The sequence below is a fragment of the Varanus komodoensis genome, unplaced genomic scaffold (genome assembly GCF_004798865.1).
Source record: "Varanus komodoensis strain SLA01 unplaced genomic scaffold, ASM479886v1 scaffold26, whole genome shotgun sequence".
NCBI lineage: Eukaryota > Metazoa > Chordata > Lepidosauria > Squamata > Varanidae > Varanus > Varanus komodoensis.
This window is the reverse complement of record NW_025335684.1, coordinates 10701931-10845202: the sequence shown is the minus strand read 5'-3', so window position 1 is coordinate 10845202 and position 143272 is coordinate 10701931. Positions and strand designations below refer to the sequence as shown.

Below are 143272 nucleotides of genomic sequence, written 5' to 3'. Positions count from 1 at the left end.
ATTCAGTTTAACCAACGCCAACACACCATGATTGTCTCTGATCTGAGACATCTGCAGTCACAGCCAACAACAGCCGTCTCCAAGGAAATGATTCTCAGGTGTGGGACCCATTCACATGACCCAAAGCCCTGTTCATCACACCTAGTCACAACCGTCAAAGCCAAAGTGTTCATCCTAAATGCCACACTTCTCAAGGCTTCATGCCATGGCAGCATCACCAAAACAAGCACACACACACCCCCTTTGAGAGGTCCAAGGAACGCTCATTCTGCCACAGAAACACTAAAGAGCCATTTCCAGTTTAAACAAACAACCCTCCCCCCCCCCCCCCACACTCCCAAAAAAAAAAAAAAAACCAAAGTCAATGTGAGACATCACCCCCCCCCCCCCCCCCCCAAGATGCACAGATGAAAGAAATATGCAGCACGGGCTAGTTGATGAGATGACTCACATTTACTTTGCTGTGCAAGGACATGGGTGCAGAACCTCTGGCCTGGGGGTGGGCAAATATGGCTTACTGGGACCCCACGCTCCCTTCTCCTGGTCCCACCCTCTTTCCCCCAGCCCCTGATCACTGGTGGGTGCCTGGTTTCTGTGCAGATTCTCCCGGTTCCGAGAGCTGTCATGCCTCTTCTAAAAATGTGAAGAAACAACATGCTGTTTATTGGCTGTGTTTTTGACTGCACCATTCCACACCCCCTTTGGCTCTGTCGACCACTGGGAAGCCACCCCTGCGAGATGTTCCGAAATGAGATTCAGCCCTTAAGCTGAATGAGGTTCTGCACCCTTGCTCAAGACAGCCTTGGCATGCGTCCATTTTAAAGAGGGGCTGAACGGTTGTCATCTGCCACTTTCCTCTTTATCACCCCATCATCATCTCCACACAATCACTACGTGTGGTTATTTTCTACCAGTCACAGTTCTCTGAGTTACAAAGGCTAGTGGAAAAATGTTGCAGAGGGCTCTCCCTGTTTTTGTTGCAGAAATGGTGCTGTGAGAAACTTGCTCCTACTTTAGGCACACAATTTGAGCATCAATAGCTAAACTGTCAAAAAAGAATTCAGTCTTCTGAGGCATTTAACTCAGAGCATTAGCTTTATGTAATCATGTAAATACTTCAGAAGATTTCTCCCTGAACTTAGCAACAGTAAAGTACACAATCATATATATAACTGAAGGCCCAATCTTGCATGTCCAAGCACCGTTTCCCTCACCTTCCCCAGCTGAAACTTTTTAAGCCCTGGGGAAAGAACTTAAATATCAACAGTTTGGCAGAGAAAGCAGCTGCGAGATCTGACCACATGAAGTTCCAACTGTATGATATCCTCTTTTTAAAGTATAATTTATCCATTGCAGATGTACAATACATCATAAACCTTTGCACTGCCTGAGGGCTATGTCTATATTATTTCAGCTTGGCTTGCTAGCAAATATACTGCTCAAACAGAGATCCATGGCTCTTCCGTTTACAAGTTTGCAGGCAGCTGGGGCAGTGACCAAATGCACACTTCTTTCAAATAAGTTCCACTGAACTCAACAGAACTTGCTTCCATGCCAATGGGCATGGGACTGTGCTTACAGCTATTTTGTCCTTCTTCCTGTCCTTTGAGGTAAGCCACGAAATGATCCAAGTTGTCTTTTCGACAAAGGCGTGAAAACACCACAGAACCAGCCAAACAAGAGAAACAGAATTCCAAAACCTCCTAGCTTTTCCCTACTGCCAATGCAGACGCGTTACCACTGGTAAATTCTCTCCAAGAATAGAAATTCTCTCTCCTCAACAAGGACGTGTTTCCTGACTTCTGCAGTTCTAACCCTCAGCAACCACATCCAGGCAAAACACAAAATCAGTGCACTGCCACTCACGCAAGTTATTTGCAGGTGTTCTTGTCTCCATGTTGTCATAATGTTGCACATGGACCACAATGTTGAGATCTCTTTCCATATGATCCGTTGTGCAGGGAGCTTCTGGTCGCATCACATCAGCGAGCGCTCTGAAGAAATGGGAGGAAGAGAAAGGGATTCAGTCCAAGCAGGAATAAGACCCACTGCATGCGCACTACGGCACGGGTAATATAGAGCATCGTTTCTTCTAACCCAGAGGTGTGTGGGACTTTTGGGGGTAGGGGCAAAATAGCCTGCCCCACCAGGCCCTCCGTGTCAGCAGGGAATCTATTGGGATCAATAACGGGAAGACCTGGGGATGAAGAATCAGTGCGAACTCTTCAAAGAGTCCCGTGCAGACTTGGAGAGAAGCTTGTGGGCACGAGATAACTGCTCGGCTTCCATGACTGCAAGAAACTGGTAGGACAGCCAAGGACCTCAGACATGTGAGCTCACTAGATCCCAACTCTATGGATGTCTTATTTCACTCCTATGTCTACTTCACTGACATTCTATGAATGGGTAGCCGCTGGCGTTTCCTAAAAAGCAGGGGTGGTTTTAAAGCCATCCTGAGCATAGGAACCTGAAAAGGACCCTTCAGGATCAGACCAAAAGCCTACCTAGCTCAACCTGCTTTTGCCACACTGGCCAACCAGACTCCCACACAAAACTCACAAGCCGTGCATGAGTCCTTCCATTTCTCTGCCCCATCAACGAAAGGCATGCAAGTTGGCCAAACTCAGGTTCGGCAAAGCTTCCTGAGTTCCTTCTTGGAACTCAGTCCAACTTAAGTCTGCAACAGTTTGAAAGTGTTGCTTTGTCTTCTCTGTTGATGGAACTCTGCATATTTTTGGACATATTTTCCAGCTGTGTGCACCCACCACATGCTTCCCTGCAAGACATTCCACCTTCTCCCATTGATTAAGAGGTATTTGTGTACATTTTTGCTCATGAATTTTTGCAAGGTTCCATGTGGGGTTGGACAGTGTGTCCATGCTTGGCCCTGAAGGTGCAAACTGGAAAAACCCTGATCAGAACAGAATAATACATATGCCTTGTACAACCCTACCATCTTGCAATTTTAGACCCAGTACCCTGGTCCCAGAGGCAATCTGCATCTAAGCATTATGTCCAGCAGACACTGATAACTTGATCCATATTAATTTCTTTCCTTTTAAAGCCATCAGAGTTGGTGGTTCTCCCCACTGTGCAAGTGAATTCCATCTTTCAACTATGTGCTCTGTGAGGTGATGTCACCCTGGGACATGGTGGGAAATAAAAATGGTATTCCGGGTTCCATTTCTCCAAGGCACCATGACTTAAGCTTGCTTGTCAGTCCCACTCATGACCCCCCCCCAACATAATTTGGGAATGTTTCTGTTTATCTACAATAGGTACTCCTGTCTCTCCATCCTTGTTTCCAAGACTGCTCATGACAACAGCAATATCATGATTTACAAACACAAACACCAGTATAATGAAACATTAACACTGAGATGAAAAACCAGAGTTCCGTTCAAAGCAGAAGCAACATCAAGGCCAAATCCCATTCCTTCAGTACTGATGTGACCAGCAATTCCTTCAACTGATGTCTGAATACCATTACAGAGGATGACGGGCAAAAGAACACCGGAGCTTCATCTTTCCTGTGATGCACCAGCACCAGGAAGGGTCTCTTTCCTGGCACCATGTTCCTCGCCACTTACAGTGGAGAACTCTTGAGCTGGGTCTCTGAGCTCTCAGCAAACACTTAGCCATGTTCTCCACTAATGACAGAAAAACAATCTCCGTATGTTCGTAATTAAGGACAATTCACATCGGTATCATGCTTTCAAGTACACCAAAATATTTCACATCCGATTTCCTCAGTCTTCACAACAACTCTGAAGAAACTTCAGAAGAGTTGTACTGGACCACACTAAAAAGCTGTGTAGACCAGCATTCCATTCCCACAGAGGGCAAGCAAAAGCTGTTGGAAGCCCACAAGCAAGGTACAAGTACAACCCCCCCCCCCATGATCCCCAGCAATGGGTACGGAGAGGCTTCCACCACTAGAGTGGTGGACACTCACCATGACAAGCCATCATGCATAGCCTTAATCTGCATACATGTGCATTAGTATCATTAGCTGTAGTATTGCAATCCCTTTTTAAATCTGTCCCTATGTTTAGGACCACTGCCTTTATTTATTTATTACTAACATCTCTGGATGGCTAACAGCATAAATAAATTGATGACCCATTCTGACTGCAAATTAATAAAATTCAATATTAAAATATTGATTAAATAAAAAGGTCTTAACCTGGTGCCAAAAAACATAATGACGGCGCTAGGCGGACCTCCCTGGGGAGCGCATTCCATAGATGGGGTGCCACCACAGAGAAGGCCCTCCTCCGTGTGCTTTGCCTCCTAATGTCTCTCATGGAGGGCTCCCGGAGGAGGGCCTCTGCTGCCGATCTCAGGGGGTGGGAGGGCAAATAGGGGAAAAGGCGTTCCTTTAGATATCCTGGTCCCAAGACTTTTACATCTTGTGACAATGAATTCCATGGTTTAACTACAGGATGGCTGTGTGAAGAAGGCCTTCCTTGGATCTCTCTTGAATCTCCTACCCATTGGCTTCACGGGATGACTCCAGCGGGTTTGAGTCTTATGAGACGGGAAGAACCTGTCATCCTCTCCACTCTCTCCATGTGTACCATGCAAAACTGTCGGAAGACGAACCAAGCTAGATTGGAGCAGGCTCCAATTTGCCCATGGGAAGCTCACAAGCAGGACAGGAGTGGACCTGCACGTTCCCACACTTGTTCCTCAACAACTGGTGTTGTCATTGGAGAGCGGAGCGTAGGAGAGTGGCTAGAACGTTGGACTGGGGATCAGCTTCATGAGATGACCCCGTTGGGCTTTCAAGAGGGAGAAACCTTACAAGGATTAAACAAGGGCATGCAAAGGGCCTCTGGAAAGGCTCCACCCTATTGGACAGCACAGAAACTGAGGGGGTTATTCATCAGATTTCTCCTGGGAAAGAAGAAATGCTCTAGCAATTTCTCACAGGTACAGTGAACCATCATAGCTCAGCTCTCTCCTCCCTCCCTCCCTCCCTCTCTTCTTTCCTTTCTAAGAATCTTTTTGAGTTTCGCAAGTGGTGACAGAGTCGACTGCATCAGCAACCTGGGCCCATTTTGCATCTGCCACAATACCCCACTATTTTGGGAAGGGGGGGTGCAGCAACCACTAAAAACAAGGTTTTCAAAGTAATGTTTTTTATTCCTGAGAAAAAGCTCTAGACTTTTCTGAGAAAAATACCTTGCATGCAAGGTTGGCCCAGCCAAGCTGGCCTCCTCCAGGGCTCAGTGCTTCGTCACGTCTTCCCATTGCTCCAGGTCTGTGACCGGGGACACATCTTGCCCTGAGTGATGCCACTCCTGCCCTGCAAGCCCCATCGCTGATGCGTTGAAGGCCGGATTGCATCGAGCTCTGGGGAGAGGAGCTGGGGCTGTGCCAAAATCCAGCCTCTGGTTTGCTGGCAGTTTTCTTCCTACATGAAAGAGGCTTCCATTTTTCTGCCTCATTCCCAAGACATTTTATAATTCATTTTGCATCTCTTTTGGTGGTATGTTGTACCTTACCTAACCCATGAGTGGTGTGATGTCTTCCCATTGCACCTCCCTCCATTGCTCTGGAGCTTCCCAGAAAATTCTGATGGAAGGAATGAACTCCTGTTGTCTCCTGCTGGGCAGGAATTACGGAAAGCCATGAAGGCTGCAAGAGAGCCTTCAGACCAGGAATTCCTTGATGTACAATGGCTGATTCATTTGATACACAAATTCTCTGACTCAGAGCTTATTATTATTAGCATCACATTTATATCCTGCCTTTTTTCTTCTTTCAAGGAACCCAAGGCAGCTCACATAATCCTCCTCCACCTCATTTTTATCCTCACAACAACCCTGGGATAAGTGGAAGTGATGTCCCAAAGTTACCCAGTAAGCCGGGATGCAAAACCAAAGTCCAGTTCAAAGTTCATGGCCAAGTGAGGACTAGAATCCAGAACCCTCAGTCCTCCGTCCAACACCTTAACCACCACACTGGCTCTTGGCTTAGCTAAGGGCATGAGGAAGTTGTTGTGTTATAACTTTCATCACTTTTTGGCACTGAATCTGTTGGCTGGGACTAATGGGGGTTAGAATACAACAGTATCTAGAGAACCACATGCTCCTCCATACCTGGCTTAGTCTCTTGAATGGCCTTTTCCAGGTGAGGCCAAACCTGAGTACATTTCAGGAGCAGAGGCAGGGAATCGATCCTGACTGAACACATGAGCTCATATCCCCCAACAGGACCGCCAAGGAAATCCCCGGACGAACCCCAAGGAATGCTGTCAGTTCAGTAGCAGTGAAATTGATGTGTGGGCTTTCATCATCAACCCCTCAAAGTGACACACCACTGTTGACCCATATCCGCAACTATTTCTAGCTGTTGTCGTCAGCATCAGGAGCAGACCCTTTGTAAAGCAAATGGAGCACTTTTTCCAAAGCAAAAGACTCCCTCAAAATTCTTCGCAAAATCTTTCACCTTCAGCCACTGGGAGGATTGCTGCTAAGCTCGGAGGGCACAGAGAAATCCAAAGAGGGTAGCCTGTAATAGCAGCAGCCCTCTGATGTAGGAAAGTGAAGACACTGCATGCCTGGGAACTCTGGTTCTGCTACGACACCGGATCCCGTGAAACAAAAGCATGACAGCTGGGAGAGGGTGAACAAGGACTAGACAGGGCATGCACAGGGAGGGCATTCCAGCAGCACTGCTCACCTGTGAGGGAGAGCAGCTCCCGGAGCAAGAGCCAAAGCTCAACAACAAGACAATGTGCCTTCCTCACGAGGAGGTCCTTACTCCTCAAGAGTCTTCTGTGAGGGGGCACTTCTTATAAGCCATCCCTGGTTGATGCCCAGGGCCTTCTCGGGGAAAGTGGCTGAGCTTTCTGCAATGACCTCCTCTCTGGGGACAGTAGGCTGCAAGAGCGCTTGATCCTTCTGAGAGAAGAAACCCTCTGAAAAGAATCAGGGCTTGTCACCACTCTCTGCTCAAAGCCGTGCACTCCTGCTGTGCCGTTTCTCCTCTTCTGTGGCTCAGGCCAGCTCCCAGGACCAAGCCCCGGAGCGGCAGTAGAAACCAGGTCATGACATGAGCCCGTTTCTCAAACTCTGGGTCCTTCAGCCAGTCCAAGGACTCCAGATTGGCCAGCCTGCTCTGTGAAAAGCAGCTTGCATCAAATCGAACCAAATTCTGCCCAATGCTACAGATGGGCATCAATGGTGGGTGTGGAGCAGGGAAATAAGTGATCCTCAAATTTTCCTCTCAAGCAACATGAAGTTTTCTTCAAGGTGCACTGCTGGCTGGGAGACCCTGGGAGCTGAAGGACCATTTTTCATCAAAACATGCAAGGGTTGCAAAACACAAGGATGACAAGCTTAGCATACGCACCTCCATGTCTGGTTAATTACACCCAATTCTCAGCCTAATACCCGGCAGTATTATGTCATTAAAATGTCAGAGCAATTTCTCTTCACGGGTTCTTTGTTTTTGTTTTTCGTAAAGGATGAGCTTTTGGGAAGGGAAGGGAAGGGAAGGGAAGGGAAGGGAAGGGAAGGGAAGGGAAGGGAAGGGAAGGGAAGGGAATACTTAAGGTGCAGTAGCCAAAAAGAATTTGGCTATGAGAAGTGACACTTAAGTCACTTGGGGTGGGTGGGGGGGATATTTTGAGATCCACCACTGCAGAATCATCCTACATAGCCAAGAAAAAAAAATGCAGCACACAGAGAGCCCAAATAGCAGGGTACTTTAACAAGCTCCTAGGAGGAAAATATTATTATAATGCAACCAGATGTTATGGTCTCATCTTGAAAAATCCACAGAAGCCCTCATCATACAGAGATCCAGTCAGCTTAGACAGCCCTTTCTTTTTGAGTCAGGAAAAGAATTGCCAAGGCAAGCTAACTGCAAATGTTACAACCTGAAGGCTGGAGATAGTAATGTGGTCCAGAAGTGGATGGTGTGGGAAGTGAAAAAATAATAATAATAATAAACAGAGGACACCATTTAGCAGGGTTAGCAAATTAGATAAAACCAAAACCACAAACCATTGCTCAGTGGTTAAGCATGTCCATTGCATGTAGAAGGTCCTGTCGAACCTAACCTGGGACCTTCTGTTCAGATGGGTTCAACAGCTCTTTCACCCTGAGTGATGAATCCAACTTCAGAGAAGCTCTTGGTGAGGGAGGGCACATCCCAGTGGTGGGCAGGGCTGGAGGCAAGAGGGAATGTGCCAAAGGCAAGGGTGCAAGGACAAAACACAACCACCACTAGATATTTCAGCTTGAAGCCCTTCCTGCCGGTAGCTAAGTCTTAGGAGAGGCTATACAACCTTTTAGAAGGACAGGGATGCTAATGCCACAAAACCACCAAAGAGTGTGGCGATAGGATCAGAGTTCTGGACTAGGGCTTGGGGGTCTGGGTTTGAATCCCTGCTCATCCATGAAGTTCACTGAGTGACTTCGTTAAAATATAAATATAATAAGGAAACCATAGAAAACTGGACTGGGACCCCATGAGGACTGGATTTAGATCCCAGACCTGAGGCTCAATGAGATGCCTTCAGTGAAACTCCTCCCCCCACCCCTGGGGTTGCCTCCCTTGCTCACACATGCACGCGCGCACGCATGCACGCGCGCAGACACACACACACACACACACACACACACACACACACACCATTCACTTGGGTGCCTTCTTCCTTCCATCGGCACCACCTTCCAGAGCAAGTAGGTAGAGTTTCCATTGCTCTCTCTCCCTCTTTGTTCTTGTAAGCACCTGCTGGCCTGGTTTTGGCTGGAGGACAGGGAGAAACAGCAAAGAGCAGGAGAAAGAGAGAAGCATCTGAAGGATGCAGGGATTGCCAGTGGATCTCCCACTGGGCCCTGGGCCTTGTCCCAGGCTCAACGAGATCCAACTACCGCGTCTCTACACTCAAAGCACAACGCATCAGGCATAAATACACCACACACGTCTATCTGCTTTGCACCGGTCAGCCTTTGCCCAAAAACAGTCCCACAGATTGTAATCCAGCGAGCGTGCCAGAATGAGGTGAGGGATCCTTCAGCTCACCTTCACAGAGCTATAATTCTCCAAGTTCTCAGGAGAGAAATGAGGCTTGGCCACATTTCTGTCTTCAGGACTGAGATAATCCATTGTGAGGGTGTGTGCAAACCTTCGCCTCCCTCCATGTGGTGCAGCTGCTGCATCGATCATGCAAAGGCCTTGCTTTCCGAGCTCCAGCTCAACTTTTTGATAGACCTCCTACTCATAGCTCACCGCTTGCCATGAAGGCTGCAATCCTGTGACTCTTAAAGTTAACGGAAAGGGTTGTTTCTGGTCCAACATGCACAGGATCAGGCTGAGAGCAGAGTGCAGTTTCCTTTGTGTGTTAAACGGCCTTGCTAATTCACGCCTATCAAATGCTGTCTCACATGTTGCTCCCTAAGATTACACATAATCACAACACAGAATAAAAGCAACACGCCCAAATCACCCACCTCTGTGCCCAGGGGGTTGGCTGATTTTAGCCTTATACCAGTATACCTGGCACAATATTCACTCTGCTCTGCCCTGATAGGTTAAGCTCCAGCCCAGACGTAATTTGGCCACTTCACCTACAATTAGGCTTGTGATTCAAGCAACAGTAGCCCAATATTTGGGCCATAAAAATTCTCCCTGCCCAACGGACTATAAAAAGAGAAAAACCTAGAATCTAGTGCAAATTTAGCAAGAGGGTCAGCACAGGCAAGGGAACCAGTTCTTTTGCTCTTCTGCTGGATTCAAGCATCTCCGTTTTTCCCTGGTTTTCCGAATAACACAAAATAGCCATTAGGTATCCAATTATCTTGCAGTTCAATGGGAAATTGTTCCCTGCATGTATTGTTCTTCAAAATCTGTAAAGTATTCCTATCTGTAGGCGTTTTCTGCAAAGAGAGCCAGTGTAGCATAGAGGTAAGAGTTCCAGGTTCTAATCCTCACTTGGCTACAAAGTTTTCTCGGGGACTCAGATTCACCTACCACACAGGGCTGTTGTTTTGAGGGTGAAATGGGGAGGGGAAGAATCTTGCAAGCCACCTTGGGTTCCTTGCAAGAGGAAAAGTCTTGGGATGTCAATGTAACCACAATGATAAGTGAGCATCTGGTTCTTCTACCCCACCACACACAATCAGTTCCCCAGCATTTTTATTAACTGCTTACAATCCTCCTTCGGAGACTTGTACTGATAACTAAAAATGAGCTAACTGCAGCATTGATAGCCTTTTTGAGGACTGGGAGACTAATCTTGAAAGCAGTTGGCCCAAAGAGGTTTCCGGGATCTCATCTCTTCTAAATCACAAGGCTTAGCTAAAGTAGCAAGAATGTTCAAGGAACTACTATCAGATAAGCAGCATAAAAGAATCAAAGAAGAGAAATGTGCATTAGAATGAATGCTTGTGCAACAGCATTTGAGACAGTCAAGAAGCTTGCATTTGAGTCAATGGGAAAAGGTAATTAATTACAAATGCCTTCACCAAATAAAGAGGGGCTGCGGACCCCTTTTGCATTGCAGGGATGACTCCTGGAGGAAATTCTGGTTGTTGCAAGCATGTGGAAAATGCCATGCAATCGCGGCTTGCTGATAGAGGGCCCCATGAACTATCTTTGTTTCTGCAAAATGGGATCCTTGAGCTCCTGGAGCAAGGGGCAAGAAGTGTGGGAATCTTAGACCAGCACTTCCCCGTGAGATAATTTCTATTTTCTGCTCGGGCAGCCAGCAGCTCTCAAGTGCACCAACAAAGCCCTTTCCTTACACCTTTGCCTTCAAGACAGAACACATACAGAACACCACACCTTCCGCATGTGCCACACATGCTCTCCCACTGGCAGACCATTGCCCTACAACTTATGGGTCCATCCAGGAAGGGCACCCTTTCTGCAGGTAGGCATCCTTAAGAATCCTCTCAAGAGCCATCCCAGAGCTGAACTATCTTCCATCAGCAGTAGTTTTAGGTCACAAGTTTTAGGAGTTTTAGGTCACAAGTGGACTGAAGGTAGAAAGGAAAGTACAAGAAGTAGGTTTGCAGTAGACCTGCAAGGGTCCCAGCAACAGCCAAATGATTTTTCCGGCTCAGTTGGGCTGCTGAAATCAAGAGGCTTGGGGCTGGACTTCTGCATGAAAGTACAGAGAGTGCCATCCAGTTCTGACACAGAAACACATTCCTAGGCTCAGAACGTGCTCAGAAACATGATACAGTTTACTGCTAAGAATACATCTTTTGCACCTGGCTGTGGTAGAACTCGGGGTTCCAGGAAAACACAAAGCACACTCCCAATGTCTGTCCACCCTCCCCTGTTTTACAGGACATGCTGTTTGGGTGACAAATGCCGTGATTTATTAAGTAAGTAATGCACTCAAACACACACAGAGAGAACAACGGCATCTGCTGCACTGGCTGCTGGCGTGTTTTTGAACCCAATTTCAGGCACCAGTTTTGGCCATTCATGTTTTAAACAGCTTGGGACCAAATTCCCTTTGCCTGCCAGCTCTTTATGGTCAGTCAGAAACGCCCTTCTCATTGGCTCATCTTTCCAGACATGTCAGCATGTCTAGACAAGAGAGGGCCTTTTCCACAGTGGCCCCATACCTCTGGAATAAGTTGCCCTCTGGGCTCTACCATCTCTGCAAGCATTTAAGGAGGCCCTGATGAAACTTCCTGCCTTACTCCAGCCCTCCCCTGATTGTGTGCCATTGACTGAACTGGATTTAGCTGCAGTGCATTTCTGTGTGCTTTATTTTCTGATTGCTGCTTGATTTTTTTTCCTTTTAGAATAGTTGTGTGTGCTGTTTTACTGTGTTTTTACTGTTTTTTTATTGCTGCATTGTTTTTTATGACTGTACACTGCCTCAGGAGGGGTCCTGCCCTGAAAGGGAGCCAGGATATGCATTTAATATATCAAGAGACAGCCCCCAACGAACTAACACCCAAAGTATGTCTGTGGAGAAAGGAAAGAAGGGGAGGAGAAGAGAAGCCCAAACAAAATAGAGGTGTACCCAGTTCTGGTGCAGGATGAACAGCGGTGTGGTGTTAATCTTTGCAGGAAAGGTGCATTTTAGGAGCCGTGTGACGGGGAGAGGTAATTCCCTCTAGGCATTCTAGAGGGAATGGGGCCTAAGTGGTAAGTTTAGCTTTCCACAGCTGGGATAGTTTAGCTTAGAAAAAAGCACTGGAGGCAAAAGGTGTACAACCGAGAAGCACAGAATTATGCTTGGTGTGGAGCAAGTGCACAGGGAGGTGTTCCCTTCCCTCTTTCCTTCTGCACTCCGGTGGGATCATCCCATGACGTTCATTGGAAGGAGACTTAGGACAGACTAAAGGAAGGACTTTTCCACCCAACACAGAGTTAAGCTTTGGAATTCACCACCACGAAGTGTTGTGATGGCCTCTTCTTTCGATAGCTTTCAAAGGGGACTGGAAACGTTCCTGGAGGAGAAGGCTGTCATAGCCACTAGTCCCAGTTGGCTACCCCCAGGGGCAGTCCAACTATAGAAGCTGGTGGCTGAGAAGGTGGGCAGGAAGTCCTGCCTGTGAGTTTCCCCTGGGCACCTGCTTGGCCACTGCGTGGACATAATGCTGGACTAAATGGACTGCTGGTCTCATCCAGCTGGGCTCTTCTTACAGTGTGATGCTCTCACGAGGGAGAATTGGGCCTCTGCTCTCCAGCATGCACCTGTCCACTGACTTTTAGAACTGAAAAGTCTGCAGGATGCGTGCAAATGCATTTTCCCCGACTGAACCAGGATTGGACATCCTCCTTCCAATCTATTTCTACACTCTTTGCTACCATGAACTGGTTTACCTTTCATCATACCTGCCTGTGCAGAGATGCCACATAAGCTGCTGCTGCTGCCGGCCAGGGCACTGGGGAAGAGTAGCAAGGGACACGGCCTCTCCTGGAATTGAAAGGTGGAGGATGGGATGGAATTCCAAGACCTGCAAATATGCTTGGTCTTCCTGGAGTGGAATGGCTCCCTAAAGCTGGCAAGCTTTTCCCCCCTTCAGCCCCACACTAGCAAAGCCGGCCTCTCACAGATCATCACTCACAGAGCATATTGGGTTGCCTACAGATTCCTCTGCTCCGCTTTTCCTCCTTGGTAGTAAAAATGATCACCCATCAGCCAGTTTATAAATAGCAAATAATTGCTAGCGAAAGAATGGGTGATGCATTCCGAAGCCTATTTTGGGTGCCTCGGTGCAGGAGGAGGCTGTTAATCACAAAGCAGATAGCATGATCTTGGGCAGGGAAGGTGTTCCAGGTGCTGAGTCCATCTCAGGAGTGGAGGGAGGGGCAGGGGAGGGAAAAGGGGGAGGGAGGCAAGGAAAGGACGAGGAAGCAGGAAGCAACCTGCCTTTGAGCTGAGCTTTCTGAGGGTGCATCAGCCATGCCATGACAAAGAGCATGGCTGACAAAGACCTTTTAACTCTGGCGTTTGTCTCAAAAGTTATCCTGGATCAATGCCTCCTCCTGCACCCACACAGGCAGCACCTTCCAGATGTGTTGGGCTCAGGTGCCTATCATCCCCAGCCAGCATAGTGAGAACTGCAGTCCCTCCAATCTGGAAGGCACTCAGCTGGGGTAAGGTTACCCTAGTTACTGGAACCAATCTGATCAAGCCATTTGCTTTGCTTCGCTTCTCTTTTTCCTTTTTTTAAGTGTTTTTATTTTATCTGCAAATGCCTTTCCCCATCTGTTTTGCTTTCATGTGTTGGGGATTAGCATAATGAATCAGACAGACCAAATAACTTGACAAATGGGTTTTGTCTTTGATTCCCTCCTGTTGCCACAATGCAGGGGGCGGGGATCTGGGATTGCAAGGGGAAGCAGCCTGCCCCAGCGGAGTGGATGACTCCAGCCCAGCGGCAGCCCTGAGCCTGCTCGAGGGGGGCACCAGCAGCGCCAGGCGAACTGGGCAGGAGTACGTGGGGGATCGAAAACACTCGCTCACTCGGTGGCCGGCATGCCCCGAACACATGCCACAACCGTACACACCCAGTCCTTGGCCTCCAGGTTGGAACCGAATGCTATATGAAACGAGGAAGCGCTCTCCAAATGGATTAGCTTTCCCCGAACCCAGTACAGTGGGCACCAACACCCACCTTCCCCAGCCAGGGTGGGAATGATGGAAATTGCAGTCCAAGTGCTTTGGAGCAGATCAGGTCAGGGGAGGCTGAGAGGGATCTCCCAGCAGGACTGTCCACTGGAAGCCCCTCTCTGCAGCTGCCCTCCGTTGCAACTACAATTACTAATTATGATTAGCAGTTATGAGGATCAGGATGCAGACCTTTGGCTGGGGCCGCAATACTTGTGGGATGCGGGGAAGGGAAGGGAAGGGAAGGGAAGGGAACGCTCTGGTGTTGTGCTGGGAGACCGGAGTGGCATGCTGGCGGAGGGCGTGTGTTGGCAAGCAAGGGAACTTTGGCCCCTCTGTGCAGGGTCACGGGAGTTGCAGGGGGGAAGATGCCGAGGGCCCCTGCAGCAGCACATTTCCTCCAATCGTTCCCGCTGCCCGACTTTGGGGTGTGTGCATGTGTGCGTGCCTTTCCCATCTCTTCACTGTCGGGAGCTGCTTGGCCATCGCTGCGCCAGAAATGTGGGTTAATCCCCCAGCACAACCATCTGCTAATGCGCCAGAGCATGGCACCTCTTTCTTACGGCCCCCAGAGCTTCGTGCCAAGACCAGCAGGGAGAGCAGGGCAGGCTTGGAAGAAGCGAAGGGAAAGGAGTTTTCAGTCTGGGCTGGAGTTGGCCCCAAATCATTCACCAGTAGGCTCAGAAGCACAGGCAGGTAGACCCAGGTGGGGGCAACCTCTGTGCTCCGGCTGCCTGCAGGCAGGTGGGGCTTGGGGGCTCCCACCCACCCCTCTCAGCCAGCAGGAAACCCGAAAGCCCCTGGCTCACCTGGACATGTGCTCCCGCTGCGGTCGGTGCGCTTTCTCCAGCCCCAGCTTGGTGAAGATGCCCACCAGCACCATGACGGCCACGACACCGCAAATGATGTAGACGATGAGGTTCGTTTTGTCCCTGGTGGGGTCGTGGGAAAGGTCCAAAGGCCGGTTGGGAGTCTTTCGCCCGTTCAGCCAGGGGGGCTTGATGTAGTTGGTGCAGATATCCTGGTCCAGGCGGCCCTTCTGGTACTTGCAGCAGAAGCGGAAGCCACAAGTACCGCAACAGAACGGGTACTCCCGGACGCTGCAGTTGAAGGACGGGTCCCACTGGCCCATCACGTCGAAGTAGCCCCGGCATTCCTCCGGGGTCGGCGGCGGCTCGGAGGCGTCGATGCCCGGCTCCCCGCCGCGGCTCTGGTTGCCGCCAGCCAGCATCACGATGCTGCCCAGGTGCTGCCCGGCTTTCTCCTGCGCTCGGCACCACAGGCTGAGCAGGTCCGCCGCCAGGTAGCCCAGCGCCAGCCCGAGGAAGCCCTTCATCCTCCTCGGCGCCAGCCCGCCGGAGCCGGGGCTGCCTCCGCGAGTCAAGGCGCGCGACGCTGCTGCGGCGCGCCAGGAACTGCACATAAAGAGGGCTCCCGGGCCAGCGCGGGCGCCCCGCTCGCCTCGGCTGCCTCGCCCCGGTCCTGCCCGCGCCTCGGCGCGCCGCGCCGCGATTCAGCACCGCGGACAGCTCCGAGCGGCCGCGCCAGCCTCGCAGGGCCGCCTCCGCCGAGCATGCGGAGCCGCGGGCGGGGGCGGGAGCCCCCTCCCCAGTCCCACCCTCTCCCCTCCGCCGCCCCCCCGCAGCAGCTCCGGCGGGGTGCGTGGAGGAAGGGGTGGGGTGAGGTGTGCGCGGCACTTGTGGAGTGCGCAGAGGCAGGAAGGGGGAGCGCGAGTGAGTGAGTGAGCGAGCGAGTGGCAAAGGGGGCGGGGGCGGCGCGGGGGTGTCAGGAGGAGAGCCGAGGGGCAGGCAGGGGGAGCAGGGGGCTTCTGGGGGCGGGGGCGGCGCCGCAGCGGCGGGGGGCTGAGGGAGGGGGCGGGGGCGTGGAGGCAGTGTCAGTCGCTCTCCATCCGCCGCCTAGCCTCCTGCCCTCCCCCCCCCCCCCGCCACTGCCGCGCGCCACTAGAGAGATCGCCAAGTTCTCCAGCAGGGAAACTCTCTTGCTAGGAGACGCCCCCCCCCACCGCAAGGAGGAAGAAGGAGGGGCGGGGATGGAGACTGCAGCCTTGCCGAGAGAACCGCATGCGAGTCGGGCGCTGTGTGTGCGCGCGTGTGTGTGCGCGTGTGCGCGCGCGCGCCCGCCTGTTTGTGTATTTGGGGGCGGGGGGAGGCGTAGAGCAACCGTCAAGCACAAAAGACTCCCTGGGGTGGAGAGAGGTAACTTCCCCCACCCCAAGCATCCACAACAGGTCCTTGGCAGGATGCTTTGCGTGTTGGCTGCCTGGGAAAGGGGGGGGGGGCTTCCCGCCTCCCTGCTCCTCCCCGTCAGACAGCTTCTTTTTCCACGCCCGAAACACCCTACGAGTAAGGAAGTTCTTCCTCTCCTTGAACCCCCAGGAGACGTGCCTCGGTGGAAAGGGGTGGACCGCTCAGCGCCGTGCGGTGCTGCCGTTCACTCGCCTTTAAAAGGAGGTGAGACGTTGGCGGAAAGGCAGTTGGCAGAGCGTGTCAGGATCGGGACTGAGCCAGGCAGTGCGCAGGGAGAGACCAGGTCCCAAACCCCTTTGGGCCGACCAGTTGCAATCTCTCCAGTCAAACCTACCCTGCAGGGTTCTAAGGAGGGTGGCTACCTGAGTAACCGTAGGAAAGGAATCCAATAAATACTGTTCAGACCTGTGCATGTCCCATTAACTTCATCTTGGAACATCAGCTGATCTGTAGCATTATACCCATACTGCAGATGGAAAGGGTGAGCAGAGTGGCTTGGGCAGGTGAGCTTATGCTCATGAGAAGTGAAGCAAGAAGCCAGTGCTTGGCTCACACAGCTCTTAGCCACACCAGGTCTTACAGGAGTACAGACTGCAGCCTTCCAGACCGCTGGGCAGAAAACAGATTCAGACCTGCTGGCAGATTCCCAAGTGCTTTTCAGTCCAAAGGCAAGGATTTCTGATTTCGAAAGGTTTGGTGATAACCCGAACAAAGCAATGCACCTATTAAATTAGGCTGTTGAAATGGCAGGAGCGGGGAGACCACCAAGAGTCACTAGGAGTGGAATTTTGATGGAAGGACCATGAGCCCTGTTCAGCTCTGCTACTCAAAACAAATTCCCAAGCTTAGAAATCTTCAGTGCACGGCTGTTTGGTACCAGGCTGCCGTGGTGGGACTTCAGGTTCTCAGTGAAAGAACAGCTCGAGCCCAGCTCCTTGACTGGAGAAAACAATGTAGATTGTGTGAGAAATTTGTCCCTTCTTGCTATGAGAGAAGATTCCTGCCTTCTCGTTTCTAAGGCAGCCTTTTCCCCAACCTGGCACTCTCCAAATGGGCTCCATGACAGCTTCCATCATCCCCATCTACTGAGTAATGGGAGTTGTCATCTCACACATCTGGGAGCACAAGGTGAGCGAAGACTCCTTGAAGGCTTCTCCCTCCCCCAACTCTCTACATATATAATCTTTCTCTCTGTGTGTGTATTCACTCTCTATATATAACTTTCCAGAACGGCTGACTGTGGAAGATCCAGCAGAAATACATTCACACATATCAAGTCTGGGTGGTGAAGGGAATGCCACTCATCTGAAGAGCCATTCTTCCCAAAGTGTCATTGAACTGACTGAAAACTTATGTCTGAGCAAACAGGAGAGCCATGCAAACTAGCCAAAGGACTGGATCAGAACAAGGACCTGCTTCTTCCCGGCAGCAGCCAATCAGAAGACTGGAACGGATGCAAGGGCGACCCAGATGGGCAGGCGAACTGGAACAAGAGCCCTCAGTGAATAGGTTACAATTGGGGTATTCAGTTTAGAAAAATGGGGAGTAATAGAGGAAGTGAGAGATGTGAGAGATAAAATGATGCACGATGGAGAGACACACATTATTCCCCCACAACTGTTAGGCCATCCAATTAAGCTGAATGACGGGAAATTCAGAAAAGACAAAAGGATGGCCTTCTTCATCCAGCAGAGAGCTGAACTCGAGAATTCATTGGCACAGCGCTGGGTGATGGCTACCTGATTAGATAGATTTGCAGAGATTCTCAAAGGCTATTCACTTTGATGCTCATAGATCATCTCCAGTGGCAGTGATATACTCCACATATCTGCTACTGTGGGACACAAAAGGGAACTCTTGTTCTTGGACTCCTATACTGGGTTATCTGGTTGCCATCGCACAAGCAGAAGGTTCAATGAGATTGGCCTTTTGTGAGATCTGGCAGGTCTCCTCCTTTGCTCCTAACCCAGTTTTTCAGAGGGTCCAGCCACCTGTCCCCAGGAGACCTGCAAGCTTGCTTCCTGTCCTGGTTACTTGGTATACCAAGATACACTAAAGAGGGAGGCTCCGTTCCTCCATCCTGGATACTCCTTGAGCTTGTTCGTTTCCCACACACCAGCTTATACGATGTCATAGCCTAAGATCTCTAAGTGGTTCACAACTCATACATATAAAATATGGAACAAAACCAATAAAGAATAGATGTCTATAAACATTGCGAGACTGGTTATATAACTGAGCAATGCCATAATCATTTACAGGTCAGGGATGTCCTGGATAAACAGACCTCACTTCAGGAGGTGTTTAAACCTGGATACACTATCTGTCTCTTGTGCAACGCACGGAACGGTGTTGCAGAGGGTGCGTGCCACAACCAAGGTGTGCCGATGTGCTCTTACTTTGCAACATTCTGTCTGTTGTGGAATGACCTACGATGCAGGATGCAGAGGTTGACTGGATGCATACAGGGGGAGGCAGTAAGCCAGGTGTCCTGGTCCAGAGATGTTTAGGGGCTTCATATACCAACAAGCAGACCCCGAGCATAGTTCAATCAGTTGCTAATAGTTCATTGGAGGGCCTCAAATTCTCAAATTATGGAAGGGGTGAGGAGGAGCCCTTTTGACACCATGTGCGATCTTATCAAGTCACTTTCATTTGGTGCATTTTGCTTTCCTGAGCTTTTACGTTTTCATCTATGTTTTACTATTAGCCTTTTTGGGTGCCAGTTTTGGCATAAAGGCAGGAATGTAGACTAGCTCATAAAATATATTTTGTAATGTGCACGATGCTGTATCAAATGCCGTATCAACATTTCCATATCTATTATGGAAGTAAACATGGTGTATTATGGAAGTAATAGGGCAGACATCGCTGTCCTGCAACAGCAGAGGGTTGGACCCGATGGCCTTCATGGCTTCTTCCAACTGTATTATTCCATGAGTCTGCTAATCCGTTTACTTTGATATTCATGTTTGACTGTTGCAATATTCTGCAGCAAAAGGAGATACTTCTCCTGAAGACATGGAATGGACAGCTCCTGATGTCTCGTTCATGTGTCTCTATCATTCTCCCACATCAGAGTTGTTCAAAGGCTTTTCCTTTGTACCACTGAGCCCATGGCCCGGACATGGTCCAAAGTGCCCGGTGCAGCAACCAGGCCAAAACCAAGAAGATCTGAGTCTGTGGAGTGCCTGCATGGGTGACCACCATCCCAGGGCATGAAGAAGAACAGGGCATGTCAGACGGTGCTCCCTTCTGTCATGGTACAACATAGCTTAGGGCCTTGTGCTGGTCTAAGGGCTCTTGCTTGCGATCTGACCCAACTTTGCCTTTCAGACATGACCGTCAGCTCAGGGCTCCTCCCACAGGAAGCCCAAGGAGGCCGTTTGCCTCTGCTTCCTTGGCATTCGGTGGTCTGCGTCCTCTCTTGTTTTCTCTTGTGCAGGCACGATCGGAACTGCTGAGGCACAGGGACTACTTCAGCCAACTTTCTCCAAAAGTAGTCAAGTTGTGGTAAAAAAACAATAAGGTGAGTCAGAGGACAGACTAGGCATCTGAAACTGGAGAGGACTGTGGTTAGCTAATTGCCATTCTTGGCCTCCTCTTAAAAATAGACTGGAGAGCACACTGATGCTTCCACTAAACATTTTGACAGTCAGGCTGACATTCTTGGCCAGTGGGTGAGAAGCAAAGCTGTGGAACTCCAAGGCAGGAGAAAAACAATCCATTCCATGTCAGCCCAGCCGTTCTTGGCATGAATATTTAATTCTTAAAAATGTTGCCTCTTTTCCAGCCCTCCCTGGAACACCTGTCTTCAATCCCTTGCCAATACCTTTGTCCCACTGACATGATCTATTATTTAAGTGCGTAAAACACTTTGGGATCCCATTAGTACTAAAGATGCTGAAAAGTACAGAAGAAGAGCATGAAGCTGGAAGCCCTGGTCTCGCAAAACACTTAGCTCAGAGATAGAAAACTTTCCATGTAGCATCATTCCACATCACTGGAGTGGTCCAGAAATCTGACTCAGCCCCAAAAGATGAGGTTCTTGAGTTGCTGGATGAAGGAGGAGTATCATCTACAGAAGGTCTGATGAGGCTCCCACCTGGCTAGGACCTAGTTTTCTTGGACAGTCCCATCCTCAGTTTCTGGGGCCTCTAGCTTTGAAGATACACACACATACTATTTGTTTGTTTGTTTGTTTGTTTGGCATACTATGGCCACTTTGTTTTGTCTCACCGTCAGAAGGCTACTGAAGTAGACCAGGTTCATCTGAGGAGATAAAGGAGATCATTCCGCTCAATAGAAAGGCAGGACTAACCAGTCTAAGATGAGTCATAACCTTACTTAAGGCTCAGTCTCAATCTGCTGCATGTTGGAGCAGCATACAGGCACAGTGGTCTGGTTTCCAGGCTCAGCATCCTTTGGAGCTCTCCGTGGTGCTGCTGTATTCTCTCTGCCACATCAGCATCTACTGAACCTGACTTGCCACAAGTCCTCAGTGTAAATTGGACCTTATAACACCCAACAGAATGAGGCCCAACAAAGCCTCACTGGCTGAACCAGAACATTGGCATGGAGATTGCTAGTGATAACAGCCCTGTGTGTCCTATTTATTTATTTATTTATTTGGACAACTTGCATGCTGCCCCATTCTCTTAAGCCTCGGAGTGGCTTCCAATACATAAGCTCCTTCCACTCCTTGAAAAGTTCTGTAATCTGTTCTATGCCCTGATGGGTTCATTGCATTTTGAATAATAGCAGGAGAAACCACACTCGGGGTATACATATTCTCTAAGCTGGGGGTTGGATCCAGATTTAACCATATACAGCTGGGCCAGCTGATTCCCTCACCTCTCCTTCCCATGGCAATCCATCCAGTCTTTCCAAACTGCTACACAGCTAATTGGTGGGGGTGGGGGGGCTAATGAAGCAGACTGCATAGGAAAGGGAAGGGGGAAATGAAACGGAGCTGCCTTCTGTGAATAGAACCCTTCTGTCTATGGAAGGCTAATCCTGAATCCATCCCATAGTAATCAAGAGCAGCATAGCACATTGTGAATGATGTTTATACAGGGTACACACCACCTTCACAGTGATCAATATTTGAGGAGGGCCCCCTCAAGGAATAGTAAAGGGGGGACAAAAATCACGGCTCTCGGCTGATTTTTTCAGCCCAGATTGAGATGTGAAATAGAGCTTTGCCTAATATCAAATTCTGCTGTGAACGTGCATAAAGGAAGAGGCACACATGGTTAACTGCTTGGCAATATCGGTGTCTCACAGCTGACTTCAAGTGCAGGGATGAATTCCTATTGCTTTTCAGTATGGGCAACTGAGACTGTTGTAGTAAGGAGAGAAAAAGTGGGAATCAATTAAGAAATAATAATTATCAACTGAACGGAATGCTGAGTGGAATGTAATGCGCTATGCAAAGACTATTCATTCCCCAGAGATGCCTTGGATGCCCAATGCAATCACCGTTTCAACTATCTATGTTTAAATTTGCCTCATTTCATCATCGCTCTCCTGACTTCAGGGCATTCCCCCGGAGATTAATGGCCATGTCAGGGCGAGATCCAGAAACCATCATTCCCTCCCACGCAAAGAGGCTGTCCCCAAGGGGGCTGGTGATGGGCTCCTGATCCAGTGCAGCAGTCATACTGAGCTTTCTAGGAGCTGCCCGTGGTCCTGACATCCATTCCTCCGCCACCCGCAACAGCTTCGCTACCATGGGTAGCGCCAGTGAGCTCAGCATCAATTGCATCCTATTGGTCTGAAACACACTTTGGCAATCCGGGAGCTGCGAGCAACCCTTGGCCATATCTGTGCGGCCTGCCAAAACCAGCATCATGCCCCAGGTTCTGGTAGGACAGCTGATCAGCCCACAGCTGGACTGCAGGGAAAAGGTTCTTCCAGCAGAGAGTGGCCTGATCAGGATTTCTGGGGCTGAAAAGTTAAGGCCTGCCTGCTACTTCCCAGCAACGCCAGTCAAGGAAGGAGGGGGCTTCAGTCCCAGAGGTCGACTGGCTGCATCTAGAGGGAGGCTGGCCACTGGTGCCCTGGTCCAGAGATGTTCGGGGGCTTTGTACACTGAACCAAACCTTGGACAGGGTTCGGTGGATGATGGCTCAAAGGATGGCCTCAAATGCTCATACTGTGAAAGGGGGTGAGGAAGGACTGCATCCTAGCTGCTTTGGACATCATGCATGACCGCAAAAAGCTCGGGCATGCCACTTTCTTTTGGTGCATTCTGCTTTTCTGAACTTTCATCTGAAGTTTTAATTGACATTGTATAATTCGCCAACTGTAGTACCATTGTGGGCAGATTTTGCTGGGGTGGGGGGTGAGTAGGCAGCTGTGAGGGTGGGTTCAAGCCTTGCTCACGCTCCTGGTCCTAATCAGGGCAGGGCAGTGGCTTCAGCTTCACCCCCTCCAGAAAAGATCACCCTTTCCCTGCTGTTCACCATGTCACTGCTAGCTGTCTTGCTCGGGAGCACTGAGGGGGTGAGTGGGGACGCTGAAGCCCCTTCCCCAGGAACTGCAGATTTTTACTTTTTTTTTATTTTATTTATTTATTAAAACATTTTATGCCACCCCATTTGCCGAAGCCTCGGGGCGGCTTACAACAATAAATTAAAACATTATTATTATTATTATTATTATTATTATTATTATTATTATTATTATTATAACATTTCCATGCTGCCCCTTGCTGAAGCCTCGGGGCGGCTTACAACACAATAAAATACATTGAAATACAATAGAACATAACATCATAACATCATAAATAACATTTAAAATATATACATTATCAGGATCATGGCTTCAGGGGGAGGCAGGGAAAGACTCCCGCACCCATGCAATCCTAAACTGGCTCATAGGGAGGAAAGAGGCTTTGACCACCACGGCACGGTTCCAGCTCTTGAAGGTTTGGGGTGGGGGCTGACATAAGGAGTCTTTGTGAGTGGGTGTCTGAGACTGTCTTGGTGACTCCTGCCTGGGCTGCCAATGTTCCACACACTTCATAGGCATGCTGCCTTGCAAAGTTTCTCCGAGTCCCATGCGCCACCACGCACAAGAAACTATCCTCTTATCCCTGGTTTAAACGGATTAAGCACAGGACACGGCACGGTGTGCAGAGCGGCAGAAACTTGGACTGTCATGCTTCACGAATCATTACTGCATTGCGTTTATATCCTGCCTTTCTCCCCCTTGCAAGGAACTCAAGAGCAAGGTTCTCCTCCTCTCTGTTGCATCCTCACAACATCCATTCTGTGAGGTAGGATAGGCTGTGAGCCAGGGATGGGCCCATTCACCCAGCAAGGTCCAGGGCTGACCAGGTCCTCAAACTCGGATCTTTCAAGGTCCAGTCCCACATTTTATCCACCGAACCACACGGTAAGATTTTCACACAACGATGGTCCACATTTTCCCTTGAAAAAGGGTTAGAATGTGATTCCACTGACTGGCTGGCTAGCTGAAAATTATCCAGCCTTTTGACCACAGGGGTCTACAAAGTGACTTGCTTTGCCTGGCTATGCATGTTCATTCAGAACCGAGACCCATTGAATTCAACAGGACTTACCACCATGTAGGATTGGAGACTTAAGGAGTCAAGTTAAGCTAACAATGGAAGTATAATTCATTGAATTAGCAGCAAACAAAGACAGCTGAAAGAGCAATATTCTCTAAACAAAGATTCAGAAAAGTGCTTATCCGTAAAGCAACATTTAAACAGATACCTTTTTAAAAGACACCTAATGTTTATCTGTCATCCCAGGGCCTTTGTTCATAGTGGCCAGAAAACTGGGATCGCAATCCTTAGGAAGTCTTCGGGTGGAATCCTGCCAGCCTCCTTTTCCTTGTAGCTTCATATGTAAAATAGGTGCTGAACCCTCAGAGGGAGGAAGGCTAGAAGACCGCTGTGGGGCTCAAGTTTCCACAGCTCCATCCCTCCTATGGCTGCAGCCCTGAATGAAAATGCAGGCAACTCCCCACTGCCCCCACCCCTTTCTACCGCTCAGCATTCAGTCAGTCCTCAGAATATCATTCCAATTAACTCTCAAAAGGATTTGTTTAGCTGGTCTCCAGGGTGATAACTGGCCTTGGAAAGGAAAATCACTAGTTGCAAGCTGTATTCTTGGGGGAAGGCTGCAGAGAGACTGAAGTCTGGAGAGCAAAGGAAGCGCTGCAGCTCCCTTTCCTGTAGGGTATCTTGAGCTCTAATCCTCTAGGAAGCTTTCAGTCAGGCACCAGAACTGGGCGCCCTCAGAGACTGAAGTCCCCACGGATGGTGGCTTCAAGTAGCTGCCAAAACCAGCCCATGGTCCTTCTGGACCAAGGCCCAGAGCCTCAGATCTCATATTCTCCCTGCTTCACTCTCATGGGAGACCATCAGGAGCAGTCCCCAGTTGCTTCTTTGTTCCTCCAGCTTTCGATCTCCTGGTGGAATGAGCACTTGTAGGGTAAGACCACTGGCCCTTTAACAACCAAATAAAGCATCTGAGAGGGTGAAGCTTCCAGAAATGTACCAATCATTGCCTGATATGCTCAGTGTCCAGTGCTGGGTGCTCTGTCCACATCGAATTGCAGTGTTGCTCTCCGTGGTCCTGAAAATTCTCTAGGTCCCAGATTGGAGTTGGTTGTTAAACTAGAACTACTCCTGACCCAGTGGCCTGTCCCATGCCATGCCTTCTTACCTGACGTCCGGAGGAAGTTATGGAACCTCAAAAGAGGATTGGCTCTACCAGCATCAAAACTCTCAGAACAAATTGATGCTGTGCAGAGCTCAGTAATACAATGTAGTTTACACCCATTTCAAAGGGCCTCAAGGAGAACAGCAGAGTATTGGCTCTCTCAACGGAAACATGTAGCATTTTCCCTCAAGTTTTCCACCAGTTATGAGAGCAGGATAGACGAAATGAACAGTTTCTCTTCCATGTTTGAGTTTAATATCCCAAGTTATTTTCATCTGTTTTATGCAGAAAGGTAGATTATTTTGAAAAAGTAGTTAAAAATCAGAACAATTCTTAGCCCACTTGTGTCGACCAAGTTCAACAGGAAGAACTCTTCCCAGCAAGGAAAGCACTGTGGTATACCTGCTTGACAGACAGCTCTTAAAAGAGAAGATGGCATGTCAGGAGCAGAGTGTAGGGGCAGTGAAGCATTAACTTTGATTCAGCACCCCTGTATGGGGGGACCACAAAGCGATTCAAGGCCAGACTGTCACGTCTCAAGCCAGGTTACCCCAGCTGGGGACTCTTCATACGGTTTGGACCATTTCTGACCACTGGCTATGCTAGCTGGAGTCAAGGTCCCCCCTCGTGTGAGGAGCCAGGGCAGTCTACGAGGCCCTTCTCTTCTCTGTTTTATCAGCACAGAAGCCTGTGAGGTAGGTTAGACTGAAAACCAGGGCCTGGCCCAAAGGCCTCCATTGAATTCCAGGGCCAAGCAGGGATTTGAGCCTGAATGTCTTGAGTCCCAGCCTAGCACTCTAACCACTGCACTGCACTGCACTGTCAGGGATGATAACTGCCACGGAAGTGCACATCTGCAACTCTTTTGAGTCCCAAGGGAGGTCCTTCAGATGGGGGCAGGGGAATTAGCCGGAGGAGTGGCCACAGGTGCTTTGAAGGCTGGAAGTCATTCCTCAGGAGTATTCATTCCTGAGGAACCCTCCTCAGCCAAAGTGTTCACAACAGTTGAACCAGTTTCAGGTTGACCATTCCTTCCTTTATCAGTCCTCTGACTTGTCCTGCAATCATGCATTTGCATGCGACCCCGCTGGCTTTTCTGCAGCGCCTGGTCAATATCCACAATATGGCGGAGGGGCAGGGGATAAAAAACCGTGGCAAACCAAACACAAAGAGCTCCCTGGACACAATTTGGAAACTGGTTGCTATCCGGAGGATTTCTCTTTTATTGGTCCTGCTTCAGAAGTGGAGCTGGTAACTTCAGGAATCCGAGTTTCCAGTCTGTATTTTGGAAGTGTTCCCCCGGTGGTACACTCAGATGATTTTGGAACGCAACCCTACTGGCCAAATGAAGGACAACCAAAGGGTTTCAGATGGGGAAGAGGAGTCTCTCCACCATCACAAAGCAGCGCTGTGAATGGGTGACAAGGCCCCAGGAAACCTGTGCAAAACTGCTTCAGCTGGTGTCTGGGCATATTAGGGATAACCACAGCCGTCCCTCTCCAATGTACGGCTAGGTGTGACCCCCAAACCAGCAAAACCGAAGCAGTAATTCCATCATTCAGGTGGATAAAGCTGCCACAGCCCAGGAGAAGATCAGTGCTGTCCCAAGATGAGTAAATTGTGTGTGTCGAGGACCCTTTTCCCTCCACAAGCTCCAAAAATTATGTACCTAATTCTCCTATTTCAGTACACAGTGAGGGCTGGGTATGAATAATACATCTTCAGCTCAAAGTATAATGTATGGAGGGAATATTTTAAATGTTTTAATTATTCAAACGAAGGAATTAACTTACTGTGCTTGCCCTTCAGTTCTGCCAGTGGTGCTAAACTTATACAGGGGAAAGGTGTGGAACAATATAAAAGGGAGGAGGAGAGAAAAGAGGAGAAAATTAGGAGCAAATCACAAAATCCTCTTATTTAGAAATGGGTAGCTTTGATTCAGTTCTCTTCCACCTCATGCCAAAGGAGGTCTTGCATCATTCTCCCCACAACACACCCAACACTGCACGGATCTGTGAGATCCATGGCCCCTGGCCCTTGGACCTTCCCACATGCAACCAAAGACGCACAGGTTGTGTCCTCTTTTGAACACCTTGCACTGGGCCTTCCTGGCAAAAGCCCTGGCTCAGAGTGGGGTTCCTGGATGAACATCTATCTTCTGAGTCTCAGAGAGGTCCCAGGCCACAAGGCCTAGCAAGCGTCCTTCAACAACTGATTGCCTCCTCCATGGACCGAGCTTCAGGCCTCATCAGCCTGCAGAAGGCTCCTCATTGCTTTAGTTCCCAGTTGGAGCAACATGTTGTTATGGTTCCGGTAGGTAAAAGAACTCAGCAGAAGCCCTCAGATCAGTGATGGCAAACCTTTCAGAGACCGAGTGCCCCAGCTGCAACCCAAACCCCACTTATTTATTGCAAAGTGCCAACACTGCAATAAAACCTGAAAACTGAGGTTTTAGTTTAGAAAAAAACAACTCACAGCCAGTCCAAGCAAATATGTATATGTATGCATGTATATCCATCCATCCATCCCTGGCAGTGCACTGACCGGCCATGCAAAAGCTCGGATGAGCTGTGGCTAGTGAGTCGCGGCTCGTGAAGTCATCGCCTGGTGCCACTACTCCCTTCCGTGCTTGCGCATGGCCCCTGTGTGCGCTGTTCTCCGATGCTCGGCCGCTGGGGCGCTGCTGGGGCGACTTGGCTCGCGTGCCGACAGAGAGGGCTCTGCCTGCCCGCTGCGGCATGCGTGCCACGGGTTCGCCCCCACTGCCTTAGATCTATCCAAGGTCCTACTTCATTAGCCCTTTCCGTAGCTGTGACCCTGATCTTGTCTGTTCTGCTTCGATCCATCTACCCTGAAAGGGCAACACCTGCTTAACCAGACCTTGCATACTATGTCTTCACTCTGCTAACTAGACTGGATTTGTCCTGCCCTGGTCGGTTTTCATCAGAGTCTACGGAATTCTTGCATAAGACTCAATTATCACAAATAGGCAGTGGCTAAAGACAAGGCTAAAAGAGAGGGCCAAAATTATTTTTCTAGAAGGGGAGCCTTGTAAGGTTGAAGAAAGGGCCCAAGGGCCCAAAAAAGTCCAAGGAGGACAGCACAAGCCAGACAAGGTCTCCATTAGGGTGACGACAAGCTTCTTGGGATCTCCCTCCCTTCTGTCTTCTTAGGCTCAGCCCTAGTTGTGGAAGTTAGCCATGCCCAGAGGACGTTCATGAATATTTGTGAATATTCAGCCACACAACTGGCAACTTCCTTCTACTGCACATGCAGCACAAGCAAAACCCACAAGCTGCATGTATGGGCGGGGGGTGGGTGCCACTTGCACAACATTTGCCCAGGCTCAAAAGGCCCCTACTGATCATGGGAACTGTAGTCCAACACACCTGGAAGGCACAAACTGGAGGACCCTGCCTTAAGGCATCTCATGAGTTCAATTCTTAGGGCCATTTTTGTCTCTTCTGTGCCTTCCCTTTTATAACCTCAACACAGCAAGGATGCACCAGTTCACTGCACAGACACTGCATCACTGAACCCATTGGTGGCCTATTGCTCAATTCTCGGGGAGCTGAGCCTGTTCTTTGGGGTGCCTTTTAGAGCCAACAGCAATGAGGCATGCAGTCTTGCACCCAGCAATTTCCAGGTGAGCCTCACCTGGCGTCTCTCCCCTGGAAATTAAGGAAAGAGAAAGCCATCTTTGAGTGTGCTTCTTTGGGGGCAGGGAAATTATACACACACACATATGGGGGGCAGGGAAATTAGAAGCTCACACACCTAAAGGGAAACCAAATTACATTGAAAATTGGATTGTGAGTGCCTTGTTTAATTTAGAAATGAATTTGGAATGGAAAGTTGGCACAGAAAGGAGGTAGGAAGCTGTCCAGTGGGGTAAGTCACACAAGGAGAGACAAGAATGTCGGATTATTCTTCCAAAACTTGGTTTAGATTGCTACAGCAACAAACTCCTGCACAGGCCTTGTTTGGCAATATTATGGAAGAGGTGAAATAAAAATAATCTTCTTATTCCATTTCTAGAATGTCCAATAGCTGGAGTTCTCTGTGCAGTTAATTATAAAGTACAGTAAAATCCAAAAATACCTCTAGGCTTCTTCAGAAGACCATCCTCTTTCTTCATATCTCCAGGTGGTTCCTACTTTTTTCTTCAGCCAATGGTCCTTTGGCAGTTTCCCAGTATTTGAATGCCCCTCCCCACTCCCAGCTCTACCTCTCTTGTGTTTTAATTCTTGGCAGCAAGACGTCAAGCTGCTTTTGGAATTGGGGGCCTGGCCCCTTTTGCCTCGATCTCCACCTACCACTGGAAAGTGCTCCTCAGACCTTCTCAAACTGAATGCGGGCCTTGGGCTGGAAAAGGTGCAATGGCCCGGCAAAATGGCCATCTTATGGTTTGGACTGTCCCATCTTTCTGACCAGCTGTTGTGCTGCTTTCACTGGCAAGAAGATTGAGAGGCCTGTGTGACTCCTGAGATGAAGCAGGGGGCTGTTTCAGGGGGGAGGCTGCCTCATCTCAGGGGGAAGAGATTTCAGCTCAGGCAATCTTGTGTCTCAGGGTCTCCTGAAGCTGGTGCTGCAGCTGGTCAGGAAGCACAGATTTTGTTTGATCCGTTCCAAATGCATTTCGTGGATTGTCAGAACCTTTTCTTCCGGCTTCCGCTTATTGATGAAAGTCTGGCGGATGGGTGTTTTCACTAGCCTTTCATTCCACTTGTTCTCATTCACCGGACAGTTAATCCACAAGTGTGCGTTCGTGCCCGTGAGCACTTGAGCAAACGTGCAACTGTGCATTGGTCAATGTGAAGTCATGAAAATGCCACTCAACACCCATCAGTGATTGCAAAGATTTGGTCTGACAGAAAAAAGCCGGTTTGCTGCAAGATCCAAATGCATCTGACACTGTTGCAGAGTTCTCCAACATCCCTATGGCCCGACACTGGACCAGCACTTCTGTGGCTTGTCCAGATGGCCCTCCAGACCCTCTTGCCTCCTGCTCTGTGTGCAGAATCCTGGCCACTGACCAGAGTCATGACAATCTGAGGTGGAGCGGCTTGATGGGAGGTTTAGGGCAGATAAAAGGAAGTCTTTCTTCACAAAGCATACGGTTAAACTATGGAATTCACTGTTAGGGGAATGGGTGATGGCCGCCAGTCTTGATGGCTTTAAAAAGGGATTGGACAGAAGCAAGAGGGAGGTGGCGATCCATGACTGCTAGCCTTGCTGGCCAGGCGCTGTCTCCTTCAGCAGAGGTGGCATGCCTGCACAGACCAGTTTCTAAGGAAACTGGACAGATGTACGTCTTGCACCCCTCCTGCCTGAGGGATGCTGTGGCCAGCTGGTTTGCAGCTGGTTTGCCACCCTGTGAACAGACTGCTGGACTGGATGGACCTTTGGTTCAATCCAGCATGGCTTTTCTTCTGCTCTTATGAAGAGGCTGTGGTGAACCAGGAGGAGATCAGTAGCCTCCCAGCTCTTATCACAGCCTTGCTGGCATCAGTGACAGTGAGTTCCATCGTAAGAAAGACGGTTGCAGCCCAGCACTTGTGCACATAAACACAGGTGTGACTTCTCTGGTGCCAGGAATGACTCCGCTTGGATTGCAAGGCCGTGCTTCGACGGCAGTTCAGCATTCAAAGGTGTGGCTTCCACCTTTGAGACTGTCACAACAGCCAGGTTCTTGTCTCCAAGGTCATGTGTCGTGGGCACACCATTCTGTGGGGCTAGGCTACTCTGAACTGCTCACAACTGGGGCACCTTTTTCCTTGCACACGCAGTCCAATGTCGCCAGAAGAATGACATTCACCGCATTGCCAGAATCACCACTGCGATTCTGTCAAGACCCACTGAGGAATCCTGCCGCAGAAACGCGTAAGAGGGAGATACAGTCCAGGATCCCGGAGCACAGCGAGGCTGCCCAGCAACAGTAGTTGAATCAGTGATTCTCCTGGCTTTTTGCTGCGCAGATCACGCTGCTTCTGTCTGCACACCGTTCAGTTCCATATGCCTGCCACCATTCGACAACAATGAAAATGTCCTTGAACGCTAGGAGGGCATCTGGAGAAGTGGCACTTGGGTTAATTTGTCAGTTTTAATTGCCTTAGAGTGAGAGTAGCTTTTAAAAAAGCATCCCCTCGCCCCCACCCTGGCAGTGGTTAAAAACATAACCATAAAATCTGAGTAATATTTCCCAGGACAAAACCATACATTCCTCCTGTGCATGGAGGAGAAGGAGAAAGAGGGGAAGGAGGAAGGAGAACATCTGATATGTCTTCACGTAGATTCCACTCCTCTGCAACTGTGACCTCCTAGACGGCACAGGGCATGTCACTCAGCCAGCACTCCCCCTTTTTAAAAACTGCCATGAATCCACCAAGTGTTCTCCTGGATACAAAGAGAAGCTGGAAAAACAGGCCACCCCCTGGAATTCAGGTGCTCACGTGCACATCTCAGTCCTTGGACAGAAGTGTTGGTGTGAGTGAGGAATTGATGGCTTTGCAAGGAATGCAGAGGGGAAGAGATAGCCCATTTTGACCTCCTCAGAGGGCCAGAAGATGAGGTTAGCAGTGTGCCCTCTTTGACAGAAGACGATTCTCAGTGTGAAGGTGTCCTCTATTCCAGGGGCTCTCTAGTCCAAGACCTGCTGCAAGATGAAGAACTGCAAGACTGCACCCTGTCAACAATTAACATTTGAACGGTGGCTGAACAGGCAGGTACACGGCTCAGCTGGCATGGCCCTCTGCATCATGGCAACAGTCTGTCTTTCTATTGCGGTGATAGTAATTATGCCTGCATTTGCTTTTGTTCCTTTTAACCGATTATTTTTTTTCTAGCTGACTCACGTGAAGGGGAGTTCACACCTTCACAAGTATATACTTGCTGTATTCTTTAAATGTTGCTAGGTAACCCGAAAACCTTCTGGAGGAAGCAATCCTATGGTTCCTAGACAGCATCTGAGGGTCATTTGGACTTCCTGCTCCAACCTTGGAGCAGAGAATCGGAAAGCAGACCCCCCTTCCCCAATTGCAGCCCTCATGGAAAGAACTGCACCAGCTCAGGGTGGGAAAGTGGGCTCAGAGAGGGGAAAGAGGCGCATTTCGGTAGCTGGGAGAGGCCGAGAGATGGACCACCCTGAGCCTCCACCTGCCTCCTTCCTGAGCCTCTCCAAAGCGCCTCCACTAGATGCATGAAGAAGACCTTCTAGTGAAACGTACAGGGTGGGAGGACGGACAGACTGCAGTTTGCTCATGAGCCTCCGACTTTGTGGCCTTGTGGTTATTGAGGGTGCAGTCAGTAGGAGAGTGCCCAGAGTCGTCGTTCCATTTCTATCTCACCTCTTTGCTCCTTGCAAGGAGCTGAGGCAGCTTTCACAGTCCTCCTCCTCCTCCCTCTTTTACTTCCACAACAACCCTGCAAGGTAGGAGAGGCAGAGGGTCAGGGCCTGGCCCAGTCCCCTAGGGAGCTGCATACCTCAGCAAGGACTCAGACTGGAGCCTCCCGAGTCCCAGTCCAGCACGCAAACCACCACTCCACACTGCCTCAAATTAAGTCGATGCTCTTTACTGCACAGTTTCTGGTCCTTGGCGGGATTGCAATCTGCCCCTCGTTACCCTAATTGTAGAAATTAGGCACCTTCCACTGGAGTCTTAAATTTAATCTTTATATGCTACAATGAGAGTCTGAACAGCAGGGCTGGAAAAAATTCTTCATCACGCATGCCATCAGGGAATAACAAGACTGCAAGCCCAAGAATAACAAGTTTGTGCACTCGGTAAACTGTGCATCATCTGTGGTTTCCCTGAGCATCCTCAGATCCTCAAACCTGAAGCGAGGCTTGTTGGCCGGGCCCTTGGGAATGTTTGCACATGGCTCAGGAGCCGTACCAAATCGTTCGATCACACGGGCAAGTGGCCGGCACAACCAGTGGCACAAGCGCTCGCACAACCGGCTTGCAAGAGTGTGCTGTGCAACGGGCTGGAAACAGGTTGCGCAGGAGTGATGCACAAACGCATCGCACGACAGGGTGTGTGTGCAACCCGGCGGGTGCAAATGTCAGCTGAGCTGCATTCTCATCTTGCAGCAGGTCCAGAGCCTTTGCTTCTACTTCAGACACTGTTTTCACTACCGGAGCAACACAGTTGGAGAGGAGCCCTTAGAAGGATCCAGGAGACAAGATGTGGAACACTCCACCGAGCATCCTGGGGATTGGTCAGGCGTCTTTCCAGAACCCTGAAAAATCCTATGATGATGCTGGGGGACCTTCTTCCATCAAGGATTGTTCAGCCACAGCTCTCCTCTGCGAGCACAAGCCCCTGAAAGCATCTCTTGGCCCTACACGGGGACAGCAGCATTTTAACAGGTCCAGGCTGCTTGTCCCTCAAACTGTGCCTTGGATCATTGTTGCAAACACAGCGGCAGGCGCTGGGAGAAAAGATGGTGTTCTTCCCTGCAGGTATATATGAACTCTGTAATAGCCAGGTAAAGGTGCGTTGGCAAACTGAATCTAACAGTGCACTGGTGCCAGGAGGTTACCTATGCGTAAAGGGAAAGGGAAAGTACTCCTACAAAAATATGTTTAAAGACACGTTTGAGATCCCCTTTGAAAAATTAAATTACGGTCAGATCAAGAACCAGTATGGAATGGCCGAGTTGGATGGGGACTCAGAGAGGTGGCTGCTGTTCCCACTCGGCCGTGAGGCTCAGGGGTGACTGGAAGCCAGCCACTGGCTCCCAGCCTCACCCACCTCCCAGGGTTGTTGTGGAGATTAAAAGGGAGACAGCCAATGTGGTGTAGCAGCTAGAGGTGGATCACCATGCGAGACCGTCCTCTGTCCCCATTGGCTGCTTCTGCTAATCCCTGGCTCACGGAATTGTGTTGACGATAAGATAAAAAGGGATCGAAGGATCATGCAGGGGCTCCTTGCAGGGAAAGGTGGGATAGGAATTAAATTATAAATGAATAAAAATCAGGACAAATTATTTTTCAGGAAGGGGTCCCCCCCCAAAAAAAATAGGGACTCTCCATCCCAAGCAAACAGCGACAGCTGGAGATAAGCCTTTGAGCCGCAAGATATGAAAAGAAGAGTGTTACAATAACGGCCCAACTCCATTACATCATCTCCCTCCTTCCCCACAGCTACAGTGAATTAGAGAATGCGTTATAGCTTTCTTGAACAAATGGAGCTGCCCACACCGCCTGAGTCAGATCAAAATCAATTAGCGTGGATTAGCTGTGGAAACAATCAATGCCAGTTTAGTCCACACCCTGGCAACAAAAAGATGAGTTCTGACAAACTGGAGGGGGGGGGGGACTTCATTCTGATGCAAGGCTCATTTTCTGCACCTAACAGCATCTATTAAAAAAGTATGTTGCCAGAGCCATCTGGGTAATGGGATTCATCCCCATATTGAAGAACAATTACCTTTCCCTTGATTGGTGTGAGTTCTTGAAAAAGAGTGAGAACTGGATCATCCAAGTCATTGTACTGACTCATCCGTATGTCACCAAGCACCTCAAGGTGGCACACACCCCTATTATCTGGGGAAAGTTCTGTCCTTACTAACAGGGTCTAATTAATGACAATTAATGACAATGGGCTGTCACCACCACTGATGGCACAAAGCATCTCATTTCCGAGTTGACCGACATCTGAGGCAGACGGCAATCCTCGCCCCCAGGTCCGGTCTGAAGATCTTTTTCAGCTGTGGATGAGGATGCCGAACGGCAAGCAAGCCCCTGGCAGGAAAATCGTCAACTCAGAAGCCTTTTGTTTTTATCCGTTGTCTTTTACTCTATAGCACTTCCATGCTGATTCAATGGCACTTGCTATTATGGTTTTGCTGTTTTAAATTAATGACTGTGTTTCTGTGTCTTTTTTAACTTTTAGTGTTCGTTGGCTATTGGGCAGCATAAAAAGGAAATAAATACGAACGGTTCCTCAGTCATGATTAAGGGCTGCACGGGTCCCTCCCGGGGCTGCCGACTCGGGTGCATTTCACGGGGACACCCGTGATGCAATCCAGGCTCTGTCCAGAAAAATGAGCAAATCCACTCTAGAGCACACATATATTATGGAACCCAGGAGTGCAGGACAGCCAGGTTTTTAAAAAATGCATCTTTATATACCCTCTGGTGTGGGACATCCATGTGCATTTTGGGTGTCCTCTTTTAGAAATGTGCATTTTTCTTGTGTTAGCCTGAAATGAGAAAAGCACACAAATGAATGCAGCAAATGAGATGAGATTTCGGGACCTGTAGAGTTAGCATCACTGGGCATTGTGCTGGGGGGATATGCCCAGATGGCATAGAAGAAGGGCTCCCTTTGGGTCTTCTCCTGACCAGCTGAAGACCCTTGGACTAGACCACTCGTCCAGTCGATGGACTCCTGAGCTTTTGCTTAGCAACCGTAGTTGGAAAGTCTTTTGCAGCCATAACATTGCATCAGCCTCATCTACAGACCTATGTAATTGATTGCCAGAATAACAGAGAGTTTCACTATGTTTTCTTTTTATGATTATTTCTTTTTTATTGACGCTATAAGGGCTATTATGTGCAATTTGTCAGAATAGCCTTTTTATCAGTATATAACGATCTTTTTTAACGGTCAAGCAAGCTAACAGCACAATCCTAGTCCCAGGCATTTAGAAGCAAGTCCCAGTGCGTTCAATGGGGCCTCCTGCTTAGAAAACATACTTAGGACTTCCGGCCGCATCGCTTATCTAGCAGAAGCAACCGTGCTTATGTTATTGCAACCACTCGCTCCGGACAAATCAGGGACTACTCACAGACAAATAAGGACTACCTTACTTCTTATGGTGATAGCCTGTTCTTTTTCCTGCAGAAAGGCAGGTGACACAACCTTCCTCCTTTCAATTTTATCCTCACAACAGCTCTGCAAGGTAGTCTGAGCTGAGTGAGTCAGTGCCTGGCCCAGAGGCACCTGCTCAGCTCCTGGTCCAGTGGGGCAGGGACTGAGGTCTCCCAAGCCCGAACCCAACGTTCCAACCACTCCACCTATGTACATCTCAGAAACCTGGCCTAGGTCATTCCCAAATCAGTGATGGAGGGCTGAACAGAGAGTTGTGTAGCACACAGACAAAGAAATGTTGGTTTCCACGGTTCAGCACTGTGTCTCCAGAACCACTGCTGAAAGGTGCTGATTTCCTCTTCCCATTTGTCATGCCTGAACGACTAAAAATGCACAATATATTAAACGTCGGGAGCTTTTGTGGATGTATCCAAATGTAGAAATAATTACTTTTCTTTGAAATAAATTGAGAGAGAATACACCTGACTGGAGGGGCCCCACTCCGGGTGATCTGAGTCTCTGGTCCATCTGCTATACAGATGCTAACTGTTGATGGACAACGTCACGGTCCATTCTGACGTGCCTGGTCCTCAGTCCAGAGAAGGGCACTGTCAGACCCAGAACGTTGCTTTGACAGCCCTTCAGATGGAGGACTGCCTCTTTAAAGTAGGCCACAAAACCTAGTGGAAGAGAACCCGTTTTCCTTCAGCGTGCAAACACTTTCCTACCCGAAGATGATGTGTGTTCACCAAATGGGACTGGGCATGTGGCTAAAGTATTTCTGAAGCTTGCCCTAAATTATTCTTAATTCAGCCTTGTCTAAACAATGGTTATATCAGGCTGAACCAGGAACGCCATGCATTGATTGCATCACCAACAAACTTAGATCTCCAGAATATGCTTCACTCCAGACATCCCGATTAATTCTTAGGTAGGGCTGAGATGAAGCAATTGCCCCTTTGCTACCCTGCTAGGTTGCAAAATGACAGTGTGTGTCCTCTTTGTCAAGCTGAGGGATCTAAGAAAAAATACCGGCAGTGGTGACTATACTACCAGCTGTTTTTGGACACTGTTTAAAAAGAAAGAAATCCATAGAACTCCAGAGCCAGGAAACTTCCCTCCCTCTGAACTGGCTACATGGCAATGATGCATTGGAGCCAAATCAGAGTGAGCGTAATATTATCTGCTGCTCTCTGGCGTCTGGTCATTTTTTAAAAAATAAACAATATGACACACACCAGTAGCCAGAAGCTCAAATGCTGCCACCACGAAGTCCATCAAACTAGAAGTGACAAGAGAAGAAGGAGGGAAGCTGACAGATTCAAGAAATCTTTTATCCTCGGAGTTGTGGAGGTACAGAAGCTCTAAGAAACCAGAAGAGTGGATGGCTTGCCTCTTTGTTTTGGACCTTGTGTAGAAGCTTCTTGCTTTTTGGTTGCTATTTTCTGTGCTGGAATTTGGCATTTCTTGGCTTATCCATAATCCCAGTGCAAGGAGCAAGAGTAGAGCACAGACATTCAGCCAAGTTTCAAATATTTATGCACTTGGTCTGCTTTTCTGTGCATGTATTAACCTAATCTTTATTCACATGTGACTGTTTGTATCTGCTCTCATTCAGGCCATAATCACTTTGCCAGCTGCAGGGATACTTTGGTTGTTCAAAAGTATGAATATTTTACAAGCTAACACTTCTCCCCTGCCAAGGTTTGCTGGCCTTTCTTCATCCAGGGTGTCTATCCTGCAAAATCACTCTTTTGAAAGCTCTCATATTTGAGGATTCTGATTTTCTCAATTACATCTGACTTTCCCTCAAGGGGTGATACAAATCAGGCTCAAAACACATCTAAACCAAGATCTTTGCAGGTGAGCTGTTTACCACTCTGGAATTTACAGCCTTCCTGAATTCCAACTGGCTTAATTTATACCAGTTTGCATGTAAAATGTAGGTCGCAATCCTTGGCCCACTTACCTGGGATTCACCTAAATTGAACTCAGTGGGAGTGGTTTCTGAGGAGACATATCTTTCTTTTAAAATATTGATCTCACTTTCCCTTTAGAAGTGCCTTTGGACACAGCTAAAGACCCTACTGAGCCCACTCCCAGCAAAGAATATGGAAAGCAGTAAAAATGACTGCAGCACAGAAAGGAATCATTAATAGCCCACAACAAGGTATTGATAAGCAATCACCAAAGTTCCTAAACTCCAGTCAAAACTAAGACTGCAGGGGTGCACTTACATGGCAGGAAGCCCAGCCAAACTCAGCTAGACTTAGATCTAAGCAGACATGCCTGGAACAAGGCAGTCCCGAGCATATCGTCAGTACATCCTCAGACATTCGTGCAAACTGGCTGTCTCCCACAGCAGACTTTCCCCCTCCCAGGACCCACCTTGGTCCAAACCTGTGGGGGATTTTTATTCTGGCTGCAGGGAGGGCCAGAGCTTAAACAGGCACCGTTACGGGGAAGGAGAGAAAATACGTGTGCATCTAGGCATTCTCTTGGTCCAGCTTGGCCAAGGTTCCCTCCCACAGTTCAGCACTTGGGGACAGAGCCACGTCCAGCCCACAAAAGCTGCGGAGTGGAGCACGAGCTGAGAGGGGTCAGAAGTCTGGACAGGGAGGTCCAGAGGTCTGCATTTGGCCCATGTGCCCAGACTGCTGTAGCTATGGGATGTTATGGGCATGGATGATGATGATGATGATGGTGGTGGTGGTGGTGGTGGTGGTGGAGGAGATGATGGACTGCCTCATAAGAACAGTCCGTCCTGTCCAGCATTCTGTCCACACAGCAGCCAAACAGCTGTTCATGGGAAACTCACAAGCAGGATGCCAAGTCCGACCGTCCCTTCCCACCCACAGACCTCGGAACTGATGTACATGCCTCTGAGATAGATAGATAGATAGATAGATTTTTTTCTTTTTAGCAGCTTTCTCTCACAGCTATGGAGGGGTGTGTGAATTAGGACCAGGGTATGAAGCAGAAGGAGTAACCCTTTCTCTCTGTTTGCCCCATCCTTCTCCCGGATCCCACCACACCCTGTGGCCACCGTTAAAAATGTGGGCAAGTGAAAGACAGCCTCCCATCCACGCCTCCCCCAGCTTGGTCCTCAGACCTTAATCTGGCTGGTAGCTGGTTTGCATTGCAGTCAGTTGCGAAAGTAGATTCTTTGGCTTAATGAGCCGTCTATAGCTAATTGTAGACGCTCAAGCCATGCCAAGCCTAGCATGAGACCTACTTTGCACAAAGTGTGGCTGTTACACTCCCATAAAACCTTCAGAAGCAGAAGCAGCCCAATAAGATGCTGTCCCAAAGGATGTTACCAGTCAGATGAAAGGCAGTAAGGAAAGCAGAGAGGCAGCAGAGCAGCAAGAGTCCAGGATCCTTTCCAGCAGAGGTTCTCTTCAGCAGGCAGGGAAGCTGGCGATCTCAGCTCCATGCTCTGAAGCGGGGTGCTGAATCCCCTTCCTTCTGAGGGCCGCATCCCATTTCAAAGCAGCTCTTGGGGGCTGCATTTCAGCAGTGGGTGGAGCCAAAGGCAAAAGGTGTGGAACCAAATATGTAAAGTGTAAAGCTACAAGCTCTTGCAGCTTCAGGTTAAAGCTCTTGTGGCTCAGAGCAAAGCCTTAGCAGAGGTAATTCAACAGGTCAAAAAAGGGGAAAGGTGAGGAAATTTGCAAACAGCTGGTGGTTGGTAGGGGTGAAGGGAAGGCATGTGGCCGTTGTGGGAACTTAAAGGCTGGATCGAGATCCCACATCTGGTCTCCGTACCACTGTTTAAAAAGCTTCCACAGTGATCCTGCCCTGAATACAGTGGCTTCTCTGTAGAGGGAAGATACTGTGCAATGCTGAACTGAGCCGTTCTGTGTGATTCATTTACTCGGTGTGTGAGCATGTGGGCAAAGGAGACAGACAGATGGATGTTTGCAGACAGGGTAGCCCCAGGGCTAGCTGGGGTCTAGCAGCCAATCAAAAGGCAGCTATTCCGGCTCTCTCTCCTTCACCCGAATCTGAACCCATTCCACCTGTGTTCCTGTCACGGAAGTCTCGTTCCTTAGATACTCGAATGTACGTCTGCTCTTCTGCTTTTTTCCCTTGACTTACTCCATTCAACCCTCTGCTTCCACTCTCCGGTGCTCCTTGGCAAACTGTGCACCTGCCAAACATTTTATAAAAGCGTCCTTCCCAGAATCCTCCAAGATAGTCCTTCTGGGGCCACCTACACGCCGCATGTATTTCTTTCTTGTAGGTCTGGATAAACTGTCGTGTTCTTCGAGTGCCAACATCCAGCGTCCCTGTGTCCATTCTCTCTCGACACATACAGAGCCAGTGTTCTCCCACAGCGCCCACCATCCCCCCTCCCGCATTCCCTCCCAACCACCCGGGTTTGGCAGGCCCTCCAGACGCAGCCCCAGCCCAGATGCCTGTCTCTGCCAGCTGCCCTCCTCACTGCCATTTTCACCAGGAGCTTCTGCCTCTTTTTCTTGCCATTGCTGCCACGGGCTTGCTGCAGGCCGGGGAGCAAGGAGGCCCGGCATCTCCTGCTTCCGTTCCTCCCCACCACCATCCCTGGCCAAGAGCGAGAGGCAGGCGAACCGGCAGGTTGCAATGGGTGCAGATGTTGGGAAAATTCAGATAAATCCTGGCAGGAAAAGAGTGCTTATATGAGCCTTTGTGTTACAAAATCAAACTTGCACCTCTTCCTGCTGCAGAAAGCAGAATTCCCAGCCAGGAGACTGTTTAGTGTTGTCGTTGTCTTCAGAGGATGGCATTCTTCACTAGACTGAGAAGCTCTTGGAAGCTGACAAGATCAGTGAGGAAATACCTGTGTTCTCATCAGCCGCAGAAAAACTGAAACAATGGTATCTATTGGTTTCTGAAGGGACCCACCTAAGCAGCTAGTCCCTCAGAGGCAAGCCCATGTGGAGTGTGGCTGTCATACCGGATTTCCTGAATGGCTCCTCCATCAGACACATTTGCACGATTGCCATGGCTGACCTGAGCTGTCAAGCATTTGGAGACTGACCTATCAATACAGCAATCAGTAATGCTTCCCATACTATTGTTACCAGAATTTCTGATCAGTTTGGAACATTATGTCATGCCTAAAGACATCAAGATGCTATTGTACCAACATTCTCTGGAAACTTAACACTGTATTGACTAGCAGGTTATTCAAGTGTCTGTACATGGGTGTTGATTTTGCAGTTGAGTTTACCTCTGCCTGGTAATGCATTATGGTTAGTGGCTGCAGGTACTGGGGCACCAGTCAATAAAGCAGCAGAGGTTCAAACGTTTGATCTTCCCCGCAGACCAGACGGGAGTGTTCATTTCCTTGCAAACTGAAAACCAAGATTCTGTCACTGGGAGGCACTTGTCTGGTGCTTAAGGACATTGGCACCCATTTCCAGCTGGCCCCCAGGGTGAAAAGGCAGTACGTATTTGCATATGCAAATCTGCATCGCCTCTGATGCCTGTGTAGGGTAGGTGTGCGTGCATTTCTGAAACCCAGTGTGTCCCTCTCCCAGTCCATCTTTAAAAGTGTCTGTCTCCTAAGGACACCTTATTTGTAAAAAAAGGACCCAGGGCTGGGAGAAGGGCACGCTGGGTTCCAGGCAGAAAGATTCTGGGGTGGGCAGCAGGGGGTGAAGCCCATGGGGGTGGGCTTCAAGCTGGATCTGCAACAGAGATGTTCAAGGGCCCTGTGCTTTGGTAGGGACCCATTCCCAGAGAGCCAGGGTGGTGGAACAGAGCGTCTCCTGGAAATTCAGAGCTGCAAATAGGAAATCCCAGGACTCCAGCCCTAACGTTGGCCCTGCTCCTGAACAGGGCTTCTTTAGGACTCTTCTGTTCCATGCTCTTTTTGGCTTAAGTTTGCATCTCTCTCGCATTGCAGGTAGCATTCTGTGGGAGTTGTGTGTTTGTCAACTGAAGATAACACTTGTTGCATCTGACAAAGTGGGCTCCATTCCACCCACAGAAAAAGCAGACATGCCATCATAAATCCTTTCAAAACCCATCATTGTTTCTGCCCTATTATCTGTTCTTCCTGTCTGTGTGAGGTTAAAATCTCAATCGCTTCCATTTTGATTTTGTGTTGCCAAGCACAACAGAATTTGTCTTTTTGTCTATGAGTAGTCATTAAAGATTGAAAGAGCTCTAGAGTAGAGAGGATGTGTTTTTCTAGGCTTAAAACCCTGTTATTGTTTCTCTTTCTTTCTAAGAAACATTTCAACAATTCTAAGTCGGTACATTGGGAGGAATTAGGGTGAAGGAAATAGGTGAATAAGAATTGAAAAGTGCCCTTAGACCCACAATTCTATTCTAAGCACTTACCTGCAAACACTGAAAACAATGGGACTTACTTCTGAGTAGACAGAAGTCTACAGTGTTAGCATCGCTTGGCTAAGCAAATTACAGACGTGCTTACAGACTAGATTCTGGGGGCGGGGGAGAGATATTACTTATTTCAGTGACTTCTATAAACGTTCACTCTCCAGAATTTCAGAACAGGTAAGAAGAACACAGATTAGCAAACAATAAAAGCAAACCAACAGATTAAAAAAATGCTTTCAGGCTATAATCCTTGTACCTGGGAGAGTGGTAATTTATTATGTTCTATTGTATTTCAATGTATTTTATTGTGTTGTAAGCCGCCCCGAGGCTTCGGCAAGGGGCGGCATAGAAATGTTATAATAATAATAATAATAATAATAATAAGAAGAAGAAGAAGAAGAAGAAGAAGAAGAAGAAGAAGTCCCAGTAAATGGCATGGGTTTTACTTCTGAGTGGGCATAGGATTACACTACTAAATGCACACATTTGTCTGTGCCAATGAATCCACAGCAAAAGATTTGAGCTCTCTTTGCTCTAATTTTAAAATATAGAACCCAAGGACAAGATTGCTTGTTTGGTTGTTTTTCTAATGATGCAAGCCACGTTGAAAATATGTTTGATTGTGATGGGGGAAAAATGTATACAGGTACAACCCAACTTCCAACACTGCAGGCTGCACTCTGCTAGGGTACAATCCAACTAGAGCTGTAGGATTTGCTGCAGGTTTGAGCTCCAAATCACAGATCTCTCTTCGCCCTTTTATCCTTTCCCTGGCCTCTTCCCCATCAGCCGGGATCCTGCAAGCTGATCATAGTGTTGCCAGGATTTTTCAGAGTGTAGTCTTACCCGTGGTCTATTCACAAGGAGGTCCTGTTTCGTTCAATAGGGTTTACTACCACGTAACTGTGTTTGGGATTGCGGTTTGACATCCTCATGTAAAAAGAAAATTCCAGTTTTATGTAAAACGAGGGCAAAGAAAACTGGTGTTTTTTTTTTTTTTTTCAACTCATTGATCGGATCTAGGTTCAAGAATGATGCAGAAGTCAAACAGTGCCTCTGAGCTTGGGCAGAGCATCCTTGTCACTCTGGGTGACCACAGCCCAAGCAAATCTAGGATTTAGGCGCAGCAGTTCCCACGCTGGGCGAACAGGCGACTTGCGCCGCGCACGGCCGGGCTTCCCTTAGCGTACGAGGCATATCGTTCAGGTTCTCACGCCGACTCTTTCCCTTCGGACCACGCCCCCTTTCCGGAAACCACGCCCCCTCCCTCCCAAGCTCCGGGGTTCGCTTCTTTCCGTGCCAAGCGGAGCGGGCGGAGGTTCCTCCCGGTTGGCTTTTTCCACTTTACCAAGGGTGGCCTTGCACAGACTCGCCATGGCTGAGGAAAAGCGGGGCGCGCTCCTGAAGGCCCGGGACAGGACTCTGGGCGTCTTCCGCGAAGGTAGATCTCTCTCGCGCGCCCTCTCGGCGGGCGAGTGATACCGTACTCCGGCAAGCATAAAGGGGAGCGCGGAACGCTTGGGTGGGGAAGTTGTTTCCGTCCGGATATTTATTCGCATGGACCGCTGGGTCCTGGGGGGCCGGAATAGGCGGCTCACTGCACTGGCAGAAAGAACACGGGGCCTAGGGACTGATTGTGGACGATATTATGGGGATAGGCGGGCAGGAGCGTAGCGGTGGGAGCGCTGGCCTGGGACGCCGGAGATCTGTTCCCAACTCGGCCCAAAGGCTCACTGGATGAACTGGGCGGTCGCTGACGCTCAGCCTAACCTACTTCACAGGGTTGTTGTGAGAGTAACCCGGGAGTTTGGGGAGAATCAGTGCAGAGTCATAATTAGAGTTTTGGATGGGCCCCTGAGAAATCCAGCTTCTGGTCCTTACTGGGCCATCAAACTCGCTGGGTGACTTTAGGTTGGTCGTTGACCTCAGAATAACCTTGCAGGTTGTTGAGATGGCAAAACGAGGGGAGGAGTGGCAAAGTGGTAACAGGAATGCCCTGGGCCTGGGTTCAAGCCTCCGTTCAGCCCTGATGCTCACTGGCTGAGTTTGGGTCAGTTTCAGACTTTTGGCCTAACCTAACTTTTGCAGGGTTGTTACAAAGGCAAAATGGGGAGACACAGGAAGACAACATCAGCAGCCTTGCATTCCTTGCAGGAAAAATAAATATTGTGAGACCATTCAGTGGGGAGTGGGAAGAGGTTCAAGCATTGAGACACTGTGGTAGAAGTGGTTTTTTCCTCTGGGGAGTATATTTCCAATATCAAAGCAGTGTTGAAGAAATATGAATACACTCAGGTTAGAGGAATTAAATTATCCTTGACTAAGGTAGAAACAGGCTGTATGTAAGTGCATATTGTACAACCGCCTGTTCAGTTAGTGCAAAATGTGTAACTCCTGTTTTTTAATTAGTTGCAGCTAGTGACAGCCAGAGATTTTAATAGCCACACAAAAGCAAAGCAGCTACTTCAAAATTTCCCGGTTTTAGAACCCCTGGAAAGATGTCAGATTTATTTAGTTAGCATAAACACCTGATCAGCAGCAACAAAGCCATTCAGAGGTTTTGCTGGGCATAGTATCTGCATGAGGAGGCCACAGCCTCCTTGCTTCCAGAAACTTTGATGTTGACCATAGCAAATCTGTGCTGATACTTTGATCTGTTGTTTGGTTAGTACCTGGAAAGCACTATTTTGCCTTGGACCCTGGGACGATGTGTTATGTGAATGTGTATCTAAGGCGGAGAGTTCCAAAGGATGAAGAAATAAGGAAACCAAGGGCCTCCTTCACTGAGACATTAAAAGGTGTTCTGTATGCCATTGTTGAGTAAGAGAGAGATTGTAGGGCTGATTGTGTAACCCGTGCCTGCTCAGCGGTAAGGGGCTTATGACCATGGAGGTGCACTGGCTACTCATCAACTGCATTTATGCATCACCGTAAACCAGTCTTCCCCAACCGAGTGCCCTGCAGTACCCTCAACTCCCATCAGCCAAAGCCAGCATGGCCATCAGTTAGGAATATTGGCTGTCAGTGCTTTTTTTGTAAGAAAAAAGGTGCCGGAACTCATGAAATTATTTACCTTTCGCACGTAGTCAATCACTGTACACACACCCACACCACGTCAGTTGTGTAACGAAACATAACAGTCGCCACCCTCAGAAAGCACTCAGCGCGCAACCGCACAACCACTCACAAGCCAAGCAGCACCATCACAACCAGCGTGGACGAAGTACGCACGCATCGGACTCGACACGCAAGCAGCCCGCATGCACCATTTTAATGATTTTGCCGCCGACCTGCTACGCTCGACAGGGCGATTCAAATCCACATGGACCAAACATCAAATTTTCAACAGTTACTTTTAAAACTTGGAAAATCTGTCGAAAAAAAGGTGCCGGAACTCCGTTCCGGTGCATTCTGTGACCAAAAAAAGCACTGGCTTTCATTATCCAGAGCATGCAGAGATACCAGGTTGGAGAAGGTCACACCTAGCATGCTTTTCATGAACCTGCACTCCTACTGCCCTGTGACAGGAAGAGGAGGGCTTTGACAGAATATCTTTTCTTTTTCATTAAATCACAGTTAGTTGCTCCTTGCAAACAAAGGATTGCTTATTCTTTAAAGTTTACTTGTGCTGCGAGGTCCAGAGAATTTTTATCAGAGGACAATCTAAATGCAGAACAAATAAAGGAGTCAATAGAAGCTTCAAACAAATTGGTACCAAACTCTGGAAATTTTCAAGTTCAATTTCAGCTGGTAAAAACTGACTGTGGTTTCTTACACACCTTGGTCCCTGGTCCCCATGCACCAACAAAGTGAGATTTAACTAGGTGCTACTGTTGTTTTATTTCCTGGCTTCGTGGGAGGAGAAGAGGAGAGTTCTGGCTTGCTTGTTTGGTTGGTTTTGTGTGGCATGTGGATGAGGCCATTGTGTTACACTGGACTGTGATATCCTAGTTTGAGAGTGATCCTTCCATACAGTTGCTATGCAGTGAGGTTGCTGGACTGAGGATGTGGCCAGTTTCCAGTGCCTTTAGTTGGGTATATAGAAGTGAGAGTTTTCAAACAGCAGCTTCTTCCTCCGCTGTTGCACTATTTACTGGTATAAAGAATGGCTGTGTTGCTTCTGGCTTGGATCTCTGGAGGAAAGGCATCGTAAGGATGGAAGGTGTCTGAACATGCCATTCTTCGCTCCATCATATGGTTCTACAAATTTTGGCTGGCTTTGGTAACCAAACAAAAATGTGTGCCCAGGAGCCTTCCTCTCCCCTTTAGCCCAATTTAATGCATGCTACATCCAAAGCAGGGTGGTGGCTAGGCAGGAGACTGAGGACCTAAATTGATTTCCACAGAACCTGGATCGTGCTCTGCTCTGGTGCCACTCCACTGGTGTCAATGGAAGCCTGCTTTCCTCAGCATCATTGTCATGCAGGGGGCGGTTTTCAAGGAGGGCTGTTGCTGGGGGAACAAAGATTAATGCTCTCCTGCAACAATCTTCTCCACCCCCAAAGTCCCTGCAAGGCAGCGCAGCTTAAACAATTTTTCCATTGATCTGGGATAAACTGGGTCGGAATACAGATTGCTTGACAACTTTATTTTCTGTGAGTAATTTGAATGAAAAATGAATTGGCTGCTTTTGCCTCCTACAAAATACAAACAAATCCTAGTGATTTTAAAATGTGCACATACATGCAGATTTTATGCTGATTTCCATGAGTCTAGTCCCCAGATCTAAGAGTGCCCCTGCTCAGAAGTAAACTCTGAGTTCAAGGGAAGCCATCTTCCCTGTGATTGCACTGAAGCCACAGCACAAGTCTCTACCCATTCTCAACTTCAGGCTAGAGACAAAGATTGGGCTTCTTCTAGTCACCCTTACGAAAAGATGATGTGGCACTCATTATGGTAAGCAGAGATGTGGATATCAGTTCAATTACCAGTTCAATTCGATGTGGATATCAGTTCGGCAAGGGGCGGCATAGAAATGTTCTAATAATAATAATAATAATAATAATAATAATAATAATAATAAGGCTTCCCATATGGAGCTTGGAGTCCAAAGGGTACCCCTGATTATATTGGGGTTTAGTAAAGGAGGGCGTTTCCACACTGTGTGTAGCCCAAACTCTAGGGCAGAATAGGGGGTGGTAGCGGTTGCTGAAACGGTGCTCACTTCTGCAGTTCTTGAATAAGCCATTCAAAGCGTTCAGAGACCAGAGGTTCCCTTGACCCCCTTTCATGTGTCTTTGTGCTGTTTCCATGGGAAATCTTTTATCTCGTACAACAACAGCAAAGTCTTCCAGATCCATAATGTGTGAGATGCTGCCACGTTGATTCTGGCAACGGGTTGGCTGCAGATGGTCTTGTCAGTTTGGAACAGAACACCTTCCATGCTGTAGAGGAGCTAGTGACAGATGGAAGCACCTAGTTATACAAAGTCTACAGTCAAATGCTTTCTCAGGAGATGTCCAGGCACTGTATGAATATTACTAAACAAATGAGATTCATGTGCTCCAGTGTAGCATGCAATACTCTGACTGTGAAGTTAGGATTAAAACAAATTTACTAGTTCAGTCCTAAAACCACTGCCAAAAGTACTCTGTGTAGCTACTGCCCACCTCAGCAGGGGAACATTGCATAAGTGTGTAGAGAGCTTAAGAGTTAAAAAACTCAGTATACAACTGAAAACATCAAGAATATACTGGAATCGTAATAATAGCATCTTGGTGTGGCTTAAGCTCAGTATTTTTAATGGTAAGTCTATAGGTTGCTTTAAGGTTCACAGATTTTGAGACTGTCGGCCTAAATCAAGCCATCGGATTTAAAACGGATGGGAGGGAAATAATTCACACAGGATAAGTTCAAAGCAAAGAACATCCCAGGCTGCTCAGTCACTCCAGCTCAGGGCACCATCTATGGGTGTTTTATCATGACCTGCAAGTAAGGTGCTCTGGTTTGTTGGGTTATACATTACTGTATTTAGACTCATATCCCACTATTCTTCCAGTTGCAAGGAATGTAAGATGACTTACCTGATCCTTCTCCATTTTGTCCCCGGAACAGCCCTGTAAGGTATGTTAGGCTGAGATTCAAAGTCACCCAGTGAGTGTCAGGGCCAGGGGGACTAGAATCTGAATCTCCGAAGATCCTTCCAAAACTCTAACAGTGGGTTTCAACTTTGTCCCTCTCCTGACAAGCCTGTGTTCTTGGTTTGCAAATCGCCCTAAGGAATCAAGGGACAGAGCATCCCTGAACTGGCCAGCCGCTTCCACTTGTGACAGGTAACAGGCCGTTCCCCTGTTCACGACAGTCCCAGTTTTTAAATGTCCTGCTGTGTTACATGTGAGCCAGGCCACAGCAGAAGAGCATCTTGTGGAAGGGCTGCCTGGAAATAATATTTTCGCAGTCCTGCGCTGAAGTAACTGAGCACAATCCATTCAGAATGACACAAAAATGCGGGCGCACCTGCAACCACATCACTTCCAAACAAGGATCCCATCTGAAAATAAAAGGGGGATCAATTAAGCATGGGAGAAATCTGAATTTGAAACCAGCGAGCACAGATCGCACGGAAGTGTTCCTGTTTGGCAACTTTAGTGGAGATAATTCTACTCTGTGATGTTTTACCGTAATCTGGCAGGGAAGGGGCTTAGCACAGCGACAGAGCATGTGCTTCGCATGCTGAAGGTCACAGGTTCAGTCCCTGGCATCTCCAGGCAGAGATGGGAAAATAGCGAGCTTATTGGTCACCTGTTGGTACAGTACTGAGCTCAACGGACCAATGCTCCCACGTGGTCAATGACAACTTCCTATGTCCCTAGGAATGGAACCAAGCTTCCCACGTAGCAACTCTGCTTCGATCATTCAGGATGCATCTGACTCTTTGAACAGCAAAGCTGTGGCTTTCCCAGTTTCCTATACCCTGAATGAATACGGATTCTGATTGCTTACAAACAAAACATAACCCTTTAAAGCTTTAGAACAGATCTAGACTGCACAATTTGGTTGCGACCTAGCAAATGTGCTTATAGTTGTATATGTCAACACAAGTGCCAAACTCCTTTTCTGTTTTGTTTTTCCAAGCAGCTTTTGAATCTGTACCAAGTTTCAGTTTGTTGTTTTGTTTTTGGTTTGTGTGTCTGTGTTGGGGGAAGCTAAGCTTCGTTGGAAAAGGATGAAAGCAAAGTGACTGTACTGCCTGTTACACTCCATGAATGCATGCTTTTTCGGATTGTGGTGATCATGAGCTTCAGTTTTTGATGCACCTACTTTATCAATTTGGTTGCCCATTAACATTTCCACAGTGATTTTAGGCCCGATAATTACTGGCAGGTAGGTGTAGAGCAAAGAAGGCAAGAGCACAGAACCTCTGGCCCACCTGGAGTTCTCCAGGTGGCTCTGTGCTCTCACCCTGCCCCATTTCCCACAAATGGGAATTGTTTGGTGGTTTCCTGGCTTTTTATATAGTTGTATTTTGATCTTTCGGGGGCGGGTATCTCCCAAGGCTTAAGAACTGGCGGTAAGAAACATGAACTAAAATGTATGGGTATTTTTGAGACTGCCTCTTTGGCCTCACCAGCTTCTGCAGTGTACACCCCAGCACATCTCTGAAATGGAATTTGTCCCTTGGGCTGAAACGGTGTTGATGTATCTGGGATCGGCCAACATCTGGAGAGGACCAGATCTGCTACCTTTAGACTAGGTCGTTCTCTTTTTTTTTTCCCCAGGAAAGTGTAATCGCTGAATGCTCCACTGTGTGCATTTAATCCAGAGTCCATAAGAAGTCCAATTCCAATTTTAAAGTACAATGCAATTTTGAAAAACACCATCTGGATCTTCTACAGGTGGCTGGCTAATGCCACAGACTTTGTCATTGGAGAGAGCCCTGCAGTAGCCACGGAAGATCTACAGAAGTGGCTCTTCATTTGTTCATGTAATGTTTTTATAACCCGTTCAATTAGCCAGAATTGCTCTCAGGATAGTTTACAAATCAAGCAATCTAAAAACAGAAAACGTACAGCTGCTCTGACTGGCTGCTGCATCAGGATCAAGCTGGACATGCTGAGTATGGCCACAAACGTTTCCCTGTCGGTCCTTTTCACTTCAAACCTCCCTCCCTGATCGGGTGTCTTTGAGGCGTGTTTTATTTATTTCATTTCCATGCCTTCCAGTAGCCGAAGCTGTGTGGGCTATTGAACTGTTGCCGTGTGCTGAACAGCCACTTCTGCTCCACTCAGCCGTACTTGAAGGCTGTATCACACGGGCTGGTTCAACCCAGGCAAAACTTTCGTCAGTTCCTTGGTTGCAATATAAGGCCTGTCTCCTGCAATACAAAGCACACATTTCCCTGACCCAGTATCCACCAGGTGTGTCAGACTACAATTCCCATCACCCCAGCAGTGTGGACGATGTTCAGGGCTGATAGGAGTCTTAGTCCAATGCATCCGGAGGGCATGGGGTTGGCAGAAGGTCAGTGTACAACAGAGGGAACACAATTCAAGGAACAGGCTGACACCGTTTCTGAGAACCAGTACAATAAATCACCCTGACAGTCGGATTAATTTGAGGAGTCTCTTCTCAGTGTTTGGGCTGCCACGATAAATAAGAGTGACCTGGTTTGTAAAAATATTGTCAGTGCTTCCAGGAGGCCTTCAGCCTTCTTCTGGAGTCAAGCTACACATTATGTTACACGTGTTTTTTTGGCTTGCTTAAAACTGACTACTGCCTGTCTTCAGGAATAGCAGTGAGACAAGGGGAAGGGGAGACAGCCCTAATCGGGGCGGCAGCGTTGGAGAGGGACGTTAACCCTTCCTCTCTGAACGGGTTCCTTTCAGGAGAGCAGCCTTCCAAGCAGCTCACCTCCAAAGATGCTCTTGTATTGTAAACCGCAGTGTCTTGTGTTGAAAGGTCTCCTTTTGTATCAACCTTAATGTACAACTACATAAATAAATTCAGTATGAGGCTTAATTAATGTTGTTCTGAATTAAGGCAACTCTATGCATGAAAGCCCTCGAGAGTGTCCTGCCCTTGTCCTGCTCTTGTAAATTCGAGACTGCGGCTTCCTTTATGGACTCGATCCTTAGCAGAGTTGGCCTTCCTCTGCCTTCAACCTTCCCTGGTGTGATTGTCTTCTCCAGAGAGTCTTGCCTTCTCAGGTTGTGCCTGAAGTACGACTGCCACAGCGTCATCACTTTGGCCTCCAGGGAAAGTTCTGGCTTGATATGATCTGGGGCACACTTGTTAGTCTTTCAACAGAGCAAGAAATAATGCACAAAACCTACTTCACTTCCACAAGATGCTGTGATGCCTGCCCACTGGAATCATTCTCAGAATGGATTGGACAAATGCATGGAGGAGAAGGCCTCCGATGGCGACTAATCCTGATGGCAGTATGCCTACATATACCCATTACTGAGGATCATGGGTGGGGAGGTCTAAGTCCTGTTTGTGGATCTGTCCGGTTGAGCCCCTGTGTGAGCCAAATGCCGGACTGGGTGCAGCCTTGGTCTGACCGAACACAGCCCTTCTTCAGCCCTTATGTTCTTATCCAGAACTGTCAGTGGTTAGTACCTCTAACGGACTGTGGGTGTCATTACTTGTGGAGCCCAAACTGTGCCAACTACACACGAGAGGAGTTTCAAAAGGCCCAGAGGAACCCCCAAGTTTTACAGAATAATTTAGTGTGGTGGGGAAGTGAGAAACCCTAATGAGGGGCTGGTGTTCCAGAAGCAATTGAACACGGACCGGACGTGCTAAGGGGCCTTTATTTTGTGGCATGTTCCACCAAGCTCTCAGGATCCTTGCTGAACAGGTTCTGGAGCTCCCTTGCCAGGTGTCTTCCCCCCATGCCACACTGGTTTTGTACTCTGGGGAACCTAGGGGTTTCCCATAGGGGAACGGATGCCTGCCAGCGAGATCTGTCGTCTCCACCGCACCAATGCAGACATGGAATGAACCCTTGTAAGTTGTGCTAGTTAAAAGAAGTCATCCAACTCGTCTCCCTAATCCTAATATTACACTCTTAGCATTTCTGTTTCAGCTGCTGCTTCTGTAGGAGGTTTTCTTCATTTGGATTTCTGGCATCGTACTAGTTTGCAAGGTGGCTCTCTCACCCCCTCCCCGGGCCCAGATTTGTTTCCTTGCTTGTTGCCTTCCTTTCTATACCACTTTTGTGCCAAGGTGCTCGAGGGGTTTCTCACTTTAAAATATTAATGGGAGGGAAACAAGGAAGATACACATATTTAGGTCCCAACACTTCTACACTGTTCACAGCACGGCTGCCAATGAATTCTCCCCCCCCACCCCACCCCGGCCAGGAAAGCATCGCCAAAAAAACAGCCGCAAGAGGGCAATGGTTTGCATGAAACTGGCTTTAGGTTATTTATACACAGAGGTACTCATTTACAAATAGTATATTTAAATCGAAACGAAGCCCATCTCAGTGTCCTGTGGGAGCCTGCGGCCAGGTGGCAAGGGCCTGTCTGCTCGAGTCGGCACTGACTGTGGATGAGCAACATTCTGATGGTTCTTTATCTTCAGGACAACCCTTCAAGCAGAGGACTGCCCTATGTTGAAGTGTTCACACAGCAACCCATAATGATATTTAGTGGACCCTTCCAGCCTGAGTTCTTGGTCTCCTCTGCATTGATGGAGGGGCCTTCCTCTCCTCCTGGGGCATCCGGGTGGCCTGTTGGGCGTGATGTGGTTTGCATGTGAAGGAGAGGTCCTTTTGGGCTCTTTCAGATGCTATGCATTCCACTTTCTCTGCACAGGAGCTGAATCCCATTTCAGAAAGGCTCCCTGGGGCTACTTTCCCCTGCTGGGTGGGCCAAAGGCAAAAAGGAGGGGCCAAAAGTCAGAGCCTGTTTCAGCTTACAGCTCTTACTGCCCATAGTTAAGCCTTGGACATTTCAGCCTTTGAGAATAAAATAAAAGCTGCAGGAAAGCTGGAAAACCACCGGGCAACCAATATTTGGGAGCAGTAGGGTGAGGTGTGGAGCCATCTGGGGGACCTGGTGATTCTGAGCCCCTGGCTTTCGAATCTGTGAAAAGCTCTCCAGCACGGGTGCGGGTGCGGGTGCTTTTTGGGAGTCCTTATAACATGCGAGGCATTTCAGTACAGTGTACCAGGGATGGCAGCAAGAGGGGGAGAATGGCGAGGCGCTTCATGCATGATCAAGAAAATGCATTTCCTGGCAGGGAGATTAATCTCACTATCAAAAAATTTGCATGTAGAGTGGCTCTTAATTGCAGTTCAGTCCAGTTATTTCCTGACCTGGGGAACTTGCTGGGGCACAGTAGAGAACCCCAGCCAATGGAATGGTGACCCACGGATCTGACCCTTGTGTGCCTTTGGGGCTCTCTTGTTTTCTTCAGGGAAAAAAATGTGACCCCGTCCCTTCTAGATCCAGACTTCCCACTGCTGCCAAGTGCTATTGAGGCTTTTTTCTTCCATTTTCCCCCTAATTGAACATTATTCATTCTTAATGGCTTTGGAAAACTGATTTGAATGACTGACTAAACTGACTAAAATTAGCAAATCAAGGACAGAATGATACAGTGTTGAGATGTGGCCCATTGCAGTGTTCATTCTGCAGTAATATTTTAATTAAACTTTTCCGTCAGACTACATTAATAAACCTTCCCATGCTGGTGTCTGTGCATGTATCAGTGAAAAGATGCCCAGCTGAGGGACAAGGTTGTAACAGCTGGGTCTGTTCAGTTTAGGAAGAAAAAGGCAAGCAGGGAGACAGAATGGGTATCTGAAATTATGCATGGTGTGGAAAAAGTGGAAAGAGGACTAGAATCGGGGCGTTGCGTAGATATTCAGGACAGATCGAAAAGGGAGACTTCTTCACAAAGTATAGAGTACTTGATTTGCTATTGCATTGTCTAGGGATGGGCAGTAGATTGACTGTATTGTCAAAGGGGATTTGACTTACTCCTGGAGCAGAAGGCCATTAATGGCTCTCCTCCCGATGGCCATGCACTTACTATTATGGCTGCATTGCATTTATTCCCTCCATTTCCCTTTTGTGAGGAGCCCAGAACAGCTTACACGGCTTCGTTTGATCCTTTCAATGACAGCAGCCCTGTGAGGTGGGTTAGACTGAGAGCGACTGGCCCAGAGTCGCCCAGTCAGCCCCCACCCTGTCCCATCTCCACCATCAGGGAGGGTAGATTTAAAAACGTGCTTGCCATTGACAGCCTGGCCAGTTTGTTTGTGCACCTGTGTCCATAGTTTGACCTCCAAGGGCTCAAAAACGTTCTAATGCTTTGAACCTCTTCCAGCCTAGGAGAAGAGCAGAACTCTGCGGACACTTCCTTGGTGGTGGACCTAAAAGAAAGGGATGGTCCAAAGGCAAGGAGGCTGTGATATTTTAGCTTGATGTGCTTCCTGCTAGGCATTAAAACTTAGGAGAGGAATATCAAGCTTCTGAAATGGAGGAAAGCCGTGTGTAAATGCAGGGAAAGCATTGAATGGGGATGGGAGGAAATCTGGAACTTTCCGGTGATGCGAAGAGGGCATGACTATCTGGGGATTGCTAAAGAGCTGGGCTTGGCCCCTGGCCTGAAGTTGTTCCACTGCATGCCTGAGCTTCTGTGGGATGATGGCCCCATGGTTCATTATTTGCACCTGGACCCTCCACATCTGCAGGGATAGCTCTCGACTTCAGTTCTTCCTCCAAATATCGAAGGAGCTATCCTTGGCGCCAAACTCCTCCTGGAGGGTGCCAGGGTGGGAAAGTCCGTGCCATGTTACAAGATGCAACAAGGTGAGTGCTGACTGCCTTGGCAAAACAGACGCAGTTATGGCAAGGGTCCAGAGGAGGGCAGCAAAAATGAGGCAGGGTTTGGAAGCACTGCCCTATGAGGAGAGACTGAGAGAACCGGGCATGTTCAGCCTTGAGAAGAGAAGGCCGAGGGGGGACATGGTATCCCTGTAGAAGTACCTCAAAGGCTGTCACAAAGAGGAAGGTCAAGATCTCTTCTTGCTGATGCCAGAGTGTAGGACACGAAATGATCCATTCAAGTTGCGACAACTCAGATTCAGGCTAGATATCAGGAAAAGTTTCCTCGCTGTCAGAGCAATATGACAGTGGAACTAGTTGCCCAGAGCGGTCATGGGCTCCCCCACACTAGAGACATTCAAGGTGAAACTGGACAGCCCTCTGAGTGGGACGGTGCAAATTGGTGTCCTTCAATAGCAGGGGGTCGGACCCAATGGCCTTCATGGCCCCGTCCAACTTTGCTACTTTATGATTCTAAGTGCGCTTGCCTTTCTTTATCTCACGAAGCCATTCACACTTTCCCACCCCCTCTAATAATTTATTTCAGATGCAGAGCAAGAATGGAAAGCTCCCTTCTACTTCATTCAAGGGGCAGATCCTCAGTTTGGTTTGATGAAAGCGTATGCCATTGGGGACTGCAGCAGTGGAGGTGACGAATGGGGAGAAGAACTCAGGTTAACCCAGCAAGCCGTGCGAGCAATCAACCAGCTGAACCCCAGACCAAAATTCCTTGTCCTCTGTGGGGATCTCATCCATGGTATGCCAGGTAAGATGGATCAAGTTCTAGCCGGATCAACCCGTTCCTTCTGAGTGGGTTCCAGTGTGACAATGAATAGCAAACAGGCTGTGATGTGAAGACATCTTCCCAATGCAGCTTCATTAGCTAGCCCTGTTAATACAGTCAGAATCCCAACATTCCTAGGCAACAAAAGGTTAAGCTACTCTCCCTTGCGGTTGCAGCAATGCATTTGAAAATGCCATAATCCAAGACTGGAAGCAAGGCTCAAGAGAAGCTTTGACTTCGTATTGTGACAGTGCAGCTTTCTAATACACGAGGGTTTGGGCTTTTCTGTGCAGAGGATACACAGGGTTTTGTCCTTACAGGAAAACAGTGTTATTGCAGGTTAGCATCTGCCGGATCTGTTAAAACAAACAGCAACCCCCAAAAGCAACGCAATCAGTAGTGTGGGAGTAAGCTAAGTAGGGGTGTGCTGTTGGAGGGAAACCTGACTTACATGATCAGAGCCTTCTTCCTGCTCACTTGCACGCTAATGATCAAGGGTTGGGGGGTGGCCATTCCATGGACTGAAGATGCGAAGACTGAATCCAGGTGTCTTGTGCTCGCTCGACTTCTTTCCCTCATCTGGACCTGGCTAGGAAACGAGCTGAGCAGAGCTGAGCTCAAGTCTGTGAACACTTGGGTATGCTAGCAGCTTCCTTGCAAGAGTAGGCAGTCCTTTGCACAAAATACGCACAGCACGTAATTCTTTGCACAAAGTAGGCAACACCTGCAAGTTGTGTACAGAACGCTGCTTGCTCTCATGTCCTGCAGAACATCCATGTGAATGCTTGGCACGAGGCAGGCACAGGGAAGAGAGAAAGCGGGTTGCAGTCCGGGGAGCCAAGTGGAGGAAATCTGCTAGACCCCCACCCCCAAACCTGTTGTGTTGCAAGCAGGATCTCCTTGTAAATCTTTTTGGGGTGGGGGGCACATCATGAAGTGGTGGGAAGAGTTTTCCATTAGTTTTCCAACTAATGCACGTAACAGAAATCTAGAGTGTTGCCTTGCTGTTGCATTTCAAAGGGCTTCCATCTCCCCTTCGTTCCCCCCCACCCCCCACCCCCAGTTTGCAAAGCGTTACCAAATATGCATTTGAGTCGTGCAACTTATAAAACATTTAAAGGGAACATATTGAACAGCCCGAGTTGCTGGGCGGTGTGTTTGCTCTGCACTGTATAAACATTGACAGCAGCCTAGCGCTGCTTCCAAGGAACAGCAAGGGAGCTGAGAGCAGTGCGTGCTTTTGAGAGATCTCCCACACCCACCTCTTAACTGTCTCTCTGCTGCCGAGACAGCTTGGGGTGGAAGTTTTGCGCACACCGATCATGTCATTAAGGCATAGGTCTGTCTTTCAAAAGCATTCCTGCTGAATTGTCCCAGGTGTGACGACCAGGGTTGGGGCGAAAGCTAGCAGAGTCCGTCCCTCCAGCATCCGTGCACTTCCTCCCCTGCTTGGCCTGCGCTCAGCAAGTTTGCTAAGTCAAGAGGAAGTCTAAGAAGTCTCACGGAGCAAATGTGGTGCAACCAGCAACCTCCTTCCACATTGCCTGCAGCAGCACGAAGCCTACCGCAGACTGCGTGGAAGAGGGGCAGGGCTTGCGCAGCTGTTGCATGGGGTCATTATAATAATTATAGATACAGGCTGATATTTTTGCCCCTTTCCCTTTTGCCTTCTCCTTGTCCATTGCTGGAATCTGGCCCCCGGGGAACTTCTCCGAAAGGAGCTCAGCCTTTGAGCTGAAGGAAGTTCAGCACCCCGTACGAGATTAACAGCAAGATTGGCGGGGGGGCTGGGGGTTACAATGGGGACAAGGAGGAACTAAACCATGTTCCCCAAGCACATGGCAACAGCTGCAGCATCTGCCCATGGAAACGTCAGAGTAAAAAAGTACCACAGTTCCGATCTTGCATGTGGCTTGACCCTCAGCAGAACACTCCACCAATGGGATCTTGTATCTCAAGTGGTGGATCGCCTTAAAAATGTGGGTCTTAAGGTAACCCCCCATGTCTAGGTGCATCACACAGTCAGAAAATGTTTGCTTGCCAGTGCCCACGTTACAATTTCTAGTGTAGGCTGGTCGGATATTTGAGCTTATCCCTCTTTTTATTATGTAGTAGTATTTTAAACAACTTTCTTTGCTCAAGGGCTTCTGAAATTAGAATGAAGCAATGATGGGATGCCAAAATAATTCAGCTCTGATTGCATTGAAGAAAATGACCTGATTAAGGAAATTGTCACAGGAAAACAGGAGTTAATCTGAGGTTGTTCTAGGGATCTGAATAAATTTATCTCCTATTTATTGATATAATCATGCAAGTAACCAAGTGATTTTTAAGGGGGTAATTCTAAAGGAGAACTTGCCCTGAAGAATCAATTTTACCAAGGCAGGCATTCATGATCCGGAGCTACCAAGTTTATGGCTTTGCCTCCGCACTCATTTTTACTGGTCCTCTTGAATTCTATGGATATTCTGTTACAGCATTTATGTGGTGATAAATTGAAGTGATTGCAGGAGTAATGCCTAAGGTTTATAAAACACTTGGTGAATTTAGTATTTTTAAACATTCTGTAGTCGCTAGAGCGAATGGCCAATGTTTTGGGACTGCTGCAACTTGAATTTTGTGGACTAATCGATATTAGATCAGTTCTCCATGCTGCCCAGGAGCTTCAGGTGGGCAACAGCAAGACCCCAGAGCAATTCCTTTTCACAAGTCTTCACCTTTAAACCAGACTTGCACTGTCCAGTCTTTCAAAAAGAGCAGGGGTGGACAACTTGTGGTCCTCAGGATGTTTTGGCCTACAACTCCCATCAGTCCAATCCAGCATAGCCAGTGATGAAACATCATGGGAGTTGTAGGTCAAAGCATCTGGCTGCAATTTACCTACTCCCAAAATGGAGGATGCCTTCAAAATAGAGGATGGTCTTCCAACAGTCCTTCAAGTAGAGGACTGTCATCTGTATAAGAGGACACTGGGTGCCTTGTCTAGAGCTGTGGCAGAAAGGATGAGATGCCAGCAAGGGCTTGGCAGGCCAAGGTCACACCCCGTATGGCAGGAATGTCGGGTCTTCAGAGAACTGCCAGGTGCATAGTTGTTGTTGGTTCTTGCTTTGGACTGACCATGGATGCGCCAGGGATGTGGTTTGCCTACCTTTAGGTTCCAAATGGCACATCCATCCCAGCTGGTCATTCAGGAATGATGTAGCAAGAAGTAATCCTTTCCCCTGGACCGCAAAGCACTGTCATGGGTCAAGCTGCTCCCAAAGTCCAGTGTTTTGAAGGCAGCAAAGTCTTGGGATTCTAAGAACCCAGGGTAGTAAATAACATCTTGATCAGCTAAACTTGGATGCAATCAAGCCAAATGCTTGGAGCCCATTACACGCCATTAGAAGAGCTATGTAATCAGCAACAAACGGCTTCTGTTATGTAGATGGTGATTAACAGTGGTTTGTACTTGACTTATTATTATTAGGACAAGACGTTTTCTTCTTGATTGGAAGGCCATGTATAGTGATATCAAGAAGTTAACTTGCTATTGCAGAACGTAATCAAGCACTTCATGCATGCTTCTGGTGGAGCGTTACCATATCTACTGGGGCTGGTGAGTTCCCCTCTCCCAGCAAATTATCATATTCCTGTCAGATGCTTGGCTGCGTCAAATGGATGTGACAGTGGCAGAAGATGGTATGGCTGTGTGAGGCTGCCGCCGAAATGCACCTGCGACTTTTATGGATGCCTATGCAACTTCTCCCTACCTCCCACCCCTGGATCGAGCTTTTCGGAGAGCTCAGTGTTGGGTCGGACAGTTTCTGTTTCAGTCACAGAGCAGCAGAATACTGTGTCTGGACACCACACTTCAAGAACGATTCAGAATAAGTTAGAATGAGTTCAGAGAAGGGCAATGGAGATGAGAAACTGCACGCTATGAGGAAAGGTCGAAGGACCTTGAGAAGATCCATATGGTAGCCCTTTGCAGGCACTAAGGAGCTGGAGACAGAAGAAGGCTCCTCTGTTCTCTTTCAGCCAAGGTTGTAGGACACAAAACAATGGGCTTAAATCATAGGAAGGGAGGTTTAGTTGGACATCAGGGAAGACTGCCAATCAGAGCACACGGACAGTGGAACCAAGTGCCTAAGGAGATAGTGAGCTCCGTCACTAGCGGTATTTGAGCGGAGACCAGGCAGCCATTTCAGGGGGGCTTCAACCTGGATCCCTGCACTACGCAGAGGGCTGGGCTTGCTGTGCTAAACGCTCCCTTCTAACTCCATGGTTCTGCAGTGTCTCCCCTCATTGGAAGGTGATGTGCAGCACTGACTGATGAGTCTGTTGAGGGCAGAAGGACAAGGAGCCAATACTCAAAGTAAATCAGCTTCTCTTTGGAGAGGCTGCTATCAGACAGACGCCTTGGAGCAAATACTTCATGTGCTTCATGCAATGCAGACGCTTCTCTCAACTGGCAGATTTCAGTATAAGCTACAAGTGTGCTCTGCTGACCTCCTTCAAGCTCCATTTATTGCCCGGTGAATGATGCCGTAGCTGCTAATGGCTAAACGGACTGCTGTTGCCAGCAGTGTGCGCAATTGGAGCCGACCCGATCGGCTGCGGATGTGGCCAGGGAGGAATGTGGGCGAGGCACTGTGTCTGGAGCAGCTGTCTCGAACTCACGCAAAGGCACCTTAGTCGTCGTTCAAGCCACGAAGGTGGCGCATCATCGCTGCTTTGCCCTCGCTGCGCCGGAGAGGTGGAGCATGTTCTTTAGTCTCCGGCTCATGAATGTTGAAGGCTGTGCCCATGATGGGCTGCCCTTTGCTTTGCAGTAACTTTCCAGATAGAAGGGAAAATTCATTCACACAACCACTGGGCGTTCTTTAAGGTGCAGTCCTACACAAGTTTAGAAAGGAAAAGGACCAGGGTGTCCTGGGACTTGTAGCCCCCTCTTGCTGCCTGATAGGCATGGGATTGTGTCTTAGAAGCTTATAAGTCCATGCAAGCCAGTGTGGTTTAGCAGACAGAGTGTTCTGTTAGGACCAAGGGCTGAAATCCCTACACAGCCTGGAAGTTAACGGTGTGATGTTTTGGCATGAGCACGGCCGACACTCATGGTTGTTGCAATGATAAAATGGGGCGAGGGGGGATCAAATGTAGGGACTGGGCGCATTCCTGTAATGCGTTCTTCTAAGGGGGATGAGCTGTAATTCTCCCCAAAAAGCCAGGCAGTGGCTGAGAAGCAGTTAGTTCCAATTTTAGTAGAAAATTCCAGTAAGCCAGTTGATGCAGATGTAACACCAAAAGGCTAATCATACAGCATCAGCTCAAGAGGGTGGACCAAGAGGAACTGCCTGATGTTCTGGGCAACTGGCCCAAAGGCATCATGATCCACCCGGAAGGTGGTGGAGTGGCTCTCTCTGGTTTGGAAGGGAGAGACATTCAGTGTGGTATCAACTTTCTGTCCTTGGACCGCGTTTCCCTAATGGCCAGTGGTCTGTCTCTGCTTTTTTCTTTTGTTAATGGCCTCTGCAATCCTCTTTATTTTGTATGCAAAAGCCAGCCTAGGTGGCCTCCTTTAACACAGCCAAGACTTCAGCTAGAGAGTCTTTTGTCCCAATTTGCTTGGAAATGGGGAATGTGGACAGTAGGTGGAGAGGCTGTGCTCGGGTTCCAGTGATCTAGGAACTGAGACGATGCTGACCATCCTTTGCTCTAGCCCTTCCCAGCACACACACTTGTACAGTCTCAGTCAGTCTCCAACTCTAGACTTAAAATTACATCCAACAGGGCCTGGGCCTGGCACAGACGCCTGGTAGCCCGAAAGAGCGTTGCAGGATCATTGTCAGGGTCCATCAGGTCCAACAGCCCGTCTCACGTGGTGACCAACCAGATGCTTCTGGAAAGCCCTGCAAGCAGGACCCACAGGCCTCAGCCGCTCCTCTGGGCAAGCGTAATGCTCAGTTGTGCCGCTGTTGTCCTGCAGTGCGCACTGACGAAGGCCCACCCCAAAACGGGGCAGTGCAAAGCCTGGTTCATTCGTAAGCAGCAGACCACACAGGGCTTGTTCCAGGCAGGCAGGATAAGGGCTTGAAGTGCCGCTGCAGATGCTCCCCAAAATTGGGTCGCAGGTAATAGTTGTGTTGCAGGAGGCAATGGTGGAGCCCTGCCGTTTGCCATGTAGCAAACTGCAGTTCTGGTGGGTACACACAAGCCATGTTCATGCTGTTGTGCCAAACCCATGAAAATGTCTGAGCCGGTTCCCACTAGAAGTTGATTAGCAAGTGCTTTTGCACTTGCCCAGATTCTCTGAACGCCGCTTCAAAGCTCAGCTTGCCCTGTTCGCTATATTTGAGTGACTCTTGCATAATTTCATTCAGATCAGAATGTGGGAGTGTAAGGATATGTAAGGATCCGTATGTGTAGGGATGGGAAAACTGACGGGCAAAGCTTGTATTGCTCCTGGACAGTTTATGGAAACAGAGGCAGAGCTGGCAGCTTTCACACCCCCCCCCCCCAAATCTTCAGCTTGATATGTGCTTAGCACAAAATCCTGGTGCCCATCTATCTGAAATTGATTGACTTCATATCTCGGGAATGCCTGAGATTGTCATCCAGTGCTGCCAAGAAGTGAAAAAAAATTGTAACCGTTTGTTGATTTCCACAGTCAGTGGGGAGGCATGTGAAACCAGCAAACCAAAATGAGGTTCTCCCTTGGATTTCAATTGAAGCTGTTCCGTAAGTGATGCACCCAAGTGGGATTCTTCTCAGTGGCGCTGGCTTTCTGTTTTTTCTTTTTGTTTCAGTGCGGGGCATTACTGAAAGAATTTTGCTGCACAGAAACCCTGCTTGGTGTAAAGCGGATTGTTTCTTCGCCTTCCTCCTAGCATTTTATTAAAAAGGGGGACCTTGAGAGTGATGTGGGCCTTGGAGGGAGTCGGAGGGTAAGAGGTGAAGGGCCCTGCCCTGTGGCGCATGACCTGGCAGGGGTGAAAGAAATACCCTCACAGGAACTGGGGAAGGAACCTCCTGATTTCAGCATGGGAAAGAGATGATTCTGACATTCTGTCTCTCCAAAGAAATCTCTTTAGAAATGACCCTGAGCTGAGGGATCAAACAAGCCAGAATTAAAGAAAGTGTAAAACAGCAGCCAAGCTTGCATTTCCCCAGAGAGGTTCGCCTTTTGGCACCAAGTCAAAACCTTTTTATTTAACCATTATTTTAAAAATTAGTATTTTAATGCAACAGTTGTGTTTTATTGACTACATGCTATTTATTGTTTGATGTTTTTAATGTATTGATTTTATTGATTGTAAGCTGTCCCGAGATGCCATGCATAAGGGATGGCATAGAAAAGTTTTAAATAAATAGATTTCCAGTGTTACTAGAAAATAAGTGATCTTCTTTATTAAAGTTAACAGCTGACAGGGAATGTGTAGGGACAAAACAAACACAGCTGAAATCATGGCCGTCTCCATCCTCAGCCGATCAGCACAACCCCTGTCTATGTGGTTTACATATTGTCTATACCTTTGCCATCTGATCTTTAAAACATTGATATCAAATGACTGGGAAGATACCTCTATGTGGTTTACATATTGCAAGTTGTGCAGAGAACTCTTCAGTTAGTGGGTGGTATTTAGTTTTACATCGAAGAAGACACAGCTCACCGTTAGAACTGAGTAAGAGGGTGAAAATATCAGGTATTGTAACAAGTTTCTTGAGATTTGTAACTGAAATATAGCTTCAGCTGTTTGGTGGTATGGAAATATATACATCTCCTATTCTCCATCTCCAGCCGAAAAGAAATCCGCCATAATTTTGGAATCAATAAAAGGGAGTTGAAGGTCTGAAGAGGCCCTGTGTTTGATTTGGAATCCCCTTGGAATTTTCTGTTATTTCTCTAGCAGAGTTGGTTGGTTGCCAACTTGGCAAAATAAACTTCAATTTGTACAGCATTTGTCAACCTTTTCAGGACTGTAGTTAGCGTACCAAAGTACAGGTTGCACATGGAAGGAAGTGACTTATTCATTTAATAATTGACTCATTCAGAACACTTCAAACAGCAAAAGAATTTTTAGTTAAAATAACATTTTGTGTAAGAAAATTTTTTAAGATAACTAATGTAAGAACAACACTGGTTCTAAGCGGCTAAACCTGCAGACGCCTGCAAAGTCCTGGTGGGTGTGGGATTAATAATGCTGTAGCTGGTGCCTCGTACTCTGGGAGGGAAATCGGATCAGCAGCCGTTGCCACTCTTGGTCAGAGGCCCAGAACGAGGCAAGCTGTGGCCCTAGCTTTCCACCTGCTTCCTTGGAAGCCAGTATAGTGTGAGACCATTGGAAGCCAGGTTGCAAAAGAGAAAAAATAGGGAAAAAATCCAGTTTTTGTTGAGTTACAGCCCTTTCTTACAAGGTTGTGGAAGGACTGCTCAGTTACTTTAAAAAGTTTCCCGCTGGAGTACATGTTGACATCCTAAGTTAGACCAAGGGAGCTTCAAGGTGAATTTTAGTTGAGCTTGCAATGAGTGTCTCTTGGGCAGATTCTAAAGCAGCATCCTTTTAACAGGTGGGAGGCGGGGACCTATCCATGCTTATAGCTAGGGTGCAGCAGTCAGGACGGAATCCAGCTCCTTTCTGCTCGCTGGACTTCTTTCCCATGCTCAGCCCTGGCTCGGAAGCTGACCAAGCGAAGATCACGGTCACAAATGCTCAGGAGCGCTAGCACGGCCTTCTTTGTGCAAAGCAAAGTTGCTCATGCAAAGTTTGCAAAGCCCACGAGTCGCCCATGTGGAATCAGAGCGCTGCTTGAGCAGGAGGTGGGTGCAAGCTGCCCTCGCAGGCTTGCTTGGGGGCTCTTCCTGCCGCATGAATGGTCGACTTGGGGTGGAGAGAAGTGGACCAGCATCCAGGGAGCCCTGCCAAGGAAATCCAACAGATTCCCACCCCCAGACCAGAGGCCTCACACATCCCTACTTATGTTGAAGGCGAGGCTGAATAGGACGCAAGAGAACTAGATTCCAGCCTGATCTCCACATCCCGACCTTAGGTAATATTGCCCAATGGGCAAATAAGGTTTGCAATTCCACCTTTTTCATTTTTAAGGACCTTTGAAATAATGGGTCAGATGACCATTAATGGATACTCTGTTTGCTGCAGGTCCTGCGAAAAATGGTTGATCCATGGGCAGGTTAGCTTGTTCTTGATAGCTACGGCAATTCAAGGAACTCCTGCAAATATTCCTTGTATGATTGCCATGGCTCTTCTGTATAAAGCAGGAGAGCAGTCCTTGTAGTGATGAACGTTTGTATTCCACCCCAGACTTCCCCATCTTACAGCACTCCCTTGAGTCACCTGGAGCGCTCTTCACTCGCAGTTCAGTAACTGTGCAGAATGCTTGTTGATGGAGATTTTAATGCCTGTTTCATTAAATACTTAGCTACCCCAGTGATGGAAAAAATCTTGTTGGAAGCAGAAGTTATGACAAGCCAACGGATCTTGAAGAGCTGCAAATAGATTTGGATTGCAGTGAATTTGGTTAGTCCCTGAACTTTTAGGCCACATCTGGAGTTTTCCCTGTATGCTGTCTTTTTCCCTATATGCCCTCCCGTCCCTTAAGATCGGCAGCAGAGGCCCTCCTCTGGGAACCCTCTTTGAAAGAGGTCAGGAGACAGAGCCCATGGAGGAGGGCCTTCTCTGCGGTGGCACCCAAGCTATGGAATGCGCTCCCCAGAGAGGTCCGCCTGGCGCTGTCATTATATGATTTTTGGCACCACGTCAAGACCTTTTATTTGATCAATATTTTAATGTTAATTGATTTTAATTGTATATTTATTTAACTTATTTTAATTATTATATTTTTACATATTCAGTCTTGGTATAGCTAATTTATTTTGTTTAGGATTTGATTATATTATATTGTAAGCCATCCAGAGACAACAGTGATGGACGGCCTATAAATGCCCTTGTGGAGACATTCGTGAAATGGCTCTGTGGGTTAAATGTATCGGTTAAGCGTATGTGGAGTGTTCACACACAAGATGTCCAACCTCCTTTTGGAAGACTGTAAGGATTACATCAAGTTGATCAAATATAAAGAGGTCTTTATTATGGAAAGCTGGCTGGGCTTAGCTCAGGATATTATGAAATTTTGGAGGTTGGCGGCTGATACGGGGGGTCGCTCTTTTCAAGAATTTGACTGTCATCTTACAAAAATTATGTGGGAGGCTCTTTTTTTCAGGAGGGGGACAGCAATTTTAACTATCTCGAACTGGTTGACTCATCTTCTCCGTGACTGGAATCTGTTGACAAATGGCCACCTGTGGTGATTGATAAAATTAAGTCACTAATAGCATAAGTTAAAAATAATTCAGCACTGGGGAAAAGTTTGCATTTTCCTTACTAAATGATGGACACCAGGCCTAGCCTAACTCTTTCCTTCTATTGAGAGCACAAGGAAGGCTCCTTCTGAATGGGAGGTCTGGGGACAGGGGCTCCCAGACGCCAGAAGTGATAGGCACGGCTTCTCAAAGAAAGACATTGTGGGTGAGGTGGCTGTGGACGCTGCCGGTGCCGTTCTTTCCAGCGCCCTGTTCTGAAGAAGGATCCCCCTTAGAGGGAGGGATTTCACCCTGAGGGGAAGCTCTAGGAAGCCGCTCTGGCTGCCCTTCTTTGTGGCCTTGCCAAGGAATCCATCGCACACCTTGCTCCGAGAAATCCTCGGAGGCACTGGGCAACTACCTACTGTCAAGTATGGGCCCCACAGCTCTCCGGCGCACCGGCCCGACCTACCCAATACCTCAGTAGTCAGCTGCCCTCCGCCTGCACCATTTGCCCCAGCAGGAGGGGGCCTGCTGCTTGTCCCATCCAAGGCTTCCCTTGAGGAGCCTCAGAGCAGGGCATTGGTAGTGGCTGGCCCAGCAGGGGGCGTCACGGCGGGTGGAGGAGACATGCAGTCCCAGTCTTCCACCTGAATGGAGGGACCCATGAGGCTTCATGGGAGGACCAGTCCTCCCCAGGAAACCCCCATGACTGATCTCCCACCTGCCACCGGGCCTTCTTCCACATCACACAGCCCCCCACACTGGCACAGAGGTATGTCTTACAGTGCATCGGGGCTACTGCTATGTGTGGAAGCCATTCCACCGCAGCATCTCCCTGTGCCCAAAGGGAGGTTGCCACGTCCTGCGGAGTCCAGCCAGATCCGAGGACACACCACATGGCCATTGGAAGAGTTCGAGCAAAGCTGCTTCGATTCCACTGGCTTGCTTTCTGAAGGAAAGACTGCCTTTGTCCTATCCTGAGGGGCCCAGGTTCTACCTGGCCATCTCCAGGTGAAAAAACTCTCGTCGTACCAGCAACCGGTTTCTGCTGTGTCACGTCTGGCTGAGGGACAGGAGATGCTGTAGGAGCTAAGAAGCTCATCCTCAGCATCAGGCAGTGAATGAGTTATCTGATGCGGCTGGTAGGCATGAAAAGGGGTTCTGGGAGCGTCCCTAAAGTGGGGTGGTCAGTGATGCGTGTGATTTAAAGTTGTCCTCAGGGCAGTGTGGATTGTCAGCACTGAGCGATGTACCACCACCAGGGCTTGGGGACCCTGCGGCTGCCCAGAGAGGTTCCCGGAGTGCCACACTCGCTTGCCAAGGGCTTGATGTTTCTGTGACTGAACCAGACTCCCAAGATGCTCGGGCAGCCATAAGCCGTCTGGCAAATCCCGCCAGCCACACGACGTCTTCATGCACCTCGTCTGCATCTCTCCGCGGCTTCCGTGATTCAGATGTGGACAAGTGGAGGAGATACCATTTTTTATTCATGATTGCCACATTCCTTTAATGAAGTTGACTTTTTTTGGTGGAAAATACGCCTCTATCACCATCAGTTGCTAGCGAGCGTTTCAGCGTCGGCGCCTTCCACTTACAAAGCTGCCAAGATAACTTTCAAGTCCTTAATTTTCTGACTCTAATGAGTATGATACGGCTCAGTAGAAATGACACAAATTGATATTTTTTAAGACATAAAAACTAGTTATACTTAAAGGAACAGAAGGCAGATGGGAGAAATTATGCCAGTGCTGTCAGGCTGAAACAAAGCGGCCAAAGCTTGGACAGTCTCATAACTGAAAACAAGAACGATTGGTATTAAGCATGACACCTTCTTAGAGCTTTCATGGGTGGGATGTTTTAGGCTCTAATCAGATGCTGCTTTGAGAGCAGACGAGTGATGGGAACTTTCCAACTAATCAGCAGCATTTAAATATATTTTTACTGGCTGTAAAGCCAGCTTGTCCTTTTGCCTGAGCAGGTTCTCCCCTTTCCTTCTTCAACAAGCTCCAGAGGCGGTTTTGTGCAGGGAGTCATTGTGCGACGGTGTCTCTTCTCTGCAGTTTCCTCCTTTGTTCAGACTGGGCGAAACTAAGCCCAGCCCCCTGAGAACACTGCAGAAAACAGTTCAAGCCGAAGGAGGAGGAGATGGACGGCCATCCTCACCAGCTTTGCTGGACCCTTAGCAGGCCCAAGGCGGTGCATGGTTAAAGTGTGGAATTTGCTGCCACAGGAAGTAGCAATGGGCATCCGTTTAGGGCCAGTCTGGTATGGTAGTGAGAATCTTGGACTGGGGACCAGGGAGATGGGCTGTGTAGGGATCTATAGGCCAAAACCAGCCAGTTCCTGGCAGTTATTACTTCTCTACTTGTCTGCTGAAAGGAGCTGGAGGGACCCCAGGCTCTGAAGGGCCAGCTAGACACATTTTGCCGGCCCAGTGAGGGTGCCCTTGGGGGTCCCCATAAAGCCATTAAGCCCAGAGAAGCCCAGGAGATGGGGCTTCTTGAGGCCGTTTTGTCCAGAATGTGAAACTGACCTACATCTGGGGTGCAGACCAGTCTGTCCCCTGCCCAGGAGTGGCTTGAAGGCCTTGCCTTCTTCCCTCGGCCTCGTTATCCTATGACCACCGGCAGTATGGTGGTTTTCGGGCTTTTGTGCCATATTCTCCCCAGTCTGAAAGAGGGAAAGTATTCTCTTAAGGCTTGCTTACTGCTGTGGGTACTTGGAGTATGATGACCCTGTCCCCATTCAAACATGCCATGAGAGTTTCTCCAAAATGATCCTCTTTCAGTACTGCTCTCCTAAACTGAGCATTGCCCCCTGAATGTTCCCTTCCCTGTGATGCAGTGTCACTGTCACTGTCAGTTATTCCTGAAAGCGCTTCTCGGAAACCCTGCATGATCCTTCACTGTCCTTCTCAAAGCCTACCGTTTCCATTGTGCTGAATACAAAGTACGCCTCGCTGTAAGAGATGCGCATCCTTTTGCCTGCTTCATCAGGAATCTATGACGAATCCTTTTTTGCTTGCAAAACATGCACGCCTGCCTTCTTCAAGGCCCCACGGGCAGGAGGGGACATGTGTGCACCAGAAACGCTTGCAGATTGCCAGACATGTGCTGGCGTTCCAGTCACACAGTCCAAGCCACATAGGGTTTGGAAACACGGCCCTGTGAGGAGAGACAGAGAACGGGGCATGTTCAGCCTTGAGAAGACTGAGGGGGACATGATATCCCTCTATAAGGACCTCAAAGGCTGTCTCCAAAAGGAAGGTCAAGATCTCTTCCTGCTGATGCCAGAGTATGGACATGGAATAATCCATTCAAGTTGAGACAACCCAGATTCAAGCTGGACATCAGGAAAAGCTTCCTTGCTGTCAGAGCAATACGGCAGTGGAACCAGCTGCCTAGAGAGATGGTGGGCTCTCCCATACTAGAGACATTCAAGAAGAAACTGGACAGCCCTCTGAGTGGGATGGTGTAACGTGGTGTCCTGCAACAGCAGGGGGCTGGACTCGACAGTCTTCTGGCCTCTTCTGACTCTTCTATTCTAGATTCTATGAAATAGTGAATTGCCCCCCATCATCAGTGAAGGAAAGTGGTGTGCATTCAGTTGCTGCTCAAGTTGCACAAATAATTCCCTGCTCACAAGGGCTGATCCTTCTGCAATATCAGGAATTGGGCACAAGACCAGCAGCATGATGGCACCTGGGAGAACTGGTGCCAGAGAGCTTCAGGGCAGTATGGAAAGGGAATAAATAAATCATGAGCGTTGCTCGCTCGCCCCTCTCTAGATGCCTCTTCCCTCTGCACCTGCCTTCCCCAGTGTCGCCCTTGTGTTGAATTCTGGGCTGCGCGCATCTTCCGTCTTCTACAAGAGGGTCCTGCCCTCTTGGACTCTGCGAAATTTGTAGAGGGTTTGGAGCAGAACAGGTGGTGATCCGTCTGTTTATACATCGATGGACGGATTAGCTCATCGAACACGGGCACGGCTGGTAAGGAGCTTTTAATGGTGTGCATTCACTTATCCCCTCCTTTCTTATCCCAAAAGAAAATAAACGCTTGATCATTCCAATGCCCTTGTAGGAGGCATTTTCACTTCACCTTGTGGATTGCAAAGCACCCGTCTCTGGCCAAGAACACTTTTTGGTTATGGCTGTTGTTAATCGTATATTATTAATACAGCAGGAACTTGCAGTGAAAAACACAGCCCAGAAAATTGAAACACTGCAGCTTCAAGCTTGTGAGCAAAGGTCAGGCTTAATAAAGAGCTTGGGGAAAGCAGTTTCTCTAAATCTTGATCCCAACAGAAAAACTATCCTGTGGGATCTTTTAAGGCTGCGTTCCCCAGAGCGCCTGTGTCCTCGTTTACTGCAGTGTGGCAGCTCCTCTTTTGGTCTCCAGCATCGATCCGCTTAGTACACTGCTATTACCGTGTTACTTTTGCTTTCCAAGCATATTGCTGTCATCCATGCACTAGGACTGCGAAGGAGCCAGCAGTATTTCGTTCTGCCCGCTGAATCTTGGGTTAAATTGCTGGCTAAAATGAGATGCTGAGGTCTTCACGTATGATGGCTTGTGGTGGAGCTGGGAGAACACAGGGCCAGCTCTTCTCTCTTTTTACCCCTCTGTGGCACACTCAAGTAATCCCACCAGGTCTGCAGAGATGTATCTGCAGGTACTTCAGGACACAGCCCTCTCGCCCTCATGGCAGAGGCGTGAAAAATAATTCTGGAGCAACCATGGCAGGCATCTTCTCTAGACAGAGGCCTTCTGCTTCAGCTGTCTAGGCTTAACCCTTTGCTGTCCCAGGAGGCTGGCCAAAACTGCAAGCGGGGGCGAGGGGCAGCTGAGGCAGGCAGGGAGTCAACCCTTGGAGTAGATCCTAGGAGGACGTCTCTGAACTGGTCTGGGAGTCCCTGCCCTCGGGGTGCAATCCAGTGCAGGATTAAATAGAGAAAGAGTCTTGCTGCCCTGGCATTTGCCTGCCAGCCTGGCCCAGAGCCGATCCAATTTCACACACACATGACGAGGCAAATGTTTCCCTTGGTTGTTCTAGGCTGAGTGTGCGAGTGAGTTTGGATAGGTTTTATTTTATCTTTATTATTTTTAATTTTTTCATTGCGCAATAGAAAAACAACTGGACTGCCCTATAAAACAAAAAAGAGAAAAAGAATAGATGTATAAAAATAAAGAATATTTGGGGTACTTTGTTGAAGTTTATGCATAACGATTGTTAGTGATCGCATGTTCTGCTACATGCTAGAGTGGGCTCAGCGTATGGTCTGAAGGCACTTCAGGCATCCGCCATGTTGAAGCTAAGCAAGTCTGGGGCTGGCCTGAGCTTGGAGGGGAGACCACCTGGCAGCTGTGTGGAGGTGCCTTCAGTTCCATGATGGGAGGGAGGAAGGTGCAGTAGCAATAGACTGACTGAATGAAAAACTAACATAGGGAAATGCAATATTTATAACAAACCATTGAAGACAAACCCAGAAATACCAGTCCGTACGGAATCAACGTCTGGGCCTTATCCTGATCAGAGATGGGGGTTTCCTAGAATATTGGAAGTGGAAAAAGTTCCAATGTTCTAAATAATGTCATCTGATTTAGCATGTTGATTTGAGCCATTTTTACTTGCCAAAACACATTCTCCTTCAACAAGCGTGCAAAATATCTCATATTAGTAAGCAGAACTAAAAATGTAATCCATGTCAATTTTATGCACAGTATAAATATATCAAAAGTTTTCCCAATAGCTACAAAATATTTGAGCTGAAATATTTGCTTAGGGGGAAATTAAATTAACTGCACAATCTAGTTTAAATGTGGTATTCAAACACATCCAAAGCTTACATGGAAATTATTTTATTGAAATTCTAAAAATGAAAAGGCAATAGCATATACTGCAGTATGATGTTTGCTTCTATTCAACAAAAATGAAAGAAGGCACCGTTGTTAGGATATATACCTAAAGAGATCGGATCTGTCTTGTATCAGCAGTTTAAGTCTCCGCGCACTGCTTATTGCTTCCATTTCAAGCTGAGAAAAAGCTGATCCAGGGCAACTAGCTGAACATTTTGGTTCACTAAAGGACGGATGTGAGTCTGGGGGCGCTGGCTGAGGAACCTGGGTGGCAGGGGGCCGTATATTGTTGCCCTGCCTATTTAACTTATATGCAGAGCACATCATGCGAAAGGCCAGGCTAGATGAATCAAAAGTTGGAATTAAGATTGGTGGGAGAAATATCAACAACCTCAGATATGCAGATGATACCACTCTAATGGCAAAAAGTGAAGAGGAATTAAAGAGCCTCTTGATGCGGGTGAAAGAGGAGAGCGCGAAAGTTGGCTTGAAACTCAACATTAAGAAAACTAAGATCATGGCATCTGGTCCTCTCACTTCCTGGCAAATAGATGGGGAAGAAATGGAGGTAGTGACAGATTTTATTTTCCTGGGCTCCAAGATCACCATAGACGGTGACTGCAGCCAAGTAATTAAAAGACGCTCGCTCCTTGGGAGGAAAGCTATGGCAAATATAGACAGCATACTAAAAAGCAGAGACATCACCCTGCCAACAAAAGTGCGTATAGTCAAGGCTTTGCTTTTCCCAGCTGCAATGTATGGCTGTGAAAGTTGGGCCCTAAGGAAGGCTGAGCGCTGAAGAATTGAGGCCTTTGAATTGTGGTGCTGGAGGAGACTCCTGTGAGTCCCTTGGACCACAAGGTGATCAAACCGGTCAGTCCTAGAGGAGATCAACCCTGACTGCTCTTCAGAAGGCCAGATCCTGAAGATGAAACTCAAATACTTTGGCCACCTAATGAGAAGGAAGGACTCCCTGGAGAAGAGGAAGGTTGTCCATGAGGGGTCTGGCACGACTTTGCAACTAACAACAACAAATGTGGGAGAGCCCCCCACCTCTCCAGGCAACTGGTTCCACCGTCCTGTTGCTCTGACAGTGACGAAACTTTCCTGATGTCTAGTCTGAATCTGGGTTACCGCAAGTTGACTTGACTATTCCATGTCCTACACTCTGGCATCAGCAAGAAGAGATCTTGACCTTCCTCTCTGGGGCAGCCTCCTGGCAACCCTTCTCAGGAAGGCCCTCCAAAGGTCCTTCCTGTGACATCCCTGCTTGGCTCATCCCAGTTCAAGGCTGTGGTCTCCTTGATGGAGTGCATCCAGCTCTCCCTTGGTCTGCCTTACAGAGGTTAGCATGGTGGGGAATCAGTAAGGTGTTGGATTGGGAGGCCAGGTTATCAGACAAATGCTTGGGATGCCTGGAATCAGATCCCCACCGCACCTCAAGGGCAGACCGCCCTCCCTCGGTCCAGCTCCCTGCATGAGGCTGTCGCAAGGACAAGATGTGGACTGTGCACTTGGCCTCCTGAGAAGGATGATGCTGAGGGAAGGGGCACCCTATATGCCAGTAAGGCTGATGAATGCCACTGGCCCTTTTGAAAAGCTCGGCTTTGCAACTCTTGGGAAACCAGGGTAATGCTGCCCTTCTCTTGCCTTTTCCCCTGAAGCCGGCCCAATTAAAGTCCCAGCTGTGGTGGACTGCAATTGATAAAGTGGAATGAGGAGCCTCTGTGTGGTAGGAGAACTGAGCAGTGCTTAAATGAAGCACAGTGATTATTTTCACAGTGGTAGGTGGAGGAATCGTTCCTTAAAAAAAAAAGGGAAGGAAAAAAGGGAGGTAGTTAAGTGGAGTCCTGCATAGTTGAAGTCTAAGGAGATGTACTGAGTTCGCAATTGCTCCATAATATAGTGGATTAAAATACTGGGAGTAGATAAGCTACACAGAGGTCAGCATGCAAAAGAAATTGGGGCATTGGCAAAGTTACACTCATTTTGTGTGCAATCCTGTTGCAATGCCCGGAAGCCCCCAGTTTACTTGAATGTTTATGCTCATCAACGGGGGGAGCCGTGGAGGTCATCTTTGCTTCCATGCCCTCCCGCCCTGCATTTTTCTCTAGACAAACATTTTCGCCCATCTAGCAGGAACGCTTCGGAGTGGGAGGGAAGAAGGTAGAAGGGTTCTAGACTCTCCAGCTTCCTCCTCTGTCCCTGGAACACCCCCTTTCCCCCGTCTGCGGTTGCTTTCCTAACTTTGGAAGGCGGCTGGCATATCTTCCTTCCATGCCAGCAGGCAAGGCAGGCAAAGGACAGGTGAGATGAGGCAGAGTCCTGATTCCCAGATCCAACGTCGGAGATCTGGGAATTCAGACTTATCCTATGGCCCCAAAAGCAGTGTGCAGGGGAGAGATGCCTGCTTTCCTTAGGTCGGTTATTCTAAGAACTCCGTATGGGTTCCCTCTGTAGTTGCATATTTCCAATACTTGCATCATTGTAAACCACTTTGAGATAAGGCCAATTGTACATTTTTCCTGCCGAATGCCTATTTTCATTTGCTGGTATTGCTCTGCCTTGTGCTCCACAAAAAATGATTTACAGACACAAGGCCAGAAAGGGTTTGGCGTTCATTTCCAGCAACAGCTTGTAAATAAATAAATGAGGATTTATTTATTTACTGAATAATGGACCTCGTGTTGCATGGGTTGAAACAACCCTTCGTTTGATACAGCAGAGTTTTCAGGGAAAGCTACGCAGCCATCGGAGTGGGATGAATAACAGCACGCCCTCTGGCCTGCTAGGCAGAGCATCTGCCATGGTGTATCCCTACACTCACCTGCGGGATGGGACCACCCATGCCGTTCTCCTGAGGGGGAAGGGCTTCCCCGTGGTGTGGGAGCGAGGAGCCAGGTGTATAACTTTGCACCTGTCGATATTCCTTGGCTTCAAACTGTATGAACCACACATTTATGTGCAGGGTAGGGATGCCTGCCACATAGTGGCTGAAGATGGTACTGCAGGTTCAGCCAGGTGAGCAGCTTGCAGTCCTTGAGAATGTTTTGAGCTACAGCTCACATCATCTGTGACCACCAGCCATTCAGGCTGGGGCTAGTGGGAGTTGTAATCCAAGACACCAGCGAGTCTGCCCCTGAGCTGGAGGGACTCCATGTGCAGAATTCTGCAGAGCTGTAATACCAAGAGGACTGGGTCCCTCTCTTCCCCAACAGCACGGTGGTATCACTCTGGGGGTAGCACATTCTGCTCTCTCCCCACCTGCCCTGGGAGTGCAATGTAGTTCTGCAGGCCAATAGCAGAGAAGATGGCACCAGGTACAGCACCTGGGCCTCAGGTGAGCTGCTAAGTAATCATAGGTGGATCATCAGTTGCCTGTAGGTACATTCCTTATTCTTCTTCTCCTTGGACTGTTAAGAAGCAAAGAAAGAAGAACATAAGAGTCCTCTTTTAGATTCACCAAGAGATGTCAGTGGAATCCACCATGAATTCCAAGGAATCTGGTTTTCTTTCTCCCTGGTTTCCACAACTGAGCAGTTTTATTTCTAAGATATGCAGAAATAAACGCCAGTTTTTCACTTTTGTGGGTGGTTGGCACTCATCTGTATTCATGCACATGAATACTAATGCACAAACGTGCATATTTGCACATTTGCAAATTCTGATTTTTAAAAAAGCAACTCTTGATTCTGTCAGTGAGTGGACAACAGAACACAAGATGCCTGATGCTCTTCAAAACACAGGCAGACTGGGTTTAGCAAAATCTATTCATCCCTAGAATAAAGCAGCTTTTTTTCTTCCTGTCTCTTCCCCAAACGGCAACCGTTCAAAATCCCTGTAAGTAGGCCATCAAAATGTTTGATTTGAAATAATTAAAAATCCTTGCATGTAATAAAGTTATTTTATTCCCAGTTTTGTTCCTGCTCCTCTTTTTTTGGAATAGCTCCTCTCCTTTCAAGTCTCTTCTCACTAGATCATGTCATTCATTAAATAGAAAATGGGTGACATCGCCATTTTTGCTAACCTTAATCAATTGCCCGGATGCAAGATTTCCTTCCAGGTGAATCAGGTGACCAGCTCACCTGCTCCTGCAGTATGAAGTGGTGCAGCCAAAGCACAGAGAAATAATCACAGTGAGAACTAGTCCAAAGGCAAAACAAAGGCAGAACTGCCCGGCAGGAGGCAGTGGACACATTCTGGGCCTCTGGAATGGCTGCTCCAAGGGGGATGCTGGGAGTTTCGTCATGTGAAGCTTAGCTCTGCCCCCACAAGACACTGTTGCCTAGTAGTTAGAGCAGAGGGTAGCAAGTTCATGTCCTTCTGAAGTCTTCAACTGTGACTCCAAGCAATGCTCAGGGTTTGAGGAGCTGTAGTCCAAACCATCTGGAGTGGCCATTGGTTGTGCTGCCAAGGGATGATGGAAGTTGTAGTCTATAGCGGCCAGAAGGCATCCTCCAGGTTGGGGAATTTTGCACAGCAGTGTGTCTTTCCTCTCTCATAAAAGCCTGCAAGAAGTAGGTGCTGGGTTCGGGGTGTGTATTTTTATTTTTTTCCGGGGATGAGAGCATATTTGTCTATTCATGATGGGTTGCTCGTTATTAAAACACCTCGTACATACCTGAACCTGCAGAGAGAGCCGGAGCTGCAGGAGGGAACTGCAGCTAATGCATTATAAATGGGTCCTCGGTCTCGCCCCGTGTCCTCCACGGCGTGCTCGTCCAAGGTCAGCGAACGAGCGGATTATTAGCAAAGGGATTAGCCCTTCTGCAGGCATCCTCTGCCAGCGCTTCCGTGCGGCCGCTGGCTGTGGCCAACTTGAGCAAACGCACACCAGTTCCCGCAACCGGGCGTTGCGCCATGGTGCAATGTGGGGCCGGCTAATTCCTCCCCGGCATTTGCCAGCCGTTCGATGGCGGTTCCTGTACATGCACAGTGCTTGGCAAAGAGCAGGGTGGACAGGTCTCTGCTTCAATGCCATGTGAGCATAAAAATAGCTGAGAGAGGGAAATGTTGATGGAGGGACATGCCAGTTCAGAGGGTTAGGCCTGGGGAGCAACCCCATGGCCCTTCGGCATTGTTGGGGCAGCTGCAAGGTGCCGGTGGTTCCTCTTACCCTGGAAGGGCAAGTGGGCAGTGCATCCTGCCCCTCCAGCACCCCCTTGCAGCCAGCCCTGAGATTCGTGCTGGCTGCCCCCAAGGTTGGGGAGGCGAGCCCAGAAAGGGTCAAAGGTGGTGTTCCAGTGGGAGGGGAAGACACTGGAGAGGGCAGGACATGAGCTGTGCTGAGCGCCTTCCAGGCGCCTTCCCTCCCTCTCTGAATTTCTGCTGCCCAGTGTCCAAAAGTACCCATCTCGTGGGAAATGGCACGAAGCAGAGATGAACTGTGCTGCCCCCTGCACTCCACTGGATGATCGGGGTGCCTCAAGGAGTTCAGGGGCTTTGGAGCATTCAGGGCCCAATCAGATTGCACCCTCAAATTGACCAGCATTCCCCAACATGGCATCTTCCCTATGTCTGGGACTGTGGCTCCCAGAATCCCTGGTGGGAGCTGCTGGGAGGTGAAGTGTGAAGCATCTGGAAGGCTGTCAGTACTGGGAATACGGGATTATTCCCCAGATGCCGAAGCGTGACAAGAGAGCAGGGAAGCACGGAGGACCCTTGGCCGTGCCATGATCCCTCCCTCCTGTCCTCTACTGATTCCTTGAAGGCATCCATGCAGGGGGGGTGGCTGGAGGGTGCCCACCAGCCTGGGACTACCAGAATGCGAGCTACAATTCAGTGCATCTCTACCCAGCTTAGAAATTCTCTGGAGCCAACAATGAATTGGCTTCATATGCAAATGCCCGGCTTGTACCAAATATGGAAGAATGGGTTTGCACTGGGTCAGGGATGGGCAGCTTCTAGAGGCATGGGAGAACTTTTTTGACACCCAGACCCCCATTGCAGTCCACCTCACAGGAACCACCCCAAGTCCAGATGCCTTGTCCCAGGAAATCCCCTTGCCAGTTCAGAGAGACATCATCGTCCTTCTTTGCTCAGCTTTTGACAGCTCCTCGTATTGTAACACTCAGAATAATTGTAGTTGGTTGTTCCAGTTTTATCATCCCTGTTTCAGTGAACAATGAGAATGGAAGGTGTCCAAAACTTTCCAGGGAACCAAAGCCTCTGAAAGTTCTGCGAAAAATAACACCTACTCCTTCTTATCTTGTAGGGACACCATGGCGAGAGGCACAGACCCGCGACCTGAAGGACGCCCTGAGTGGTGTGCATCATGACATCCCCCTGGTTTTTGTCAGTGGCAATCATGACCTTGGGAACACACCAACCCCAGAGACAATTGAGCATTTTTGCCAGGAGTGGGGGGATGATTACTTCAGCTTTTGGGTTGGAGGCATCTTCTTCCTCGTGTTGAACTCTCAGCTTTACTTCGATGCTTCCAAATGCCCGGAACTGAAGACCGCTCAGGATGCTTGGCTTAGCCACCAGCTTGCCATCGCCACAGAGAGGAAGTGCAAGCATGTCATCGTGTTTCAGCATATCCCCCTGTTTCTCAAAGACCCCAATGAAGACCATGACTACTTCAACCTGGAAGAGTCCATTCGACACGAACTGTTGGAAAAATTCCACAAAGCAGGTACTCTTAGTTTGTGCTTCTTTCTTGTTATTGTCATGTGCCATCAAGTTGTCTTTGACCTATGGTGATCCTATGAATGAAAACTCTGCAGAGTGTCCTGCCCATGACAGCTCCATTGTGGCTTCCTGTATGGAGTCCATCCATTTCATATTCAGTGTTCCCTTTCGTCTTCTGCCCTCAACTTTTCCTAATGTGATTGTCCTCTCCAGGGCTTGCCTTCCCATAATGTGTCCAAAGTACAACAACCTCGGTTTTATCATGTTTGCTTCTAGGGGAAGCTCAGACTTGATTTGATCTAGGACCCTCTTGTTGGTCTTTCATATGGTCCAGGGTATTTGCAAAGCGCACCTCCAGCATCATGTTTTGAATGCATCGATTTTCTCCATGGCCATTCTTAGGTCATAAAATTGCTGTTGGGCAAAGGCAGTCAAATGGCGCAGATAGTTCTCAAAAAAAAAAAAAAAAATCCACGGAGCTATTTTTTCCACTTCATGTGTTCATTGGTTCATTGAATGGATGCAAATTGCAGATGCCATTGGAAGCAACCGTGGCAGTTCCAAAGTTGTGACAAATGTTTCTAGAGGAGTATCCCTACCTAATAGTTTAGGCCAGTGATGGCGAACCTTTGAGAGGCCGAGTGCCCAAACTGCAACCCAAAACCCACTTCTTTATCGCAAAGTGCCAACATTACAATACAACCTGAAAACTGAGGTTTTAGTTTAGAAAAAACAACTCACAGCCAGTCCAAGCTAATATATATCTATCCTTGGCAGCGCACTGACCAGCCATGCGAAAGCTCGGATGAGTCATGGCGAACGTGTCGCAGCTTGTGGCATCATCGCCGGGCACCACTGCTCCTTTCCAAGCATGCGCATGGCCCCTTACATATGCTGTTCTCCAATGCTCGGCTGCTGGGGCGAAACTGGAGCCATTTAGCTCATGTGCCAACAGAGAGGGCTCTGCGTGCCCGCTGGGGCCCACAAGCAATAGGTTCGCCACCCCTGGTTTAGGCGATGCAGTCTAGTAGTAAGCAGCTAAGGCCAGAATTTCAGAACCGCGGAGAGCTCCTAGTGTGACTTTTTGCCTGAGATCCCAATAAGGCATAGCTCACCCCTTCGCTCTGCTCACACTCTTTTCCCTCATTCTCACTCCCTAGCAAACTTTGCATTATTGTGTTGCACCTCCCATCAACCACAGCCTGTAAGCACAGTGGTCATGGGATTATAGGCACTGTAGTCAAACATACCTGGAGCACATCACGTAGCCTATCCTGGCATAAACCATAAATGAAAAACCTCCAAACCAAAAAAAGCAATCACCTTGCTTGTAAAGCTTCCCCCTTCCATTTGAACATGGTCCAGCCTCAAGTTCTCTCATATTCTATTTTCAGGGTTTTTTACCTTAATTCTAGTTGTTCACCCATAATATTCAAAATCTACACCACCTGGTGTAAACCTGTGTTGTCAGTGGGGTTCACAAGCCATCCCTTAAGAAAAAATGAGTGCTTTTCCAAATGTGTTGGATCAGGTTTAAATTATGGCGACAGCATCGTTGTCCCAGAGAGACCTCGGCGCTTTGGATAGTAGGTGTCTTGCTCCCTGTTGACTTGGGTGGGAAAGCCCTTCCAGTCTCTGCCGCTTGAAGAGCAGCTTCAGAGAGGAAATGGGCACAAGCCAGTCACAGAGAGACCAAGAGAGAGGTGGGGAAGGGGGGAGAGAGTGGCTAAACCATTTTCCCGGGGTTGGCCAAAGAAGTGTGGCAGATGATGCTCTTGGAAAGGGCAGCCTTCACAAGGAGAGAACCCGTAATTCCAACCTGTCCACACCACACCATCCCGTAAGGCAGGGATAGAAGGCTTCAGGTCTGAGGGCCAATTCCAGTGCAGCTCCTGAGACCAGTCCAGCCTTTAGTCCAGACTAAAGAGGTTCCGCACCCCTGCTGTATGAGAACCCCAAGGCCCTGCAGCTACTCATTCTGTTTAACCTGCTGTTGCTTGTTATTTTTCACAAAATAGCACTGCATTTTAAAATGATCTTTTTTCCATGTTTCACTCTCCCTTTAAAAACCATTTTAAGTGACTGTTGCGACTTTTAGATTCTTTAAACTTCTTTCTGTTGTTAAAACTGCCTTTTATCACAGTTCTCCTTATATTGGCTTTTATTATTCATGTTACTCTGAGAGTCTGGACTTTAGGACGGCTCATAAATTGAACATATTTGATGATGACAGTAATAATTAACTGCTCTTCTGGCAATTGTGACACCGTCGCAAATGCCATTAGATCGTCAGGGGCAGTAATGGGGAGGCCGGCCGACTTGTCCTGCCGGCAGCAACATAACGGTGCGCATGCAGTCAGGGCTGCTGGGGAGCTGCCTCTTGGATGGATGGCCACCACCCCCACCCCAGGTACCCCAGCAGTGGCAGCAGCGCCCCAAGGTGGCTGCATGCACCCCGTATGCACGAAAGCCGCCTCCTCGCGTCCTGCAGTGCCTGAAGCACCCAATGTGGTATCAGTCTGAAACTGACACGGAGGCTTTTAGGGCCAGTTTCCTAGTGGTGAGGAGCTCAGGCAGGTGTCAGCACTGAGTAGTTCCTGCCCGACCATGAACGAGGCCTTGCAGAATGCTGGTTTCCGGCCATGGGTGTGAGATCACTCCAGAACACTTGAACAGCCCTGCAAGATCAGACCAGAGGTCCTTCCAGTCCAGTGTTCTTTGCACAACAACCAGCCAGGGGAGCTTCAGGCAGGTCGCGAGCACAACAGCCTGTCCCTGGCCAGTTCCTCCATGGCTGGTGTGCATAGGCAGGCCACCTCTGATCCTGGAGGCTGCATAGAGCTGCCAGGACCAGCTGCCATGGATGGCCTTCTCCTCCAAGAATGTGCCCAAAGTTAGAAGCTCTCCACATGGGCCACCACAACATCCTGTGGCCATGAGCTCCACCACTGAGCTACGCACGGTGTGGAAAAAATGTGGCATCTGGTTCCGGAGGCAGCATATCACCATCAGGACAAAAGCTATTCCAGTGGGTCGAGGGAGGGACTGTCGCCAGCCCTCTGTCAGTCTAGATCCCTCTGCCGAGCCTTCTGTGCTAACAGCCTTGCCCAATTTGTAATTCTCAAGCCACACTGATTATTCCCATCCAGCATGGCAAATTGGTAGATGCTGCAGTCCAGCACCAATGGAGGGCACTGGGGAGGAGGATCCTGGACAATACCGGTTGTGTCTATGTAAATACCAGAGACGCCTGAGCACATTTGACCAGATGAAGACACCCCAGGGTCTTAATTGTACAAGTCTTCATCGTCGATCCGATCTGCAAATGCTTCCATGTGAGACGAGATTCATAATAAAGAAGGAAAGCTGCAGGCATCATCTTAAAAGAGGCATCATCCATTCTTCTTGCACATGGAAGAATGCTTCTTTCAGCTCATCCGGAATGACTTTTATTTACTTAATTAAAACTGCCTCCCCCTGATTATCAGTTGGACTAAGGTATGCCTTTGAATCAATTAAGCAATTGTCTGGTCAGCTAAAAGTGCAGTTCTTGCAGGAGTAAGACCAACAAAACCCTGCTATTCCCAGCATGCCTTCAGCTGCCATGCTGGCTAGGGCATGCTGGGAATGGAAGGGCGCTTTCTGGATGCAGTGGATGCTGCTAGTACACAATGAAATAATCTCTTCCCATTCAGTCAAATGTTCTTTGACTGGATTAAATGGAAAAACGAAGCAAGACTGCTGGACAGTTTAGCATGCAGTGGTATAACTTCACATGCTAGGAAATAATCCCAGATTCCAAAAATGTGAGCTCCCCATAGCTCAGTTTCCTTAGTAACAGAGCTATTCTTTTTCCATTTTTCCCTTAAAAATTAATTTCACTTGAAGAACCTTTCCATGCTGACAGGATGCTGTCAATGGAGCATAAAAACAGTTATCATGGCAGGACATGGACACAGATACGCACTGACACGGTCTTTCCCTGCTCTCTTCATTCGTCCCCCCTTTTTTCCTTACAGACAGGCAATAGATAATGAAATCGCACGTATATAAAGTTTTCTGGCTTTGCTGTTCCAGATGGTTAACCTTCTGAGTACTTAATATTTATTCAAATGTTCTGGATTCCAGCAGAAGAAAATTAGAATGGCATTTTTAAATAAAAGATTATTCTCCCCCCCGCATTTTTTGCATAACTAAGTACAGTGATTGGCACCCAGCAAAGTTCAGAATTCTGGAGAGAGAGTGAGAATATTCTCTACAACAACAATGGATGTTGTAAAAGTTGGCACGATATCTGTCCCTTGACAACACTTCTTTGCAGAGCTGTGGAGTGAAACACCTAGCCATTTCAATGAACCAAATGTCAGTGCAATTATTGCAAGCTCTCGTTATTTTCTAAAGTTGGATCATGGGAACTGAAATAAAGGGGGGGGGGATCCATCTAGAGCACACACACACACTCTGAACCTCTCTTATTTCAGAAAACACATTCCCACTAGCCAGTGGTGAGCTTAGAGGAAAGTGCCGCTTTATGGAGTGCATCTACAAGGCAAGAAAACAAAACATTTCCGAGGAAGCTCCTGAACCCCTGGATCAGAGTTGCTCCCTGCTTGAAGCAGATTAGTTTTGCTTCTCCTGCTTCAGGACATCTGCTACTTGTCTGCATGAAAAGTATTGGCACTTGTCGTTTGCTTCTGGTACAATAGACACCTGGCACCATCATACATGCTACCTTTTCTTTCCCTTGCTTGTCTCTGGAAAACCCTCCTTTGCTCACTGTTTTCACTTTGGGGGAGATGATTGGCACCCCCTTTTTGAAATGTTACTCTGGGACTGAATCAGAATAATTCCCTCTTGTCCCGTTTCCAGACCATGAAAAGGGGGTGCTTGGCCACTTCCAAAGGATGGGGAGAATTTGGAAGGCTGGGACATGCGTTCCACTGGTGTTCTCCCAGCTCACCATACTGAGAGCTTCCGTCCCTACAATATGTTATTAAAATACAACCCTAAGGTGGTGGGCATGTAAAGGGGCATCAGTGCCCCTGCATGATACCTCAGTGTCCATGCACGCTTGTGCGCACAGATGCTCAGTGGAGGTGAGAACCATCTCTGCTGACTGAGGGATCTGGTTCCGGAAGAGACAGGCCTTGTGCGTTTCAGCGACAGCGAATAGACTCGCAGGGTTGCAGTATCCACCTGTGCTACGCCTGGGGCTGCCCAGAGGATGTCCTGCAGCTCCATCTGAAACAAAATGCATCCGCTAGGCCGCTCACCTGTGCGTGGTACTGGAAGCATATTGCTGCTGTCTCGGAAGACCTGTACTCAGTCGCAAACGATTTCTGGGTGCATTTCACAGTGTTGCTTTCGTCATGTGACTCCAGTGCATGGAGAGAGGCCTGGCGGCAGCAGCCATGGAAGCATCAGGGTCGGGGAGGGAAGGAGGCTGGGCACCGATCGGAAATGGCTTTATCCGCCAGCCCTGGCTTCAGCCCCTTCCCTCCCCACCCTGAGCCATGCCCGTCCTCCCCCTCTCCAAGGCCCAGTGGCATCCTCGAAGAGGCAGCCAGTGCGGTTCCGTCTGTGCAGCCGCTATAGAGGCAGGACAACAGCTCAGCCTTCAGGCTCCTGGTACCAGGGTCACCATATAATGTTTTAGCAGGTCAGGCTTTATGTCTATCCTGCCCAGTATTGTCTGTTTTGATTGGCAGAACTTCTAAGCTCTCGAGGCGAGTGAGATCTTTTTCATCAGCTGCAAGTTGGTTCTGGGAGTGTGGGACATTTTTCTCTCTAAATGCATCCTCAGCTGAAGATTGCCTGGGACTTAACTTTAGGACTTTCATACGATTCATTTGTCTGATAGGTATCTCACTTATTAGCCATCTAAGCTCACATCTTATAGGAATGAATTCCATAAGTTAATTATTCCATAAGCTAATCTGTAAGTTAATTATTCCATAAATAAATATACAGAGGTATCCTTAAATTCTGAATCTGTGGGGTGATCTTGTTAATGCCCAACTGTGTGCTGGATTCTAGCCAGCTACTGATTAGAATTAAACAAGGAAAAACATTTGCATCCATTTCCAAAGACAGACAAGCAATCGCTTCTCTTACCGCGGCGTCTCAACATGGTTAGTTTTCATTCTGCTGTTGATGCTTGTATGACGTGAAATGTTGGCTGCTTTGCTCAGCCAGCAGTTCACGTGTCACAGATCCGCTGAGCAGCTGGGTTTACCCATGAACCAGGTTCCGCATAGCAGCCTAGCACTGTAGCTTTTGCTCCAGTCCAATGGATGGGTGGATGGAGCTGCACATGCACTGGACTTCCTCATCCACGTCATTAGGAAAGCCAGAGCCATATATCCACTGAACTGCTTTGGACCTTAACATGCCCAGATAGGAATGAGCCTCGTGCTCTCCCATGCAGCCATTTCACTCCTCCTGTATTTTATTTCAAATCTTTCTTGGCTGCCTTTCAGGTAGAGAACAGTAAAGCACAATAGAACTGACGCAATATGAAGGCTGGTAAGAAGACAGAAAAAGCAGAAAATCAAAACCCACCAACAAAGCCCGCAGTAAATCATATCGGGGCAGGCCAGAATGAAATACTTTGTTTTTGGGCATTTGAAAGCCTTCCTTAAAGCCAGCAGTGATGGGAGAGAGCAGATACTTGGTGGCTGCTTGTTCCAGAGTTAAGGCACTGCTGCAGCGAAGGCACTTGAGCTGCCCTCATAGGTGGGCAGTTCAGAAGGGCCCTTCTCGCTGCTCCTAAAGCAAGATAGGAGCAGCCTGATACAAGTGAAGGCAGTCCTTCGATTAATTTGGTCCCAAGGCTTTCAAAGTCCAAGCCAGCTCTTTAAATTGGGCTCCGAAACATGCTGGTAACCAATGCAGCTCGTCCCTGAATCAGCAACACTCAGGCAGCCATATTCTGCACCAGCTGAAGTTTCTGAGCCATCTGGACAGCTCCCCTTAATGCATACAAGTGAGCATGGCAGAAGGTTTTCAGTTGTTTTTCTGTTACACTGGAGCCATAGGGTTGATAGCTTTGGAACAAACCAAGATAGGAAGTCATGGTTTAAAACTGGCTTCCTATCCTGGCTTCTTTCAAAACTGCTAACTGTGGTTTGCCGGTTCAGAGGTTAGCTGAAGACATCTTGGTCTGTACTCTGGCTCAAGGGAACAAAGCAGCTGCATTGTTCATTGTCTTGCTAAGCCCAGACAGAACCTTCTGAACATAGTCGTCAGCCTGAAGCCGCTTCTTTTGTTGGTGATTGTGCAAATGAATGTGTCATCACTGTCACACTCCCTTTCGCTGCTGGGAAGCAAACCCCAGATCTTTCGGACAACCACAGTAAAATCACTGCTCGGACTTGCTGCCTTGCTTCCCTTTTGGTGAAAATGGCACTACTGCCAAATGACCTCCAACTAGCCCTCAACAGGAGAGCAGGCTTGGATGGGGAGAAGCAATCCTTGAGGTATGAGCACAGAGCCCAGAGGATTTCTCTGTGTTCCTTCAGCTCCAGAGGTGTCGTGCTTCTTCAGACATCTGCCGGCTTTCTCTCTTGCTGTGCTGCATGCCTGGAACTGCCTCTCCCAGCCCCCCGGGAGACACTGCCTCGTTGTTCCCTTCAAAATCCACTGTTTGGATTCCTTTGACATCCTCCTTCAGTCTTCATCCCACCGCCCACTGCCCCGAATCTGAGCAAACCCACCTCAATCAAATAGCTTCACCCCCCATTTACTTGCACCTCCATCTTTTCCATGTCCTCTGTGGTTGACCCCATGTTACAATTTAGACTGTCCAACTTGGTGCTGAAGTCTCCATTCTGCAGAACACTGTGCATATTAATGGCTTTGTGTAAAGCGCAGGATGTTTCAGGGCAGCCTTCGTCCACCTATGCACTCGAGATGCTTTGGACTTCAGCTCCCATCAGCCTCTGCCAACACGCATAATAGGAATGCTGGGGGTTGTCGTCTGAAATATCTAGACAGTGCCAGGCTAGGGAAGGTTGATTTAGGGATTGTTAGAAATGTTCTGAATAAAGGAGCAAAGCAAGCTGGTTTGACTTGACATGATGCAAGTGTGAGGAACAGAAATGTTTCTCATGTGTATGCTTTAGACCAAATTGACCTCCCTTGTAGGTCTGCTTTAGGCTAGGACCTTAGTCATCAGGATGCAAGTTACAACTGGCAGTCCAGCTTTCTGGTGATAGTTTTGCATTGCCTTATACTCTGCTTTTGTTAAAATCTCCCATTGCTTAGAATATATTAGAAGTTTCCTTTTGACTGTGTCACTAAGGATTCATTTATTACATAAGCCTTTCCATTCATTTGTTTGTTCGTTCGTTCATTCATTCATTTGCATTTAGAAACCCCAGTTTCACTTTTTCCTCTTAAAATTACATGGTGTCTCTGCTGTATTTTACACTTTCATGTGAACAAAATGCGTGTTTGTTTGTTTTTCTTTGAATTCCAGCATCTCATTCATTTCATGCCACAGAGCTAAAGACTCGAGTTTCAGAAGCTACATCTGGTGTGAAACGCTGAGTTAAATTTCTCACTTTAGAAGTGTCCCTAACAGTTGGGCTAATTAAAGATGAAATTGTGTCCTTATCATAAATATTTATAAATTGAAAATCTGGCACTCTTAAAATTTCATCAAGTTAAGCCATGATTACTTTACCAAATACAAATGTCACCTTAATATTATCTTAAGGGACAGAAGAGGGTGAATGAAATGTGATCAGGAAATCATTTTGCTGGGACCCTGATTCACATATTTCTTAGACGTGTTGCAGAGACAAAACCTCAATTTAGATGTCCATGATTTTAGGGAGGCATCCTGTGATTCCTTGACACATAGTGTCCGAGTGACCACTGCAGAACCTGGATTCCCAGACCCAACAGTGGAGACCGTGGTTCAACCTCAGAGCTGGAAATCGAAGCTCCAACCCAAGCCCCTCCCCTGCCCAGCCAACAGGAGTAACGAAAAGCCCCTAGCTGCTCTCTAAGGTTGGGAAAGCAACCTCGGAGAGCAGGAAGAGGGAGTGTTTCACAGGGCAGGGAAAGAAGGAGAATGGAGAGGTAAGTCTCCTTCTTTCCTGCTCTGAGATGCAGAAACAAAAGTTCACCTAGTGGAAAATACAAGGCAGAAGGGCTAAGAGGTAAAGAAGAACCTTCATTTCTCTTCCCTCTGCATAGCCTAACCAAAAGGCACCTAGCTCAAAGGACTGTAAGCACTGCAATAGGATTGCACCCTTAACGAAGGCTTGGGATGATGTGTGAACTGGCAAACCAGTGTTTCAAGATCAGCTGGTAGATCGGAGTTGGAAAGCCCTGTCTGAAGTGAGTCGGTATTCCATGTTTCGTGCTAACTATGCTTTGGTGCAAATGGATAAATCCTAGTTCCAACAGAGCAGGCTCAGGCAATGCAGGACTACATCTCACAATCCCACACCATTAACCATGCTGGTTGGGATTTATGGGAGCTGAAGTCCAAAACATCTTGGAAAGCATCAAGTTTCCTGCCCAAGTGGAAGAGAATGGAGTACTGATCAGACAAAAGAAGAATGCATGGTACTTTAAACCATGATGTGTTTGTAATATATTTGAAAGGATAAATCATGGTTGGAATTCTAAACAATCATTCTAATTGTCTGGCATAATATCTTTATTGCGCCATTGAACCAAAAAGATGAGAATTGACTCGGGATACAGGTACACACAAAATATCCCATTATCCTGAGCAGGAGAGGGCAGAAGTTAGATCTTCAGATGTTTTGGATTTGTGCTTCCATAACACCTGGCCAAGATAATCAGGATTGTTAGAGGACCAAGTCTGGAAGACATATCCATCGGCCTTATGCCATTTTTTTCAGTTGACATTTATTTATTTGCAAGATGTTCCTATTTCTGGTATTGAAATTTTGGAGCAGATCAATCAGAGATGACCAGGCCCAAGTGGCTGGTTAGTTCAGGAAAGCTTCCCCACAAAAAAAGACACCAAAATGATAGAATATTGGCACCTGGCCTTCAGAGGTTGGATGCTCCAAAGAAATAGAGCTTCTTCATTTAAGGCTCTTGTCTAGCTAGATCCCAATTTGAGTCATAGATTAATTTGAGCCATTGGCACCTGGAATTCCCACCTGAGGGCCTGAGTGACCCCACACAGCACTGCTAACTAGAATTACTCAGTTGGGAATGACCAGGAAGCAAGATTTTGAGCTGAGAGTCCTAGAAAGAGTGGATTGACAGAGGGCGAGCAGTTTAACATCTAACGTTTGAGTTTCTGTTACAGAAAAAAATCAGTGATTTAGTTTTAATGATCTTTAAAAATAAAAAACTCCACTCAGATTTTTTTTCAAAAGAACAGTTATGGTTTGTGTCACTCCTTTTAAAAATAACTCATTTTAAAAAGACATCTGAACTTAATACAAACCAGCATGTCTTAAAATATGTCCAGCAAGAAAGAGTCAAAGGCAGCTTTTCTGTATGAAAGGAAATGTCATTGCGGGGAGAGAATATTTGAAGTTATAAATGACACCATCCCCTATTTCAGTCTTCACACTAAATCAAGAGCGGAGAGTCGCACACCTTTCTTCTCGTGTCACCAATCTGCCTTCGGGGCAGTGAGCGTGGCAGCTGTTTTATGAATGGGCATGACTCTGTGGCATCCATTCCATGAGATTTCCATGGTGCTCTCTTCTAACTCCACATGTGCCTGCTTAGCACCAAGGCCGAGGATCCCTGTGGCATGCCATTCCTCGTGGGGCACCTCTGTTCCCTGGCCCTCAGCATCTGTCTCTGAGGCTAAGAGGTTGCTAACAGTGTCTCGATCAGACAATGCGATGGCTTCCCCTTTCCCAAAGAGCGAGGCCACCCCTGTGACGCCTTGGGATCCAGGCAGCTCCTCTGTGATGTTCGCCTTGGCAGGTTTCTGGCCATCAGCTAAAGAGGTGGAGATGGCGGTAGTTTAGAATTACTGTATTGCATCTCCATCTCACCCCTTTCCCTCTCGCCAGGAACTCCTGGCAGCTAACATAGGCTTCCTCCTTTCCATGTTCTCCTCACAATAGCCCTGCCAGGTAGGCTGGGCATAGGTCACCCAGGGAACTGCATGGCTGGGTGGGGACCAGAGCGCGGATCTCCTGAGCCCCAGTCCAGCACTCTAACCACTGTGCCACGCTGACTCACGCCTGTTTCCTGTGATGGGCGTCCATCTCATTTACAGGAGAATTAATGCTCCTCGGCCAGAACTCCACAGCCTGACATTCTGCAGCCGGGACTGCCGGGGCCTTAGTTCTGTTCTCCCTAACAGAGCCCTCCCCCCCACCGCCTTTCCCCCTCCGCTGCCCATGCTCATCACGTTGCAGGAGAAGGCAAACCTCCCGTCACTTCCCATTGTCCACAGGAGTGAAACCAATTTCATCCCGCCATGGGCATTTGTCGCTGTTCACCGGAATGAGGAGAAGGCACTTGCGAAATCCAGGACATTCTGCAGCGCTTTGGAGATTAGCTCTGTGGCTGTTGTTTTCCTTCAGCCAGCAAGTGGGATTTTCCGAAGGCGAGACAGAGTTTGCCTCTGCAGGATGCATTTCCTGTTGGTATTCAAAATTCCTGTTTTATCCAGAGGGGTCTGAGCATCAGAGACTTCAAACGTGGAAAACTCGGCCTACAACCGAGCTAGAAGTGTTAACGTGATACTCAGTGGCTTAGAAGTAAACTGCTTAAAGGGTTGTGACAAACGGTGTGTGTACAAAATGCACAAATGCAGCAATTAAAGTAGAATACAGTAACAGCAACAACAAAGACAATCTACCAAGCTCGCCATTCAAATCGGATGAGAGATGGGAGACAGTGCAATTAGCACTTATTAAGAAATGTTCACAGTACCCAGTACAGGCTGCTGACCTTAAAGTACTAGGCTAGGTAACTTTCAGGCTTGTGTTCCCACGAGAAACCCTACTGAGGTGGCCGAAGTCCGGTCATCTCCAGAAATGAATGGCCCCCAGGCACTGTTCACCTGGTACACAGTGTACCTGATAAATAGTTACCAGCATATTGTGTATCCTGCATTCTTTAAGGAAGGATGTTCTAGGAAGCAGCGATTTCTGTCTCTCTCCCCCAGCTGGCAGCTTTAAATGCTTTCCAGAAGACGGAGGGGCCTCTAAAAAAATCCACAACATAGCCAGATAGGATCGACTTCACATTCGGCAACAGTGTAGAGCTGTCCAGGCAAAAGAAATGAAGCTACAGAAATCTTCTGGTTGATCTTAGAATCATAGAATAGTAGAGTTGGAAGGGACCATGCAGGCCATCGAGTCCAGCCCCCTGGTGTTGCAGGACCCCACGTCACACCATCCCACTCAGAGGGCTGCCCAGTTTCTTTCTGAATGCCTCCACTGTGGGAGAGCCCACCACCTCTCCAGGCAGCTGGTTCCACAGGCGTATTGCTCTGACAGTGAGGAAGCTTTTCCTGATGTCCAGCCTGAACCTGGGTTATTGCAACTTGAACTAATTATTCCGTGTCCTGCACTCCGGTATCAGCAAAAAAAGATCTTGACCTCCCTCTTTGTGACATCCTTTGAGGTACTTCTAGAGGGATATCATGTCCCCCTTCAGTCTTCTCTTCTCAATGCTCTTTTCATCTCTGTGCTGTGGAGTGGATTGGCCAGTGCTAAATTAGGTTGCAGGAAGAGAATGCTTGAGAAAAGGGGGGGGGGGGCAGAATCAGGAAGGAGTAGGTTTGTGTATAAAAGCCCTTTGAGCTTAGTTCAGGTACTGATCACATATTCCTGGGCTGAGCATGTGCTAAGAGGCAGTGTTCCTTTGAGTGCCAGTTTCTGGGGAGCTTGGGCTGGGGGTGCTGCTGCAGACAGGCCGTGCTTGGTTCTCTGTAGCCCACTTGTTTGAAGGGAATGGGAGGCCAGATGGATCCTTGGTCAGGTTCTTATGTTCTTAGGGTCCCTTAATTCTTACCACATGTCCATCGTCCTGGTCCGTTCTTTCTCACCTAGCTTCAGTTGGTGGAGCCCAGACTTCTGGTAGCAAAAGACAGTAACCCCCTGGAACCTGCCATCTGCTCACCCTGACTTAAGGGAATGGCGTTCCCACTTAAAGTGCCCGCTCAGCTAAGAAGCTCACCAAGTAAGCGCAAGTTAGTTGTTCCACCACAGCCTAGCCCACCTCGCATCTTGGTTGGAGCTGAGGGGGCTACTTAGGCTGCACATGGCCAATAAAAGCAAGTTTTAATTGCTATGTAGAAATACAGTGTGAGTCACTGTGAATCCTGTGTCTGCACAATTTGTCTTCTAAGCTTTGCCTGTGGACTTGACTTATTTCAAGAACAGCAAGAACGCTTCTGAGAACGCTTCGAGAACAGCACCTGCTCTCTTTCTCTTTATGGTTATCTTTAAACTGGACTTGACTCTATTTCTGTGCTTTATAGTATCTATATATTGCTGCACATCTACACAGATTCCAGAGTGGAAAGTAGTAAAATGACAAAAATGTAAAGGGTAAAACACAATACTGAAGACAGAATAGCAATAAAACTTCCGGCTGGTCAAAACTTCTGGCTGAAAGCCTTCTGAGAAGGCTTTCGGGAATGAAAATGTGTTCAGGAGGTGCCAGAAACAGCACAATGTTGGTTCCAGTCTGGCCTCAGAGGCAGATGGTTGTACAGAAATGGAGCCGCTACCCTAAAGGCTCTGTGGGTCTCTGAGCAGGCCATGGGTCCATCGGGACACGCCAGCAGTGCTCGTCGGATCACCTCCGTTAGAGGGAGGGCAGTCGATGAGGAAAGATGCTCTCTCGGCTACCTCAGACTGGGCAATCCTCCCAAGAGAGGATATTTCCAAATAAAGAATTATCCTCTGTGAAAGAGGACCATATGCCATCCTAATACATTTTGGACTACAACTCCCAGTATCCCTGACTGCAGCTTGGGGTGACTGATGGAAGTTGAAGCCCCAGTCATGTGCAGGTCACTATGTAGGAAAAGGCTAGGAGAAAATTAATGTACCTTCACGGTCACCTTTGCTTGATACTTTTATTACCATGAAGATGATTCTAAATCAAACCCAACTGTTGTATCAATTCTCCTTTTAATTGCTGCATGACCAAAGCACAAATTTCTGCCAAATCCAAGCTAGGAATAGAAACAAACCTGAATCTAACTCTGAACTAAACCCAGGAGATTTTTGTCAGGATGTCTGAAAAACTCAAAGGGATACAAGGGCTCAGATCCAGGTCAGTTACTGCTACTTTATCTGCCGGTCTTGATAGCAGATCTCATTTTTCAAAGTCCGAGTTTCTACCCGCAATTACTACTTTAATCAGTCTTACAAGATAATGCTTGCCAATGGATTTTGCAATGCTGTTTTAAGTCGTCAGACTCGCCTTCCCTGTCACAACCATTTAAGTTTCCTTTGCAAATGTAGATTCACTTAATGATGCCATTATTAATTTATGTGAAAGGAAGCCATTGATGCTTGGCCCTTATCTTGTGTGTCTGCCAGATTAAAGCATAAAGTCGAAAAGGAGGCCTGCGGCAGGACTCTGGAGGTGGGGCTTGGCACCAAGAGAGGGTAGGGGGTCCGAGAAATGAAACTGCAGACTCAATAGTTGCGAGAATGCAGTATATGGGAGTAGGCACCCTTGGCAGTATGTGGTTCTTGGGCTTGTGCGTGTTCCCCTCTTGTGTGTTCCGAATTGGCTCCTTTCCAGTCGCGTGCAGTGGTCCAGCGGCACTCGCAGGGCTGAAGCACCAGGACTTCCTCTCAGCAGGAATATAACCACCGCCTGCAGCTCCCTCACACTTCCCCTTTCCCATGAGGCTGAGCTGCACAGTAGCTTTGGAAAAGTAGCTTTTCCCAGCAATGTCATATTGTGAGTTTGCTGGTCCGCTCCTGGGAATTCCTGCTTCTCAGCAGCCGCTCCCACTAGTCATGTGGCCATGGCATCCCCTGGCACGAAGCAGAGTCTGCCCTTAAGCTACTCTCCCCCTCCTCTTCCCCCTTTGCATCTCAGGGCCTTGCGCAAATCCATGCTTTCCGCTCCACTGAGATACTCCTTAGCGGTGGCGTTCCGTGGGAATGCTTGCCAAAGCCTGCCATCCCGTTGCCCTCAACAATCAGCTTCCGTGCTGGCCGAATTGGAAACGCACAGCTGTATGCGTCATCAGTGACCGAATTATGCCCAGTGCATCCTCAAGTGTATAACATGAGTTGCACCGATGTGAGAGCCAAGTCAGGTGTGGTATGGGAGAACCATGAGTGGAACAGCAGCAGCGGTCTCCTACCGAGTCGCACCTCTGGTCCGTCCAGCCCAATAATGAAAACTCTGACCAGCAGCAGTGGTTCCCTAGGACCTTGGGCAGGAGGTTTCTTCCTACCTGGAGATGCTGAACCTAGGACCTGAAAGCACATGCTCCGCCATTGCCCTGCAGCCCTTCCCAACAGAAGATCCACTGTCTGTCTTAAACGTATTAGCTGCTGTGTAAGAGGCAGGGTTATCTCCTTAGGAAACGTAGCACGGAGGAGAGGGGGGTCAGACCCACGCAACTCTTGCAACCCCACTACCCTGAACCGATTCGGGTGGCTTCCGCAGTTCCTTCCAAGCATCCAAAAGAAGATGTAGGGAACTCCAGTCAAGGATGTTCCTATATCTCATGAACTTTGGTCTTGCGTAGTGGCGTAGAAGGTGGGCGAAAGGCTAATTTCCCAGCCCACGGGATTCAGACAGCTTTTCAAAATCATAATTTGATGGCACCAGTTCAGGGAAATGTTCTAAATTGTGTTTGAGTGCACGGCCCATTTTTATGAAATCCTTTTTATGCGTGAGATCAAAAAAGAAAGGAAAAATCAAGACCAAAGTAAATTGCTAGCTCGTCCTCTTTGAATTATTACACTGATTGGATCACGTTGCCTTCGTTATGGAAGGGAGCAAGTAGAAGTTGAGTAAACAACAGAGGTGGCACAGAAAGGACTCACGTTATTATGTTAGCAAAACTCCTGGCAGCTTCTCCAATGATATAGCCGTGACCTGCCTCTGACTTGCTGTGCAACAAGCATTAACAGCAGCCCTGAATTCTCAATGAAAATGCAAAACATCAGCCTACGTTTGGAGATGTGAGCTGACCTCTGAATCATTCTTTTGGTTTCCCTCCAAGTCGCCTGCTCTTTTGTGGCCGGGCCATGGGTTCCATTCCCCACCACACACCCCTGAGGGCTCTTTTATACATGTGTACAGGAAGGAAGGAAAGAGGAAAGAAAAGGGAGTCAGCCCAAAATATCATGTGCAGGTGTGGGAAAAGCATGTTTGTAAGAACAAGGAGGGATCACGCTGGTGTGGTCCCAGACTGGTGTTTGGTGGTACAAAATGCCCTTTGCTTTGGAAATGCTGGCCTTCCCTGATCAGGTGGATCTCACCATGGGCTAGAAGGCCACTAGTAAAGGGATCTCTCTTCTCTAAAGATGAGATGAAAGGGGTAGATGCTATTTTGGGATGCATTAATAGAAATATTACTTCCAAATCACAAGAAGTAGTTTCCCTATACTCCTCATTAGTCAGACCTCATCTGGAATACCTTGTCCAGTTCTTGGCACCAAGATTTAACAAAGATGCAGAAAAATCAGGGTCCAGAGCAGGGCAACAAGAATGATTCAGGTCTTGGAAACACTGTCCCATGAAAAGAGACTAGAGAATGTGACGTGTTCAGCCTAGAGAAGAGAAGGCTGAGCGGGGACATGGTATTCCTCTAGAAGTACCTCAAAGGCTGTCACAAAGAGGAAGGTCAAGATCTCTTCTTGCTGATGCCAGAGTGTAGGACATGGAATAACCAATTCAAGTTGTGGCAACCCAGATTCGGGCTGAACATCAGGAAAAGCTTCCCCATGGTCAGAGCAATACGGCAGTAGAACCATCTGCCTGGAGAGGTGGTGGGCTCTCCCATTCTGGAGACATTCAAAAAGAAGCTGGACAGCCATCTGAGTGGGATGATGTGACTTGGGGGGGGGGTCCTGCCACAGCAGGGGGTTGGACCTGATGGCCTTCTTGGCCCCTTCCAGCTCTACAGTTCTGTGATTCTATGATCTATCCTTGCAGATGCTTCATTCAATGGACTGATCAGTCAACCTGGTATAAGGCAGCTGTTTCCCAAGCCCTGGCAGGCTCGACCAGGTTGGAGGCCATAACTCAGTGGAGGAGCACATGACTTGGCCATGCAGACAGTCGCAGGCTCAGTCATAGGCATCTGCAGTTGAAAGGAAGAAGGTGATGGAGAAAAGCCTCGGGGAATTGATGAGCCCTATCAGTGGGGTTCCTTATCCACTGCAGTTTTTATTTTGGACTTTCTTGGAGATGTCCACAGTGCTGCACTCCACTCCCAAAAGAGGTTCATTGCCATAGATGGCTCCTATAAGGCTCAAGATAAAAGCTGCATTGGATAAGATGTAGGCGTCACCGAACAAACGAGGTCCAATAGACTAATGAGCCTGGCGGAAGGCAGCATCGTGTTTCTAAGGCTATACACATTTCAGTCAGTAGATGCATGTAAGAAAATTCCCGACTTACGTCACAGCATCCCTCCGTGTGTGAAAAGGAGTTGGTGGCACACCATCGCTCCGGAGTGACACCTTCTTCATTGTTACAACAGCAGTAAGCGTGCGACTGCCAAGGCAGGCCTTGCTCTGACTTTCCGTTCTGTGTTGCTTTGCACCTGTATGCCACGGTGTTACCCTCATGCCAGGAGACCACGTTACCTGTTTATTTGATTTACATCCCACCTGAGTGGCAAACCATGGTGCTCAAGGCAGCCGAAAAGAAAATCCAGACGGAAGAGCAACATCTTAAAGCATGACATGAAAAATAAATAAAAAGCATGAAAGAAGTGGAACCCAACATACAGATAGCTGCTTCTGCAGCAGACCAGTTTCAGTGCCGTAGGCCTAGCTGAACTTTTGCGCCTGTCGGCAGGAGGAGAACAGCCTGGGATCCACGCCCTTTCCAAGAGGATTCATCCTGCCCTATGTTGAATTGACGTAGTTGGAAGGGAGACATCCGTTAACTTCCAGGTGCTGAATCTCTCGCCCTGTTCCGGGCATGGGGCAGTTGCCATTTGGTCATCGGGAACCTGCGTAAACCCTGCTAACATCACCAGAAGTTTAAGGTAGCGTGAAATGCAGCCACCCTTGGGGGATACAAGCCGGAGAAAGTGGCGAAAATGCTTCCTTTTATGGGAAGGAAGCTGGCCCAGTAGCACGTATTCCCTCCCTCCCTCAGTCTCTCGGGTCCCAGATTGTCATGTAGGAAAACTGTTCTTTATAGCTGGCTGAGACAAGACTGATGTTGCCTGTCAGACTGCTTTCTTCCTGCCCCGGTTGCACTGCTTTTATATATTCTGCTCCTGCATCTTGTAATTACTAAGGTGCTACAGCACCGATTCTGCTTCCAGAAGCGGCCTTTTTCCTGTTTTCAAAGGTGCCAGCATTTGTGGGTGGCACAAAGGTGTCAAGGAATGCCAAAAATGTCCAGGCCCCTAGAGAATTTCCCTTGCAGAGGTGCAGTGGAAATGATACTAGCTGGAAAACATTAGACTGTTGCCTTACAGTCTGGCGCTGCACTTGCCCATCATCCTGCCCAGCGGAGAGACGGATGTGCAACAAGAACACAGCAAGCTCTCTCAGACCGAAACTGTTCAGACAATGTGCTTGAGTGTGGACAGCCATTGAGCCACTGGTTGTTGAAATGTGGGTTATTGCTTTGCCTGAACTTGGCATGCTAAGAAGCCATGTCTTTTTTAACCACAAACAACCTGTGGTTTGTTGTCAGGTTGTGAACGGTGGGTTGTTCATGGTTAACAAGCCATGTCTTTCTGGAACTTCATGCAAGAGTTTTCCCAATCCTGCTTGGAGAAGCCTGGGAGTGACCCAGAGACTTCCTACATGCAGAGCTGTTGTACCACTAAGACACTTCTCTGCCTGCAGTCTTTTGCAGGAGAGAAGCCGAGAAAGCGAAGGAGGGGGACACACAACTACAGGTTGTAGTGATAGCCACAGGCAGTGTTGGCCAAAGGGTATATAAATAGAATAGGGACAGGGGGCCTTTGGTGCTCACTGGGACATTTAAGAAGCAGTCTTGGGCACAACCCTAAAATGGCTACTGTGGGTGGACAGAGCTCGTTACAAAGGATCAGTATCCTGCCCAGAGGGAAATTAAGGTGGAGCAGCTTGGATGCTGTGGAGCAATCCCAAAGGCCAGTAAGAAACACACACACAAGCACACAAAATGACAATTGGAAAGACTGGGCAGGCTTGGTGGAGACCAAGGCAGGTATCTGGGAGGACGTTGGTGCCTGCCAAGACTATGTTGCCTACCCCTGAATTCTGGATAGTGGTGCCTGCCAGTTATGATGGATAAAGCAGGATTCTGAGTGAATGTTGCCTAGGAGAGAGCCACTGATCGCTCACGGTCCTTTGGGTGAAGTCCCCTTCCTTGAGGAGCCCAACTGCCGCTGCAGTCTTTCCTCTGGTTTCACAGACATCACGTGAGCTTTCCCCCTCCCCTTGTTTTCCAGCTCCAGCTTTCCAGGTTTTCAAGTTTCCCCCTGTAAAAGAGAAGCAGCCAAACAGAGGCGACACAAAGCCGAACATTAGCCAGCAGCAAGTGCTGCCAGCAAAACACCCGCGCAGCTTCCCTGCCCCATTTCATTTCAGGATCAAATATCCTTTTATTTAGCACACAACACGGCCAACCTCGCCTACCTGGGGTAGAAGTTGCATCTATAATTCAGTGTAATCAGCTTCAAAAAGCGACTCCTTTGACTCGACACACGGCTTCCAAGTGGAGCTGGCTTTTTAAAAAATCAAAATCTTGGCAGAACTTTCAGAATATTTTAAAACAAGATGGTGAGACACATGAAAAAGAAGGTTCTAAGAAAGAAAACAGCCTGAGGACAGTGAGGAGGAGGGGGCCCAGCAACTATTGGTGATGACTAGAAAGATGTTTTGTAGTTGTCATAATGCAAAAACGGGCTCTGTCTAATAATGTGTGAAACCTTTTCCATCTGAGTTGTGTTTGGGGCTGCCGTTGTGTCCCCGCCGAGAAGCAAAAACTCAGTGGCAGTGATGCGGCGGTCAAGAGGGCGAACGCCGCCCTTGGTTGCATAGCCAGAAGTGTGGCTGCTAGATCGAGAGAGGTGTTACTACCACTCTGTACGACTCTGGTGCGCCCGCAAGACAACCTCCTTTCACAACATTCACCCCTGGAGTAAGCAAAATGCAAACAGGTTGCAACTCCTGCTAACCAGTATATTTGTAAAGGCTGCACACACCTTTTGGTGCTCTGTACTGGTTTGGATGTGGCACCGCAAGTGCCAAAAAAGTCATATTTATCTTGTCAGCGAAAGTCAGATTTAGCTAAACATCAATCCTTTTCATTCTCTGTAGAGATCCAAATGTTTTTCCCAGTCATTATTTTATTTCTTTAATTAATTTTCAGCTCACCAGCAGACTAAAGCTCACTTGGTATGCAGGGAGGAGGCATCCTGGGGTGCAAAAATGGCCCCAGAGATCCATTCCTACCCTTAATGGGGTCAGTTTACCCAAAGGAATATCTCCTCCCCTATTGGCCTACTTGGACCTGATGGTCATCAACCAGGCCACTCCCACCAGAGGGGTTAAGGCTGGTCAGCTAGAAGAAAGAGGGCCCAATTGGTCAATGCCCCAGCCCACGGGAGACTCACTCCATGCCCACACACCCTCTTCTTCAGCACCTGGGGAAGTTGCCTTCACCCTCCAGGCATTTTACGATCTGCCATCGTGCTTTTAAACGATCTGCACAGGGTTTTGGGTCAGCTTGGTTTGGCTTTCAGGTTTGGTTTTATCATGTGCTGTTATGACCCTTGCAACTGGTGTCGCCGATTTTGTATGATTGCTCCTTGGGAGGAAATTTAGTCTAGATTTCCTCCCAAGGAGCAGACTAAAAAGCAGGCATCACCCTTCCAACAAAAGTGCGTATAGTCAAGGCCATGGTTTTCCTAGTTGCAATGTATGGCTGTGAAAGCTGGACCATAAGGAAGGCTGAGCACTGAAGAATTGGCCTTTGAGTTGTGGTGCTGGCAGAGACTCCTGCAAGTCCCTTGGACAGCAAGGCAATCAAACCAGTCAGTTCTAGAGGAGATCAACCCTGACTGCTCTTTAGAAGGCCAGATCCTGAAGATGAAACTCAAATACTTTGGCCACCTAATGAGAAGGAAGAACTCCCTGGAGAAGAGCCTAATGCTGGGAATGATTGACAGCAAAAGAAGAAGGGGACGGCAGAGGATGAGGTGGCTGGATGGAGTCACTGAAGCAGGCAGTGGGAGCTTAAGTGGACTCGGGGGATGGTGGAGGACAGGAAGACCTGGAGGAGTGTTGTCCATGGGGTTGCGATGGGTCGGATGTGACTTAGCAACCAGCAACAACAACATTGTTTCTTTGTGATTTTATATCTTAGATTTTTAAAAAGGCAAAACCAAGAACTTAATTTATTGGGCACCCTAATGTGCAATAAATAAGTCAATATTTAATTCAGGGACTGGAGAAACTCAAGGGACCCTCCCACCTTCTGCATTTGCCTGTGTATGGAAACAGGCTCCAAGCTCAGGGCACCTCAGCAGTGGCTCCTGTGGCGAGAAGCACAGCACCGCAGGTGCTGGTGGATTTGGAATTGATGCTTGCCATCGTTATGTTTCTTTGTCCTCGCTTTCTGATTTATTGTCTTCATTTTATTTATCATCTTTCTTTCACAATTGATTGTGTGTGTGTTGCATTATGTTGTGTTGTAAGCCATCCTGGAGAGAATCTAGGAATGCCAGGTAATAAGTCCCTTTAAACATAAAAAAAGAAGAAGTCAATTTAGCCGCTGGGCCATTTTAAAAGGCAACTATACCAACAATTGACCTTTAAAATTAAAAACTCCATCAATTACATTTTTAATCAAGCCTTGAGCTATAGACCAAGATGGTTCCCCAAGATGAGCTGGAGATAAATTGATTGTGAAAGTGATGCATTTTGCAATAGCCTATTGTGTGGCGGGGGTGGGGGGCGATAATGCTGGTGGAAATTTTAGTGAGAGTGGAAGAGTCTGTGCGCATTGTACACCTTGTGGATGAGCAGAAAATGGTCTGTCTTTGAGGCTGAAGGGGAATCTCTCATTTAAAGCGATGCTGGCAAAAGAAATTGTCAGGTCGTAATCACATGAATTCCTATTCCAATTTCACACAGTTCTTCAGAGAGTTGCCAGAAAGGGATTTTTACTTCAAATTGAGAGCTCAGATTGAAGAGCAGAGTGTGTTTAAACGCAAATGGTTTCACCTTCTTAGCAAACTACCTAGTTGACAGAAAGATGGATCAGCTTGTCTTAGTTAAAGGCCGTGGCTGCTGGAAGGCCTTCAGGCTAGATCAGCCTTTCCCAACTTAAGTGTTCTCTAAATGTTTTGGACTTCAGCTCCCATCAGCCCCAGTCAGGGTATCCAACAGCCAAGAGTATGGGGACAGTTGTCCAGAACCTCAAGAAGACACAGACTGTAGATGGGATATAGAATTAAACCCTAATGCCTGTAACTCAAATATAAGTCTCCTTCATGGATCGCTGCCTTGTCATGGCAAAGGGGCTTGCGTAGCTCAATGAAGCTATGAGCTATGCCGTGCAGGGTCACCCAGGACGGACAGGTCATAGCAGAGAGCTCTGACAAAAGCTGATCCACTGGAGAAGGAAATGGCAACCCACTCCAGTATCTTTGCCATGAAAACCCCATGGACAGTACCAAAAGGCAAAAAGATATGATGCTGGAAGATGAGCCCCTCAGGTCGGAAGGTGTCCAATATGCTACTGGGGAAGAGCAGAGGGCTAGTACTAGTAGCGCCAGAAAGAAGGAAGCAACTGGGTCAAAGCCGAAAGGACACTCAGTTGCGGATGTATCTGGTGGTGAAAGGAGAGTCCGATGCTGCAAAGATCTATACTCCTTAGGAACCTGGAATGTAAGATCCATGAATCAAGGCAAGCTGGATGTGGTCAAACAAGAGATGACAAGACTGAACATCGACATCTTAGGAATCAGTGAACTAAAATGGAGAAGAATGGGTGAATTTAACTCAGATGACCATCAGGTATACTACTGTGGGCAAGGATTCCTCAGAAGAAATGAAGTAGCCTTCATAGCCAATAAAAGAGTAAGAAAAGCAGTACTGGGATACAATCTCCAAAATGACAGAATGATCCCAGTTCGAATCCAAGGCAAACCATTCAACATCACAATAGTCCAAATCTATGCCCCAACCACTGGTGCTGAAGAGGCTGAAGTTGACCAGTTCTGTGAAGGCCTACAACACCTTCTAGAATTAGGTGTTGAATTCTAGATAATTCTAGAATTCCCCTAGAATTAACACCCAAAAATGATGTCCTTATCATCATGGGGGACTGGAATGCTAAAGTAGGAAGCCAAAAGAAACCGGAATAACAGGCAAGTTTGGCCTTGGAGCACAAAACGAACCAGGGCAAAGGCTGGTAGAATTTTGTCAAGAGAATACGAAGGTCATAGCAAACACTCTTTTCCAACATCCCAAGAGACGACTCTACACATGGACATCCCCAGACGGTCAACACAGAAATCAGATTGCCTATGTGCTCTGCAGCCAAAGATGGAGAAGCTCTATACAGTCAGTAAAAACTAGACCAGGAGCTGACTGTGGCTCAGATCATGAGCTTCTGGTTGCAAAATTTAGGCTTAAGTTGAAGAAAGTAGGGAAAAGCACTAGGCCACTCAGGTATGACCTAAATCATATCCCTGATGAATATACAGTAGAGGTGACAAATAGATTTAAGGAATTAGATCTGATAGACAGAGTGCCTGAAGAACTATGGACGGAGGTTCGCACCATTGTACAAAAAGTAGCAACTAAAACCATCCCAAAGAAAAAGAAATGCAAGAAAGCAAAATGGCTGTCTGAGGAAGCTTTACAAATAGCTGAGGAAGGAAGGGAAGCAAAGGCAAGGGAGAAAGCGAAAGATACAAACAATTGAATGCAGAATTCCAGAGAACAGCTAGAAGAGATAAGAATGCCTTCTTAAATGAACAGTGCAAAGAAATAGAAGAAAACAATAGAATAGGGAAGACCAGAGATCTCTTCAAGAAATTGGAGATATGAAGGGAACATTTCATGCAAAGATGGGCATGATAAAGGACCAAAATGGCAGGGATCTAACAGAGGCAGAAGAGATTAAGAAGAGGTGGCAAGATTACACAGAAGAACTATACAAGAAAGAGCTTAACGTCCCTGATAACCACGATGGGGTGGTCACTGACCTCGAGCCAGACATCCTGGAATGTGAAGTCAAATGGGCCTTAGGAAGTCTGAGCAACAACAAAGCTAGTGGAGGTGACAGCATTCCAGCTGAGCTATTCAAAATCCTAAAAGACGATGCAGTAAAAGTGCTGCACTCAATATGCCAGCAAATTTGGAAAACTCAACAGGGCTACAGGATTGGAAAAGGTCAGTTTACATTCCAATCCCAAAGAAGGGCAATGCCAAAGAATGTTCAAACTACCACACCATTGCACTCATTTCACATGCTAGCAAAGCGATGCTCAAAATCCTGCAAGCTAGGCTCCTGCAGTATGTGGACCGAGAACTACCAGAAGTATAGGCAGGATTTCGAAGAGGGAGAGGAACTAGAGATCAAATTGCCAACATACGCTGGATCATGGAGAAAGCTAGGGAGTTCCAGAAAAGCATCTACTTCTGCTTCATTGACTACGCTAAAGCCTTTGATTGTGTGGATAACGACAAATTGTGGCAAGTTCTTAAAGAGATAGGAGTACCAGACCATCTTATTTGTCTCTTGAGAAACCTATATGCGAGTCAAGAAGCAACAGTGAGAACTGGACACGGAACCACTGATTGGTTCAAAATTGAGAAAGAGTTCAGCAAGGCTGTATACTGTCTCCCTGCCTATTTAACTTATATGCAGAGCACATCATGAGAAAGGTGGGGCTAGATGAATCACCAGTTGGAATTAAGATTGCTGGGAGAAATATCAACAACCTCAGATATGCAGATGATACCACTCTCATGGCGGAAAGTGAAGAGGAACTAAAGAGCCTCTTGATGCGGGTGAAGGAGGAGAGTGCAAAAGTTGGCCTGAAACTCAACATTAAGAAAACTAAGATCATGACGTCCAGTCCTCTCACTTCCTGGCAAATAGATGGGGAAGAAATGGAGGTAGTGACAGATTTTATTTTCCTGGGCTCCAAGATCACCGCAGATGGGGACTGCAGCCAAGAAATTAAAAGATACTCCTAGGGAGGAAAGCTATGGCAAATCTAGACAGCATACTAAAAAGCAGAGACATCACCTTGCCAACAAAAGTGCGTATAGTTAAGGCTATGGTTTTCCCAGTTGCAATGTATGGCTGTGAAAGCTGGACCATAAGGAAGGCTGAGCGCCAAAGAATTGAGGCCTTTGAATTGTGGTGCTGGAGGAGACTCCTGCGAGTCCCTTGGACCGCAAGGCGATCTAACTGGTCAGTCCTAGAGGAGATCAACCCTGACTGCTCTTTAGAAGACTAGATACTGAAGATGAAACTCAAATACTTTGGCCACCTAATGAGAAGGAAGGACTCCCTGGAGAAGACCCTGATGCTGGGCACAATAGATGGCAAAAGAAGAAGGGGGCGGCAGAGGATAAGGTGGCTGGATGGAGTTACTGAAGCAGTCAGTGTGAGCTTCAGTGGACTCTAGGGGATGGTGGAGGACAGGAAGTCCTGGAGGAACGTTGTCCATGGGGTCGCGATGGGTCGGACATGACTTCGCAACTAACAACAACAACAAATATGATTAGTCTGATACTTTTATCCTGTTTAATACACTAAAATTCCTGAGCAGCTCACACATTGAAAATACAAAGCAATAATATAAAAATGATGTAAAGCAATACATTTTTATAAGATTGCAACAGAGCAGCAGTAGAAGAGGGAGCAGCAAATCCTGGAAAGGAAAAAGTCATAAGAACGTGAGAAAAGTGTGCTGGATCAGACCCAGGTCTATCCAGTCCAGCCCTCTGTACAAACAGTGGCAAACCTGCCACCCACAGGATCCCTCCAGCAGGAGGGGTGCAAGAGCTCCACCAGCCCAGTTCCTCAGCAATGGGTGCCTGCAGGCAGGAGGGAGCACATGGCCAGCAGGGCTAGTAGCCATGGGTAGCCTCCTCCCTCGTGTCCAATCCCCCTTTAAAGTCATCCAATTTGGTGGCCATCACCACTTCCTGTGACAGCAAATGCCACAGTTTAAACTTTGGGTAAAAAGTGCTTTCTCTGATCTGCCCTAAACCTGCCACCCATCAGCTTCAGGTTTGTGTGTTCTCCGCACTGTGCGTTATTTCAAACACCTCCATCATGACTCTCCTTCCTCACTGTTTTTCTGAGCTAAGCTCCTTGGAGGGAAGGTAGAATATAACTGCATGCAGTAAACAGATGCATGTGTTTTCCAAAGGCTCTTCACACACACACCACCATTGCTGCCGCTCAAACCACATGTGAGGGAGACGGGGTTTGCGCCATCACAGAGGGAGAATAAGCGTCGGTGGCTCACTGCCCGGCAAGATTAATTAATCCAATCTGGCGGCATGCTTGGGGAAGTTAATAAGCCACTGTGACTTGTTTTCCTCCATGCTCGAGTGAGCCTCCCCAGGGTTCAAAGGACAGATGCCACCACTGAATAGACCCAGCTGCTCGAGAAATTGGCTGACAAACAGCTTAAGTCAAGGACTGCCACCTGAAGATTTTCAGATTCTGAATGCCTCGTCTGCCTGCCTTTTAGATTCATGTGTATGCGATAAAACCCTTCGTAAAACGGAGAAAACAGGGTGGAAGAGAGCATCTGCCGTTCTCTTTCCTTGTTATCTACTACTTTAAAAAAGCTCAGATCCATCCAAAAGAGCAGCGACACCAAAAAAAAAAAAAAAAAACCCACATGTGAGTGTGGGGGAGAAAGAGAAGAAAGACCATATCATAAGATAGATCCACTCATTTACCTTCCCTTTGATAGAGAAAAGAAAGATTAGATCTAAGAAAATTATAGGTAATTCTTGACTTCCTTGATCTGTATATTTCTTGAGCCAAAGTACTGGTTTAACTTCTCAGTTTGGTTTTTTTTCCCGTTTTTCCCCCGCAGGTGTTAAAGCCGTGTTTTCTGGGCACTACCACAGAAATGCCGGGGGCTTGCACCATGGCCTCGACATGGTGGTGTCATCTGCCATAGGATGCCAGCTAGGAGAAGACACCCATGGGGTGAGAGTGGTCGCCGTCACTGCCGAAAAGATCGCTCACAGATACTACAGTTTAGATGAACTGAGTAGCCCTCAAAGAATGGAAGAAGAGCTGCTGGCCTTGATGAAGCAAAATTAGCCCTTGTAACTTGGTGGGCCAGGAAATAAATGTGACCAATCCATCCAGGTATGTGGTGGTGTCCCTCGCCTTCGGCCTCCCTCTGTATTTCTCCGATTCAAAAAGCAATGATTCTCATCCAGTTGGCCAATTAGTGAGCACCTACACCAGCAGAACAGCATCGGCCAGCTGCCGGTTGGACTCCCTTTCAAGATGTGTTTCAGTTTAATCCGTATTACAAAAGAAATGAGCAGGCTGTTGGTCCTGCCATTAAGAGAGGATCTTCTAAGAAAGCACTGCCCTTGGAATCAGTAGCTTTCTCGTGGCGTTTAGATGCTTTCACAGACCAAAGCAGGAGAAGCTCAGGGACGTGCCAATCGACAGTGAGAGGCTGCAACGAACGGAATTCCACATCATGGAACGAAGACGAGGTTGAGCCGCGATTCCGAGAGCAAACTCTGCCCAGACGCCTGTGATTGTGTCATGGCTTTGATGAAGCTTAAATGCTGCATGCAAGTCTCTAAGGCAGATGGGGATAAAGGGGAGGGCCAGCGTGGCTTTGTCTGTCCCGCATCCTCCCCAGCTGGGAAAGGCGCAGGTGGCCACAAAGCTCAGCTCCTCCTCCAGCCCTCTGTCGGAGAGTCCTCTGGCCCCGATCTGTACGTCTGGCCCACCATTCGCCCTGCTGTAACAGGCAAGGACCACGGGATTGGCCAGACTCTGCCGCAGCTCCCTTGGTGCCCGTTCCCCTCCAGCCTCACCGAGATTTGGACATGCCTGGTTAATATACCCACAAACAGGCAGGAGGAGCTCTCCCTCAATCGTGAGTGGGGGACATACGGCCCACCACTTGCTGGTGGACTACAGCTCCCATCATTCCCAGCCCCCACCCGCCTGGGGCTTGTGAGAGCAGTAGTCCAACAGCATTCCAAGGGTCACCCCCAATGGCAGGGCTCATGACCCCCCCCCACCTGCTGCCTCCTCCCCATGAGCTCACACTTGGCGGGTTTCGCAGGGTGGGGGCCTGCATTCTTTGGATGGTTCCAGATGTGCCTGGGGTGGCATCCTCCCCAGGGTGTTCTCAGAGGGAGGTGGCTGCCCTCTGACGCAGCCGCCTGCTTCTTCCGGCAGCCATCTTCGTTGGCAGCCTCAAACGCCTGTTTTACTGTTCTGTGGAACGGGCCCCTCGCAGCAGCCCCCCCGCATGCCTGAACTTAACATGCATGCCAGGGAGCTGCAGTGGGGGAAACTGATGGGCGTCTCACCCATTAATATTTCCTGACTGCAATGGAAAGTGTGTGATTGCCAAGAGGATTTATTTCTGATGGCCACAAAGATTTCTGGACTTGCATGTGCAAGACGGCTTACCATTTAAAAATGCATTATCTTCTTATGTGCATTAACAGGCCATAATTGAGCTGTGGGGGTAAGAATGATAGTCAGCTGTATGATTTGCCTACCAGGCAAAATGACAACGTTAAAAGAATGCAGCTATGTTCTTAAAAATGTATGTGAGGCTGATTCTAATGGTTGTCCCAAGCCAGTTGCTAGATTTTCTGTTGTTCTGTTTCCATGCAAATCGCTCTCGGCACAGTCCGGAATAGACCAAATCAAAGGTGAGCAATAAGGAATATTTTGTTTGAATATTTCCCCCTCCTGTTTCTGGCTTTCGGGATGCTGCTTTGCATATTGTTGGAAGGAGAAGAGTTATGATTGTTCGTATAGTTGATCTTCAAAACAGTTTGATCCCATGGAAATCTAATAAATTTATGACTGATACACCAAGTTTGCTTCTCTGTTTTACCTCTCATTCTGCAAAATGGTTGTGCAACCAGTTCTGGAAAGCACCTGGGTGTCGGGGAAGCCTTCCAGGAGTGATGCTGCAGAAAGTATCAGAGGAACCATTGCTGGGAATCCAATTCCCATCCAACTTCCCACTCACAAGCGGCATGGAAAGAGCAGCACCTGCTCCTCCTTCAAGGTCAGGAAAGTGATCTTTAGGAGGAAGAAAAAGTGGGTGGGAAGGGGAAGAGATGGGAAAGGCCAGGATATGAGTTATCCTGAAGACTCTGCATCTCCCTTCCTTCCCTTCCTTGCCAGCTAGACAGGCGAAAAAGCTTCTCTTGTGAAAATGAAGGGCAGGAAGGTGGACAATGCTTCCGTTGCTCCTTTGTTCCTACATAGGATGATTGCTGCCCTCTGAATTCGTAGGCTTTCCCAGCCAGTCTTGGACTCATGGGCCCCTTTTTGTGTACCTATTGTAACAGACCTGAACCCCCAAAGGCAGGCCTGTGTCTCTAGCCCTTTAAGGTGCTGGCTTTGCTTTCATCGTCGCCTGGTTGCCTACATGAGTGCAAAAGAGCTTTGTTTAGCCTTGCTCTGTCCAGGACAGCCTGCTTTCATGAAACGCAGTTTTCCTTTCCTGATGCCGAGACAGCACAAGGACCGTACACACGGCCCTTGAACCTTCCGCACCAGGCATTACTTTTGTGAGAAAGAGGCAGTAATGAGCTATGCTTTGATGTTTGGGCAGAGAAGAAACGTCGCCCCTCCAGGCAGCAATCCTGGTTGGCTCACGATGCTTCTTTATCTCTTAGCACCTGTGTAAACAATATTACGCTTGCAACCATATATTTTAATTATGTAGAATGCTCTGCGCATGCGTTTCCATGCTGCAAGTTAGTGATCTATAAAAGCTGGCCACCTCCTTTGTTCTCTGGTTCAGGGTCTTTTCAAGGGGGATTCTGCTGTTTTTTCTGAACCCAGCTGATTGGAGTCCTACCTTGCAGAAGCCCTCACTGTGAAGTGTCAGAGGCTTGGTGCTAAAAGTTTTGGCAGTCTAGCTGGCTTGTCTGGTATTATTGCAATAATAAAAAATCTACTTCCCAGCAAACCTGGAGGATTATGCTTGTATTTGCACACAGGAAACTTGTAAACATTTTTTCCACTAGAAAATTGCTTTTGATAGCATGGCCAGCATCCAAGGAAACTTTCAGGCCAAGCAGCTGAACTTTTAACTGAGGACCGAATTCTATTTCAGAGGAGCATCTGGGGCCGAGCTGCAGGCAAAGCAAGCAAGGCCAAAATACTCAAAATATTAGCAGACTATCGTCAAGATCTTGCTAGCAGTAACTAACCTTTATGAGGTGCAGCTCAACCTTCTAAACTGGGGTAGGGGGTGCAAAGCCCAGGATGCCACCAAAGAAAGGACAGAAGGTGTGTTGGGGAAGGCAGTCCAGCCTACTGGAGAGCTCAGAAGGCTTGGATGGAGACCTCGGGTGGGCTTGACTTGGCCCCTGAGCCTGAGCCTGAGCCTGAGCCTGTGCTTCTGCCCTGCTACTTTATTATATCTGTTTGAACAGCACAGAAGCACATTTTGCTTAACTTGGTTTAGAAAGCCCCTCGGTTTCGAAAGTAGCTTACCAGGTGACGTGGGTAAGTGATAAGAGCCTCTTGGGCCTTCGGGAACTCAGCAGCCATGACCAATTGCCTCCAAACGGGCTTTGGAACTTCATCCAGGGGACCGTTGCTGACCTAGGAAGCCCCACATGGCTTGGGATCAGGATACACAAACAGCAGGTCCTCCCAGTGCGAACCAGGCTATACTTTGCAAGCTTCAGTAGAACACCTCCTGTATTTCCCACCACCAAGAGAGGCTAAGCTGTTGAGTACATGAGGCTGGTCAATTGCATTTGGATGGTTTTGCATAAAGTCCTCCCTTGTTTTTAATCTGCTTTGGTCCTACCAAAGGTTAAGTCACTGTACATCACCTTCAAGGCCCTGGTGACAAGAAGAACTCTTCATAAATGCCTTAAATAAATAAAGTGTACTGTTTGTTGGATCTCAGCCAGTGTGCCATTTGTGAACCTCCTACTTGTATTGGAGCAATTTGCAGAGGAAAGCAACCCGTAGAATTTCCTGGCTGCATTATGAACACACTGGAATGGATTTCTGTTAGGTACTTTAGCTTCTACACAGATCCTAATAATTCCAAAGACAGATTAGCATTTTAATAATACCGCTACCGCACCTAAACACCTTAATCCTCAGTAAATCCTTTCTTTTATATGTTTTTTAACAAAAGTGCACATAAAAGCAACCTCCCCGAAATCAGTGAGACTTCTCGCTCTGCTCTGCACTGCGCTGTGCTAAGAGGGCTGGAGGTAGTGATGCTTCACCCACTAGTCTTACAGCAGGGAGCAGAGTTCAGATTAAAAGGCAGCATGGTGCCTTTTGGGGAAAGTGGGGAGGGCTGTGTGTGCCCCTGTGGGGCAGCTTGGAGGGCTGTGTGGAGCCTGTGGGGACAGCCCAGATTGCTGTACGGTGCCCACGAGGGCTGCTCGGAAGGCAGCGTGATGCTGTGCCTCTTATTCCCACCTCAGGCAACTTGCACCAGGGATTTTGGCTCCTGCTCCCTAGATCTGGGAGGAGAAAGGCAGGAGGGCCATGCCAGGGCATAAGATGAATTGTGGTGGATCAGACCAAGGGTCTGTCCTACCCAGCCTTCTGCTCACACAGTGGCCAACCACGGTGGAAGCCCACACATAGCATGTGAGGACAATAGCACCTTCTCCTGTTCTCCAGCAACCGACAGAGGTGTACTGCCTGTGGTCATGGAAGTAATGTATAGCCCTCACATCTAGTAGCCACGGAGGGCCCAGCAACGGGCGCGATGGCTTTTAGATCATTTCGTGCAAGCTTGCCATACTAGCATCCTGGGCACAGTTGCAAAGAACCAGGGAGTTACATTAGGGAAGCATCTGTGCCCCCTTTGGATTGCCTTTCTAGGCCGGCCTCCCTTAACCAAGTACAGCTCCCATCATTCCCAGGCAGGATGGCCAAAATGAAATACGAGAGAAGGTTGCAGGGTTTGAGAAAGACATGATCTGCATGAGAATGTGGTGAACAGCTGGAAAGATTTTGTAGTCCAACATACCTGGAAAGCACCAAGTTGGTCAAACCTGATTTCCATTCATCTCCCTTGGTCCCGTCTTTTGCCATAAATATGCAAATATGCATCTAGCCTGACCCTCAGCTCCAGTCACATAAAACCCAACTAGTGGTTGTCCAATCTTTCCTTGAATGCCTCACCCATGGGGCCTCCACCACCACCTGTGGAAGCCCATTCTTTATCCTAGAGGTCCTAACCACCAGGAAGTACTTCCTGACGTCTAACCTGAAACCCAGTTCCTTGAGCTTTGCCCCACTGGAACCACAGGGGAGACCAAGTCACGACCCTTTTACCATGCAACACCCCTTCACAAACCTATATGTCGCTATAAGATCCCCGCTGAGTCTCCTCCAGGCTGAAAAGCCCCAACTCCCTGAATCTCATCTCATATGTCTTTCCCCTCCATGGGCAACACAATCCACATTCAAGAGTCAAGTGTGGGTTGCTGATCGCTGACTGAAGTATGAGTTACTCTGCTGTCTGAACCCAGTCATGCTAACAAGCCAAGGCTTGTTAACATTCACCAAAACAAAATGCACCATGATGAGAGCCCATAGTGAGTTGTTGGGTCGTGAACTGTGGGTTGTCCATCATGGTTTGTTATCTCGGATGGCACAACCACCCACAGTTCAGTGACAACCCGTACTGAACCCATGTGCAACCTTCGAGGGTTGGTTATCACCAGTCTGAATCTGCACAGCCTGGATCCAGCCATTTCACATAATAGCCAAGTTGGCCAGCCCAGCCAACAATAAAAGCCCAGCCTCTTTGCTCTAACACACAATAGGTCACCTTCACTCACATGGCAATTTCCAATATTTCTTGCATTTGGAACATTCATCATAGCCATAACCTTTCAGGCTGTTTCAAAACCCCCAAAATCCCAAATGGGGAAAGATGTGAGCAAGCCAATTACTCATTTGTCACTCCCTGACAGCCTTTGATAACTTGCATATTGTTTGTGTGTGTGGAGTAGGGGAGGATGAAGTTCTGATTATTTTATGAAAAATGAGCCATCTCCAGTTCATGTAAAATCCTTCCTTCCTTTGAGGTCTTGTTACACTGGAGAGCCTCGACATAAGACAAGGCAGTCATGTGCACCAGAAGCTAGACTCATGCGGCAGTTTCTGGGGACAGATGGGGAGGGTTCTGGAAATTAAGTCCTATGACGAGTCGTTGAAAGATGGCAGACCTTTCAGGCACCAGAAGCAAAGCTGAAGTGGAGCAATGCTAGCTGTTTTCAGGTACCTGAAGGACCTACAGAAAATCATGCAGACTCCTCTGTAGCTCTGGAGGCACAAGAAGAACCAGCAGGTGGAAATGGATGCACTACACATTTTATCCGAAACCCGGGAGAATTGCTTAACCAAGTGCTTGTACCGTAAGCATTCAAGAAGTGGCTGAATGCCCGTTCTTCTGCCCCAGGGGTCTCGCACTGACTGCAGGGTTCAAGTAAATGACCTTCAAGATTGCCAGCTCTTGAATGCCAAACATGGTTGTGCAGCTGGAGTGACACACTTACGAGAAGCGTTTACAACTGCAGTGATGGTTTGGTTTAGGGGGGAAAGAGGAGTAAAAGGAGACAAGATGTAGGAGTGTAAAATTAGGCCTGATGTGGAGAAAGTGGAAAAGGCATGTTTGTCCCCCACATATAATACCAGAACTCAGTGGGTGACTCCATGGAGATGCTTGGTGGGAAATTCAGGACAGAGAAGAGAAAGTTCCCACAGCACATAGAGAAGCTACAGAATTCACTGCAGTGAGATGTTGTGATAGCTACAACTTTGGATAGCTTTATCTATTCATTTAGCACTTCTGTCTACCGTCTCGGAGCCACATGGCTCTCTAGATGGTTTACATAATAAAAGAGGGAACTGGATAAATTCATAGAGAAGACTATGAATACTTGACCTGATGGCTATAGACTGCCTCCAATATTGAAGGCAGTATGCCTTGTACACCACTTGCAGGGGAACATGGGTGGGCATGTACTGGTGCACTAATATCCTATTGGTGGGTTTTCCATGGGCTTTGGCTGGTCCATAAATTATGTCCTTAGCTGGACAGGCAGAGCCGAATGAGCAGCAGCAAGCCACACTCTGCTAACCTTGCACTCGGACTGCTGGAACATGTTCCCCATGGAGCCCCCCTTGAAAATGCACCGGATGCTTCAGTTGGTATAGAACGGAGCAGCGAGGCTGCTGACAAGGACTGGCAGACCAGATCACATAAAGCCACTTCACTGATTACCAGTTGAAGTCTGGACCCAACCTAAGGGACTTACATTGACATAGGAAGCCCTAAATGGTTTAGGGCCTGACTATCTGAAGGAACATCTCCTACACCTGCCCAATCCCTAAGATCATCGGCTGAGGTTCTTCTTCAGGAGCCTTCTTTGAAAGAGGCTAGAAGAGCAGCTACCGAGGGAAGGGCCTTTTCAGTGGTAGCACCCAATTGTGGATCTGCTCCACAGAGAGGAATGCCTACTGCCAACCTTTTACTCATCTCAGTGCCGGGCTAAAACCTTTTTATGTATTTACCCAGTATTTTAACAGTTGAAAATGTGTGGATTTTGTTGCTGTTTTCTTGTCTTTATGTAAACTGTCCTGAGATGCTATATGAATTATGGGTGGTATACAAATATTTGTAAATAAAGTGGCCAGTGTGTGAACAGGTTGCTGAACTAGATATGAATTAGAACTTGGTCTGATCTCCCAGGGCTCTGCTGAGGTTCCACAGTGGGGTTCCACAAAAGCACCCGTCCTCGTAGGCCCCTGGCATCTGACCTGTGAACCTGGATTTCCATGAAGCACCATGGCTAGCATACCTCTGACAAAACGCGAAGCCATCCTGGGACATCCAGGGGTGAATCCCCTTTCAGCAGTTCGTTAATCGTTCATTTTCGCTAAAATGGCCAGGGTGGCTCACACTAGTAAAATGCACCATCAAAAATAGCTAACCCATATAATAGAATGAGCAAAGACGCAGTAAAACCATTAACATTTTTGGATAAGAGCAGATTTTTAAAAATAACCATAATACAGCAATGCAATTTACTTCAAAAACAATTAAATTAAAACTGCAAATTGAAAATGGATGCCTCACAGAAGAGGCTCAGATCTTCCCATGGAGTGACCTTCAGGTTTTTTTTCTCCCCCTCCCCTTCTGCCTAATCTACTTCAAAGGGCTATTCTGGAGGAAAAGGGGCCATCTCTTGCCCTGAAGTCCTCGGGAGAACAGTGGAGTAAAAAAACAATGAACAAATTAACATACAGTCCCTAATATATAAGGATTCCCCCATCCCCACCATCCCAATCATCTGCTAGTAACTTTGCATAATAAACTTGGAGTGTTTGGAAATTCTGGAGGTTCTGTATGCAGAGGATGGGCTCAGGAGTAGAACAGATGCTCTGTTTGCAGCACTTCCCAGGGTTACTCTCCGGCATCTCCTGTCGTGATATTTGTTTGTTTGTTTGTTTATTTGTTTATTTAAAGTTTTTGTATGCCATCCCCTTGCTGTATAGCCTTGGACAGCTCACAGAAATAAATATAATAAAATATTTAGGAAAGACCTCTGCCAGAAGACCCACTGCTAGTCTGAAAAAACAGTCCTAGGCATGAGGGCTGACTCCCAGCAGAAGTCCCAGTTGGGTTTGGGAGACTAGGAATTGCTCTGGGGGATTGGAGCTGGGTGGGAAAGCCAACAGACTGAAGGAAGAAGAAGTCACGGTTGAAGGACAAGCCAGAAGGCAAAACTGGAAGGGAACTGTACATCAGGAGCAAAGGCCAAGCCAGCCAGACTCAGGAGCGGGACAAAAGTAACCACCAAAGGAGAAACGAGGCGGCAGGATTTGGAGCAGGCTGAGAGGGGCCAAGGGCAAGCCGAGAGGCAGGCTCGAGGAGGAAGCCAAAAGCCACAGCCGAAAAACACGCCCAAAGCGAAGAACAAGCCCTGATGGTGCAAGAACATGCAGAAACACACCAGCGCTCAGGATGTTCTTCTTGCTCCCATCTGAGCCACAGACAAACAGTCCGACTTGGTTCAGTATCTGGCTGCCTCCTGTGATGGAGATGCTCCATCCATCACCTCCGCTGTTTCCATGGCCGACTGACAAGGACACACTCTCTTCATTCAGCGGGGAATGAAAATGGGGCCTGCCCTCAATGGGAAATGACAGCTCTTTAGTCTGCATCACACCCACCAAGTGCTTTTCCAATCCTCCAAGTCCCCCTTCCATTAACCAAAGTCAACGCGGAGAAGGTGGGCTGGCTCCCTTTACATTGCCCATCATCGTTAGCCCGCGCAGGATTAATATTGACGCTGCAGCTAATCGGAGACGACAGAGGCCCTTGTGGTCACACGGCACCCCTTCTTGTCTGTTTATGCAGAAGCAAGTCACTCACACTGAGTTCAGTTAGCAAACAGACCACCCACGGAGACCTTCTAATTATCATCTAAGCAAATGAGGCTTTGATGTGGTGAAGATGATATTTCTGTCGTTCCAACAGGGGCCATCATTGGAACTACCTCTTAATGTACGAAATCGCGGGAGGGGGGAGTGTGGTTTTTAGTGCTTTGCACGCATGCGCACACACATGACGTGCTGGACAAAACACCACAAGACCATCAGCGGGGAAGAATATCCCTTCTGGAGGAGGACCACAGCCTCTTCCTACGTCTCTCCTGCCTGCCCATCCATGATGATAGGAAACATAGGAAAAAGGTGAGTCCGAAGGGGCCTCCCGGGCCATCTAGTCTGACCCCCGGCTCCAGCCAGCTCTGCTCATGTAATCCCCAACATGATGGGGCCAGCCTTGCCTCCCCATGTGTCTGGCCTTAGGGAGTCTTAGGACCCACACCAGAACATGCCCAGGGATTCTCCAGTGGGGAGGGTACCCTAGATAAGGGGTGCTGGACTTCCTTCAGCCCAGGGGTCGAATCCCATTTCTGCAGAGCTCCCAGGAGCCACATGCCGACTGGGGGCAGATCCAAAGGCAAGCGGGGCAGGGCCGTTGTCCCCAACATGGCACCCCTACAGTTCTTGCAACCTTGCAGGGAGACATGTCTACTTTTTAGAGTGCGATGGAGGGAAAAACTGCCCCCCAACTGGGACATTTCCAGAAAATCAGTGATTAGGAGAAAGTCGGTGGGCCAGGGGAGCGGAGCACAGTCAAGCGGGGCAGGTTGGTGGCCCAGAGCTGGCCTGCAGGCTTGAGGTTCCTTTCCCCTGCCTTGACCACAGGTGGAGCATCCCCATGTGGGAGCACCTGCTTTGGCACACAGCCTTCCCCAACTGGTGTCCACCGGATGGCCTGCATCCCATCATTCCCAGCCAGCATGGGACAGGAGGGACTTACACCTTTCCTTCCATGGGGCTCGATGCCTCCCTCCCTCTTGGAAGCAGCTCATTTTCCCTGGGAAGCGGCCTGGTGCCCATGGCTGCATCTCTTCACCCCAGTAGCCGACTCCGCAGTGCGATTTCTAGAAGGGCCACACCGTGGAGGCAAAGGTTAACCCTTCCTCCCCAGGCACCAGGATTCCAGTTGACTTAGGCTCCTGTTCAGGTTATTTAATGAACAATGGTCTACTTTATCCGTCTGTTTCTACTGTATCCCAAACTATTGGCCCCATTCAGAAAAGTGCTCCGTCTGTCTGCTCCTCTTTACTATATCTGCTTTATATTATTGTATTCTGATCACCCTTTCCCCCCTTTTCAAGGAACTCCAGGTGGCTTACATAATCCTTCTCCCGCTCCCCCTCCCCCCTCCTCTCAATCTAATCCTCCCAACAGCCCTGTGAGGTAGGCTGGGCTGAGAGCCTGTGAGTTCCTCGCCTGCGTGAGGACTTGAACTAGCATCTCCTGAGTCCAGGTCCAGCGTCTTAACCACTGCACCACCCTGCCTCTTAATTTTGATTTCTTTGACAGTCATCAAAATAGCCAAAATAGCATCATCCACCGACACAAAAGAGAAGCAGGTTGGGCAGTTCCCCGAAGATTGCAGGAGTACAAAACCCCTTGTAGGGAAACTCAAAGAGGTAAAGGGAACTCCTGCAAAGCGGCCCTGTCAGGCCACAGAATGCGGCCTCCCCGTTGGACAGAACATGAGGCCAGGCAAAGGGAAGTGGCCGCAACCCTTAACAACCGAGTGCCGTACTGCAACCTTTCATTGCAGGGTCCTGTCCATGACTGCAACTGACTGAGGCCCACCCCATAGGGATCTGGGTGGGGGAATGAACACGGGAAGCGGCAGGTGGAACACGAACGGATTTCAGTGGCAGAAATCTTTCACGGCAGCGGGAAAGGGGGCTGAGATACCGTGCTGGGCGAACCGGCTCCTGTTGGCAGGCCTGCCAAAGCGCTGCCGACAGGAGACACCCCAGTGCCGCCATCGCACATGTAACTTGGCGCTGAAAATCCGCTGGCGGTGCTGGGAGGCCGACCGCCTGCCCTTGCCCAGGGCTGCAGCCCGAGCAAGCCATTTCTCCTCGCAGCAGCAATTCCCATCTTTCCAAGAAGCCCAGGTCCTTTGAACTGGCCCCGTGTGGCCACTGCCTTAGTCACACCCAGGACAGGCAGCTGGGAAAGGTTCCTAGCCCTGTCCAACTCGGGCAGGTGCAGACAGGAGCTGCAGTTGCCGCCAGGACTCTGCACAGACGTCCCCGGGGGGGCCCCGAGCCGCCTGTTCCTTTTGTACGAGCTGTGGCTGTGGGACCGGCTTTGTTTCGAGGGACACACACACCGCCGATAAACAGCTTTGGCTCATGCAGGGGCTGGGCCAGCCTCGCTGCCTGGATGGAATTAGGAGTATCTCCTTTTAATGAGAGGCGAGATGTTAATTGGTGCCAAGTATTCCAGCCACGTGGGATGTGGGAGGAAGCCCAGAAAGAGCTGTGCAAAGCAGCCAAGGTGCTTGGGTTGCCTTGTTTTAAGGAGCCTCCCGGGATCAGTGAATTCTTCAAAATAAAGAACTGGCTACACCGCCCGGGGTGGATGGTGCCCGGCCTCGCTCCTGCTGCCCAGGCAGCATTTGCCCAGAACAGAAGGAGCTGCAGCGGCGTCCCACAATCTCCGCTCAGGAATGCCGAGAAAGTCCTCCGGGGTGGCCTATTAGCCGGAACAGTTCGTTGCCTGGTGTCTCCTTGGTTTAGCCTTTCCAAGCACTCGGCCTTCGGTGAGGCGTGATTGGACAGGACAGCAGCCTCTGGCCCCTTGGACCCCAGGAAATGGCCGTTTCGTTTACCCACAATGCACAGGAGCAACAGGCTGTCAGGTCCAGGAGGAAGGCTCTACCTGGAGGACCAGGAGCAGGGTGGCGGAGGGGGTGGAGCCTTGGCGAGGTGCAGGAGGACCAGGGGCAAGGAGGCAGGGACACATGACCAGGGGCAAGAAGGAGGCAGGGACACATGAGGGCCAGAGAGCCAGCAAAGGCAGAAGGGCCCGAGGCCAACGTGACCTGGCAGAACAGGGGCAGAGACCTGGCAGGGCATATCAGGCAAGGAGCGAGCCCCGCAAGGTGGGGTCCGAGTGGAAGAAGGGGCAGGTGGAGCCAAGGATGGTCAAGGAAGGCACGGCACGGCCGGAAGCAGAATCAGACGCAGAACGTGATGCGGCCACCAGAAAAGGCCTTCCAGAGCTCCCAGCGGCACCATGTGGCTGCCCAGGCACCACTCCTTGCAAGGAGCTGCTCATCCGGCCCGGGCCCTGCAGGCACTTCTAGGAAGAACCTCACTGCTCTCTGCCACCACGTCACCAGGGGGAGCTCCCTCAGCTTGCATCCTGACGGGAAACTGCCATTTTGCTTGCCCCCAATGCACAGGAGCAACAGTCTGTATAGGGCATTGTGGGAAGGTTTCATGGTGGCTCTCAGACTGCCCCTCCCACTGGGGCCACGTGATCGTCATTGTGGGAGTTCTCCATGGCAAGCAAAGCCATCAGATCCCTACCTTGCATCCACCTCGCTCCACCCCAGCTTGTCCTTCAATTGGTTGACCACTCAGAGGCTGAGGACAGTTTCAAGGATCGTTCTCGCACCACCAGCAGGCCCTGAGGGAAAGAGAAAACAAGCAGAGAGACAGCAAGTGCTCTTCTGATTTATTGCTTCCCCAGCGTTCCAAGTCCAGCCCTTGGAGTTCCAAGCATCACACATAAATGCAGAGCAATCAGTAAGTCTACCCACTTCCGATTGCCAACAAGCAATAACCAGTGACATTTCCACAGGTCCTAGAAGGTCTCATAATGCCAGTGAAAAAGATTCAAGGCACCAAACACGACTTGCATGCCATAAAGAGAGGCCTGTATCACATTTTTGATTCCATCTGGCCCCTGGCAGCTCAAGCACCTGCGTTTTCGTGGCATTGCTTTTATTTATTATTAAACTTATATTCCACTTGGTTGGCCCGGAGGTCCTCTAAGCAGATTGCAGTGGGATAAAAACGCTTTTCTGGATGAACCTTTCTTGCAGGTGGTTGGCTTTCTCAGCTAGGGGTGCCGGGTGCACCACCTGGGATGAAGGGTGCTTGGAAGGAGGGGCACGGCGTCTCTCAGCCAGAGGCCCGACTCCGCTCCGGAGAAGCTCGTGGTGTCCACAAGCCAGTGGTGGCTGGAAAAGGGGCAAGAGCAGCAGCGAAAGGCAGGGCCAAGAGTCACAAGCCGCAGGCCTGTTTCAGCCTGAAGCGCCACCTGCCACATCCTGAGCCTCAGGAGAGGCATTGCACACTTTTAGGATGGGACGGAAGCCAGGCAGAATCCATCGAGGAGAGGGACCGATCGGAGGAGCCCTCCTGTGGCTCGCAGGACTAGGAGCAGCCCAGATCAGCCAATGCCAGCAGGAGAGGTGTGCCGCTCCCTTGGGAAGGATGGCCGCATGTTGGATCAGGAGAGAGCGGGCCTTTCTCTGGCTGGCCCCACAAGGGTTACAGCCTCGGGCAGCAGACTCGTTTTGACCTCAAGGTGGTTCCTTCCTCTCATCTGCAGTCTCATACTGGTGCAGCCTTCTCCAGAAACCTCCAGAGATCCCTTCCTTGCTTTCAGCCACAATAGATTTGTTGGTGTGCTAGAATCTCCAGCAACTTTAAAGACTTATACGAGCTATATTTTATTTATTTCCAGGGGCTTTCATGACATCACTGTTACAGATTTATATTTTATTATCCCTGCAGTATATTTTATCAGCTTTTTGTTTACTTGCTGCAGATATTTCCTATGTACCATTTATACAAAAGGGTTTTGATACAGGCCCAGGACTAGTGAGCTTTCTCCAAGCATCATTTCCCAGCCTTATCCAAAAAAAATCTGTATTTGACTATCTTGTCTAGAGAAACAGTCACGGAAGGGAACCAGCATGGGATGAACAAGAACCTGCAGACTTGCCTCTGTGATGAACCATAGCTAGCCCTGGGTGGGGCAGAGGAGGCTCCAGGTACAAGATTTCGGTTTCAGCCGACCCTCCACCAAAACCTTAAGACAGTGATGGCAAACTGTTTAGAGACCGAGTGCCCGAACTGCAACCCAAAACCCACTTATTTATTGCAAAGTGCCAACGCTGCAATAAAACCTGAAAACTGAGGTTTTAGTTTAGAAAAAAAACCTCACAGCCCGTTCAAGAAAATACACACACCCACACCCTTGGCAGTGCACTGACCGGCCATGCGAAAGCTCGGATGAGTCGTGGCTAATGTGTCACGGCATGTGACGTCATCACCTGGCGCTGCTACTCCGTTCTGAGCATGCGCATGGCCCCTATGTGCACTGCTATCCGATGCTGGGCTGCTGGGGCGCTGCTGGGGCGACTTGCTCGCGTGCTGACAGAGAGGGCTCCGCGTGCCCGCTGTGGCCCACGTGCCGTAGGTTCGCCCCCACTGCCTTAAGACAACGCTGCAAGAGCACCCATTTTTCGGGCTCCAGGGCCATGTACCTTGTTCTCTTGGTCATGCCTTTTGGTACTGGCCCTGGGAGCCCTCCTGATGCTGCTTCTGCTCTGTGCTTGGTGCATGAGTGCCTGCGGGTGCTTTTGCCCTTTGCTGGCATCCCGACTGCTCCCTTTCCACCGGATTCCCGCTGGGTAGAACCCTTCATGCGCAGCTCTTTGCCAGCTTTGCCCCTTGGCCTTTTGGAATGCCCCATCATTTGCTCTACAGCTGAAGCAGGACAACCTGGCCGACTCGCAGGTGGCAGGGGCCGGACGGAGCACCTGGGCTGAGGTTCCGTAGCCCTGGCGTTGGTGAATTGGAATAGTTTCCAGGAGGGCTGTGGGGATGGTCAGTGAGATGCAAAACACGTTCATAGTGGAAAGCTTGAAGGAGAAGAGTACATTTAGCTCTTCAGATACCTGTCACATCAGAAGGCTGTGCCCACAGGACAGGATTAGGCCTAAGAGGCTTAAGTTACAGTTGGGTTGCTGCTGGGTGAGCAGTGGGAGAACATTGAGGACAGAGTAAAAGAATTCAGAACTTGAAAATAGCTTCTTATTCCAGCGATCCGTCTTCATATTTGCTGAAGCCCGCTTGGTGTGGTCCAGCATGACACTTGGTATGTTCTCCTCGATGAGACTACATCCTTGCAGGGGTGAAGGTCTCCCTTTCTTAATAAATACATAAACGTATTATTCCCTCCCCATAGATGCTGAGGTGACCCAGGAGTTTAGCAGTGCAAGCCTACATTTGCCTCCTCAGAAGGAAAACCACTTGAATGCAATGGGATTTACTCTGAAGTAAGTATGTATAAAATCTCAGCATGAATTCAGCATCAGCATTAACCTTAAAAAGGAGCTCACCTTAAAAGCAGTGGACTTCTACTCATCAGGAACGCTCCTCCAGCTCATGCCATTTGGTGATGAAGCAGCTTGAGGCGCAGTGGGTATTATTCCACCTCTGGAAAGGCAAAGGCCATACAAGGAGTCCAGGTATGCCCATGAAACACACCTGGGATTAGTGCCAAGGATGGCCATGGCTGGACCTCCCAGTAGAGGTCCCCTGAGAAGAGCCTCCTGGACTTTCTCCTGCTAAGCTATGGGTCCCTCTAGCCATCCATCCATTGATTCTGGGGCTCTCTCTATCCGCCTCATCCATGTCTTTGCTTTCAACTGAAGGGGCTAGACCAGGGGTCTCAAACTCGCAGCCCGCGGGCCAATTGCCGGGATGGGCGGGGCACGGGGGGGCACCCTGCGGCCTTCAAAGTGCCGGCAGCGCCCAGGCCGGCCACCGCGGGATGAGCGGCCCACCCCCACCGCTTGCTGCGGCCCAGCCTCACCCAGACTCTACTTCCAGCGGCCCCCAGGTCAGTTGAGTTTGAGACCCCTGGGCTAGACATTCAACAGGAGGCCTTATTCAGGCAAAGCACAGGTCCCCTCACTGAGACGCAGCCCCTTCCTGGAACACAAGAGCGGTGTCAATTGTAGGCATGGACAGGCCTCTGCCAAGGATCCATTCCCAAACAGGAGCCCACTCTGGGGGGGAGGGATCCTTTGGGCTTTCTCCTCCTCTTCATCACCGCAGCTCCTTGTGCGCCTGCGTCTCACCCAGACAATGGCGACCATGAGGAGGAGGCGCTCCCGGGACAACCTGCTCACAGTCTTTCTCCTTGACAAGCAAGTGAGGGAGCGGGAGCCATGATGGGGAAGAAGGACTGGAGCAGGGGCAGCTAGTGAAGCTGGTGGGGAAGCTCTGCGAAGAGGGTGTCCATAAAGGGCGTCCTCCTCGAGGGCCTGCTGAACCCTGGCAGCGGCCCTGAGCCACCATCTGGGCTGGCCCAGATCAAGGGGCAAGAGCCCTCCTGCGAAGGTGGGATCCCCCCCCCCCCACATTCACCACCGTGGCCGATTGCACACGGAAACTGTGAGGGGGTATCCCGAATCTCTGGTGTGCAAGGGGAAGCATTGCCCTTGTCCCCCTCGAGGTGGGAGGGAACACGCCGGAGCCACCCGCTTGAAGAGAACTAGACATCCTACAAATACATCCTCTTCAAATCACCAAGCAGGTTAGACCATTGAAAATAACGTGTCATTTTCTCACCTATGAAGCTGCCTCAGGGTGAGGCCTCCTCCTTCGTTACATGGCTGAATTTCTCTGTGACAAGAGGAGGACTGGGCATCAAAATTTAATTCCCCGGCCGTGAGCTGTGTGGCTCCTAGCCTCTCTTTGTCTCTTCCCTTCCAAGTAGCAAAAGATCGGCTTTGTTGATCTAATGGGCTCCCTCTTTTGTCCCCATGAAAGCAAAAGCTGCAGTCAGAGGTAAAATTGCATTCTGGGGAGAACAAAGAGGCATTTCTGGCCTTCCCCTCGCACCGCAAGAGAGCCTGCTTCCGAGAGGGCCTCCGATAGTTTTACAGGAGCTGGAAAAGCAGCCTTCGTTGGACTGACAGCTCGTTAGTCTTTTCCAATCCTTCCAGCTCTTTCCAGAGCTGGAGAAGGGTCACCTCCCAGCTAGTGCGAGGGACCACAGTCTCAACCATCTCCCCCGCCTCCAACTGCACCCCTGGGAATGAGGCGTGTCTCCAGGTAGGAGGACTAACTGCACCTGGGTTCTGACAGCCACGCTCAGAGTGGCCGTTCAGCATTAAAATGCAAGTGCATCCTGCTTCTTACTGCTAAAACATTAAACATGCTGCATCTCCGAGTGGTAAAAGTCTCCTCACCCCCAGAACAATCAACAACCAGGAGATCGTGAGAGGGGGGTACAGCATGAGCTCTGCCTTGAAGCTAAGAAATGATTCATTGGGCTCACTTTTTAGTGCGGGATTCACAAAGTCACACCTCCCTAAACACAAGAGGGAGTGCAAGTTGGCTGTAACACCCATACAGGTTGTGCTGAAAGGACACTGAGAAGCAGCTACAACTGGGGCTGTTCAGCTTAGGAAAAGGGGGAGTAAGAGGGGAAGGAGAGAGGTTTTTAAAGTAATGCCTGGTGTGGAGAAGTGGAGAAGGTGAGATTTTGTTCCCTCTCCCGTAACGCTCGAACCTGCAGTCGTCCCATGAAGCTGGGAGGTTTCTGACCGATCAAAGGAAGCCCTTCTTCACACGGCAGATAGCTGAACTATGGAATTTGCTGCCAGGCATGGGCTGCCAATCTGGGTGGCTTTAAAAGGGGATTCCACAGACTCCTGGGGGACAAGCTATTCGTGACTACTAGTCCTGCTGGCCATTTGCTTGCACCCATTACTGCAGAGCCTGGGCAGGTGGAGGGATCCTGCGGGCAGCTCCTTTGCCACAGTGTGTACAGAGGGCTGCGTTAGACGGACCTTTGCTCTGACCCAGGAGGGCTTTTCTCATGTTCCTCTGCTCAAAGGGAATCTTCCGGCAGAACGCAGGCATATTTCCAAAAATACACACACAGATTTGAACACATAAATATTTTGCTCGGTGGAAATTTGCTTATTTAGAAAAGCACACCTGGATAACAGCCACACGCAGCACCTGGCCAGTCTTCCCCTTCAGTCGTGAGATACGTTGCATGGCCATTTAAGTGGAATTTATGGCTATAATTGCATGTCTACATATGAATTCAAATAGGCACCTTTTCTGCAAATCTGAATAATCAGCTTGCCTCTCTAGGAGCATCTTTTTCACCCTGGCTTTGAACTGGGACATTTTATACCCGTAGAGGGCAGAAGAGGGGCATCAAAACATCCCAGAAGACTATGTGGAGAAGGGATCAATCCTGCCCCCCTGCCCACCTTCCAGGATAAATACTGACTGGGTCCAGACCACATGTTAACCCACAATCAAGGGCTGAGTATGGGCTCCCACTGAACCACGCATTGCTGCTGAAGCATGGTAGTCATGATGTCTGAACCCAGCATTGGTAGCAATCCATGCTTGTTTGCAATACAGCTACAGGCCATGGCTGTCTGTTCCCAGCTTGTCCATGCAGCAGGACCCAGATAAACCAAGTTGCAGCAACACCCCCTGGTTCAGTGACAACCCCCTTGAGTATCAGTTGTCAATGGAGGAACTTGAGTAGCTGCTTCTTTCTTCATCCCTCCCTTTTCACTTCCCGAATGTTGTAGTGAGAGGTCTCAGAGGGTACCTCCATCCATCCATCAATGCTCCATCAACTTCAGTATCCCGTACATTCTTGGCAAGCTGTTTTTGGTGTTATTTCTCACTTTTCAAAATATTTCCATAACAGTTTAAAAACCTTTCTCTTTAGCTTTTCGAAGATATAACGTCTGCAAACCGAAAGAGTATGTAGAACGTGCAACCTTAATTTTGGTGACCTTGTCACACTTCCAAATTGGTAGACATGCAACTACACACATTTGCTATGAGAGTGAAAAAGGGTGAGCTAATGAAATGTAGCTCAAATACCAAGACTTGGCCATGCAATTGCACACATTTTAGTCCTACTTAGGATATAAAGAAGGATGAAAGAATAAAATAACAGATATTAATGCGCTAACTGTGGACAACATGTTTCGGGGAGGGTATTAAGAAAGGGCGAAGGAAAATAGAAGAAAAAAATATCGTCCTATCACTGAAGAATAATGAATGGCTGATGTAATTGTAATACATTTCTAAGAAGCCATAAAGCGATTTTTATGATCAGTCGTCTGTCCTTAAACGTGATGCTTGGAACGCTGTTGGCCAAACATTCTTCTTTTGGCTGTGACACTATAATTAAAATTAATCTAGAAGCATTCATGTTATTTAAGTATTTTCTTTCCATGTCGCAACATTGCTTGTCTTAAATTAAGTAACCTTTCAGGCGGGGGAAACACAGTCCTCCGAAGAAGAAACGTGAGCTCCCATGCTGCACTGCAAGAAGGCATTCCTTCCGTGGGTCACATCGCCTGCTCCATCTGCCTCCAACCGTGCTTTTTAAAGGCATTATCCCAGAGTCAATATTGTTTGCATTATTCAGATGACTCGATCCGGGCTGCCAAGAAGCGAGAAGGTTAAAGCAACGAAGCTTAGACATAATCTCTCTCTATTTTCCTGCTCTCATCCAATCATCCACCATTAAATAGGGCTTTGTAAGATCAATAACACAGGCACCTCTACTGTTTAAAAGCAATATTTTGCTCGGGACTTGCTGTCTGCCCACTCTCCCACATAGCGATGTCTTGCTGGAACCATGATGCACCTTACTTCTGAGAGTTTTGGAAGTCCTGGCTTCCGATTTTGGCAAGGACCTGGGTTGCGGCTTACAGAAGTGGGGCACTTTGTACTCCTCCGTGGGTTGACTCTGTGGTCATTTTAGGTTTGGGGCTTACCAGCCTCTTGAGGTGGCCACGTGAATGGACATCATTTGTCAAAATGCGCTCTAGCAGTCCTGCTGCATCTGGGGGCCTTCTTCCGTCTCTCCAGTGGCCCCAGACCAAAAGGACAAGTGTATCTGGAGAAAAATGCAGGCCCCCCAAAGGTTGCCCACCTTAAACAATGCTGGGGGGAGGAGTGGCCATGTGGAGCAGGGGAGTGCCCAAGCTGGGTCTGAAACTGCCCGGGAGCCCGTCGCTCCCCATGCCCCTTGGCAGGACTAGCACAGTGAGAGGCTGTGGCTGGCCAGCCCAGCCCACAGCTGGGAACCCAGTTTGAGGCTCATTCTGCACGCCACACACACTGGCATGAACGGGCATCTGCCAAGAGCCTCACTCCTCCACAGGAACCCTCCAGCAAGTCTCCGTGGACTTGCCTTCCTCTTCTCCGCCATGGCAATGAGCTTGCCACCCGTCATTTCGGCCCTCTGCCGTCAGGCCCACAGCAGCTGGGGACTGGTGCCATGAGGAGGGGGGCCCCCCCGAGGGAGGCTCCCCCTGTAAAGGGCTTGCCCAGCACCCCCCAGAAGCCGGAGCAGCCCCGCCCTCCCCATCCCCGAAGGCTTCCTCTGGCTGGCTCCGCTCAGCTCCTCCAGGGCGGTCTGGATGTGGTTCTCAGCACTGCAGCTCACAGCAACTGCCACCTTTCAGAGAGGGGATGAAAGAACCGTGAAATATTCAAACAGCTCCGTCAGAATGAGGCCAGGCTGATGGAAGCCTGAAAATCAAAGGCGAGTCGTGTGCCACAGAAGCCGCGCTAATGAGTAACTGGAAACTTCTGCTTACCACCAGTTCTCAGTCTACAAAGGCCTTGTTGGCTTCTGGCAAACTAACTGCTCCTTTCCTGGGATGAACCCATCGAAGTACTGACGATCGTCAGGTCTTGCGCTAGGTGATTCAGTCGGAAAAGACCCATCGCTTGTGGGTGGAGCATGTGCTTTGCACTCAGAAGGCCTCTGGCAGGTCCATTTTTAAAAAAAGTCTAGGGAGGAAGGGACAAAGACACCCACTGCTACTTACAAGTAGAACACCACGGACCCACTTCACACATCGTAGGACCGGATTACACAAAATGTTCCCCCCACCTGCAGTCAAAAGCACAATTCCAAGTTGTAATGGTGACAGGTTGAGACAGCCTTTCCCAGCCCGGATCCTTCAAAATGCTTGGCCAACAACTCCCGTCATCCCCAACAAGGTCATGCACACTAGAACCTCCCACGCAGCCATCCCTACAAGACTTGAGCATTGTTTTTATTAGACTTTTGTTAGACTTTCAGCCACTCTGTTTCCCTTGTGGTCTTTAGGTCTTTAGGTCTCTGCTAGTCTCATACTGCAAAGAACTCAGGATTATGAAGCCAAAAGAATAAACCTCCAGAACTGCAGTTCAGCAAACTGTGATAAGCTTAACAACCAAAAGCGGCGTGTTGCTTGGGCATTTGAAGCCGGTGAGGCTGCTTCCTGCTCTTGGTGCGGCAAACTGGCTTTATCTGCCATTTTCAAGGCGCATGATCCTCACGTCCATGGGTTGCCCACCTGAAGCGCACCCTCAGACTGGTGCTACTGAGAAGCCAGTGACTTGCACGTGGCGTGTGCAGTGGTGGAAATGATGAGAGAAGCGATGAGAAGGCGCACCTGGTGGCACTGTGGCGAGAAGGAGGGGGCCCTTGGAAGAGTCTCCCTCAAAGGCCCGTAAAAATTTGGAGCCACCTTCATGGGAGCGTAATACTCGCCGTGCTCTTTTATGCTGCTTGATCTGTTAAATGATGTTTCAGGAGACTTGTTCCAGAAGCAAAATCATTCCAAAGATGTGGATCCATGACAGCCAAGGAAACCCTGAAGAACCACCTGGGCCAAGCTGAGAGGTGTTGCTCCTTCACCACCATGAACCAGTAATTGGGGGTGGGGGGGGATAAGGAATAGGCCCTGCAGTGTTTCTCTACCAGAGGAAAAAAACAGAATGGACTGGAACCAGCCATTCTTTCTGCATCTTGAATTGTGAAGACAACGCTCTGATAACCGAACCCTCCCGGTCCCTTCCTGATAAAATCCACGGTGAAAGAGATTTACCTGAAGCTCATCCCATGCAGAAAAAGGCCTTGTCCTTTGGGATCACCAGCCTCACTCTCGAAAGGGATCGTGCGTATACGACGCTTCTACATTTTCTACAGTGGCTCAGTACAACATAAACGCCTGTTCTTTGCTGGGGGGTTTCACTTCCCGAACATTCAAACCATTCTAATTTCAGATCCAAGGGAAGTTCAATTTCATGTCCTTGCCAAATTCACAACAGCTAGTTGACTGGTTCCCGTGCATCAGAATGGTACACTCTTGCTGTGTGTGTGCACTCGCACACGGATGTGTGGTGGCTCTCTTTGCAGAATGTCCTATCCCAGGGACAATTAAAATAATCAGACATTCATCGGACCCAAAAGCGGAAGCTTTTTTTAAAAAGATTGCATAACTCTGCACATCTTCTTCCAAACCCCCAAGAACCCAAGAGCCCGCACAATTAAAAAAGCAAAAGGGAAAGGAAAACCCCATTTTAAAAAACTTTTGGAGGAGTATATAAGAGTGAGAGGGTTCCGTAGCCACTCCTGGCCTCTCTGAAGATAATACCGAAGGTCAGCCAAAATCAGTCTCGAAGGCAACAGTCTCACGGATGTCCGACAGCTTCTACAGAAAGCTTTTTCGCAGCACTTCCGAGAGCGATAGATGTGACAATCCTGGAGAGGAGAAATGCGGCAGAGACGAATATGTAAGCTGTGCACACGGTAGGATTAGTTGCTGCTTCATGAGCTTGAATGGGAGATTCAGCCGAGACGATCCATCCACTCTGCCTCTGAGGAAGGCCCGCCATGATCTCTCACACCAGGTGTTTTATTATAAAAATGGTGCCATTTATCATTCCGGTCTCTTTTCCTTTCTCCTCCCAACCTTGCCCCCTTTCCTTTAACTTCCATCATCAGGCTCAAGCAATGCTGTATATCTTGGCATCAGCAGCCCAGATCAGACACACTGTCAATTCCTCCTCGCCAGCATCCTCAAGATGCAGCTGTGGTCACGGGAAAGAGCCGCTGGGTTTGTGCCAAACTAGATTCAACACACTGCTTTCCCATTTTTTAGACTGGGCAGGAAGGGGCTGCACCAAAACCTGGGAAAGCACGGAATGACCAGTGTCTGAGGGTTAGAGGACAAGGCAAGGATCCTGGACCACCTGTGGCTTGCCACTCTGAAATTCAGCATCCCTGCCTTACTCTGTGATTCCCCTGAAGGACCTGCTCACAGAACCTCAGGATCTTCCTGCCTCCTTCTCCACCTGCCACCACTGTCCAGATTAAATTCTAAGAGCCCACGGAATTCTTCTTGGGACTAACACTGGAAGTGCTTCCCATCGATCCTTGATTTTTAGCCTTGGGCCTCTTGCTTGCTTCAATGCCAGTTCTTATGAGACACTTCGTACTAAGTTGTGAACGGCGTGGGAGTGCCGTGTGTACTGGGCCTGAACCCCAAGAATCCTTCACACCAAGACACACAGAAGGGGGACCCTGACACCACGGGGGGCACCCAAACCAGAGCTGAAATTTCCCAGCAAACTGCGTACGTGTCCCAGAGGGTGACAAAGAGGAGGCGGCAACGTGGAAGAGTCTCTCCAAATATTCCCCACCACATTTTTGTGTGTGGGGCATCCTCTTTTGCCCACACTCAACAAGAGGTGATGTTACTGCTGGCAGTAAGCCACACTCCAAAGAGGCTCTTGCAGGGGGCTTCCTCCCCCGGAAAACTCCCCCTCGAATGAGCGGGGGCATTTCAGGAAGCCCAAAGCACACAGAAGTTGCCAGCAGCTGCAACAAATACTCCTGAATTTTAATTACCTTGTAGTTACATGGCTACCCCACCTTTTTCTCCTACAAGGGCCCCAAGGCCCTTCTCTCTATTTTCTCCTAACAACAGGTAAGTTAGGCTGAGAACCAATGATCCAGTTTGTCCAAAGTCCTAATCCCAGTTCTAACCACTGCACCACACTGCCCTGAGAACCCATCACAAATGATGCCTTCAACCTGCATTTTAGCAGGAATGGGGTACACAGCACTGCCTCTGTGTGCTTGTTTAAGCTTTAGTCTTCTTCCTGTGATTACTTTTATTTTCTTGCTGTGACCTGCCTTGGGAATCCGATGTGGAAAGTGGGGGAATGGGGGGTGGGGAGGGATCACTTTCGCTGTGATCAGCCTTCCTGCCCCCCTCCCTTTTGCAGAATAATTGCTCCTTTTCGTGTTTCAAAATGCAAGACTCCTCCATCTCCATTGCCGATGGAAGCTTAATGATCTCCAGCTCTCCTAAGTAATGAGTAGAAATGCATTTCATCAGCACGGATGAGGAAAACAGCCTACGACTATTCCTGCCCCGATTCATAATGGATGAATTGCACGCCCACACTTTTCAAGGGCAACTGAGAATAATATTGTGCTTGCTGTATTTTTAAGCAACATATTTAGATTAGTTTCTAGCCTGCGTCTCCCTAACTGCATTTTCACCTTGGCACATAGTCTGTGTTCTGTTTTGATTTTCTATTTATGCAGCTCAGGTTGGCTCTCGGTTCCTTTCCTACTTTACGGAAAGCTTAGGGAGACAGTATTGGTCATACTAATGATCAAAAGACTTGAAACGTGGATCAAGTGTTGTCCTGCTCTGGATACGAGCCACCAGGATGCCTCACCTCGGAGACTCTCTTCCAGCCTTGCCGATGGGACTCCAAAGGATCTTCGGCACCCGGGCACCGAGTGTGTTCCAAAACCAGGACATGCAACTCTGAATGGTGACCACGGTTCGTGCGTTTTTACCCTCCTCTAGCTGACGGACGATCAGTGGTGTCTCTGCTCCCACAGCTCCCATTCTCCCCACTCAGTCCTCTCGCCGTTGCTGTGTTTCGCATCCAACACTGTGCCTGGAATGCGATCCCGAAGTGCGTCTGTCCCCGCCTGTGTCTCTGCCTCTTCCACATTGGTCCACTGGCCGGAAGGCGGGATCAGCTCCTGCAGCTGCTCTTTTTTCCAGGGGACTCCCTGCTGGTTGCATCCAAGGTCCAAGGAAATCAGTCCTGGGCTCAGACAACACAAGTCCTAATGGTATGGAGAAGCCATCAGACAAACCATTGTTTCTTATCATGGTTTCTAAAGACCAAATTTCCTATGGGGAAACACCATGACTGGGTTGGACAACAGAGAAACAATGGTAGAAAACCACCTTGGCTTGTTGTGTTGTCTGAATCCAGCCATGATGTGAGGCAAAAGCAGGCGCAGCCAGAGAGGACCGTGTGCTTCTCCAAGGTGGCCTCTCTGGCCACCCAGATGCAGTCCTTACTTCATTTACCATAACCGTGGCTTAAAAGCGGATGGGGGAACCATCCCAAGGTATATAAAAGGAGCCCCTGTGGCATTTTCAGGGTTGTGTAAAACATGATTCAGAGCTATAATTCTTTCTAACAAAGAAATGTTCTCTCTGCAGTAATATGTTCTGAGGTTTCAGAATAAGAGACCAAGGGACCAATTTTATTGGTAGCCTTCTAAAAAATACACAGCATGGTGCCAGTTGCCCCAGAACAGCAAGAATGGTGTGCTGTGAAACTGGACACACCATGGAAAGGTTCCCTTTGTTCGGGAATGGAAGCACATGGCTCTGGATTATGCAGGACTGCACCCCCTACACGTTTGTATGGTATATCGACTTACCAGAAGTGATGTCCAATGCCATTCCAAAGCCATGTTGGTGAATTCTAATACCAGGACAACCCAAAGAACACAAAACATAAGCCAGTTTTTCTGATCTCCAGATCGTTCCAACACATGAGCTATCGCACACTGTGAAATAATAAATACGATCGCTTGTCAGCCAGTCTAATAAAATAAATAAATAAATCCCAAACTGTCTCAACGTATGTGTGCATCAGCTCTTAGAGCCGCTGAGTTATAAACCATATCGCATGTCAACTTATCAGATATAGGAAAGTGCTGAATATTTCAATCTAAGGTGTTAAACCTGGGTGTACCAATATTCAGTGTTTTGTTGGCAACTATTTGAGTACTCAAAGAGCATCTGGAAAATATCCACCCAAAACATTTACTGGGATGGCGGAGGCAGGTGAGTTTTGGTTCCAGATATTTTTCATCACTGCAGACAGGCCTACGGTGAAGTTTCCCATGAAGACGTTCAGGAATGGAATCAAGATCTTCTTCACCAGAGGCCTTCAAAGAAAGTCTGGAGCAGGGATGAACAAAGCATCATTGTCATTATATTACTTTTATAGCCTCCTGAATCCTGACAACAACCTTGTGAGGTACTGAGGCTGAGAGTCTAGGACTGGTCCAAAGTCACCCGGTGAACTTCACGGCTGAGTGGGGACTCGGGGACCTCCAGGGTCACAGGCCAACACTTCAACCACCTGCCCATATGGGCAATCGATTTCTGTTTCCTTCAGATTTTCATTATTCCAGTTCAGCTCATACTGAACTTTGAGAATTTATCCAGTCTTAAATTCAGTGCTTTGCAAACACTGAGAATTTTCTTTGGATGAAGATTCCTATGCATCATTGTCTCTTTCTCTGCATGTATGTCCAAAGTACACATTCACCACAAGCAATTTTATTCATATAATGTGTTTTGAACATTATTTTCCTAATATACATATTTTATGCATTTCTAATTGGACAACTATGTTGCAAAATTGAGAAAAGTGCAAATTCCAAAGGGTAAATGTCTTGGCTCACCTAGTGGTCCCAAACTGTGAATTTTTGCTCAAATTTATCAACCCAGATCTTAAAGGACCAATCCTATGCCCCCTGCACCCAACACTGTCCGGAGGGGCATAGGATCCTTCTCTGTCTCTATGTTCTCACGGCTGGGTGGCCAAAGGCCAGGCACCTGCCCATCCCATTGCAGCCAGTGTAGAAAAAGCTGCCTCCCCTCCCCTTTCCAGTGCCAGACCTCAAGGGCTGAAAATGGCTGTCTAGAGAAAATGCCAGGGTTCAAGCAACAGCAGTAAATGTATCCACCATGCCTGGAGACTCTCTCCACCATTCCTGGCACTGACAGTTCATTGGTCCCCAAGTTCAGAGGCTTCCAAGCACCTACCATGATAGGAAAGCAACCCTTAAATCTCTGAGGGTCACTTGTGACAGCAAAATCCATCCCTCTTTTCCCAGAAAGAGCACCGTTTGAGTGAGATCAAGATGCAAACCTTCCAAGAGGTTTGAATCATGCACTTTCCACAAATGCTTTGAGATGGAGCTCTGAAGTCGTTTCATAAGATCAAGGAGGGTGTGTTTCTGCAGAAGACACCACTGATCTGTTCCGCCTGCAGATGTGTATCAGGAAGCACAGTGGGATTCTCCAAGCAATGCTTGAAAGAGCAGAAATATAGACGGGCAACATGCTTTCTTTCTGCTGGCGTAAACACAGCTTTTTCCCTCAAGGGGAGGAAACGATAAGCCACCATGGCACCCATGCAGGTGGGTTTCCACTCGTGTGCTGCTTCCCAGCAATAGGAGTGACCGTCCGAGCAGCTCTTTACACTGAGTCAAAGCCTTGGTCCATCGAGTCCAGCACTGCCAAGGCGGACAGGCAGCAGGGGCTCTCCAGAGGCTCAGGCAGGGTTTTCCAGCTCTACTTGGAGATGGAAAGGACGGAACCTGCACCCTCCTGCATGCAAACAGGAGCTCTGCCACTGGGCTACCGCTCCTCCAGGGGGGCCATGAAGGCAGGAGTTGCTCTAGTCCGCCTGATCTGACTGGCAGCAGCTTCCAGGGGCTTGGGCAGGAAAGGTTCCCCCATCACCTGCTACCTGAATCTCAGCTGGAGAGAAGCAACCCAGGGACCACCCACTGAGCTCCAGCCTTCCTAAAATTAATTATTGTATGAATGATATTTATTTATTTGTAAGCCGCCCCGAGGCTTAGGCGAATGGGGCGGCATATAAGCCTGCTAAATAAATTTTAAAAGCCTGCTAAATAATAAATAAAACCAGGAAGCTGCCTTATCCCAATGCGACCGTTGCTCCACTTGTTCGATATTGTCTGCACCTGGGGTGCAGAACTTTGGACTGTACCCAGCTGGAAAGCCTCCTTGGGTCCCTCCAGCCAGTGGGGCTTGGACCACTTCTGAACCACAGGGCCAGCACCTGGGCCTGGGTGGCTGACCAACAGACATGGGCACCAGGACCCAGTCCAAAGTCCCACCTCAAACAAATCCAACAGGCCAAGGTCAGTACCAGGAGTAGAAGAGCAAAGGGAGGCCAGTCCAGGAGGCAAAAGCGTAGTCGAGTAAGCCAGGGATCAAGAAACTGAGGAAGCAATGTAAGAAGGAGCAGGGACCAGAGGGCTAGAGCAGGAGTAGGAGCAAGCAGGGGCCAGGAAACCAGGTGAGGTTCAGGGACAGGAACAGGATCAAGTGCAAGGTCCAGGAACAGAAGCAAAGCCCAGGAGTTCAGGTCACAACAAACAAGGAGCACTGCAAGTCCAGAGCTTCTGGAGGGGAGAGCCAGTTCTTCTATAGTTCTTCTTCCGGGGCTCCCAGGTGGTGCTCATGAGAGCCCTGGTAACTACACTAGATGGGAGTAGTAATCCTGCAACTACCAGGGCTGCTATTCTTGGCCAGCAAATGGAGCCCTGAAGCTGCCTGACATGCAGTATTCCAAGGTGATTACCTAAGACTCTGAATCAGAGCTACAGGAAGCAGTGGGGCTAGACTTCCTAACTGAAATGCCAAGGGCAGAGAACTCTGAGATAAGCCAAGCAGCTCATGAGAACCAGACCACTTCTGGTTTGGAGAGAGACACCGTCAAACAGGAAGGTCCGTACGGAGAAGGATATGACTTAGTAAGTCCCATTGTTCAACACCAGGTCAGGAGAGCTGGCCAACTGAGTCACATCTGGCAGTCCCACCATATGGCCCACACAGAGTGGGAACCTTCTTGAAGGTGGAGCTAACTCTGTTTGGTGTGGAGAGGAGGAGGAGGATGCAGTTTGGAATCCACTTCTAGCCTAAGCAAGACTCCCACTCTATGACAGATGTATTTGCTAACCACCTTTGCAATGCCTCTTTTGTATCACAGAGCCAGTCCTGGCTGCCCTGATTTGACATCATAAATGGCTGCGCTCAGAAGTCCCTCTGCTCGATCTGCTGGGAAGGAAAGGGGCTCTCCGGAATTTAATCCAGGGCTTTTTCCCACCTGCACCTGGCAATGCCAGAGACTGAACTTTCTACCTGCCAAAGAAGTGCTCCACCAGTAAGCCACTGCCCCACGGAAGCAGCTAACCTTCTAATTGCGAATTGCACAGCAGGGCCCACTTACTGGGCAGCTCCGATGCACCTGAGCTGTTTTTAGCAAACCATTCAAGAACTAGCAATAGCAATCCAACCAGCAATACACTCATGTGCTGCTCAGATTATCTCTGCAGAATCGTCTCCTGACGCCTCCTCTTCTTGGGTGACTCCTTCCTCAGTAGCATTATGCACAAGCAGTCGGCTTTATGGCTTTCAAAATTGCCTCCCGTGCATCGCAATCGCACTAAAAAGTCTCCGCAGAGCAGGTTGCCACTTTACAAATGGCAGTGTCGGCTCCTTGCCAACCCGTTACGCAACACATCTGAATTGCCTTTGTTGATTTATGCCAATAGCCTCACACGCTGTAATTGGGAGAAGAACAAGTAAACAGCTTTCATTTTCATAAGGACAAATTATTTATTGTACACATTTTATGGTGTTTTTATTTATTCCCCTCCCCAACTCAGTTGAACACAAATGGAGATCTGTTAAAGGCTGCTCGTGAAATGAAATAAAACAAAACAGAACGCATTGCTGAGTGTTCCCCCATTTTTCCTGGTGAAATATTGCTGGGGCGGCGGAGAATCTGGGTTTGGTTTACTTTGGGAGGAGAGGCACTGAAGAGCGCAACATCTTGTTTGATTTGCTAACGCACAAACGAAGTGTACACAGCAGCAGCCTGGCTTCCCCAGACCAGACCCTCAGATTAAGGGTGAATTCCTGTGGCCACCCAGATGCTGTCTAGATGGTCTCTGATAGGTTGGTTTCCGAGCTCCAACCTTCAAAAGGCATTCTAAGGTTGGAGCTAAGATTTGGACCAGAAGCCCCCTCCCTCACCCTCGGAGCAGCCACAGTTCTTCCTGCACCATCCGCGGCTCAGAAGTCGGAGGTTCAACTTTGCAGCTGCTGTTGGGAAGGGGAAGAGCGAGGCTGTGCCAGGATTATCTCGGGACTCAAACCACTGCACCGCACTGGTTCTCGCTCGGGTGTTGACACATGGAGCTGGAGGAGGACTGGGAAACCCGACTGGCAGGATGCTGGCTGCACCAACGGACTGCTTGAGGTGGTGGCCGTCTCGGAGTGGAGGGAAGTAGGGGCTGCAAGGGAGAGCGATGCAGCCCGTTCAGTTCTGGTCCCCGGCCTGATCATGATTCAATTAAAAATGTTTGTCTTTTGCTCTCGGCTCTAGTGGGTGAACCTCAGGTTCTTCTAGGAGAAAAGAAAAGGACGTAGGCCGGGCAGCCTGCATTTTTCCCAGCCCTTCCCTACCGAGTCGCCTGCATGCATCACTGTCGTTTTGCATTGGAGTCAATTCTGGTTAGCTGAAAAGTGGGCTCTTTGTTTAAGCGGATGAAGAAATGAATGGATGCGGCACTATTTTGTCTGTCACTTCACAGCCTTTTGTCTCTTCATTTGACAAATTTTATCCCTAATTTTAGGTTCCAGATGCTGAATGCAAGGCTGACCATTTTTTCTCTCCATTCATTTCAGGCCTCAGAAAACTTGGTGGCTGTTTCTCCTTCATCCCAAAAAAGAGTCAGCAAATCTATGTACTGGCCTTGCCTGAACAGATGCATTTCAGATGTATTGGACTACGGCTCCCATGACTCCCAGACATTACTCTCCAGAAGGCCCCTGGTTGGGCAAGTCACCTGGATACGGTGTTTATCTCATCTAGGTCCTCTCCATGAAGTTCTTGCTTCCCAGATTGTTCAGCAAGTATGGTGCTTGTTTGAATACTGGCTTTAATTTTAATTGGTTTTAACAGTGGGCAGAACAGTTTAACTAGCCTTTCTACTAAAGCTGGATGGGGGAGCTCATGGAAAGAGTTGAATCCAAACTGGAACCTCCCTTTGGAGAGACCAAAGCGTCAGCAGCAGGATAAGAAGTGGCACACAAGGGGACCGATGAAATGCCTGCAGCAAGGGGAGGGCCTCCCTCCGGCACCTCTGTGTATGCAGGGAAGGTGCCAGGCGGCCCTCCCTGGGGAGAGCATGCCACAGATGGTGGGGAGGGGGACTTTGCAGAAGGCGCGCTCCCTGGGAGCCACCCATCACATCCTTGTGGTGAAAGAACTCAGGAAAGAACACCAGCTCAAGCAAGGGCAAGACTGGCCAGACGTTAGCAGCACCAGCAAGTTTCTTTGTCAGAGCTGCTATAACCCACCAGCTCCTGAACCAGGACGGGCAAAGTGGACTGCAGGCCTGCACTGCCTTCGTTCACAGCTCAAGCTCCATGGAGCCTGTGCCAACCCTTGGCGGCCTCGGCTTCCTTTTGATTCTCGGTTCTGAAGGCATGTAGGCAGACGTTTCAGAAGCTGGCCTGAACGATTCATCGATTCCCATTCAGTCACAGGAACAAAAAGCTGCAGAGGTTAATTTACATGCAGAGGTGAAGATTCTAACATAATGCAGTAGAAACCGAGAGACGGTGCCCCTCACCTGAGCGGCTACTTGTGTGGCTGCAGGGCCTCTTACCGAAGACCTCTGGGGGTTGAAGTTCTTGGAAGGGCCCGTTCTTCACTAAAAGGAGCTGCCAGCATCTCCCACAAAAACGGCGGGTCCCGGGGCTGGAAGACAAAAGTCGTGGAATGCATCCACAAGGATGACACTTCCCTGGGAGCCCCAGAGGGCCTGGTCCCTGGCTGAAGGTTCTGCGCAGCTGCTCTACAGGCACCCTGGTCCTCCCACCGCTTTGAATCCTGAGCCGTCCTTTGCCTTATCGCAATTACCGGTATTGTTGCAGCTCTGCTGAGTCCTCTGGCTTGAAGGAGGACAGGCTGCACAACTAGGAGGGTTGTGGATGGAGGACGTGACGGCGAGATGGAAAGGAAGGTAGGACACTCCTCTCTTTAGATGCTTCTCCAGAAGGGCGGATGGGAGCAACATGGGAAGCTGCCTCGTCCTGTGCCAGCCACTGGTCCGCCTGGTGCAGCACCATCTTCTCTGAGAGGCAATGGCTCTTCAGGTGAGCGATGCCAAGGGCTGGGCGCAGGGGGACAATCACGGCGTATGGTCCCACCTCTTGGCCTGATCCAGCAGGATTCTTCTTACGTGCCTGTGTCTGAAGCCTGGTGATACTCAGTGAGCCATTGGTGGACATCTTGAGATCACAAGCAACCTGTTATGGCTGAAATGCCCTGTAATTCCACCTCGCTCGGTTTCTGATGACTTGGAGGAAGCAAGTTCTCTTCATTGTGCAAGCTAACAAGGTGCGTCAAGATGGTTGCCTGTCCGTCTGTCTATTGTCTCCTCTGCCTACCATCTCCTCTGCCATCCGATGCATCATGGATCTAACTATCAATATCTATCTGCCTATCATGTCTATCATCTTATCAATCATATCTATCATTTATCTAGCTATCAACCATCTATCATCTTACTGATTTTCTCATTGAAATATATTTTACATGTCTATCATCTTATAAATCTATCATCTGATTGGTCCCTCATCCAATCATTTTATCAGTCCTCTATCCAGCTATCAATCATCTATCACTCAACTTCTCATCTCATATAACTTCAGTCTATCATGTTATTTGTCTCATGTATCATCCTATCTGTCTATCATCTTATCTAACCACCTACAAATCAAACAAACGGATTATAGGGATGAGCAAATAACCACATCGCTCTTTCTAGTAATTTGTTTCATCTTTCTCTCATACCAGCAAGCCTTGGGCAAACACATTAGCTTTCAGATCTCTTCCTTTTGCTTACAAGCTCGACAACCCCCCCCCGCCCCTCCCCTGCTCAAAGTGCCACTTATAGGTATTGCCTGATAATGTTTCTATGGACTGAAAATGAACAATTAATGCAACATTCCTTAATGCAACATTTTGAAGTAGCTTTATTTTTTCCAGTGCTTTGCCAAGGAAGAAAAGCGTTTCAGGAGAGGTTTAAATAGCATCAAAGTTATTTCAGGGAAAGATTGGCTGAAGCAGTTGCCTGAATCGCACGCCTGGATCTGGGAAGAAGATCCTTCAAAAGCTCCCACAGAAGTGTTCACTGCAGAAGAGCCGCCTCGGCCCCTTCTGCTGATCTTATATTTAAGACTAAGCAATAGCAGCTACATCCGTGAAGTCAAAAACCAGCATCCTGCGCCTGCTGTTGCCTGTCACAGGCCGCCAACTAGAGCAATCAGAAAACAAGCACCTGGGGTCTGCCAGCCCCCTCCCTTAATGCACACCACAATTGTGGCATTGTTTCTTTCCTCTGTCACCTGTCAGCAACTGATAAAATCATCCAGTGAGGGGTATGACCTTGGGGAGAAAACAGTGAGTCGATAGCAAGCTGCAATCCCAGCCAAAAGTTGCCCAAACGATAAAATCCCTGTTCAGGAGTTGTTGTAGTTGCGTGTTGCCATGTCGTCTCTGACTTAGGGGAACCCCATGGATGGAAGTCCTCTGGAATGTCCTATCCATGCCAGCCCTGCTCAGCCTTCCTAAATTCAAGGTTGTGGCTTCCTTTACGGCGTCGATCCATCTCATATTTGGCCTTCCTTTTCTTGTGCTGCTTTTGACTGCTTTTGAGCAGCGTCGGTCTGTTCTGTTAAATATTGTATTGACGAAATAGCAGCTGCATGGATAGAGTCACACAAGACTAGAGTCCAGGAGTCACACACTGTCACATCTCGCAGGTTGCCTCAGGAGCAGAGATGTGAAACGCCGCAAAATCAGCTTGCCGACGTTCTCCGGCTTAATTGTGAAGCTTGTTCCAACTTAAGGCCTTCTTGGATTACAAGCTTTGTTAATTTTTCTTGCATGAAAACCTACACTTGTTTTCAGGCTTCTTTTCCAAATGTGTGCCTCGGTTGTGTGCATCTTGGACTTGGATGCATTTTTCTCCCATTGATTAAACCACATTTTGGCAAAAGTCCCCATCTTTTCATGCAGTTTCCAAATGTATGTATGGTGTAGAATGCATTTTGGGTAGTCTGGGAGTCAAACTGCAAGGTCATAAATGTTGCAAACTGCATCCGAATCTGTGTTAGGTTCAGAAATGGGTAAGTCTGGATGGAAAATGAATTTCTCATGCATCCGTACTCATGGGGGAATTGCTTCAATAGCAACAATAAACTGCAGGGCGATGCAGTGACCCGGAGAATCAGAGACCGCTGAGCCATACAGCCAGGTCTGCGATGGCTGAGCAGCCTTTGGAAGCTGTGTGACAATTGCTGCAAACAAGAATTACAAATCAGGAACAGATAGGCTTTCTCAGCTATGAGAGGACAGTAACTCTCAAGACCAACTCCTAGCTTGTATCATGGGAAGAGTGTCTTAAGTTGGCTTGGAAGAGATGAGGATAGAAGACAAGCCCTGTGGGGCTGAACCAAGAGTCCACCTAGTCCAGCATGGCATTTACCAAATAGGCAACCGACTGCTCATGGGCAGGAGCTGAATGGAACAGCACTCTCCCACCCACATTCCCCAGCATTGCTGTTCATAAACCTACTGGTTATAATACGTAGTCATCAGGACTTGTAGCTTTGCATCGTCTTCTCCTCCAATCACCCCTCAAAGACTTCCAAAGTGGTGGCCGTCACCCCATTGTGCGGAAGGGAATCCCACAATTTGTGTCTGTGAAGAAGAACCTCTTTCAATTCGTTCAGAATCTCCCACCAATCAGCTTCATGGGAGGACCTCATGAGGTCCTAACGTTATGGGAGGGGGCAGAAATGTCCCTTTCCATTGTTTCTGCACCAGAATGTAACCTGCAGTAGAAAAGAATCACCGGGGACAGTAGAAACATCGGAGAGCACTTGAAACATCGGAGTCAGCCGGGGGTCAGACTAGATGGCCTGGGAGACCCCTTCTGACTCGCTCTGTTTCTATGTTTATCAGCCCAATGGTCCATCTTGTTCCCTACTGTCTACACTGCGAAGAGTAGGATCCCTGTATGTTATTGGACTCCAACTTCCAACATGTGGCCAGCTCTCTCAGTGGCCAAGGATGATGGAACTTGGAGTCCAATGGCACTGGTAGGCTTCCCATCAGTTTTAAACTAGATGGGCTGGCAAAGTCAGTGACATGATTTTAACTCAATGAACCATCTCGCGATCCCTTGCAGAGGCTTCCAACCAGTGAGGGCACCATCAAAGCGGGCTTGGTTTGTTTTCCAGAAACGATCAAGCACTTGCTCTGAATTCCTGCAGAAGTCATCAGAAAACATCCCACTGATTTAAATGGATCAGGATGTTACTCCTAAAAGCAAATATAATATGAATATGGAAGGAAAACAGAAGGGAAGCCATATCTCTTAAACATAAAAATGGCATTTATTCTCGCAATTGCAAACCAGCATATTTTTGTTTGTTTGGCCAGATTATAACAAAATTGTCAAAGAATATTTTTCTCAAAAGAAATATTAATACAAGGAAGTATCTTAGAAAATTATATATACATAAAATTTAAAATTATATAACAGAACATGGGTTAAAATAACACTTTGTTTATAGATGCAGATCCCACTACAGTATATACATATGTTATCTGAGAATTAATACTATATTTCTTATGCTTAAAGCTTCAAACAAACAAAGAAACCTTCTCTCCTGGCCTGGTCCTAGGTATAAAAGTACCAGTTACTTCCCGTATTGAGGATATTACAAAGGAGTAGATAAGTTGCACCTTAGGAGTTTTCAGTCATTTAATTACATTCAGAGCTATCTGAATTTCCCATTTTCAGTTATTCAATATTCACTGGAGAAAAATGAATGTCAGCAAATTATTACCGAATGACTGATACATCTATCCTGGCAGTGCAATGCACAGAAGAATTGATTATACACAGACTGAGACATGCAGGGAAAAAGCAACTTTATGCAAATAGAGATAAGATTTCTCTTTTCATAGCAGTAGGAAGAACGTTCCAGTCAATTATTAAGAGCAGGACAGAGCAATAAAAAAAAAGGCCATATGACTACAGAAATGTTGCAATATATTTCCCGCAGCTTCTGGGAAACAAACTGCAGACTTAGCAATTCCACTTAGCCCTTATTAATCGGAACACACAGATGGGTTCATCCGTGGCTGCGGACCAGGTGCAGAAGAACTCCAGAGATCAGTGCAGGGATGGAGGAGGAAGGAGAGGGGCAGAGATGCTGGGGCAGCAGGCTCTGGGCGTCAGTGTCACCGCTGATCGCTGGAGGGCAATGCCCGGGACCCCTGGGCAGCAGCCCTCCAGCGCACCAGAGCCTGGGACCCGCACGCTCCTCAAGAGGAGTTCCATGCACCAGGGAGCAGTGCACCAGCGCCAGCGCCCCAAGAGGGAGCTCAAGGCATCCGAGGCGTGATGGAGGCCCCAGTGTGCTCAGAGACGCGTGCTCGGGGCACCCTCCTTGCTGCTGCGCAACCAGGCCTGCCCTGTGCCTCACGGGCTGCTCCCCAGGACCGGAACAGGATGGGACTGTCCTATGGGGGCTGATGCCCCCTGCAGACCTGCCCTTCTGGCACGGTGACACCTGTCCCTTGAAGTGGGAAGGGCACATTGCAAAGGCCAACAGGGCTTTCTCCTGGCCAGCTAGGAAAAAACCCCGTGCAGTTCTAAAGAAGCAGCAGTGGCAGCGGCACCATGAGCATTGCTCAACATATACAAACATCTTTGCACACCTCCTGGGCAAGGAGAAATGGAATCAGTGGAAAGAAAAACAGCGCCCATGAGTCATCCTCTCTTTGGCACTGTATCAGCTATGCCCGAATAAAGTTGCAAAGCAGCCTTCTTCAACCTGATGCTTTCTAGGTGTGTGGGACT

The 143272-nt window shown here is 48.6% G+C and overlaps 3 protein-coding genes across 5 annotated transcripts in view; 1 reads left to right on the top strand and 2 right to left on the bottom strand.

Moving 5' to 3' along the window:
• Positions 1–1810: 1810 nt before the first annotated feature.
• SHISA9 (shisa family member 9) lies at positions 1811–15437 on the bottom strand. The gene is made up of 2 exons (XM_044433688.1): positions 14911–15437; positions 1811–1994 (listed from the first exon to the last, which is right to left on the bottom strand). Exons 1-2 carry the CDS (start codon positions 15435–15437, stop codon positions 1811–1813), a joined length of 711 nt encoding a protein of 236 aa, XP_044289623.1.
• A 28087-nt stretch (positions 15438–43524) lies between these two features.
• Positions 43525–107782, top strand: CPPED1 (calcineurin like phosphoesterase domain containing 1). Its single transcript, XM_044433803.1, has 4 exons — positions 43525–43661; positions 55550–55768; positions 78159–78581; positions 105792–107782. The coding sequence occupies exons 1-4, from the start codon at positions 43595–43597 to the stop codon at positions 106022–106024; spliced, it is 942 nt and encodes a 313-aa protein (XP_044289738.1). The 5' UTR covers positions 43525–43594; the 3' UTR covers positions 106025–107782.
• A 33994-nt stretch (positions 107783–141776) lies between these two features.
• The window catches only part of SNX29 (sorting nexin 29), a 191935-nt gene continuing 190439 nt past the window's right edge, over positions 141777–143272 (bottom strand). For all 3 annotated transcript variants that reach the window (XM_044433143.1, XM_044433144.1, XM_044433149.1), the window contains exon 21: positions 141777–143272. This exon is cut by the window's right edge and continues 6233 nt beyond it. The gene's annotated coding sequence lies outside the window, so the exon portion shown is untranslated.

Excerpts from the sequence above, each read along its gene's own strand:
- SHISA9 (XM_044433688.1), bottom strand. The coding sequence starts at position 15,437 with ATGAAGGGCTTCCTCGGGCTGGCGCTGGGCTACCTGGCGGCGGACCTG. Across the intron at positions 1,995-14,910 it reads CAGCGGGAGCACATGTCCAG|AGCGCTCGCTGATGTGATGC; the intron begins GTGAGCCAGGGG and ends CCATTTCTTCAG.
- CPPED1 (XM_044433803.1), top strand. The coding sequence starts at position 43,595 with ATGGCTGAGGAAAAGCGGGGCGCGCTCCTGAAGGCCCGGGACAGGACT. Across the intron at positions 43,662-55,549 it reads TCTGGGCGTCTTCCGCGAAG|ATGCAGAGCAAGAATGGAAA; the intron begins GTAGATCTCTCT and ends AATTTATTTCAG. Across the intron at positions 55,769-78,158 it reads TCTCATCCATGGTATGCCAG|GGACACCATGGCGAGAGGCA; the intron begins GTAAGATGGATC and ends CTTATCTTGTAG.